At 31.2% G+C, this 121,896-nt stretch overlaps 6 protein-coding genes and 3 pseudogenes across 10 annotated transcripts; all 9 read left to right on the top strand.

Annotated features, from left to right (window-relative positions):
• Positions 1-2,677: 2,677 nt before the first annotated feature.
• On the top strand, positions 2,678-20,959 carry LOC128160652 (uncharacterized). Of its 5 annotated transcripts, none has more exons than XM_052824010.1 (12): positions 2,679-2,840; positions 3,297-3,369; positions 3,497-3,667; positions 3,912-4,033; positions 5,292-5,436; positions 9,687-9,812; positions 10,017-10,199; positions 12,705-12,829; positions 16,328-16,415; positions 16,530-16,826; positions 17,450-17,534; positions 18,576-20,959. In XM_052824010.1, the coding sequence occupies exons 1-12, from the start codon at positions 2,784-2,786 to the stop codon at positions 19,003-19,005; spliced, it is 1,902 nt and encodes a 633-aa protein (XP_052679970.1). In that variant the 5' UTR covers positions 2,679-2,783; the 3' UTR covers positions 19,006-20,959. The 5 variants fall into 5 exon arrangements, with proteins under 5 accessions (XP_052679968.1, XP_052679970.1, XP_052679967.1 ...); XM_052824009.1 differs by having other exon boundaries at positions 2,680-2,840; positions 16,328-16,472; positions 16,587-16,826; XM_052824008.1 differs by having other exon boundaries at positions 2,678-2,840; positions 16,328-16,805.
• Positions 20,960-26,322: 5,363 nt separating this feature from the next.
• Positions 26,323-28,079, top strand: LOC128159197 (uncharacterized). Its single transcript, XM_052822258.1, has 4 exons — positions 26,323-26,347; positions 27,128-27,301; positions 27,619-27,734; positions 27,870-28,079. The coding sequence occupies exons 1-4, from the start codon at positions 26,323-26,325 to the stop codon at positions 28,077-28,079; spliced, it is 525 nt and encodes a 174-aa protein (XP_052678218.1).
• Positions 28,080-33,263: 5,184 nt separating this feature from the next.
• Positions 33,264-35,378, top strand: LOC128160780 (uncharacterized protein DDB_G0280205-like; annotated as a pseudogene).
• A 7,694-nt stretch (positions 35,379-43,072) lies between these two features.
• Positions 43,073-44,890, top strand: LOC128158839 (uncharacterized). Its single transcript, XM_052821808.1, has 4 exons — positions 43,073-43,097; positions 43,958-44,131; positions 44,436-44,551; positions 44,681-44,890. Exons 1-4 carry the CDS (start codon positions 43,073-43,075, stop codon positions 44,888-44,890), a joined length of 525 nt encoding a protein of 174 aa, XP_052677768.1.
• A 4,369-nt stretch (positions 44,891-49,259) lies between these two features.
• Positions 49,260-52,205, top strand: LOC128157973 (uncharacterized; annotated as a pseudogene).
• Positions 52,206-58,760: 6,555 nt separating this feature from the next.
• LOC128160493 (uncharacterized) lies at positions 58,761-72,216 on the top strand. Its single transcript, XM_052823826.1, has 8 exons — positions 58,761-59,160; positions 60,009-60,136; positions 60,633-60,777; positions 65,580-65,753; positions 66,061-66,176; positions 66,304-66,502; positions 70,524-70,611; positions 70,826-72,216. The coding sequence occupies exons 1-8, from the start codon at positions 59,013-59,015 to the stop codon at positions 71,298-71,300; spliced, it is 1,473 nt and encodes a 490-aa protein (XP_052679786.1). The 5' UTR covers positions 58,761-59,012; the 3' UTR covers positions 71,301-72,216.
• Positions 72,217-76,569: 4,353 nt separating this feature from the next.
• Positions 76,570-83,949, top strand: LOC128161797 (uncharacterized; annotated as a pseudogene).
• A 14,959-nt stretch (positions 83,950-98,908) lies between these two features.
• On the top strand, positions 98,909-114,047 carry LOC128159744 (uncharacterized). The gene is made up of 10 exons (XM_052822929.1): positions 98,909-99,122; positions 99,289-99,438; positions 99,527-99,660; positions 99,767-99,899; positions 100,588-100,713; positions 100,834-100,986; positions 101,862-101,983; positions 103,095-103,329; positions 104,943-105,027; positions 111,851-114,047. Exons 1-10 carry the CDS (start codon positions 99,038-99,040, stop codon positions 112,350-112,352), a joined length of 1,725 nt encoding a protein of 574 aa, XP_052678889.1. The 5' UTR covers positions 98,909-99,037; the 3' UTR covers positions 112,353-114,047.
• Positions 105,548-111,555, top strand: LOC128159743 (integrase/recombinase xerD homolog). Its single transcript, XM_052822928.1, has 2 exons — positions 105,548-106,416; positions 108,577-111,555. Exons 1-2 carry the CDS (start codon positions 106,038-106,040, stop codon positions 109,545-109,547), a joined length of 1,350 nt encoding a protein of 449 aa, XP_052678888.1. The 5' UTR covers positions 105,548-106,037; the 3' UTR covers positions 109,548-111,555.
• Positions 114,048-121,896: the final 7,849 nt, after the last annotated feature.

Below are 121,896 nucleotides of genomic sequence, written 5' to 3'. Positions count from 1 at the left end.
TATTATGAATGGACACAGGCTAGGGTTATGAGAATACATTTTTCAGATCAAAACTGTTTAATTCTTAAATAGATACAGTATCTTTTGAAAATGTTTCATATTATTCAAAATATTACAGGTATCTTATTGATATCAGAAATGATGTCGAAGCAGTTTGCTATACAATATTCTACGATATCAATTCAAGTTGTAAATTTATTTATTTATTCATTCATTCATTTATTTGCTGGCATTTTAGATTTTAATCTAATATCAGAGCATTATTTAGTCGATGAGGAAAATTGATTGTGTTTGTTTATTCATATTATGTCATAGTCATTAAGTTATCGTTTGAATTTGATATGATATGATGTAATGTCTTAGTTGTGTGATATCTCCTAAAAGGTAGCTGTTTATTCATTCATTTAAAATGTAAATAGTTAATAAACGCATCAAAACTTCTTATATATCTAATATAGTCGTTATGACTGAAAGTATGTTAATGTTTCCATATTTATTAATATTCTTAAAAGGAAATTCACGCACATCTCTATTAACTAAATATAAAACGATATCAAATAATTAATTATTGGAATATTTCCCATTAATGGAAAATGAATTATGCATTTTCGTCAACAAAACATACTATGCTTTATGTTGAATAAGGAAAACTATTTCTATTCCCACTTATATTTTTCTCAAAAAATAATAAAACTGTTTATAGGGATATGTGTCAAAAATGTCAAATTTCCTAACTTACGATTAAGATCTTGTTAATGTGAATGAAAGTAACCTGCAAATGTAACGAAGAAGAGATGGTAAAACTAGAATAAAAAATTCATCTAGTATGTTCTCTAGTAAAATTTTGTACTTTGTAAAATTTAAAAAAATTAAAAAACATTTTGAAAGCAGAGAAATGAATTATAAATATGATTCTAAAACAGTTTTATGTGAAAATGAGAAACCCCAAATTCCCACTTTCTTTTAAACCTCATATTTAATAACCTATAAAAGAACCTCGTCAAATATTAACTTGATTTACTTTTCCATAAAAATGTTTTGATTCCAATAAACTCTGGCCTATAACTTAACAAGGATGGATACAAAAAGGAAAAAAAAAATTCTGATGATCCAAGTTATATTCTAATTGGAAATAATATACAAGGATTGCTAACAAAACAGCTAACAAAATCTTTAATTATGATGGTTTTTATATATTTTGCAGACAGATACGACTCTACTGCGACTTTGCTATTTGCTACAAGTAATGGGTATTGGCTTTTAATTTTTTTTTGTTATAACACCTATCTCTTTTGATGGGCGTTGTTATAACAATCGATGCATAAATGCAGTCTTAATAAACCTACGAAATAGGGGACAAAACCAAAGAATTTCCTTTAATAAACTGCCCATCATTCATTAGTTTTTTAGTTTTATCGGGGGTCCCGCCTTACAAATATTCTTATTTACTTCAAATATTTTCTTATTTTAAAAAGACTGATTTCGCGTCTATAAATAGGCGAAAGTATATATTTTTCAATTATTTAGTTTGTATTAAAAATGTTTTGATACTGGATGCATGTACATGCACAATAATTAAACAATCGGAAGCGACTTTAACCAAACGTAAAAATAACTAACTTAATTCAATGTCATCATTCAATAAAAAAAAAAATGAGAGATGTGATCTAAACCTAAATTAAGTATTGTCATATTTACATAAAACCACTACAGTCAGTTCAAGCATATCTTTTACAACATACACCATACCATAGCATAGCATTGAAATCTCATAGCATAGCATTGGAATCTCATAGCATAGCATTGGAATCTCATACCATAGCATACAATCTCATAGAATCGCATTCGTCATATCATACCATAGCATAGCATACGACATTATTTTAACTCGGTTTTAAATGTTTTTATTTGAAAAAATAAATGTTTACATGATAGATTTGTGGTAAACTTTGGCTTCTTATTATTTCACTTCGAAATCTATGGAACTCTTCTGTGTATGGAGGCGTTTTTGTTCAAATCTCATAGCATACCATAGCATATCATAGCATACCATATCATTAAGCACTTCATTTCAATTTTTCATAGCATAGGATACAAATCTCATAGCATAGCATACAAATCTCATAGCATATCATTAAAATCGCATACCATAGCATAGCATTAAATTGTAAAAGATATGCATGAAATGACTGTATTTACATATAACCCCTAGGCTAAGAGATCTAATTTCTTTTGAAAAATCGTAAGAAGGAATACAAGTTATGTTTAAAAACGCATTTACTTTTAAAAAATATTAGAATAGATATCAATGGGTCATTTTCTACAAGGCATCGATATGAATACATACACAAAAACTGCGAACAGAAAACCAAAAAGCTTAAACAAATTCCTCTTCTAAACACAATCATAACCAAACCAGACACTGATAATGTAACATTATTTTTTAACTAAGAACGTGCAGTTTATATTTTCCCCCGAAGACCCTTGATTGCGATTAAACTAATATAGCTTTCAAAGGATATGTCAATTTACTTTCATTAATATACCTTTGTAAAACTTATCTTACATACAAACACCATTAATTTCAGTCTAGCTAAGGGCGTTTTTATCTGTGAAAGGAGTAAAGCTTATCTGAACTTTCAAACGGGAAAACCTGGATTCCCCGGATTGTAATTGCGAGGTTAAAACTAACAAGGAAGTTTAAAGCGCAGGACAAAAGCACTTAAAGGTACTTGTGAATTCGATATCTGTGGTTAACAGGAGGTAATTTCTTTACTGTTTTGATGCTTTGTTTAAGATTAGCTGGGTTTTTTACATCTCATGTTCTTGGCCATTTTAAGGTAAGTTTTTATTAGATATTTATACAGGTACATTGAGGTATATACAGGTGATTTATGTTCACAAAAAATTTATCTAGATGTAGAATGCTCACTATTTTACATACTCTTTGTATATATTATGTTAGAGATATACATGTAATATAATATGCATATCAGTTTAAAACAGTACAACTATATAAATGAAAATTAACACACCTCAGCAATAATTTTCAAATATTTTAAACTTGCTCACATTAAAGTGGATTGCTGTTTTTAACTCTATTTAATTGGATTTTACTTTAAAGAAAAGGGTAATGCACATTGTATCTTTTATTAAATAGAACAATAATTCCAAAAACTTTGTTGTGTTCCTGTTTCTATTACAATGTAACAATTTTTTTAGTCTGAAAACATTTATAATCAGTTTTTGATTGAATTTTAAGTTTCACAATTGTTTTTCTTCTTTTCTGTTTCTAGGCAATGTATAGCTATATGGCCCGATCAAGAAAAACTTTTCTGATCTTTGTATTTATTACAACACTTTTCACAGGTGAGTAAAACGTAGTAAATCAAAACACACTCAGCCATGGATTACTCTCTCTCTCTCTCTCTCTCTCTCTCTCTCTCTCTCTCTCTCTCTCTCTCTCAGTAAAACTTTAATTATATTTCAATCTCAGGATGTTGTGGAACTATATCAAGTATTGCACAGACAAATTGGACAAATGCCCATATACAATGCAGGAAGGAAGGGAATATGTTACCAAATCTGGTTGTAAATACGTTATTTAATGAAACGTATTTTTGGACAGGACATTATACTCGCTTATCAGGATGGATAAAAATAATTGGTAAGAACTAAGCCTTAACACAATTTTACACAGTCAAACAAACTTTAAAAGTGTGAAAGAAAAATTGTAGACTGTAACACATTTTTGACAGTTTACAAAATCTTACGTGTAACAATATTTGGCAATAAGTTTTTTTAATCTTAACAATATTAAAGGGTACTGTTTTTTTTTAATTACAATGGTTTTCTAAATGTAAGTACCTGAAAATAATATTATATTAAAATAAAATTATATTTTGTGATAGGTTGTTTCGAAGAAACTGCAGTAAACACGTTGGAACAGATATCCTATGAGATGCATTTTCCATCGGCCGGGCTTTGTCAGGAAGTCTGCCTTGAATCCAACTACTTTGTGTTTGGTTTACAGGTAACGTTATCGGTGTGTCAGTATGTAACAATTGAAACGTTATCTTTTATTCAAACTTAAAGAAAGAGGAAGAAATCGTACGTATATATTGACTAATAATTAACGTATAAAATTGCTAGATTTGTAAGATGCACCTAACCTTAGCATGATTGTATTTTGACCGACCATTCTGCATACGCAGGCTTTTTTTTAGTCAGGACTACTCGTTGTGTTTGTCAAACTGCTTTACCAATATCGATATGCTAATATAATGCATGACATAAAAGGAAATTATAAAGTTTAGGAATAGGATATATTTGAATATTTTGGTATTAAGCTTGTATCACTGTGTGCAAAAAATAACAAATAGAAGCAAGTACTGTAAGTATATGAAAGCGATAAGCAAGATTGTTTAGAATACTTGTATTATCTTATGATTGCATATTGGGTACCGAGTGGTGGATGTGAAAGAACAACATTTGCAAATTTCTTCCATTTGTTGTTTTTATAAAATTATTTTAAAACCAAGCTTGTCGAGTAAGAAGTAACTTACTGCCCAGCTGCAGTATAGAAATAATGATGAGGACAAAATCAATGATTTCCTTTTTTGCAAACCTACATATTATGCATACAGATTCGTGGAGGATGTATTTGTATCGCGCAATGTACCACAAAAATAATTTTTCTAGAGAAAATTTTTTTCCAACATTATCATCGAGTTAAATTGTTTCTATTTTATATGGTATTTTGATTCATGGTATTAATTCTGAGTCAAAACTGAATGTTTGCTACATTTAGAATAACAGTTGAACAGTTTACCTAGTACTTATTGAAAGTGTGAATTTTCACATTTAAATTGTGATTTTAGCGTGACCGGTCAGCAAAGGATGCTCACTCCTCCATGGCACCTGATCCTACCGAAATCTTTTTTAGAGGTCCATGTTTCTCTGCTTTGAATTTGTATTTCGTTTTATGGACCTTTGAGATGGTTGACAGTTTGTTATTGTCATTTTTTTCATATAAACATCAAAGTGGTCTTCCTTTCAGAAGTATTTATTTTAATGCTTCATAAGTAGCGCTCTGACAGAGCATCCGGTTACGCAACAGTTTTGGTTGAATGTCATTAGACTTACTGCTTGAAAACAAACAAATTGCACTTGCAATCATAAGCGGCAATTCAGGGAAAAGACAAGTGGAAAAAAAATACCGACATTATATTTTTGAAGATTTTTAAAGCATGTTCTTAAAAGTTGCCTTTATTTTTCTGATTTCTTGACAGCTCAAAAAATGTGTTTGCCTGGAACAAATACCTAAACAAAGAAGCAGAGGAGCTAATGATTGTTCATTGTCATGTTCCATCAAAGCCAATCTTAAGTTTAAAAATGATTGTGGAGGAAACAACACTTATAGTCTTTTTAAGTCAGGTACATTTTTTGATATACTTCTGCATGAAGGTGATGAAACATGATTTCAAGTTTTAAGTTTACTGAATGCCATACATAGTAGCTCTGTACTCTTGCGTCATGTGCTTCCTCACCGGGTTTCTATTTCTATTTTCAAATCGTGTACAATTTTTGTTTTTTAGAATTAAATAAAAGAAAATTTTCCATTTGCATATACTGCTACTTTTCAGAGTATATTTGTTGTAAAAGATTTCATAACCTCGTGTAGTAAGGCATATACACACAGGCAAGAGCGCTAGTGTTTCCTACGGGGTTAACCTGTAAAATAGCGGAGTAATCTTATTGAAATAATTGCTTTTAAATTCTAATCTCAAACAGCTTGATTTTCACAATGTTGACTGTTTTTGTTAAAATCATTTGTTCCACTGTAAGCTACAGATTCCAGTTCTACTATTTTACAAGGACAGTTATGTGCCGAGTTGTCGAAATTTTTCATAATGTGAAAATAATTAGATTACATGATGGTATGGACGTATTTTAAAATTCAACTTTGCCTTAAGACTTAATAGACTAAGAGTTAAAAACTTTAAGACAGGCCCAAGGCTAGAAAGAGAGAAAAATGCAATAATTCCAGTGATTTAGTTCTGTGTAATTTTTTTAAAAACTAGCAATGAGTTTCAATGATTTTGTCAAAAATATCTTTCTGAACTGCATTTCAGAAACATACCTATTAAGGTAAACAACATGTAAGTGACACTTAAACAACTATAATAAATAGACATTTTAATTTTTATTTGTGAAAGAAGGGGGTTATATATTTATATTACTTTTTGCAAAGAGCAATTAAGAATATAAAAAGTGAAAATATAAAATACCTATCTCCCTTTATTTAAATTTTGTTAGCGATTTAATAATTTTATAACAAAATAAAATTAGTTACATGTAACATGCGCAAATATACAAACCATGGCAATTATTGTATGCATAAAAAAAGATTTGAACGATCAAAAAGATTTAAAAAGTGACTCACTGATTGTGTTGTGTATATACACATGCCCAATGTTAATTCTTTCAATGTTTGTTGGTATCACCTATCAGAATGCGTTAACTAGCGCCTATTTTTGTGATCGGCTTCGGCCGATCACTGTTGTGTTCATATGAGGCATCCGGCAAATGCTTCCACGTGCGCACACATTGCGCTTGCATAAGTAGTTCTTATAAAAACTTGAAGTTTGGTTTAGTATTTATATAACATTTTACTCAGTTTTATTTCAATTCATTTACCTTAAGAGATGCAAACATACATAAAATACAGTTCGACCTGTTAATTCAAAAATGCACCTCTATCATCAAGCTCCATGGACTAACCTCGATCTATTGATGTTGCATAATAGTAGCTAGGAAGACGGCTTGATTTATAAACAAGATTACGTTATAATGCGACCTCAATAGCAAGTTCTGATGGCATTCAATGTTTTTCAGTCGCATTAAATTATTTTAATACAACTATTTCTTTGTATACGTGTTAATGCTCTTTAAAGAGCCCTACTCAGTATTCTGAAGATACATTAACATTTAATACATGTAATTACGTTAAAAATATAAAACTAGACAAGGAGTTTACGAACTGCTTTCCCAAATTTATTTCAAAATTAAATTTGTTGACGGTTTATAGTGATGAAATTATGGTATACAGACTCAAAATATTCTATATTTTGTAAAAATACACATCTTCGCTAGCCAAGGGTTTTCGGTCCATTTTAATTGCTCCCGATTTATGGGGAACAAAATGGACCGAAAACCCTTGGCTAGCGAAGATGAAAAATACAGTACTTTTATAAGTATTTTACATCAAACTGATCATTTTTATTGCTTCTAGCTATCAATATATCATTGTTGCCGATCATTCCTTTAAAAGGAATACTTGTTCTCTCTTACTATTTTATTTCCATGGAATTAACAGCAAATCAAAAAGTTTTATTTTAACTGTCCAAAATATTATGTAACTGTCAAACACACTTACTTTTGATGTACACAAACTTAAAAAGTAAATGTAATTGACTTAATTAATAACGGTCGGGTGTTTATATTCACAAATCAGTCAAAAATTATACGCAGTATGCAATACCTTTTAATTACAATAACTCGTTTTATCTTTTGAAATTTATTTATTTGCGTCGTTATTTATTATGTATTTTTTGAAAAATGTATTTTTTTTAAACAGGGCATTATCATACTTGTTTTGCTTATCTATGTATACATGAAACTTAACGTGTCTCTAAGACACATAAAAAATATAATTCTGTTTTCACCTCCTGCTGCTTCAATAACAGTAAAATAATGGGTGCTCCTGCTGTGCTCCTGCTGTGCTCCTGCTGTGCTCTTTTGTGTGTGGGGGAGGGGGGGGGGGCTTGCAACAACCCTGTTTTAATGCAGCATATGCAGATCTAGGGATATGGTATGGAAGATCAAATTATGAATTATTTAGATATTAAAGTTACAGAAATTGGTCTTGGTCTCGGACCCTTTCCGCCTTCGGACAAATTATCTTTGATCTATTCAAGGATTCCATACTAGGCAGTATACGTCTAAACAAATGTACTTTGTTCTTAAGCATACAAAACAGGTTAAATCATATACGTGTACACAATGCTTTTCAACATTTTGTTTTCTGAAAATGTTTCAATAAATTACCTACGGAATGCATAAAGCTCATTTTCATATGTACATGTATTATTGGTATTAAGTCATATAGAATTCATAACTTTTTGTTAAGGTAGTCCTATACTTGGCACTAAATGTGTTAAGCTTACAAAAAAGGTGATGCATGTATCGTGTTTGGTCATTGGTTATAATTATTGACTCAAACTTATAGGGTTTATTCTATAGCAAGACACCTAAGAATAAAGATTTGGTAAAATAAATTATATGTTGACGGATTACTTTTCACGCTTTAATCCCTAAACCAAGTAGACCCTTGAGAAAAATTCCGTAAAAATTACATTGTTAGATATCAATAGACCATTAATTAATTTACTATTATTTAAAAACGAAATATCTTCAGTCTCTAAATTTTAACCGAATTTAGTAGAAGAAAAAAGAAAATTGGAGTGGGTGAGGGACCCATGAAAACAATGAAGGTATAAGCATATTTGAGATCCTGTTCATTCAGAATTTTCATTTTTCCTTCTACTTTAACAAAATCTTGTTAATCAGCATTATTCATTTCTATCTCTCATACATTACACACATTACCGTTTGTATTGCTTAATATTTACATTATCCAGTGTCTTTGCCTGTGATAACACTACGTCTCGATTTTGTACTATATAACCCATAGCACAAATGACGCCAAGTTGAGGCGCGAGCGGGGTTTGCTTATTTATATTTAAATATTTAATCGTACGATGGCCTAAAACTATATAAAAATAAGTAATAAGGAATCATTCTTTGAATATTATGAGGTAATAATTTCGGTCGGGGCGTGATCAAATCTATCATAAAGCCCTTCGGGCTTTATTGGATTTGATCACGCCCCGACCGAAATTATTACCTCATAATACTCAAAGAATGATTCCTTATTCCTTATTTATTGCAGTTGCTTACAAGAGCGATGTAGAGCAAAATCAATACCGGATATACAAAATGCTATGTAAAAGTCGTACCAATATGTAAAATCCGTATTATAACACAGTGCGATACTCAGAATACTTTAAGTGAAGAAATCATGGAATGTTCAAATTTGATAACACATTCTAAAGCATATCTAGTAATACACTACATTTACTTAATCAACTGTTAATAACGCGATTGATTTTCTATTTTCCCAAGTCAAGGGTTTTTGATCTGCTCCGCCCGAAATAACTCTTTAACCGAACTGGCAATGCATATGTGCGTTAACAATTGCTCCATCTAGCGAGATGACACATTTTCAACTTTGTTGACCTCTTCTTTTGATCAATCAGAAAGAAAGAAATACTTGTAATGTCTCTAACAAATAATATAACGTCTGCCTCGGGATTACAAGTTCCCCGGGTCTAATAAAAATGGTTAGTTTTTTCAATTTTAATCCTTTGAGTTTTGGGGTTTTTTTTATTTTCTTAGTTTAAGCAGGTTCCTTGTTGACCAGAATAAAAACTTTCTAAGAAATAACTTTAATTTAAAAGTAAGTTTAATAAATTTTACAAAATGAATAATATTATGCATATTATAAAAATTGATTTAGCAAAGAAAGTCCTATTTTTATAAGTACTTTTTTTACATTCTTTCAGGGTCGGAAAAAGAGACGTCTGCCTTTACACAGAAAAAGTGTTTATCTATTCAGTGTCCCGATAATGCCAAAGGGTTCATAGAGGGAGAATGTAATGCATCATACGCTCAAATATGCAATAAAACGTGTAAGAAGAGCTTGTACACAGTCAGGATACATTTATATTTATATGGAGGAGATAAGATATTCCATTATTTTTTGCTTAATTTTAAAGATTCAATTTCAGAGCATCGTTTAATCAATGATGTTTACAATAGTTTTTAAAAAGATAGGTTCTTTAATTAATGTATCGATTGATCATGTTTATTCAAATAGGTTTTTTTCAAAACAGTATCGAAGGTATACAGTGGTTGGCAATCATCGTCATCAGAATGCAAATCAAGGCATAATTCTTATCTTCTTGGAGACGTAGATCTTACTGACCCTGCGCAAGCATGCAAGTTCATTGAGGGACAGCCTCTTGGTCATTCATGGCTAGGCATTGCCAGAGAAGTATACATTAGCAATGAAAGAGGTAATTTTCATATATGAAATGCTTATCATATTTCACATCATTGCAATAGTCTAACAAAATTTTTTTGTATAAAAATGTTTTTTTTTTACATGTTGTACTAAACTATAAGGGCATTTTCGTTCATATCTGTCCTATTCATTATAGTAAGAGTTTGGATTATAAAAATAATATAGCAATCATAAAATTGCATCTGTAGCCACTCTTCCGCTACATATCGTTCAAAGTAGTCGAAAAGATGATATTATTGTTAGGCATTTGTAGAATTAATATTTTCAACGCCAATTATAATACCATAACAATTATGCTATAATCAATGTGTTATTAAAAAAAAACTATGCTTACTGTAGTTCGAACCAAGTGCTGCGTGAAATAAAACACATACAAAAACATGCACACTAATATCCAAATTTTCCTTTTCGTATAGAATTATTTTTTAGGCCTGCTGAGTCACACAAGTGACAAATTGATATTGGCCTTTGTCTGTGACGTCGTCGTGCCTCGTGCGTCGTCCTTTAAGAATTTTATATTTTTAACTTTTTCTTAAAAATAACAAGACCTATTGTTATCATTTTTCGTTTGGAGCATCTTTAGGATAAGTGGAATCTAAATTGTGAAATATATGACTTTTTTACCCCGGGGTCTCATGGGCGGGGAACAAAGAGCAAAAATAGGCAAAATGTTCCAAACACCTTTTGTCTACTCCACTAGAAAAACTAAATGCACTGCTGATGTTTAATGATATCAATAAAAGGCTTAAAGCCCTCTACTTTAATTGTAAAACTCATGGGTCAGGGTTTCAGGCTTTAATATTTATTTTAAATTAATGCATTATTATAATGTCCATAAGGCCTTCTATCTAAATTATGAAATTAGTGGTTCATTAGTCATAGGTTCAGATTATAAGGAGAGACCAAATTAGCCAAATAGTGAAAATTAATTTAATCTTTAAAAATTGTCTATTTTACTTTCACAGTAATAGTGGATAAAGTGAATACATTTCTATGTTAATGAAGCACTCTACCAAATTTGTGAAATTAATGGCCCCTGGATAAGAGGTTTAGGCCTTAAAGCGGGGCCAGCATGGCCATAAACTTAGAATGTAATAAATCGTAAGAACTCTTATTTTCTTTTTCAAAAGCAGGGGAAAATAAATTGAATGCACTATTATAATTTCTATGAAGCCCTCTACCTAAATTGTGAATTTATGACCCTAGAGTTTACATTTTATGGCCCCTTGTGCTAGAGTATAGATAATTCGAAATTCTTGCATCCTTTCATAATTGAATGTTTGTAAACCTTTGATAATAACAAGGGTAAAAGTCAGAGGAGACTCGAATTAGAGCTCAGACTTAAATATGCTAACATGAGACCCCCTACAGATCCATTTACTACCCATGGTACTCATGTGACCACCAATGCACTTGAGACTTTTTTAATCAAGTAAATAATTATAAATTTGAGTTTTCGTTAAAATATTTCAGCAAACAAAATACACTAAGCATGTAGGGAATATTTAATAGGTTTACTGTCATTCTTATTTTTCCCTTACACAAAAACACGCACTTCATAACTGTTGGTACGGTCAACATGCCGTTAATCTTGCGTTAGGTTTAACATGGACTTGCATTGAAATTATATCAGGGGCTCGTAACATATAGCATGCTTTGATATTGATTTAAGTAGGGTCCTAAGAAAAGAATTACTTAAGCAGAATTTTAGGACATGCCAAAGTCATACGTAAGTGTGTCTTACATCGCTATACACCTTAATATAAAGTAATCTTATGAAAGTCTTTGCTTCATGTTAGTCATTCTTATGTTAAATGCCGTTACGAATTGTCTAAATGATATAGATCAATACAGTCACAGTGACTGTTAACATTTATATTTGTGTCTGTATTTAAATGTGTACTGTATTTAAATACTAGATTGCTAAGACGTGACAATAAAATTTCTAAATGTGTGCGTGCAATACCTAAGACATACCTTAATCATTTCCACCAGCCTTTTAAGATTTAGGTAAATTGTCATATTAGTCACTCTTTTAGTCACTTAAATTTAAGAATGTCCTACTTAGGCACAGTCTAAGACTTAAGTACCATTTATACTACGACCCACAGGTGCACTTAATTATGCTTAGTATAACAGATACATTCGTACATACATATACATACATATATATGGTAATATATATTTTTTGGAAATAAAGAATGATAATCGTTCAGGTCGGCAGTTATATTTATAGACTGTATATTTATCATATAGTACATACTTTGGCTAAGACTTAAACACAGTAAGTTTTCATACTTTTTAGTAATGATAAATCTGAAAAGCATGCAGAAACAAAACAGCTTGAATTATTCAAACTTTCTTAAAGCATTTTATTTTCAAAGTATAAATATAATTCTGAAGTCAGAGAACACACAATTTGTAATTAACAAACGCAAAAATTAATTTTATCATAATGTAAAATATTCATACAAAAAATGTGTATCTTCCTTTATAGTGAAGAATGACAGTGAACAGATTACAAGAAACCCATCCAAGTATGCAAGAGAGTGTTTAAAATGCAACAGTTCTAACTGTACTTTTGTTGGCTGCAATGAAATCAACTACTTTGTGTGTTTGGAGGTATGGCGATTTATTAAGAAACTTTCACTTAGGATTTACCGTATATGAACGGGTATTTTCTGCGGCCATAATTTTTTGCGCTTTAGATTCAAAAAGGTATCAAAATATATTCTGTGTTTCCAATTTCTGCGATTACATTAACCGCAAAAAAATTATCTAAACATAGAACGTATAACTAGTACATGTATATTGTATCAAATTTTGGCTACATTTCATGAGTATTACCGCCGATACTGTGTGTAATTTGGTTGTTAATTCTTCATTCTCTAACCGGTCACCTGTTGATTACAGCTGTGGTAGTTGCAGCAAAATAAAAAATGTTTTTCTAAGAATTTCCGGTTAAGCATGCATTTGTCTCATATTCTATGGCTAAAATATGTGCACGCATATTTTGAAAATGATGCTGTAAAAAATTGTTTATTAACTTCTTGTGACCCGTGGTTAATTTGCGTTTATGGTTGAATGACTTAAACCTTCGATATTATTTGACTGATCGGTTTTTTTTAAAGAGATTTGGTCGACACCTTTTCATGTGATTGTTTATCTGAAAATAATCCTCTAGTAAGGCTATTATTATTTATACATGTAGTCTGTCCCAAGTTATTGCTTCAATTACATTTTGATGATTTTTAATAGAAATACGCATACCTTTTTAAGAAGTACACTTAAAATCGATGAAATGGAAAATATCTAAGATATCTTTATGTAAAAATTATGCCTTTTCACTCATAAAAGTTTACAGGGAGGAAATAAAATTTCTTACGGAGATTTAGAATGGGAAAAGTTTAAATATTTTCTCCATTCGGAAGTACTCGGGACACCTCACGCAGTTTTTCAACGTTATCATCCGGGCTTATTAATGACTAGTGCAATGCAAAATCTCCGTAGACTTTCTATTTTGGGATGTGTTTCAAAACAGATAATCTGGACATGTTTCATATTAGTTTATGAACGTAGTTTGAGCACAAAGGTATTTATTATCATCGAAATATCAAGCAAAAAGTGGTGGAAGCAAAAACTCGGGACAGGGTATAAGAATTTGAATATCATACAAGTGCTTGAAATGGTAATGCATGTATTTAAATTTGTATTTTTAGAGATATGTAAGTCGAATATAGTACGTGTGAATATAAGAGACATTCTCACTCATCAATTGTCATTGTACTGAAATACTCACGGGTATTTACAGTATACAGACTCCTGAGTAACGTTCTGACCACATATGTGAATATAAACGGTAGATACGGTAATCATTGCACAAAGTTTATAATTTATAAAACTTTGTGATTTTAATTTTTGCGCATTTTTCATACCCGCAAAATATCGCAGGAAAGGAAACACCGTAGAAAATGCCCGTTATACGGTATTTTGATATTAAAGATCCACTAAGTTTTAATTTTTTGCTGCGCAAGGAAGGTGGCGAAATTATAGTTAGTAAAAAAAATGTGACAGCTATAGCTAGATACAGCTATATTCTTAGTTGATACATGTATATATACAGTAGAAAAATTTGCAATAATGCTGTAAATAGTTGCTACGATATAACAAATGTAAATCTTCAAATATTCTCTCTCTCTCTCTCTCTCTCTCTCTCTCTCTCTCTCTCTCTCTCTCTCTCTCTCTCTGTGACAGTATGCATATCATGATATATCATTGCCTATTTCAAACTGTAATGATTTATTATAAAAAAAAATTGGTTTAAGAAACAACGTTTACATGACATTGTATATGAGTATCTGCATATTTGATTATTTTTGATTACCTTATCTGATTTGTTCAGATCTCTAACAAAACCCAGGTAACCTAAGCTTTATTTAAACAGCTAGGACTTGACAATCCATCATACTTCCAAGAGACAAAGTTCATACGTATATATTGAATGTTAAAAAAAGATTATATAAGTATATGTATGATCAATAAGAGTTCGCGTATAAATTACAAGATCATAAAAACTTTGGAGAATCTTAGCGTATAAGTCAAAGTATATTTAATATGAATCACATGAATTGAATATAAATCACGTAAACTTTGTAGATTACCTGAACCGAAAGCTCAAATGAGCCTTTTTTATCAAAGTTTTTCCTTTGTTGTCATTGTCGTTTATTTTTATCTTCTTTCACAAAACCAGTCGGCCAAAATTCATTAACTAGACTTTTAGCCCAAAGTATTATCGGATGTAAGAAATCTTTATTTGTTTAGATAAAGGAGAGATCGCTTATTTACAATTGTCAAAATTGTTGGCAATTTTTAAAAATCATTGTTTCAAAAACTCGTAGACCAGAAAAGGTAAAACTTGTGAAAAAGCATAAAATTATAATTAAGATTTAAGTATGTTTAATTTATGATCCCAAGGGAAACAGGTAGGATGGAGCCACAATACATAGGTATATACATAAAAATATCTTTAAAAATCTTTCCAAAACCATTTGGTCAACCATGCGAAAGTATTCTCAGGTAGAAGAGATTTAAGTATGTTCAAATCATGATCCTTAGGTGTAAATTGGAGCCACAATAAGGGCTTAGTTGTCAGGCAATAAATAAAGAAAATGTTTTCTCAAAAATCAAAACAACAATTTTTTTAACAAATATGAAGTGCTGACCTTCTCATAGGATATATATAAATTGTATTAGTAAGGAAAAGCAAGATAAAAATATATTCGAAATAATACCTATATCCTTAGTTACATAAAGCTTCTTCCGAGCGTAGATGATTCGTTAATCAAATTTCCTCTTTATACTAATAAGATTTTTTTAACATTCATTGAATACTTGATCATTTTTTTTAATGCACATGGAAAACCAAATATCGAACATGGTTAGTAAAGAGTACATAAATACTGAGAACGCGTGAATACTCAGTTAACGTCATCCTTAGCGATATACATTACTAGACACATTATTTTTTCATGCCACGAAATCTTAGTTAGTCATTCGGTCATTTTATCGTCTGATATTATAAACAGGCACCATTCTAAACGGCTTACTGTAGATCTAATCAAATACTGACCCGTATTCTTAATCAAATACAAGTTAAAGAATTATTCCTTTATACATACAATTAAGTTATATTTCAATGATTATACAAATACTTTTGAAGCAACAGTTCTAGTCATTAAACTCTACACTCTAGTGAAGAATATGGAGATTAACACACAGCAAAAAGGAATACTTGATACTGAGCATTTCAGGCCGCCTGTCGTTTTTATTATTAAAAACAACAAAATAGTTTTGCTATATCAGTGAAAACGAAAATTGACATTGTAGATAAAGAACCATTAAGCAACATTTGACTTATGCTTTAATAATAACAAACACAGGATGAAGATATGCTATTAAGTCAACTAAAATGTTACTGAATGTTAACAAAAAGCTGACTCAATGGCATATAAAGCTCTGACATTCCGTCACTTTTTCATACATTTGCGTTATTATTCAGTTGACTGAATGGCAGAACTTCATTCTGTAAAAACCTTTGGAAATATAAAAATACATTTTTAGATGCAAACGACCACTCCTACTACTGCTACAGGCACTTCCACAGGTACTACTTCGCAAGGAACAGTTTCCACTTTTACTACTCCTACAGGTACAGCCACAAGTACTCATCTGCATGGAACTGTTTTCACCTCTACTGCTCCTACAGGTAGTACCACAAGTATTAATCGCCATGGAACCGTTTCTACTTCTACTTCTCCTACAGGTACTAAAGCAAGTACTACTCCGCATGAAACTGTTTCCACTTTTACTACTCCTACAGGAATAACCAAAAGTACTACACCGCATGGAACCGATTTTATTTCTACTACTCCTACACATACTAAAACAAGAAATAGTACTCAGCATGAAACTGTTTTTGCTTCTACTACGCCTCTAAGTTCTGCCACGCGTACTGTTTCGCATGGAATTGTTTCCACTGAGCACGCTATGTATGAAGTTTCAGAAGATGCGACTGGAACAACAAACAACAAGAAGGAGAGTATGATGAAGAACCAAGATGGTATTTTTTTGTATTTTTTATTTTTTATGTTAGTTTAGTTTATAACTTAGTTAATATCAAATGATTGCTATACTTATCACATGTTTATTCCAATTTGCGATGAATATTACTCAAGGGATAAACTTTTGATGTTACACTGTGTTCTTACGCCATCTGAAGTTATATTTAAACATTACACAGCTTTAGGGCTGTTTGACGTGAAGTGAAAAAAGTGACAGAATAATTTAGTTTAAAAGTGAAGGGTTATAAATGGAAGCATTTAATGCCGTTTCATGTCTTTCGTAAATTAATAACAATATGTTAGAAAATAAAATACTTGTTTAATAATCTTCAAGTAGCTTTTTTTTCGTGTGTAAGGTTGTTGACGTCTAATGATAAATGTGTTGTGCGACTCACAATTATAATATTTACAGAGAAGATTGAATTTAAAAAAAAAAATACGTTGAAAACATGTGATAAATAGAATCTCATGATTTGCGATGTTATATGGTTTTTTCCAACTCATTTTGTGTTTTCTATCCCCCTCGCTAAAGCTCGGGCCTAGAAAACACACATCGAGTTGGATAAAAATCATACAACAACGCAAATCATGAGAGATCCTATTTATAAATTTTCTTACATAGGCAACACAACAGTAATTATGGTGGTCGTACCACTAACCGTTATTGTCGTTCTTGGATTAATTGCACTACTTCTTGTCATCCTTTGGTAAGTACTATCATTTCTGTCTAAAATATTCTATTAAAAAAAAAAAAAAAAAAGGCATAGCTGCATCCGGCTTTTTAGTGTAAATCATTGATGGAGTTTAAAACATTGCGCATACAGTCAAAGATTACTATAATGACGTAATATCTTTTTAAAAATCCATTTTGTCAAAGAACTATATATGATAAGAGTTAAATTTGGCCCCCTTAATTCGCCATTTTATAAGTGTTTCGGGAACAATAAAATGTTATGTTATTTTTTAGAAGAGCTAATATAAAATATATTTTTCATCTATTTATTTGATTTATTTGCACTCACTGGCAGTATATGACGTCAGAAGTGACCCCATTTCTATAATTCAATCAAAATCAGCCAAAAAATGACATTTTTCTTATCTATTTACGAATGGGAAATATAGAGCGCATGCTTGAACAAGGAAAATTTTTTTGTCACTTATTAGTCTTGGCTAGATACATCTCTGATTAAAATATTTTATTTGTTCAAGAATGCGCTCTATGTTTTCGGAAGAAAAAACTGCTTGAAAACACGCTGTTCTACGCTAAAAATGCAAAAATGGCGGGAAAAGGTTGTCTTTACAATGTCATATTTCTAAATTGTAGGCACTTGAACAAAAATGAATATTATGTAAACACATCACATACATATCTGTACTAAGAAAACAAAGAATGATAGTAAAATGATGATGTTCATTTTAGGGGGCCATTTTAGGCCCTTATCATATATAGTCCTTTACTTAATTTCATTTTAGTCTGTGAATTTCGTTGAAATGTGTAAAATCGATTTTTAAATGGATTTCAAAACAAATGTTTACAGGCTTTTCAACATAATTTCAATAAAACTCATTGTAATGTCATTTTCAGTGTAATTTCAAACAAAAATTCATTAAGTTACTGATAAACGTTGGTCTGATTAATGATGAATCTCACTAGTGGAAAAATATATAGTTACTTTATTGAATGTTAAACAATGCATGTATTCGTAAGAGCAAATAAAATGTAGGTCTTCTCAATTTATTTTAAATAGGAGAAGACGACCAACTAAAAAAGTTACAGAAAAAAAACATGCCCAACATGAGACTATTTCACCCAACCATTCCGAGAGAAGTGATCCAAATCAATCTTTAGAAAATAATTATTTTGTATTGAATAAAACGGAAATATATTCAGTGGTTAATTCTACGAATTCTGCCAATGATAAATCCTGCAGAAACCCTCATAAGGAATGTAGTGATGATGACTATGATCATCTTGGTGAAAATGTAAGAGAAGAAGTGGAGGAAGAAGACAGTTATCACCATGCATTCTTTCCTAGCAATGAAGGCGAATCAGATTATGGTATCCGAAATATGAGTGACCAGTGCCTAATGGAAAATCCATACAGTCACACGAATACAGGGGACCATCACGTTACCTTGGAAGACAATGAATACAATACAATTTCTATCAATGCATAGTGAATTCTAGAAAATATGAAAGCTTACATATTTTCTAGAAATGGTAGTGATGAAATATAAAGTTTCATATACACCAATTTTTTTTAGATTGTTGTTAATTTAACTAAAAAAAAGACTAGAACGTAAAATTTTATTATGGTGCACTTGTACATTTTCCAGCTTAATGAAGATTTTTTTTTAAAATTAGGATGTAATTGCAAATCATTGAAACACTTTGTTTTCGAGAGGAACTGATATGATTGCTTTATTCAAATACTGTATTAAATGTTCAAGATTGAAAGTTCTAACTTATATTACTACTACAATGTATTTGTTAAAGATATATTCTCTGAATAACCGATCTCAAAAGTCTTTCGATCGTTTAAAATATATACACTGTTCTTTTTCCCAAGATTTTTATGAATTTTTATTTATTACTCGAAATTCATAAATACATTAATACTAAGGCAAAAAGAATATTTATTCAAAGTTGCCTTTTGAAATGTCCTCTCTGTCAGGTTTAAGTTTAAGCGCCCGACTAAAGATAAATATAAATGTTTTCGGGGTTTTTGTATAGCAAACGACTTTAAAATACCACAACCGATAATGTTGGAAAATAGTGAAATTCTAAATACGTTCCAGTATTCTCCATTTCCGTAAGAAATATGTTTTCGTTTTAGTAAATTCCTTTCGGCACAAAAGGGAGAGCATTTAAATGTATTGGTATTTTCTTTTAAATCATTAAAATGGGAAGAAAACGATAGCCTGAGGCTGACCAATATAGATATTGTTAATTGTATGCAGAACTTTTCAACATACTTCAACCTATGTAAACAATAATTGTGGATTCTAATTAAAGTCTTAATTGGACTATGTGAAATCTTTTTATCGTATTAAAATGTCGTTTATGCTTCAAATTCATTTTATAAACAAAATGACGCCTTTAATGAGTCAAATGTTAGCATTTCTATGACTTTTTTGTCTTATCATATCCTATTACAATGAGCTACGTTCAATAATTCCATTAACGCAATTAATAAAAATTAAAAGTAAGTTTAAAAGAAAGTTAAAAACATACATGGCAACATGTAGTGGACAATATTTTCCAGTCAATATTACACAGTAATATCCAATTGTTTGCTGTAATATATACAACGATGTGCTACTATAAGAATTTTTAACATAAACCTATGCTTTTATGCTTTTCCATTGAATACGTTTGTATTTATTCGCATAAAACCATCATTAATTAAATAGACATTTCTTAACGTTTTTATATATTTTCAAACAATAACCATCGTTTATAGATTGCGTTATGAACTGCGATTGCAAATTGTAATATGATACTGGAATGTGTTTGGCCTTCCGAATTCTTTTTTCTTTTTCATTGTACATGTATTATCAAAAATGATATTTATTTGACGTTTCATACTCATCAAAATCAAAATTAAAGTTTTTGGGAGTTGATTTTAATGAACTCTCCTATGCAGTTACCCGGACAAACCGAAAGTGAAACAGTGTTTGGACTTCAGCACAAATCCTCGCTGCTGACAAGACTGAGTTCTTAAAAATAATTGATAAATTCGATGTTATGTATGCTAAAGCATTTTTTTTTCAAGGAAACTTATTTATAAATACCTTGAAAATAGTCAGATTTTTAAATGGTACGAACAATTTAGATATTTTTTGTAGTCGCATGTATTCCTACGCCAGAGTTCAATATAGTCTCGTTCAACTTGACGCTCGGCTGTCTCCGTAAATCTCAAACAAGCAGAGAGTCTCTCTTGCTTGTCGGAGATTAACGGTGTTAGCTGAGCGGTTTGGTTAACATGATTCATATGGGGGTTTCTCGACATTCTTGTCCAAAAACTCCAAAAATTCATATTATAAAAATGTGCGTAATTCAAATACAAATTAGAAACTACATATATTTGTCATGCAAAATAACATATCATTGATTTTAAAATAAATAAACATCGACAAAATCAAATCTTGTCAGTTCTTCAGTACTTTGATTAGTGATATGTATTTGTTTTGAAATATATGAGACAATAATTGCTGCGAGCTTAGCACATTCAGTTCTCACGATAGTGACAATGCTTAGGACAAAATGTTGTATTTATGTAATACAGTGAATTATTATTTAATGATACTGACTTAAATAGGCGTTTAAGTTATTTAACTCTTAATCGTTATCTTAATCCGAAAAAAAAAACTTGGAAAGATTGTTTTAAAGTTTTGGTAAAAATGCTCTTGATATTTTGTTTTGCATCATCCTCAAGAAAATATAATATGTTTATTCTGTTACACTAGATAGCATTTGTTGCTTTCAAAGCTTTCTTTGATAAATATTGAACTATATTTCCCGATGTTAGGCGTTTACCTTAAAGGTTTCGGGTATGTTTGATTTGAATATTATCGGTGGAGAACAAAGCAGAGGAATAAAGTATCCTTATATCTGTTGTTAAATGCGCTTTAAATTCTATGACTATCAAATTTAGGATACATGCAGTAAATATGAGTTGAACAAAAGAAGTATTACCATAATCTGAGGGTTTTTTATAAGGTCAGTCAAACTGACCTTATACAAAACAATATTTGTGCTTTTTTTTAAAATTTAGAACCACCAGAGTCACCCTATCGGACTCTGGTAACTGCATGCGAACCATCGGACTTTGAAGTGCTAAACCCCCAGGCTTCAGAGCAAACCATCAGGCTTCGGCGTGACTATCGATGACGGACTTTAGAGGCCAATCACACATTGGAGTCCAACATATATACTTTGTACGACAAGCAAATCACTCAAGACCAGTCTTTATCCGTTTTAAATTTTGAAATAGCAGATTTGATATCATAGCGTTTGGATAATGATAAAAAAAAAATTACAGGAAGACAATTTGCTGATAAAAATTTCCTTTTTATATAGAGTGTTTCCTCTTTATAATGAGATACATGTATTTAGCAGACACTGTGACAGACCTGAAATGGTACGTTGACATTTTTTAAGGCTTTTAAATGCATGCGCTGAATACTTTCGTAAAATATTATGAGAGTTTAACTCGATTTATATAAAATAAGGTAGCTTGTTTTCGTCATCAAATTCTGTACGCAACTTAGAAAACTCGAGTAGCCGTTTTGTGCAAATTCGTTTATGACGTCATAACAAGGACATCTCAAGGTTGCTCGCTTCACTTTTTCTAACGCCAAATGCTCTGAGTGATAAAAAATTATGCGATTTAGATCTATGTCATCTCTGGTGTAAATATAACAGTAGTTATTCATATCTAGTTCTCATGTACGAATTATAAGTTAAAAATGAATGCATTAAAACTACGTAGATTATCAGCAAGAATTTGAGCGTTACTTTCAAATCTATGTGAAACTGTTCATAAAAGCTAGGTCATGTAACTTCAAACGTCAGAGAGAGAGAGAGAGAGAGAGAGAGAGAGAGAGAGAGAGAGAGAGAGAGAGAGAGAGAGAGAGAGAGAGAAATGGATCGACTACAAAATGTTTGGTCCTCTGCTTCGGTAATAATTCTTTAAATGAAAAGCATGACAAGTATTTATATATATTATGTCCTTTCTATTTTGACCGAAAAAAAGGACGAGCAAAGCCAGGGAATTATATTTTCTAAATAAGTTGTGAAGATCTTTGTACGCAAAATATAAGTTTGAAGCTTACGAATCTCATCAGCTTTCTAGATTTGAAACTATTTGAGTTTTTTTTTCATGTACATTTCCTATAATATTTCCACACAGAAAATGTGGAAATGAGAAATGAGGAACAGTAAAATCTTGCACATACTTACCACTTTGCTACCACGTGCACCCTTCCTCTGAATTTTAAATATTAAAAGTATTATGCTCTGCATTCTCCGATTTATGGCAAAATTGGGCATCTCATATGAATATTTTAATAGCACCAAAACAGATTTATTTCTTTTTTTTAATGTCTTAATACTACATCAACAATACAAACCGATGGTACACGAGAAGCTATACCCACCACCCATGGAAAATTCGAATTCATAATACAAATATGCTTTTTTAATCTCCTTTATAAACTTTCATATTTTCCAATAAAGCTTCTTTAGAAATATAAGTTTCTAGATTTAAGATCAGCAGTCTAAATTTTATATTTGAATAATTTTTATAACTTAATAAGTGGAACAGGTTATAAAAAATGGCGTCGTACTCTTGACACTTTTTTTACGCACAGAAACAATTGATAAATTTGTGTAAATTGTTTATCAGTTAATTGCGATTTCTCAAAATAACTCCATTTCAAAAAATGCTCATTTCCAATATATTTATTAGAAAAGCGCTAAAACAGCATCATCAACAATACCAACTTCCAGGCAGTATTGCATGAAAATAGCGTAGGCGATAAATTAATTAAAATAATGAGCGTAAATCTAAAAGAACGGTTTGACAAATTTTCAGGGTATGTTTTCCCGTGAGATTTTTTTTGTGGGTAAACCTGCGACCCATCTTACAAAAACGGGTACTAACCTGTAAATAGTCTAGGAAAAACAACCGTTGTGTGATTTTGGGCATACATTGTATCAATCTAAGCGACAATAATAGGTGCAAAAAAGAATTAACATTATATTTTGTATACGATTTTTTGTAGAATAAAGTTTTGTATGAAAACCAAAGTTGCAGCTGTTTAGAAAAAATAACGAATTAAGACTGTTTTTCTGATTTCATACATAATACTTTCTTCTTTATTGTGAATGTTTTCATGTGTTTAGCACATGAAGCTATAGCAACTATTTACATTTTTTTATTAATATGATTAAAAGCATTTTTCTAAACTAATTGTTCAAAGATATCATGGTTTGATAAAGCTACTTTACAATGCATATCTTGCTTTTAATGAGCCTTGCTTTTTTGTATTTAGTATAGAATGAGCGTTGTAACACATATAGAGACTAAACAATTAGATTTTTTTCTGCGGAAGTAAATACAACATTCAGTAAATCTATTTCGTTTTTAACAAGCTTGCTTAGGAAATAACAATTTGCAGCACAAGGTATCATTTTAGATCAATTAAAACACCTACGTTTGAATCAAATAACTTGCAATCTTATGTTTCCTTATAGTCATAACATTATCGTGTAACCTTTGTTTTCTTTCAGATAAAAAATGGGGTTTCTACTCTTGATGTCACAAATTTGTACAGGTCAATTATTTTATTCATATAAAAATATTTACAACCAGTGTGTATTTCCCCTTAGGTTTGAATTGGAAAACTAAGACGATCAATATCCTTTGAATACACTCAGCATTTTCATGTGCAATGAGCATAAATATAAACGTCGTCAAGTGTTTTGAGTAATTTTTATTCTACGATTAAGGAAAACGTTTAAACTAACATAACCAATTGATATGTACAGTACCGATCAGACCCAACCTTATACCAGAGTAAACACCAAGTAAACCCCGGGTTTACTTTCTGGGTCTACTTTGGGTTGACTTTTTGAAAATTTTGGTCCACTCGGGGTTACATTGGGTATACACGTAGTAAAACAAAAGAAAACTCAGAAACTAACCCGTGGGTTTTGTTGGGGTTTACTTTCTGTTAGGTTCGATCTGTTCGGTACTGTTCTAATGGAAAATAATCGTTAAATCCTATCTATTCGTCAATGAAAAAGACTGTCTTCTTTCAAAAAGGTTTCTTGCACCATATTTTTAGTCGCGGAAGAAAACTAAATAATATGTTGATATAGCTGATATGATTAGGCAATATTACTAAAATTCAGTCACGCTTGAAATATTCTTATGTTCACTTGTTTGTGTTTATCAAAAATTGCTATGATATTATTACTTCAAAACTAATTAGATTGTGTAATAATTTTCGATCGTTTTTCTGAGCACAGTTTGATTACTCATATACATGTTTTATATAGAAAACGTAACTAGTAAAATATATATGAGTTTATAGTTTTAGCAATGGTGTTAAATGCATATGCCATGAGTTGGTTTGACATTCAAAACAAATGTCGTCAACTTGGACTACAAATGCCCTCAGCGACTCATCACCAAAAACCATACTGGACCAAGTACTACAAACGTCAGTCTGACTGGATCGGCAAATATGGTAAATACAGTAACGTACACACAATGGTTGGTTTCGTTTAAAAACACTGTATCCAAACAGTATCTAATGTATTTAAAATCTTGTACAAACCTTAAGTAAAGTTTACTAAAAAGATTAGTAAAATTTAACGTTATTTAAATGTTCAACTTAATATAACATTCCCTTGTCTATTTTAATACATAAAATGAAATCTGAATTTGAATTTTACAAATTTAATGACAGCATTTAATTTGTCATGTTATATTCATACTATAAGTATACAGAACTGTATTTTTTATAAGTTTACACAGTTCTTTTCAAATGACTTTCCTTAGGAAGCATCAGATTAAAATATTTACTAATACTCTTTGTTATAACGTATATAATTCTGATGTTTCCGTCACATTTTACTTGAAGAAATAGTATAAAGAATACATTTATTCTTTAACATCTTACAGTAAAGTTACAAGATAAATTGTTATCTACGCAAATACATTTTTTATTCCTTTTTAATTTTAAGGATGTTACCACAGAACTGATATTACAGAAGCTAAAACCTTTAATTTGCATCTCCCATCAGCTGGAATTTGTCAAGAATTCTGTATGGAAGACAATAAATCTAACAAACTTTTATTTTTTGGTATAAAGGTATTTATAAATGTTCTTCAAATCTTTTTTAATTTTTTCTAATCATTTGAAAATTTATTGTGAAAAAATAGTGTAACAATAATTGCCACCATGAACCACGTGTGCCGACGGATGGGGACCTGACACCTAAATTGGTGTTTCATTTAGGGCATTTTTACATTAATTAATTCATTGCATGGAAAAAATAAGCTGTAAAAATTCAAACTGTTAATATTTTCAAACAGATAACTTGTACCTAGAGCTATGACGAGAGTATTGCAAATTAAAAGATCAATTATCTTATAAAATCTTATTACTTGTATCCATACCGCCTTTTTAAAAGAATAGGAAATCAAATAACTCATATTTTAGTAGAAAAACTTTTTGTAGAAATATTTGTGTAGCCCCTGAACATTTTTTGACTCTGATCTGCTTTATTTAATGATGTTTTTAAAAAACAATTGACATAATTCACTGAATATTGGAAAAATGTTTTTATTTGCATTGATAAAAAATTATTTTCTTTGCATTGATAAATATAGAAAGGAAAATGTATTTGTCTGTCAGAACGACCATCAACGCTGTTTAATAAACAATTTTCCGAATAATTCTTTGGAGTGTGGAGGAGGTATGGCATACAGTGTGTTTGTATCGGGTAAGTTGATTTTAACTCAGCATTTTATTAATATTTACAGGCATAATAAGCTCACTTGAGCTTAAAATAGCTATTCTGTTCACTTATTGTCCGACTTTCGTCTGCCTGTCTGTAAACGTTTTACATTTTGCCTTCTTTTCCACAACCAATGGACCAATTACAAGTAAACCAAACGAAACATCATTAGTGTAGGGAAATTCAAATTTGTTAAAATGAAGTGACAAGCTTTCTTTCAACTGGAAATTCATGTAATTAAAAATTATGATAATGGCCCGGTGGTAGGAATGAGCCACAACGGAGAGGGCGTTGAATTTTACCATGGTTAGAAAATCTTAAAACATTTTCATTTAAAAATCTGAAAGAACAAAAGGTTTTCAATGTTTATCATCAGAACATAAAAAGAAAACTTGAAAAACTAAATTGTTCAGATTTATTTTTGATACGAAATAGGTATAATCAGTTACATGTATGACTATTGTTGCTCAGGATATGTGGCCCCTTGGCCTCTTGTTTAATCTATTGTTCTTAAATTCTCCTTGAGCTGAAAAAATAACGAACCTTTTTTAAAAACCTTTTCTTCATTTTCATTACAAAACATATCGTGACTGGTGTAACTTTAAAAAATGTGAGCCCCATTGATATGAAAAAAGTGTTACCAGATTTGGTTTATGCCATTTTTCTCCTCCAAAAGCTAACATAATAAATGTTTACTTCAACCCAAGTTTCTCATCTGCTAATTTAGAAAAAATGCCTAATTTTATATTTGTCCTTTTTTTTTAGAAAAAGGTATGCCTGATGTGATTTGCAATGATAGTAATGCAAACTGCTATCATAAAGAAGAACAAGTTAAATTCTTATTGACGGATGAGACAGAATGCAACTCAGCATATGACCACTATAGAGACACGTGTTTCATTGAATTAACCACTCAAATATACACGAGTTTTGATAGAGGTAAAAACTTTTCATACATTCATCTGAAACAAGATCTTGTGCAAAAGCAAACTTCTAAACGCAGGCTCTTCAAACAATCCTTATTTAATTGTGGGGTGTTATTTGTTTTGTTTTGTTTTGTTTGTGTTGTTGGGTTTTTTTTGGGGGGGGGGGGGGTGAAGGGCTGAGGTTTAGTGTTTTTGATAAATATACAAATTTTCAGGATTTTAATCTTACCGTCACCAAACATTTGAGTTAAAATGTCTTGGTTAGTTTTCAAATCGGACTCAGTTATGAAAGTTGAGATACAATGTTTATATCATAATGTTTTTTTCTAGGGAAGAAATTGTCAAAAAACGATCAAAGAAATATTTTGTTCTGTGAACAGTGTACAGAACAGGGATGTCTATTTGCAAACTGTAAAAGTCAATTAAACACCATGTATTGTACTAAGGTCAGTCTATGCAAACAGAGATTTTTGTGCATTGATATTCAGTTATAATTATCATTAATACATGTAAGAAAGACAATAAAGAAGTTTTTAGTTTTTCCCGGGGTTTTGTTTTCACGTTTGATTTTCTTTGTTTAGAATGTGTTATCTACTGCCCACCCTTCAGTTTTGAAAACCATTACACAAACTGTGATACCAAATGTTACTGAAAAAAGAGTCAGATTAAGGAGGATAACATATAACAAATTAGTTAGCATATATAAGAAGCAAACACTATCACACGGAGCAATCTTTTCCAGAACAACTCAATCAATTTCAAAAGAAGATACTATAACAAGTAAGTGTTGAACTTTAAGAGAATGTAGAATTGCTTTACAGTCATTCACAACTCAGACAAGTTGTTCTTAGTGTTAGACGTATCACTTTTTGTCTTCATGATAGTATAACAAAAAAGAAAATATATCTGAATATTTGCAGTCACTTTCTCCTTGATACCACTAGTTGGATAAATCGAGCGTTGTCAAAAAGTATGCGGACAACTGTAATTTCATTCTAAATAACAACGCTATATTTAGGAAAGTATTAGAACATTCTAATATAGACTTAATTAAAAAATATGTTTAAAAATCAGAGCAATGTACATTCTTATTATTTAGTTATTACTACAAAAACATTGCCTGTACAGTCCGCAAGTTACACAACGTTTTTAACGTCGTACGTAGCGCGTTGTTTTCTGTTAGTTTTCAACGTAGTCACCTCTGCACTGCAAACACTTCCCACACCTTCTTAGCCATGAATCGAACACATCTAAATACCACTTACAAACGATTTTAGATACAATGATTCCAGTTACATATTTAATTTCATCAGAATCCTCAAATCTAGCTCCTCTTAGCTGTGATTTGATGAATGGAAAAATTGCAAAACCCATCTGAGCAAAATCCGGACTATATGACGGGTGTTCAAGAAGACCGAATCCTAGGAGTTCGATTTCCAGACACGTGGAAGCTGCCGTGTGTGCAGTTGCAATATCTTGGTGTAGAATGACATTTCCCAAGGTCTACAGCCATGGCATTGCGTTTTTTCATCATTGCCCTTACTAAATCGCGGTGTAACACCTGTAATGAATACTACCAATGTTTCGTTTGGAACACTGTATGAAGCTTTAGAATATGTGAATTTATTTATATATAATAATTAAATAAATAAAAATTAAGATTAGAATGTCCGGGTATTAGTTTCATGAATTACGGTATGCTAAATGCAACAAATTGAATGTTTTATAATCTGTTATTACTATTTAAATACGATGAAATGGGTAGTTTTTTACCTGAAAGTAGTATGCAGCATTTACCGTCTGGCCAGAGGATACAGTGTGGACCAAAATCATTCCGTGTCGATCAGTAAAGAATATGTACATTCGTTTACCCACGGAATTTGCAACCTTTGCCTTTTTCGGTGCTGGAGAACCCCGGTGTTTCCAAATGCTGGATTATGTTTTTGTATGTGGATCAAAATGATGCAACCAAGTTCGTCCGTAGCCACTTCTCTCCTTCTCTTTTGAAATTCCGTATGAATGCCTTGCTTGTCTGCATTCGTCTTGTTTGTGCTCATCGGATAAAAGTCTGGGCACCCATCTTGCGCAAACACGACTTATACAGAATTCTTCAGTGAGGATATTGAAAAACCGAAGATTTGCTAACATCACTTATTGACAAGACTTCTCTTAACGTCAGACGTCTGTGCATGCAATACTTAAGACATACCATAGTCACTTCTACCAGCCTTTAAGTTTTAGGTAAATTGTCATTAATAGCCACTCTTCTCGTTCTTGACTTAGGTATAAGAATACCCAACTTAGGCACTGCCAATGACAAATGCAAGTAAAGAATGATAAACGATCAGGTCGGCATTTATATTCCTAGAACTGTATATTCATCATATAGTACATAATATGGCCATAGAACTAAGCACAGTAAGTTTTCATATTTTTTAGTAATAATAAATCTGAAAAGCATGCAGAAACGAAACAGCTTGAATTATTCAAACTCCTTTGAAGCATTTTATTATCCAAAAAGTATAAATATAATTAAATTATTTTGAAGTCAGAGAACACATAATTTGTACTTAACAAACGCAAAAATTACTTTTATCATAATGTAACATATTCTGTATTTTCCTTTATAGTGAAGGATGACATAGTACAGATTACAAGAAACGCATCGTAGTATCCAAGAAAGTGTTTTAAACAATGCAAAAATTATAACTGTACTTTTGTTGACTGTGATGAAATTAACTACTTTGTGTTTTTGGAGGTACGGCGATTCACAAAGCACCTTTCACTTATTTACCGTATATAAACGGGTATTTTCTGCGGCCCTATATTTTTGCGTTTTAGATTCAAAAAGGTATCAAAATATATTCTGTTTCCAATTTCTGCGATTACATTAACCGCAAAAATTGATTTAAAAATAGAATGTATACATTGTAACAAGCATAATGTATTAAACTTTGGCTTCATTTCAGGAGTGTTACCACCGATACCGTTTGTAATGAGCTTGTTAATTTCCCATTCTCTAACCAGTCACCCGTTGACTCCTGCTGTAGTAGTTGCAGCGTTATATTAATATTTATCTAAGAATTTCCTGTAAAGCATGCATTTGTATCATAATCTATAGCTAAAATATGTGCACGCATATTTTGGAAATGATGCTTTAAAAAAATGTTTATTTACTTCTTGTGAACTGTGGTTAAATTGCGTTTATGGTTGACTGACCCAAACCTTCGATATAATTTCATTGACCGATCATTATTAAAGATATTTGTTCGACACCCTCTCATGTGATTATTAAAAATAATCCTCTAGTTAGGGTATTATTATTTAGGACTGTTGGTGTCTTGAATGAGATATGCAAATTGCTTGGAATAGTTATGCATGTATTTTAATTTGTATTTTCGAGAAATGTAAGTCATATATAGTAAGTGTGAATTTAAGAAACAGTTCCACTCATCAGTTGCCATTGTACTGAAAAAATCACGGATAATTACCGTATACAGACTACTGAGCAGTACACGTAGGTTACATACAATAATAATTGCACAAAGTATATAATTTATAATTTACTAAGTTTTAATTTTTTGCTGCGCAATGAAGGTGGCAAAATTATAATAAGTAAAAATAATATGACAGCTATATCTAGATACAGCTGAAATGTATATTCTAAGTTGAATACAAAAATAGTTTTGCAATAATGCTGTAAATAGTTGCTACTGCTACGATGGTACATGTAAATCCTCTCTCTCTCTCTCTCTCTCTCTCTCTCTTTCTCTCTCTCTCTCTCTCTCTTCGATTTGTTCAGTGCTCTAACAAAACCCAGGTAACAGTAGCTTTATTTAAACAGCTAGGACTTGACATTCCATCATACTTCCAAGAGACAAAATTCATGTTTATTGAATGTTAAAAAAAATGTATTGAATAATTTACAAGATAATAACAATTTTGGAGAATATTAGCGTATAAGTCAAAGTGTATCGAATATGAATCACATGAATTTAATTTAAATCACGTCAACTTTGTAGATTACCTGAACGAAAACTCAAATGAGCCTTGTTTATGGAAGTTTTTCCCTTGTCTGTTGTTGTTGTTATTGTCGTATTTCTATCTTTTTTCCCAAAACCAGTCGGCCAAAATTCATTAACTAGACTTTTAGCTCAAAGTATCATAGAATGTAGGGAACATTTATATGTTCAAATAAAGGGCTCCCTACTCTTTAAAGAGACTTGCACATGATTTGAGCTCAATTCTTTCTAAATTTATTTTTTTTCATTTTTAAGGTCTAGAATGGTCAATATAGATGTTTTAAATGTTTCGTTAAAATCTAAAAGTCAAATATCAAGTAACTACCGAGTTACAGAGATTAGAATTCTTTGTTTTGTAAACAAAGCTCGAGTCCTATTATTGTTTACAATTGTGGTGTATCAATATGAGTTTCAGTCTAATTTGTTTTTTATTGTTGATAAAATAATTTATGAATACATTGATTCAGCATATATTGTTTGCTAATAGTTATATTGTCAAAAAAGGACTATTTCTTTAATCACACAATACATAGATATATACATAAAACTATCTTTATAAATCATCTTAAAACCATTTGGTCAACCATGTGGAAGCATTCCCAGGATGTAGAGATTTTAGTATGTTTAAATCATGATCCTTTGGTGTAAGATGAAGCCATAATAAAGGCTTGGCTGTCAAGCAATAAAAAAAGAAAATCTTTTTCTCAGAAATCAAAACAACAAAATGTTTAACAAAGGACTATGTGCGGTTTGGTCAAATATCTGCCCCCGATTTCAACCAATTTTAAATAGTATCGTATAAGAATGAATTCTTCACAAACCATGGTAAAGAGGATGCCTATAACTTTAATCTTGATTTTAGTCATTATTGCTCACTCGCTTTTTATCGATGACGTCATCTAAATGACCTTATTCCCGCAAAGTTGCAAACAAATGAAGATATTCTCATTTTTGCTCTATATTTTGCATTCGGAAGTATAGAGCGCAGGTCTGCTCAAGTGCAATTTTAACATATGTTTTACTTCAGATAGTTATACATATTATACTAAAAAATGGTACTTGAGCAAGCCTGCGCTCGATGTTTCCCAGTCGAAAAACCATTGGAAAACACCCATATTTTGCTACAAAACATCAATTTATCAAAATAATGCAATATTCATGACGCCATTTTGACGTTATGACGTCACTGTGGTGATAACCTTTTACACCTTTATTTCCAAAATGGTTTTAACTATCTTTCATCTTATTTTAAAGCTCTTTCTAAGACTTTGATTTGGGGGGGGGGGGGGGCAAAAATTGCATAAAACCGCACTTAGTCCTTTAAAGTGCTTACCTTTACGTAGGATTTGTATAGGTGGTATTTTGAAAGTAATTAAGTAAGGAAAAGCAAGATAATAATATATTTAAAATAATAACTAACTATATCCACAGTTACATTCTAAACGGCTTACTGTAGATCTGACCCGTATTCTTAATCCAATACAAGTTAAAAAATAGTTCCTTTATACAAAAAATTAAGTTTTAATTATTTTACAAATACTTTTGAAGCGACAATTCTAGTCATTAAACACTTCGCTCAAGTGCAGAATATGGAGATTAACACACAGCAAAAAGGAATACTTGAAACTGAACATTTCAGGCCGCCTGTCGTTTTTATTATTATTAAAAACAACAAAATATTTTTGCTTTATCAGTGGAAAAAAAAAATTGACATTGTAGATAAGGAACCAATAAACAAAATTTGACTAATGGTTTAATAATAACAAACACAAGATGAGAATATGCTATTCAGTCAACTAAAATGTTTCTAAATGTAAACTAAAAGCTGACTCAATGGCATATATAGCTCTGATATTCCGTCACTTTTCCAATCATTTGCGTTATTATTCAGTTGACTGAATGGCAGAACTTCATTCTGTAAAAACCTCTGGAAATATAAAAATACATTTTTAGATGCAAAGGCCCACTCCTACTACTGCTACTGGAACAACCACAAGTACTCATCCGCATGGAACTGTTTCCACCTCTACTTCTCCTACAGGTAGTACCACAAGTATTAATTGCCATGTAAATGTTTTGAATTCTACTTCTCCTACAGGTACTAAAGCAAGTACTACTCCGCATGGAAATGTTTCCACTTTTACTACTCCTACAGGTACAACCACAAGTACTACACCGCATGGAACCGATTTTATTTTTACTGCTCCTACACTTACTTAAACAAGTAGTACTCCGAATGAAACTGTTTCTGCTTCTCCTACGCCTCATAGTTCTGCCACGCGTACTGTTTCGCATGGAATTGTTTCCACTGAGCACACTATGTATGAAGTTTCAAAAGATGCGATTGGAACAAACAACAAGAAGGAGAGTATAATGAAGAACCAATATGGTATTTCTCTTTTTCTTTGCCTTGTTTTTTTTTATTTATGTTAGTTCAGATTATAACTAGGTTAATCTAATATCAAATGATAGCTATATTTATCACATGTTTATTTCAATATGCGATGGATATCACTGGGATAAACGTTTGATGTTACACTGTGTTCTTACGCCATGTGAAGTTATAATTTAACATTAACTAGCTTTAGGGCTGATTGACGTAAAATGAAAAAGTAACAGAATAATTTAATTTAAAAGTGTAGAGTTATAAATGTGAAGCATTTAATGCCGTTTCATTTGTTCCTTAAATTAATAGCTAATATGTTAGAAAATGAAATACTTGTTTATAAATCTTTAAGGAACTTTTTTCTGTGTGTAAGGTTGTTGACGTCTAATGATAAATGTGTTGTGCAGCTCACAATTATTATATTTACAGAGAAGATTGAATTTTTAAAAAAAAATACGTTGAAAACATGTGATAAATAGAATCTCATGATTTGCGATGTTATATGTTTTTTTCCCAACTCATTGAGTGTTTACTATTCCCTCACCAAAGCTCGTGGATAAAAAACACACATCGAGTTGGATAAAAATCATACACCATCGCAAATCATGAGAGATCCACAATTATTTTCTTCCATAGGCAACACAACCGTAATAATGGTGGCCGTACCACTAACCGTTATTGTCGTTCTTGGCTTAATTGCACTACTTCTTGTCATCCTTCTATCATTTCTGTCTAAAATATTCTAATAGAAAAGGTATATACAGCTGCATCCGGCTTTTAAGCGTAAATCAATGATGGAGTTTAAAACATTTCGCATACGGTGAAAGATTACTATAATGACGTAATTTTTTTTTTTTAATTTACCTTATCATTTAAGAAATATATTCGAAATCATTTTCATTAAAATACTATTTCAATTTAGTCGGTGAATATTGTTAAAATGTGTAGAATCAGTTTTTAAATGGATTTCAAAGCAAATTTTCTACAGGCTTCTCAACGTAAGTTCATTAAAATTCATTGTAATGTCATTTTCAGTGTAATTTCAAATAAAAAATCATTAAGTTACTGATAAACGTTGGTCTGGTTAATGATAAATCTCACTTGTGGAAAAGTATATACTAGTAAATGTTAAACAATGCAAGTATTCTTAAGAGTAAATTTCATGCGTTTCTTCTCAATTTATTTTAAATAGGAGAAGACGACCAACTAAGAAGACTACAGAAACAAACCATGCACAACATGAGCCTAGTTTACCCCAGCATTCCAAGAAGAGTGATAAAAATCAATCATTTTAAAATAATTATTTTGTTTTGGATAAAACGGAAAAATATTCAGTGGTCAATTCTACGAATTCTGCCAATGATAAATCCTGCAGAAACCCTCATAAGGAATGTAGTGATGATGACTATGATCATCTTGGTGAAAATGTAAGAGAAGAAGTGGAGGAATAGGACAACTATCACCTTGCATTCTTTCCTAGCAATGAAGACGAATCAAATTATGGTACATGTATAAGAAATATGTCTGCCGAGTGTCTAATGGAAAATCCATACAACCACACGAATACAGGGGACCATCACGTTACCTTGGAAGACAATGAATACAACACAATTTCTATCAACGCGTAGTGAATTCTAGAAAAAATGAAAGCTTACACTACAATGGTAGTGATGAAATATAATGTTTCAATACATGCTGTCTGCAAAATAACATATACACCATCATTTTTTTTAGGTTGTTGTTAATTAAATTACAGTAAGAGACTAAAAAGTAAAACGTTATTATGGTGCACTTGTACATTTTCCAGCTTAATGAAGATTTTTTTTTAAAGTTAGGATGTAATTGCAAATCATTGAGACGCTTTGTTTTCGAGAGGAACTAATATGATTGCTTTATTCAAATGCTGTATTATAATTTCAAGATTGATAGCGTTTGGTTATATGTTTTCCCTGATGATTTTCCTTACATTACTACTACAATGTATTTGTTTAGGATGTATTCTGTGAATATCCGTACTCAAAAGTCTTTCGATCGTTTAAAATATATATACTGTTCTTTTCTAAATTTCCCAAGATAATTATGCATTTTTATTCATTCATACTCGAAATTCATAAATACATTAATACTAAGGCAAAAAGGGTATTTATTTAAAGTTGCCTTTTGAAATGTCCTCTCTGTTAGGTTTAAGCGCCCGACTATAGATAAATATAAAGGTTTTTTGGGGTTTTTGTAATGCAAACGACTTTAAAATACCACAACCGATAATGTTGAAAAATAGTGAAATTCTAAATACGTTGCAGTATTCTCCATTTCCGTAAGATATATGTTTTCGATTTAGTAAATTACTGTTGGCACAAAAGGGATGACATTTAAATGTATTGGTATTTTCTTTTAAATCATTAAAATGGGAAGAAAACGATGATTCCAATTAAAGTCTTAATTGGACTATGTAAATTATTTTATCGTAAAAAAAAAGCTCGGTAATGCTTCAAATTCATTATATAAACAAAATGAAGCCTTAAGTTAGTCAAATGTTAGCATTTCTATAACTTTTTTGTATTATAATTTCCTTGAATAATGGGCTACGTTCAAATTTTTCCATTTCATAAAAATTAAAAGTACGTAAGTAAAAGAAAGTAAAAAAACAAACATGGCTACATGTAGTGAACAATATTTTCAATGGATATTGCATAATGATATCCATTTGTTTGCTGTAATTTTTAAAAAGATGTGCTACTATAAGAATTTTTAACATAAACCTATGCTTTTATGCTTTTCCATTGAATACGTTTGTATTTATTTGCAAAAAACCATCCTTAATAAAATTGACATTTGACGTTTTTATATATTTGTTCAAACAATAATCATCGTCTATAGATTTTGTTATGAACCACCCATGCGATTGTTATTGTCATTTAGATTTTAGACCACGTGGTTATATTTGACCTTTTCAGTTTCGCAGTAAAAATCGTTCCTCGTGTTTGTTGACTATTTTAGAGAATTTAGGTACTCGTATTCAAATATAAAATCTAAACGTTTATTGATTTTAAACTTTATTTTCATTAATGGGTGGATAAACGTGTTCTAGAAATAAATGTATCAATGCAAAACATAGTTGTTTTTTTCTCCTGTTGCAACAATAAACATGCTTAGTAGAGATCCCCGCAAATGGTTTATTTTTATCCGCGCATGACCTAGTAATAGCATAAAAGTTGAAACACACTATACTACTTTATACAGAATGTTCCTTGAAATGGCTCGATCTACTAAGCTTTTATGCAAAAAAGACACCATCAGGCTTCGGCGTGATCATCGATGTCGGACTTTAGAGGCCAATCACACATTGGAGTCCAACATATATTCTTTGTACGACAAGCAAATGACTCAAGACCAGTCTTTATCCGTTTTAAATTTTAAAATAGCAGATTTGACATCATAGCGTTTGGATAATGATAAAAATAAATACAGGAAGATAATTTGCTGATAAAAAATTTCTTTTTCTATATAGAGCGTTTCCTCTTTATTATGATACATGTATTTTGCAGACACTGTGACAGACCTGAAACGGTACGTTGACATTGGTTTTTTCAAGGCTTTTAAATGCATGCGCTGAATACTTTCGTAAAATATTATGAGAGTTTAACTTGATTTATATAAAATAAGATAGCTTGCTTTCGTCATCAAATTCTGTACGCAACTTAGACAACTTGAGTGGCCGTTTTGTGCAAATTCGTTTATGACGTCATAACAAGGACATTTCAAGGTTTCTTGCTTCACTTTCTCTAACGCCAAATGCTCTGAGTCAGAAAAAAATATGCAATTTAAATCTATGCTATATATGGTGTAAATATTACAGTAGTAATTCATATTTAGTTCTCATGTACGAATTTTAAGTTAAAAATGAATACATTATAACTACGTAGATCATCGGCAAGAATTGGTACGTTACTTTTCAATCAATGTGAAACTGTCCCTTAAAGCTAGGTCATGTACATGTTGCTTCAACCGTCAGAGAGAGAAAAAGAGAGAGAGAGAGAGAGAAAGAGAGAGAGGAGAGAGAGAGACAGAGAAAGATCTACTACAAAGTGTTTGGTTCTCTGCTTCGGTAATAATTCTTTAAATGAAAAGCATGACAAGTATTTAAAGTAATTATATCCTTTCTATTGTGACCAAAAAAGGGACCAGCAAAGCCAGGGAGTTATATTTTCTAAATAAGTTGTAAAGATCTTTGTACGCAAAATATAAGTCCGAAGTTTACGAATCTCATCAGCATTCTATATTTGAAACTATTTGAGTTTATTTTCATGTACATTTCCTATAATATTTCGACACAGAGAATGTGGAAATGAGGAACTGGATAATTTTGCACATACCTCTTTAGTACCACGTGCACCCTTCCTCTGAATTTTAAATATAAAAAATACTATGCTCTCCATTTCCCGATTTAGGACAAATTTGGACTTCTTATATGAATATTTTAATAGCACCAAAACAGATTTATTTTTATTTCTTTTAAAATGCCTTAATACTACATTCACAATACACACCGATGGTACATGGGAAGATATACCCACCACCCATGTATAATTTCGAATTCATAATACAAATATGCTTTTCTAACCTCGTTTAAACTTTCATATTCTCCAAAAAAGCTTCTTTAATAAGATAAGTTTCTAGATTAAGGATCAGCAGTCTAAATATGATATATAAATAATTATTAACACTAAATAAGCGGAACAGGTTATAAAAAATGGCGTCGTTCTCCTGACATTAAATACGGAAATCCCGAATTTTTTGATAAAACAATCAGAAATAGAAACTAGAGCCGAGCTCGTTGCAAGCAACGAGGAGGTGTTCCGTTACAGCTTCAAGTCATGAAAGGATTGTCAATCAGTCTTAATAAAACCGCCCCATCCCCGTCAGGGTCTGAATAAATTGATAGGAGGTCATTTTCATACTACCTTAACTTCTGATCAATCAGGGCTTTAGAAAATAAATTTGAACTCTTGAAAACTATTTTCTATGTATTTAATAAATGTAACCCAAAGAATACAGAGTATTAAAAAGTTAGACCTCTCGTAAAACAGATGAAGGGATGTCTGTGATAAGTTGGGGATATACATGTATTTAGACAAGAAAAATATTGACTGCGACTTCAGAACACTATTACGCACAGGGAGCTATTCCCGATACGCAAAATAAGAGTCTTCATGTGAAGCTTTTAACTCTCATATTACGCAATATCCAAAAATACAATATTTCAATTATGCGAAAAGAAATTTAAAAAAACATGACATTTTTGTCATTTCAGTAGAAGAAATAATTTCGTTAAAAAAATAATCATCATAATAATTGCAGTTCATATTGATTTAAGCCTATTTTCGTTTCGCAAAATAACTCTGAAATTTATACTCGAATCTGATTGGCTACAGGAGGCAGGATAGGATAAAAAAGGATAGAACTTAACTTTTATATTTCTATCATGCATCGTGCATCGTGCATCCTATCCTATCCTTGTCAACTTTCAGGATAGCAGCAAAGTACCATTTCAGAGCCTTTGTCCGGAAACGAATGCCCCTATTATTTTTTAAAAAGAGGAATAACTCGAACCCGGAAGTTACTATTTTTTCATCTTTTTGGTTTTTTTTAAATTAAATCTAATTTACAATACACCCTGAAATTTGAATAAAATCGGATGACAACAAAAAAGTTATTAATGTTTAAAAAAATCTCTAGAATAACAATAATAAAAAATTACCATTAGAATCAGTACAAGGTTTTCCGTTGGAAACGGTAGACCTTAATAAAAAATCAAATATCTAACGAGAACACATTTTATTTTTAATTTTTTAAATCATTTTTCACATAAACAATTGATAAATTTGTGTAAATTGTTTATCAGTTAATTGCGATTTCTCAAAATAACTCCATTTCGAAAAAATGCTCATTTCCAATATATGTATTAAAAAAGCGTTAAACAGCATCATCAACAATACCAACTTCCAGGCAGTATTGCATGAAAATAGCGTAGGCGATAAATTAATTTAATGAGCTGTAAATCCAAAAAACGGTTTAACAAATTTTCAGGGTATGTTTTCTCATGAAATTTATTTGTGGGTAAACCAGCGACCCACCTTAAAGAAACGGTACAACCTGTAAATAGTCTAGCAAAAACAACCGTTATGTGATTAAGGGCATACATTGTATCAATCTAAACGACATTAATAGGTGCACAAAAGAATTTACCTTATATTTTGTATTCGATTTTTTGTAGAATAAAGATTTGTATGAAAAACAAAGTTGCAGATGTTTAGCAAAAATAACGAATTAAGACTGTTTTTCTTATTTCATACATAATACTTTCTTGTTTATAGTAAATGTATTTAGCACATGAAGCTATAGCAACTATTTACATTTTTGTGTTATTAATATGATGAGCATTTTTCTTAAGTAATTGTTCAAAGATATCACGGTTTAGTAAAGCTACTTTACAATGCATATCTTGTTTTTAATCAGCCTTGCTTTTTTGTATTTAGTATAGAATGAGCATGCATATGGTAACACATATAGAGACTAAACAACTAGATTTTTTTCTGCGGAAGTAAATACAACAATTAGTAAATCTATTTTGTTTTTATCAAGCGTGCTTAGGAAATAACAATTTGCAGCACAAAGTATCATTTTAGATCAATTAAAACTCTCACGTTTGAATTAAATAACTAGCACTCGTATGTTTCTTATAGTCATAACATTATCGTGTAACCTTTGTTTTCTTTCAGATAAAGAATGGGTTTTGTACTCTCGATGTCACAAATTTGTACAGGTCAATTATTTTATTCATATACAAATATTTACAACCAGTGTGTATTTCCCCTTACGTTTGAATTGGAAATCTGCGACGATCAATATCCTTTGAATACACTCAACATGTTCATGTACAATGAGCATATATAAAAATAAACGTCATCACGCGTTTTGAGTAATATTTTTATTCAACGATAAAGGGAAACTTTAAACTAACATAACCAATTGATATGAAACCCCGGGTTTACTTTCTGGGTTTACTTTGGTTTTATTCCGGGTTTTCTTTTTGAAAATTTGGGTCCACTCGGAAATTACTTCGGGTATACTTGAGGTTTACTTTCGGTTTTATCGAGAATTGCTTTTGGGATCTACTGAACGCAATGACGTGTGAAGCAGACCTTTAATTTATCTTACCATCTTACTGACCCTTGTATGTTCCGAATACATATGAGCGTCTGCTTTTAGGGGTATACTCCTGATCGGGGTTTACTTTCTGTATCCACTCTCGTTAAATCCTATCTATTCGTCAATGAAGAAGACTGTTTTGTTTCAGAAAAGTTTCGTGCACCATATTTTTAGTCGCTGAAGCAAACTAAATAATATGTTGACATACCCCATATGATTGGGCAATATTACTATAATTCGCTCACGCTTAAAATATTCTTATGTTCACTTTTTTGTGTTTATCAAAAATTGCTATGGTATTGCTACTTCAAAATTAATTAGATAGTGTAATAATTCTCGATCGTTTCTGTGAGCACAGTTTGATTACTCATATACATGTTTTATATAGAAAACGTAGGCTAACTAGTAAAATATTTATGAGTTTATAGTTTTAGCAATGGTGTTAAATGCATATGCCATGAGTTGGTTTGACTTTCAAAACAAATGTCGTCAACTTGGACTACAAATGCCCTCAGCGACTCATCACAAAAAACCATACTGGACCAAATACTACAAACGTCAGTCTGACTGGATCGGCAAATATGGTAAATACAGTAACGTACACACAATGGTTGGTTTCGGTTAAAAACATCATATGCAACATTATTGAAAACAGTATCTAATTGTATTTAAAATCTTTTACAAACCTTAAGTGAAGTTTACTAAAAAAATCAGTAAAATTTAATGTTATTCAAATGTTCAACATAATACAACATTCCCCGGTCAATATATCTATTATATTTACATTTTCCAGTGTCTTTGCCTGTGATAACACTACGTCCCGATTTTGTACTATATAACCCATAACATCAAATATGGGCGCCAGCGGGGTTTGCCTATCTATATTTAAATATTTTATCGTACAATGGCTTAAAATTATATAAATATAAGTAATAAGGAATCATTCTTTGAATATTGTGAGATGATAATTTCGGTTGGGGCGTGATCAAATATATCATATAACCCTTCGGGCTTTATTGGATTTGATCACGCCCCGACCGAAATTATCACCTCATAGTACTCAAAGAATGATTCCTTATTTATTACATTAAATGATAGCTCATTTTGAATTTTACAAATTTAATGACAGTATTTAATTTATCATGTAATATTCATACTATAAGAATACAAATACAGAACAAAAACCTTAAATACTGCATTTTTAAAAAGTGACAGTTCTTTTCAAATTACTTTCACTAGGAAGCATCAGAATAAAATATTTACAAATACTCTTTGTTATAACGTATATAATTCTGATGTTTCCGTCACATTTTACTTGAAGAAATAGTATAAACAATACATCATTTATTCTTCAACATATTACAGTAAAGTTACAAGATAAATTGTTATCTACGCAAATACATTTTTATTCCTTTTTAATTTTAAGGATGTTACCACAGAACTGATTTGACAGAAGCTAAAACCTTTAATTTGCATCTCCCATCAGCTGGAATTTGTCAAGAATTATGTATGGAAGAAAATGAATCTAAAAAACTTTCATTCTTTGGTGTTAAGGTATTTATAAATGTTCTTCAATTTTTTTTAAATCTTTGTAATCATTTGAAAATTTATTGTGTAAAAATAGTGTAAAAATAATTACCACCATGCACCACGTGTGTTTCTGGCACATTTAATGGGCATTTTTACATATATGAATTCATTGCATGGAAAAAATAAGCTGTAAAAATTCAAACTGTTCATATTTTCAAACAGATAACTAGTACATAGAGCTATGACGAGAGTATTGCAAATTAATAGATCAATTATCTTATATAATGTTATTACTTGTATCCATACCGCCTTTTTACACAGATACGAAATCAAATAACTCATGCTTTTAGTAGAAAAACTTTTTGTAGAATATTTTTTAGCCCTGAACATGATTTGACTCTGATTTGCTTTATTTAATGATGTGTTTAAAAAAATTGACATAATTCACTAAATATTTTGACAAATGTTTTTCTTTGCATTGATAAAAAAAATGTTTTCTTTGCATTAATGAATATAGAAAGGAAAATGTATTTGTCTGTCAGAACAACCAGCAACGCCATCATTAGTGTTGAATCAATGCAATTTTGATTGTTTAATAAACAATTTTCCAAATAATTCTTTGGAGTGTGGAGAAGGTATGGCATACAGTGTGTTTGTATCTGGTAAGTTGATTTTAACTCAGCATTTTATTGATAATTACAGGCATAATAAGCTCACTTGAGCCGGAAACTTAAAAAAGCTATTCCATTCACTTTTTGTCCGACTTTTGTCTGTCTGTCTGTTAACGTTTTACATTTTGACTTCTTTTCCACAACCAGTGGACCAATTACAATTAAACCAAATAAATTATTCTTAGTCTAGGGAAATTCAAATTTGTTTAAATGAAGTGATAAGCTTTCTTTCAAGTTGGAATACATGTAAATAAAAATTATGATAATCGCCTGGGGGTAAAAATGAGCAACAACGGTGAGGGCGTTGAATTTTACCATGGTTAGAAAATCTTGAAACATTTTCATCTAAAAATCTAAAAGAACAAAAGGTTTTTAATGTTTACCATGAGAGTATGACAAGAAAACTTAAAAAACTGAATTGTTCAGATTTATTTTTGACACGAAAAAGGTATAATCAGTTACATTTATGACTATTGTTGCTCAGGCTATGTGGCCCCTTAGCCTCTTGTTTAATCTATTGTTCAATGTAAAATTCTTTGATTCGGAAAGTAAAATAAAACTACTTAAAAGTATAGTAAATATTATGTATACTTATCAGTAAGTTAAATTGGAGTCGCAAATTCTCCTTGAGCTGAAAAAATAACGAAACTTTTTTCAAAAACCTTTTCATCATTTTTATTACAAAACATCTCACGACAAATGTTACTTTAGACATGTGAGCCCCATCGAGATAAAAAATAGTGTCACCAGCTTTGGTTTATGTCATTTTTTCCTCCAAAAGCTAACATAAAAAATGTTTACTTTATCCCAAGTTTCTCATCTGCTAATTTAGAAAAAATGCCTAATTTTAGAAAAAAATATGCCTGACGTGATTTGCAATGACAGTAATGCAAATTGCTATCATAAAGAAGAACAAGTTAAATTCTTATTGACGGATGAGAAAGAATGCAACTCAGTATATGAACACTATAACGACACGTGTTCCATTGAATTAACCACTCAAATATACACGAGTTTTGATAGAGGTAAAAACTTTTCATACATTCATCTGAAACAAGATCTCGTGCAAAAGCACAGCTCTAATAGCAGGCTCCTCAAACAATCCTTATTTCATTTTGGACGGGTTTTTTTTGGTTTTGTTTGTTTTTTTTTTGTTTGTTTTTTTAGGGGGGGGGGATTTTATGTTTTTTAAGTAAATATACAAATTTTTTGGTTTTTAATTTTACCGTCACTAAACATTTAAGTTAAAATTTCTTGGTTAGTTTTCAAATTGGACTCAATTATAATAACTGAGATAAAATATTAAATCATAATGTTTTTCTTTTCTAGGAAAGAAATTGTCAAAAAATGATCAGAGAAATATTTTGTTCTGTGAACAGTGTACAGAACATGGATGTCTATTTTCAAACTGTAAAAGTCAACTAAACACCATGTATTGTACTAAGGTCAGTCTATGCAAACAGAGATTTTTGTGCATTGATATTCAGTTATAATTATCATTAATAAGAAAGACAATATAGAAGTTTTTAGTTTTTCCTGGGGTTTTGTTTTCTCGTTTGGTTTTCTTTGTTTAGAGTGTGTTATCTACTGCCCACCCTTCAGTTTTGAAAACCATTACACAAACTGTGATACCAAATGTTACTGAAAAAAGAGTCAGATTAAGGAGGATAACATATAACAAATTAGTTAGCATATATAAGAAGCAAACACTATTACACGGAGCAATCTTTTCCAGAACAACTCAATCAATTTCAAAAGACGATACTATAACAAGTAAGTGTTGAACTTTAAGAGAATGTAGAATTGCTTTACAGTCATTCACAAATCAGACAAGTTGTTCTTAGTGTTAGACGTATCACTTTTTGTCTTCATGAGTATGACAAAAAAGAAAATATATCTGAATATTTGCAGTCACCTTCTTCTTGATACCACTAGTTGGATAAATCGAGCGTTGTCAAAAAGTACGCGGACAACTGTAATTTCATTCTAAGTAACGACGCTATATTTAGGAAAGTATTAGAACATTCTAATATAGACTTTATTAAAGAATATGTTCTAAAATCAGAGCAATGTACATTCTTATTATTTAGTTATTACTACAAAAACATTGCCTATACAGTCCGCAAGTTACACAACGTTTTTAACGTCGTACGTAGCGCGTTGTTTTCTGTTAGTTTCTAAAGTAGTCACCTCTGCACTGCAAACGCTTCCCACATCTTCTTAGCCATGAATCGAACACATCTAAATACCACTTACAAACGATTTTAGATACAATGATTCCAGTTACATATTTAATTTCATCAGAATCCTCGAATCTAACTCCTATTAGCTGTGATTTGATGAAAGGAAAAATTGCAAAACCCATCTGAGCAAAATCCGGACTATATGACGGGTGTTCAAGAAGATCGAATCCCAGGAGTTCGATTTCCAGACACGTGGAAGCTGCCGTGTGTGCAGTTGCAATATCTTGGTGTAGGATGACATTTCCCAAGGTCTACAGCCATGGCATCGCGTTTTTTCATCATTGCCCTAACTAAGTCGCGGTGTAATACCTGTAATGAATACTACCAATGTTTCGTTTGGAACACTGTATGAAGCTTTAGAATATGTGAATTTATTTATATATAATAATTAAATAGATAAAAATTAAGATTAGAATGTCCGGGTATTAGTTTCATGAATTACGATATGCTAAATGCAACAAATTGAATGTTTTATTATCTGTTATTACTATCTAAATATGATGAAATGGGTAGTTTTTTACCTGAAAGTAGTATGCAGCATTCACCGTCTGGCCAGAGGATACAGTGTGGACCAAAATCATTCCGTGTCGATCAGTAAAGAATATGTACATTCGTTTACCCACGGATCTTGCAACATTTGCCTTTTTTCGGTGCTGGAGAACCCCGGTGTTTCCAAATGCTGGATTATGTTTTTGTATGTGGATCAAAATGATGCAACCAAGTTCGTCCGTAGCCACTTCTCTCCTTCTCTTTTGAAATTCCGTATGAATGCCTTGCTTGTCTGCATTCGTCTTTTTTGTGCTCATCGGATAAAAGTCTGGGCACCCATCTTGCGCAAACACGACTTATACAGAATTCTTCAGTGAGGATATTGAAAACCGAAGATTTGCTAACATCACTTATTGACAAGACTTTTCTTAACATCAGATGTCTGTGCATGCAATACTTAAGACATACCATAGTCACTTCTACCAGCCTTTAGGGTTTAGGTAAATTGTCATTAATAGCCACTCTTCTCGTTCTTGACTTAAGTATAAGAATACCCTACTTAGGCACTGTCAAAGACAAATGCAAGTAAAGAATGATAAACGATCAGCTCTGCATTTATATTCCTAGAACTGTATATTCATCATATAGTACATAATATGGCCATAGAATTAAGCACAGTAAGTTTTCATATTTTTGAGTAATAATAAATCTGAAAAGCATGCAGAAACAAAACAGCTTGAATTATTCAAACTCCTTTGAAGCATTTTCTTATCCAAAAAGTATAAATATATTTATTTTATTTTGAAGTCAGAGAACACATAATTTATACTTTACAAACGCAAAAATTACTTTCATCATAATGTAACATATTCTGTATTTTCCTTTATAGTGAAGGATGACATAGTACAGATTACAAGAAACGCATCGTAGTATCCAAGAAAGTGTTTTAAACAATGCAAACATTATAACTGTACTATTGTTGACTGAGATGAAATCAACTACTTTGTGTGTTTGGAGGTACGGCGATTCACAAAGCACCTTTCACTTATTTACCGTATAAAAACGGGTATTTTCTGCGGCCCTATATTTTTGCGTTTTATATTCAAAAAGGTATCAAAATATATTCTGTGTTTCCAATTTCTGCGATTACATTAACCGCAAAAATTGATTTAAAAAATAGAATGTATAACTAGCATAATGTATTAAACTTTGGCTTCATTTCAGGAGTGTTACTACCCATACTGTGTGTAATGAGCTTGTTAATTTCCCATTCTCTAACCAGTCACCTGTTGACTCCTGCTGTAGTAGTTGCAGCGTTATATTAATATTTATCTAAGAATTTCCTGTAAGGCATGCATTTGTATCATAATCTATAGCTAAAATATGTGCACGCATATTTTGGAAATGATGCTTTAAAAAAATGTTTATTTACTTCTTGTGAACTGTGGTTAAATTGCGTTTATGGTTGACTGACCCAAACCTTCGATATAATTTCATTGACCGATCATTATTAAAGATATTTGTTCGACACCCTTTCATGTGATTATTAAAAATAATCCTCTAGTTAGGGTATTATTATTTAGGACAGTTGCTGTCGCGAATGAGATATGCAAATTGCTTGAAATGGTTATCCATGTATTTTAGTTTGTATTTTCGAGAAATGTAAGTCGTATATAGTAAGTGTGAATTTAAGAAACAGTTCCACTCATCAATTGCCATTGTACTGAAATAATCACGGGTAATAACCGTATACAGACTAATGAGCAGTACACGTAGGTTACATACAATAATAATTGCACAAAGTATATAATTTATAATTTACTAAGTTTAGATTTTTTGCTGCGCAATGAAGGTGGCAAAATTATAGTAAGTAAAAATAATATGACAGCTATATCCAGATACAGCTAAAATGTATATTCTAACTTGATATATTTACAGTAAAAATAGTTTTGCAATGATGCTGTAAATAGTTGCTACTGCTGCGATGTTACATGTAATTCCTCTCTCTCTCTCTCTCTCTCTCTCTCTCTCTCTCCGATTTGTTCAGTGCTCTAACAAAACACAGGTAACAGTAGCTTTATCTAAACAGCTAGGACTTGACATTCCATCATACTCCCAAGAGACAAAGTCCATGTTTATTGAATGTTAAAAAAAGATGTATTGAATAAGTATGATCAATAAAAGTTCACGTATAATTTACAAGATAATAACAATTTTGGAGAATATTAGCGTATAAGTCAAAGTGTATCGAATATGAATCACATGAATTAAATCTAAATCACGTTAACTTTGTAGATTACCTGAACGAAAACTCAAATGAGCCTTTTTTATGAAAGTTTTTCCTTTGTCTGTTGTTGTTGTTATTGTCGTATTTCTATTTTCTTTCCCAAAACCAGTCGGCCAAAATTCATTAACTAGACTTTTAGCTCAAGTATCATAGAATGTAGGGAATATTCATATGTTCAAATAAAGGGCTCCCTACTCTTTAAAAAGACTTAGACACAATTTGAGCTCAATTCTTTCAAAATTTATTTTTTCATTTTAAATGTCTAGAATGGTCAATATAGATGTTTTTAATGTTTTGTTAAAATTTAAAAGTCAAATATCGAGTAACTAAGGAGTTACAGAGGTTAGAATTCTTTGTTTTGTAAACAAAAGTCCTATTATTGTTTACAAATGTGGTGTATTAATATAAGTTTCAGTCTAATTTGTTTTTTGTTGTTGATAAAATAATTTATGAACACATTGATCCAGCATGTATTGTTTGCTAATAGTTAAATTGTCAAAAAAGGATTATTTCTTTCATCACACAATACATAGATATATACATAAAACTATCTTTATAAATTTTCTTAAAACCATTTGATCAACCATGTGGAAGCATTCCCAGGTAGTAGAGATTCTAGTATGCTTAAATCATGATCCTTTGGTGTAAGATGAAGCCATAATAAAGGCTTGGCTGTCAAGCAATAAATAAAGAAAATCTTTTTCTCAGAAATCAAAAAAACAAAATGTTTAACAAATTTAAAGTGCTTACCTTTACTTAGGATTTATATAGGTGGTATTTTGAAAGTAATTAAGTAAGGAAATGCAAGATAATAATATATTTAAAATATATATCCACAGTTACATTCTAAACGGTTTAGTGTAGATCTGACCCGTATTCTTAATCCAATACAAGTTAAAGAATAATTCCTTTATACAAACAATACAGTTTTAATTATTTTACAAATACTTTTGAAACGACAGTTCTAGTCATTAAACACTTTGCTTAAGTGCAGAATATGGAGATTAACACACAGCAAAAAGGAAAACTTGATACTGAACATTTCAGGCCGCCTGTCGTATTTATTATTATTAAAAACAACAATTATTTTTGCTTAATCAGTGAAAACAAAACTTGACATTGTAGATAAGAAACCAATAAGCAAAATTTGACTAATGGTTTAATAATAACAAACACAAGATGAGAAGATGCTATTCAGTCAACTAAATGTTTCTAAATGTAAACTAAAAGCTGACTCAATGCCATATATAGCTCTGATATTCCGTCACTTTTCCAATCATTTGCGTTATTATTCAGTTGACTGAATGGCAGAACTTCATTCTGTAAAAACCTCTGGAAATATAAAAATACATTTTTAGATGCAAAGAACCACTTTTACTACTCCTACTGGAACAACCACAAGTACTCATCCGCATGGAACTGTTTCCACCTCTACTTCTCCTACAGGTAGTACCACAAGTATTACACATGTAAATGTTTCGAATTCTACTTCTCCTACAGGTACTAAAGCAAGTACTACTCCGCATGGAAATGTTTCCACTTTTACTACTCCTACAGGTACAACCACACGTACTACACCGCAGGAACCGATTTTATTTTTACTACTCCTACACTTACTAAAACAAGTAGTTCTCCGAATGAAACTGTTTCTACTTTTCCTACGCCTCCAAGTTCTGCCACGCGTACTGTTTCGCATGGAATTGTTTCCACTGAGCACACTATGTATGAAGTTTCAAAAGATGCGATTGGAACAAACAACAAGAAGGAGAGTATAATGAAGAACCAAGATGGTATTTCTCTTTTTCTTTGCCTTGTTTTTTTTATTTATGTTAGTTCAGATTATAACTAAGTTAATCTAATATCAAATGATAGCTATATTTATCACATGTTTATTTCAATATGCGATGGATATCACTCATGGGATAAACGTTTGATGTTACACTGTGTTCTTACGCCATGTGAAGTTATAGTTAAACATTAACTAGCTTAAGGGCTGATTGACGTAAAATGAAAACGTAACAGAATAATTTAATTAAAAAGTGTAGAGTTATAAATGTGAGGCATTTAATGCCGTTTCATTTTTTCCTCAAATTAATAGTTAATATGTTAGAAAATAAAATACTTGTTTATAAATCTTTAAGGAACTTTTTTCAGTGCGTAAGGTTGTTGACGTCTAATGATAAATGTGTTGTGCAGCTCACAATTATTATATTTACAGAGAAGATTGAATTTAAAAAAAAAATACGTTGAAAACATGTGATGAAAAGAATCTCATGATTTGCGATGTTATATGTCTTTTTTCCCAACTCATTGAGTGTTAACTATTCCCCCACCAAAGCTCGGGGATAAAAAACACACATCGAGTTGGATAAAATCATACACCATCGCAAATCATGAGAGATCCTATTGATAAATTTTCTTACATAGGCAACACAACCGTGATTATGGTGGTCGTACCGCTAACCGTTATTGTCGTTCTTGGCTTAATTGCACTACTTCTTGTCATTCTTTGGTAAGTACTATCATTTCTGTCTAAAATATTCTAATAGAAAAGGTATATATAGCTGCATCCGGCTTTTAAGCGTAAATCATTGCTGGAGTTTAAAACATTTCGCATACGGTGAAAGATTACGTTAATGACGTAATTTTTTTTTTAATTTACTTAATTATTTAAGAAATATATTCGAAAACATTTTCATTAAAATACTATTTCAATTTAGTCGGTGAATATTGTTGAAATGTGTAGAATCGAATTTTAAATGTATTTCAAAGCAAATTTTCTACAGGCGTCTCAACATAAGTTCATTAAAATTCACTATTATGTCATTTTCAGTGTAATTTCAAATAAAAAATCATTAAGTAACTGATAAACGTTGGTCTGGTTAAGGAATAATCTCAGTAGTGAAAAAGTATATAGTTACTTTATTTAATGTTTAACAATGCATGTATTCGTAAGAGCAAATTTCATGCATTTCTTCTCAATTTATTTTAAATAGGAGAAGACGACCAACTAAGAAGACTACAGAAACAAACCATGCACAACATGAGCCTAGTTTACCCCAGCATTCCGAGAAGAGTGATGAAAATCAATCATTTTAAAATAATTATTTTGTTTTGGATAAAACGGACAAATATTCAGTGGTCAATTCTACGAATTCTGCCAATGATAAATCCTTCAGAACCCCTCATAAGGAATGTAGTGATGATGACTATGATCATCTTGGTGAAAATGTAAGAGAAGAAGTTGAGGAATAGGACAACTATCACCATGCATTCTTTCCTAGCAATGAAGACGAATGAAATTATGGTACATGAATAAGAAATATGTCTGCCGAGTGTCTAATGGAAAATCCATACAGCCACACGAATACAGGGGACCATCACGTTACCTTGGAAGACAATGAATACAACACAATTTCTATCAACGTGAAGTGAATTCTAGAAAAAATAAAAGCTTACACTACAATGATAGTGATGAAATATAATGTTTCAATACATCCTGTCTGCAAAATAACATATACACCATTTTTTTAGGTTGTTGTTTATTAAACTACAGTAAGAGACTAAAAAGTAAAACGTTATTATGATGCTCTTGTACATTTTCCAGCTTAATGAAGATTTTTTTCAAAGTTAGGATGTAATTGCAAATAATTGAGACGCTTTGTTTTCGAGAGGAACTAATATGATTTCTTTATTCAAATGCTGTATTATAATTTCAAGATTGATAGCGTTTGGTTGATGATTTTCCTTACATAACTACTACAATGTATTTGTTTAGGATGTATTCTGTGAATATCCGCAGTCTTTCGATCGCTTAAAATATATACATTGTTCTTTTCTAAATTTCCCAAGATATTTATGCATTTTTATTCATTCACACTCGAAATTCATAAATACATTAATACTGAGGCAAAAAGGGTATTTATTCAAAGTTGCCTTTTGAAATGTCCTCTCTGGTAGGTTTAAGCGCCCGACTATAGATAAATATAAAGGTTGTTGGGGTTTTTGTAATGCAAACGACTTTAAAATACCACAACCGATAATGTTGAAAAATAGTGAAATTCTAAATACGTTTCAGTATTCTCCATTTCCGTAAGATATATGTTTTCGATTAAGTAAATTACTTTTGGCACAAAAAGGATGACATTTAAATGTATGGGTATTTTTCTTTAAAATCATTAAAATGTGAAAAAAAGATAGCATGGGACTAACCAAAATAGATTTTGTTAACTGTATGCAGAACTTTCAACATACTTCAACCTAAGTAAACAAAATTGATGATTCCAATTAAAGTCTTAATTGGACTATGCACATTTTTTTATCGTATAAAAAAGCTCGGTAATGCTTCAAATTCATTATATAAACAAAATGAAGCCTTTAGTTAGTCAAATGTTAACATTTTTATTACTTTTTAGTGTTATGATTTCCTTTTACAATAGGCTACGTTCAAATTTTTCCATTAACGCAATTCATAAAAATTAAAAGTACGTAAGTAAAAGAAAGTAAAAAAAACAAACATGGCTACATGTAGTGAACAATATTTTTAATGGATATTGCACAATGATATCCATTTGTTTGCTGTAATATTTACAAAGATGTGCTACTATAAGAATGTTTAACATAAACCTATGCTTTTATGCTTTTCCATTGAATACGTTTGTATTTATTTGCATAAAACCATCCTTAATAAAATGGATATTTCTAAACTTTATATATATATATATATATATATATATATATATATATATATATATATATATATATATATATATATATATATATATATATATATATATATATATATATATTTTCAAACAATAACTATCGTCTATAGATTTTGTTATGAACCACCGATGTGAATGTTATTGTCATTTGAATTTTGGACCACGTTGTTATATTTGACCTTTTCAGTTTCGCAGTAAAAATCGTTCCTCGTGTTTGTTGACTATTTTAGAGAATTTAGGTACTCGTATTCAAATATAAAATTTAAACGTTTATTGATTTTAAACTTTATCTTCATTTATTGGTGGATAAAACGTGTTCTAGAAATAAATGTATCAATGCAAAACATAGTTGTTTTTTTCTCTTGTTGCAACAATAAACATGCTTAGTAGAGATCCCCGCAAATGGTTTATTTTTGATCCGCGCATGACCTAGTAATAGTATAAAAATTGAAACACACTATTCCACTTTATGCAGAATGTTCCTTGAAATGGCTCGATATACTAAGCTTTTATGCAAAAAGACACCATCAGGCTTCGGCGTGACGATCGATGTCGGACTTTAGAGGCCAATCACACATTGGAGTTCTACATATATACTTTGTACGACAAGCAAATCACACAAGACCGGTCTTTATTCGTTTTAAATTTTAGAATAGCAGATTTGACATCATAGCGTTTGGATAATAATAACTCCAGGAAGATAATTTGCCGATAAAAAATTTCCTTTTTTATATAGTGTGTTTCCTCTTTATTATGAGATACATGTATTTAGCAGACACTGTGACAGACCTGAAACGGTACGTTGACATTGGTTATTTCAAGGCTTTTAAATGCATGCGCTGAATACTTTCGTAAAATATTATGAGAGTTTAACTTGATTTATATAAAATAAGATAGCTTGCTTTCGTCATCAAATTCTGTACGCAACTTAGACAACTTGAGTGGCCGTTTTGTGCAAATTCGTTTATGACGTCATAACAAGGACATCTCAAGGTTTCTTGCTTCACTTTCTCTAACGCCAAATGCTCTGAGTCATAACAAAATATGCAATTTAGATCTATGTTATATATGGTGTAAATATTACAGTAGTAATTCATATCTAGTTCTCATGTACGAATTTTAAGTTTAAACTGAATACATTTTATAACTACGTAGATCATCGGCAAGAATTGGGCCGTTACTTTTCAATCAATGTGAAACTCTCCCTGAAAGCTAGGTCATGTACATGTTGCTTCAACCGTCAGAGAGAGAGAGAGAGAGAGAGAGAGACAGAGAGAGACAGAGAGAGAGAGAGACAGAGAGAGAGATCTACCACAAAATGTTTGGTTCTCAGCTTCGGTAATAATTCTTTAAATGAAAAGCATGACAAGTATTTAAAGTAATTATATCCTTTCTATTGTGACCAAAAAAGGGACCAGCAAAGCCAGGGAGTTATATTTTCTAAATAAGTTGTAAAGATCTTTGTACGCAAAATATAAGTCCGAAGTTTACGAATCTCATCAGCATTCTATATTTGAAACTATTTGAGTTTATTTTCATGTACATTTCCTATAATATTTCGACACAGAGAATGTGGAAATGAGGAACTGGATAATTTTGCACATACCTCTTTAGTACCACGTGCACCCTTCCTCTGAATTTTAAATATAAAAAATACTATGCTCTCCATTTCCCGATTTAGGACAAATTTGGACTTCTTATATGAATATTTTAATAGCACCAAAACAGATTTATTTTTATTTCTTTTAAAATGCCTTAATACTACATTAACAATACACACCGATGGTACATGGGAAGATATACCCACCACCCATGTATAATTTCGAATTCATAATACAAGTATGCTTTTCTTACCTCGTTTAAACTTTCATATTCTCCAAAAAAGCTTCTTTAAAAAGATAAGTTTCTAGATTAAGGATCAGCAGTCTAAATCTGATATATAAATAATTATTAACACTAAATAAGCGGAACAGGTTATAAAAAATGGCGTCGTTCTCCTGACATTAAATACGGAAATCCAGAGTTTTTCGATAAAACAATCAGAAATAGAAACCAGAGCCGAGCTCGTTGCAAGCAACGAGGAGGTCTTCCGTTAGAGCTTCAAGTCAAGAAGGATTGTCAACCAGTCTTAATAAAACCGCCCCATCCCCGTCAGGGTCTGACATAAATTGATAGGAGGTCATTTTCACACTACCTTAACTTCTGATCAATCAGGGCTTTAGAAAATAAATTTGAACTCTTGAAAATTAGGTCATGCCTATTTTCTATGCATTTAATAAATGGAACCCAAAAACTACAGAGTATTAAAAAGTTAGACCTCTCGTAAAACAGATGAAGGGATGTCTGTGATCAGTTGGGGATATACATGTATTTAGACAAGAAAAATATTGACTGTGACTTCAAAACACTATTACGCACAGGGAGCTATTTCCGATACGCAAAAAAAGTATGCATGTCTTCATGTTAAGCTTTTAACTCTCATATTACGCAATATCCAAAAATACAATATTACAATTAAATTGATAAGATAATGAAGAACAACTTTTCCAGGGACATCAATATCGTAACATTTATCTTTTTTAGTTATACAGCAAACTTTCCGGGCGCCTAGATCCCTTATCTAAGAGGCAAGCCCCTTTTTCTGGTCTCACATGAAAGCCTTTAATGTATGCACAACTTTTGCTCTATATGCATTTAAAAATATTTCAAACTAAAAAAATACGAAGCAAAACATTAATAAAAATTAGCTCATTTTAAAACATAGATTTCTATTATATAATTCAAGTGGTACAATTGGAGAAATTTATAATACAAAAATCAGAGGACAGCATTCAAAGTGTCAATTTTAAAGATTTCTTACTTTGGATTATTTAGTACATTCAGTGGTGCTTTCATGAAAGTTGACAAAACTATCATATCCTATCCTATATCCTGTATCCTGCATCCTATCCTGCAAATGAGCTCTGTCCTATCCTATTATATCCCATACTTTCAAAATATAGGAATGCAAGTTAAATGAAACGAAATTTAAGAATTAAATTATTTCATCAATTAATATAGTATTCAAAATGAATAATTAAATCTTAAAACCGAAAATTCTTCGAGCGGGATAACTTATACTTACCTGTGCTACGGTGAAATTAAATCGTATGCTGGATTGACACAATAACGTAAACAAACAGGTAAGCGATTCGATTTTTGATTTTTTTATATTTATGCATAAAGACCAGATAAATAACTTCGATGCACTTATTGAGGAACTGTTTAGTCACATATTTTTATCAATTATTTTCTTATCACATATTTAATAACTGAGCGTAATAATCATTATTCGAGCGATTCGTTCGGCAATAAATGTAAACACGATCTGGAAATAAATAGTTCCTTTAGGAAGTTTATATCGTTTATAGTTAAACCCCTTGGAGTTATTTTTAAAGTATAAATTCTTAAGCATTTAAAGCTAGCTAACATTTATTAATTCGATATGTTCAGGTTAATATCGTACAGAATTATGCATCCCTGTTATGGGGCATCGAAGAAATTATATGAAACGTGAAGCAATGTCTGTTTCTTGTATACATGTACATGTTTATCTTTTAAAATGCCAAATTGGTCGTTTATAAATTCAAGCTTTTATTACTTTGCAGACTTTAAATGAAGTAAATACAGAAATCTATTTCTGACGTTGTCAGATGTTGCATCGAATTCTCGCAGTAACTCCGTACTTGCATACGAGTTGATAAAGATGTAGCGCCGACATTTTAGCGCGCATCAATGTAATGCACTGCGTTCTTGATAAAATGATTATTCATATATTGTTTAACTTGTAAAACGTATTAAATTGACATTGAAAATACATTGTTAAGCCTATTTTCGTTTCGCAAAATAACTCTGAAATTTATACTCGAATCTGATTGGCTACAGGATGCAGGATAGGATAAGATAGGATAGAACTTAACTTTTATATTTCTATCATGTATCGTGCATCCTGCATCCTATCATATCCTATCTTGGCAACTTTCAGGATAGCAGCAAAGTACCATTTCAGAGCCTTTGTCCGGAAACGAATACCCCTATTATTTTTTAAGAAGGGGAATAACTCGAACCCGGAAGTTACTATTTTTTCATCTTTTTGTTTTTTAAAAATTAAATCTAATTTACAATACACACTGAAAATTTTGATAAAATCGGATGACAAACAACAAAGTTATTAATGTTTAAAAAATGTCTAGAATAACAATAATAAAAAATTACCATTAGAATCAGTACAAGGTCTTCCGTTGGAAACGGTAGACCTTAATAAAAAATCAAATATCTAACGAGAAAACATATATATTTTTTAATTTTTGTAATCATTTTTCAGATAAACAATTGATAAATTTGTGTAAATGGTTTATAATTTAATTGAGATTTCTCAAAATAACTCCATTTCGAAAAAATGCTCATTTCCAATATATTTATTAGAAAAGCGTTAAAACAGCATCATCAACAATACCAACTTCCAGGCAGTATTGCATGAAAATATCGTAGGCGATAAATTAATTCAATGAGCTGTAAATCCAAAAAAACGGTTTAACAAATTTTCAGGGTATGTTTTCTCATAAAATTTATTTGTGGGTAAACCAGCGACCCACCTTAAAAAAACGGGTGCAACCTGTAAATAGTCTAGCAAAAACAACCGTTATGTGATTAAGGGCATACATTGTATCAATCTAAACGACATTAATAGGTGTACAAAAGAATTTACCTTATATTTTGTACTGTATACGATTTTTTGTAGAATAAAGATTTGTATGAAAAACCAAGTTGCAGATGTTTAGCAAAAATAACGAATTAAGACTGTTTTTCTTATTTCATACATAATACTTTCTTGTTTATAGTAAATGTATTTAGCACATGAAGCTATAGCAACTATTTACATTTTTGTGTTAATGATATGATGAGCATTTTCTAAAGTAATTGTTCAAAGGTACCATGGTTTAGTAAAGCTACTTTACAATACATATCTTGTTTTTAATGAGCCTTGCTTTTTTGTATATAGTAACGAATGAGCGTTGTAACACATATAGAGACTAAACAACTAGATTTTTTCTGCGGAAGTAAATACAACAATTAGAAAATCTATTTTGTTTTTATCAAGCGTGCTTAGGAAATAACAATTTGCAGCACAAAGTATCATTTTAGATCAATTAAAACTCCCACGTTTGAATCAAATAACTAGCACTCTTATGTTTCCTTATAGTCATAACATTATCGTGTAACTTTTGTTTTCTTTCAGATAAAGAATGGGTTTTGTACTCTCGATGTCACAAATTTGTACAGGTCAATTATTTTATTCATATACAAATATTTACAACCAGTGTGTATTTCCCCTTACGTTTGAATTGGAAATCTGCGACGATCAATATCCTTTGAATACACTCAACATGTTCATGTACAATGAGCATATATAAAAATAAACGTCATCACGCGTTTTGAGTAATATTTTTATTCAACGATAAAGGGAAACTTTAAACTAACATAACCAATTGATATGAAATGTACTGATCAGACCCAACATAAACCCCGGGTTTACTTTCTGGGTTTACTTTGGGTTTATTCCGGGTTTTCTTTTTGAAAATTTGGGTCCACTCGGAGATTACTTCGGGTATACTTGAGGTTTACTTTCGGTTTTATCGAGAATTGCTTTTGGGATCTACTGAACGCAATGACGTGTGAAGCAGACCTTTGATTTATCTTACCATCTTACTGACCCTTGTATGTTCCGAATACAGATGAGCGTCTGCTTTTAGGGGTATACTCCTGATCGGGGTTTACTTTCTGTATCCACTCTCGTTAAATCCTATCTATTCGTCAATGAAGAAGACTGTTTTGTTTCAGAAAAGTTTCGTGCACCATATTTTTAGTCGCTGAAGCAAACTAAATAATATGTTGACATATCCCATATGATTGAGCAATATTACTATAATTCGCTCACGCTTAAAATATTCTTATGTTCACTTTTTTGTGTTTATCAAAAATTGCTATGGTATTGCTACTTCAAAATTAATATGATAGTGTAATAATTCTCGATCGTTTCTGTGAGCACAGTTTGATTACTCATATACATGTTTTATATAGAAAACGTAACTAGTAAAATATTTATGAGTTTATAGTTTTAGCAATGGTGTTAAATGCATATGCCATGAGTTGGTTTGACTTTCAAAACAAATGTCGTCAACTTGGACTACAAATGCCCTCAGCGACTCATCACAAAAAACCATACTGGACTAAATACTACAAACGTCAGTCTGACTGGATCGGCAAATATGGTAAATACAGTAACGTACACACAATGGTTGGTTTCGTTTAAAAACATCATATGCAACATTATTGAAAACAGTATCTAATTGTATTTAAAATCTTTTACAAATCTTAAGTGAAGTTTACTAAAAAAAATCAGTAAAATTTAATGTTATTCAAATGTTCAACATAATACAACATTCCCCGGTCAATATATCTATTATATTTACATTTTCCAGTGTCTTTGCCTGTGATAACACTACGTCCCGATTTTGTACTATATAACCCATAACATCAAATATGGGCGCCAGCGGGGTTTGCCTATCTATATTTAAATATTTAATCGTACAATGGCTTAAAATTATATAAATATAAGTAATAAGGAATCATTCTTTGAATATTGTGAGAAGATAATTTCGGTTGGGGCGTGATCAAATATATCATATAACCCTTCGGGCTTTATTGGATTTGATCACGCCCCGACCGAAATTATCACCTCATAGTACTCAAAGAATGATTCCTTATTTATTACATTAAATGATAGCTCATTTTGAATTTTACAAATTTAATGACAGTATTTAATTTATCATGTAATATTCAAACTATAAGAATACAAATACAGAACAAAAACCTTAAATACTGCATTTTTTATAATTTAACACTGTGACAGTTCATTTCAAATTACTTTCATTAGGAAGCATCAGAATAAAATATTTACAAATACTCTTTGTTATAACGTATATATAATTCTGATGTTTCCGTCACATTTTACTTAAATAGAAAAAAGAATACATTTATTCTTCAACATATTACAGTAAAGTTACAAGATAAATTGTTATCTACGCAAATACATTTTTTATTCCTTTTTAATTTTAAGGATGTTACCACAGAACTGATTTGACAGAGGCTAAAACCTTTAATTTGCATCTCCCATCAGCTGGAATTTGTCAAGAATTCTGTTACGAAGAAAATGAATCTAAAAATCTTTTATTCTTCGGTGTAAAGGTATTTAAAAATGTTCTCCAATTTTTTTTTTAAATCTTTGTAATCATTTCAAAATTTATTGTGTAAAAATAGTGTAAAAATAATTACCACCATGCACCACGTGTATTTCTGGGACATTTAATGAGCATTTTTACATAAATGAATTCATTGCATGGAAAAAATAAGCTGTAAAAATTCAAACTGTTCATATTTTCAAACAGATAACTAGTACATAGAGCTATGACGAGAGTATTGCAAATTAATAGATCAATTATCTTATATAATGTTATTACTTGTATCCATACCGCCTTTTTACACAGATACGAAATCAAATAACTCATGTTTTTAGTAGAAAAACTTTTTGTAGAATATGTTTTAGCCCTGAACATGATTTGACTCTGATTTGCTTTATTTAATGATGTGTTATAAAAAAAATTGACATAATTCACTAAATATTTTGACAAATGTTTTTCTTTGCATTGATAAAAAAATGTTTTCTTTGCATTAATGAATATAGAAAGGAAAATGTATTTGTCTGTCAGAACAACCAGCAACTCTATCATTAGTGTTGAATCAATGCAATTTTGATTGTTTAATAAACAATTTTCCAAATAATTCTTTGGAGTGTGGAGGAAGTATGGCATACAGTGTGTTTGTATCGGGTAAGTTGATTTTAACTCAGCATTTTATTAATAATTACAGGCATAATAAGCTCACTTGAGCTGGAAGCTTAAAAAAGCTATTCCATTCACTTTTTGTCCGACTTTTGTCTGTCTGTCTGTAAACGTTTTACATTTTGACTTCTTTTCCACAACCAGTGGACCAATTACAATTAAACCAAATAAATCATTATTAGTCTAGGGAAATTCAAATTTGTTTAAATGAAGTGATAAGCTTTCTTTCAAGTAGAAATACATGTTAATAAAAATTATGATAATCGCCTGGGGGTAAAAATGAGCAACAACGGTGAGGGCGTTGAATTTTACCATGGTTAGAAAATCTTGAAACATTTTCAACTAAAAATCTAAAAGAACAAAAGGTTTTTAATGTTTACCATGAGAGTATGTACGAAAGCCGAGAAGGATCATTCGAGATTCGAGATTCGAAATACGAGATTCGAAATACGAGATTCGAGATTCGAAATTCGAGATTCGAAATTCGAGATTCAATATCTAAATAAACCAATCAAATCAAGGATCTGAAAATATGTATCCTAGCGACATCAAACTGTTCTAAATAAAAATCATACGTACATGCTCTTATATACAAATAAATGCTATGTTCACTTCTCCCTACCTAACTAAATAATTATTTGTATTTACTTTTACACAGAATATCTAAGTAGACTAGTAATAATGCAGTGTGCTTCGCGGATCTAAGTGATTTTGTTTGCCCTGGTGCATTTCCACCTGATGCGTTTGAACCCTAAGGTATTTCACCACCAGTAATAGTTTAAAACCCGGGTTTATTCACCCCTTTTGTGTAAAAATGCGGTTATGGTAGAGAACTTCATAAGCGTAACTAATTTTTTCTGCAGGGGGTCCTAGGCCAATTTTAAAAAATTTTACTATGTAAATTTAATAAGCTCCAATTTTCCCGAGGAGGGGGTCCAGATCCCCTGACCCCTTCCTTTCTAGATCCCCGCATGAAGATTAGTACATGTATCTAAATAATCTAAATATAAATAATCTGTCCTGTTTCACTAATAAATATAAGCATTACTTATCGTTTTAATGTATGCATACAGTGATACACTAGTACATGTACTATGATTATAAAAAAAATCATTGAGATATTATCACATCATACGAAATTATTAATAAATACATTTTTTACCTTTTCCTCAGTAAACAACTTATTACATGAGTCTTACTTTTGGAATTGTTTTCAATATAGAAGGATACCTACTCTCTACAATTAAAGGTAGGGATGATAGGGTGCCAATTTGTTCACATTGCCGATTTCTTGTGCAGAGAACAGTACAACCCTTTATTGGATTGTGCATGAATATTTCAAAATTAATTGTTGTACATATATTTTGTTATAATTCATTCATTGATATATCAACAAGAAAGAATAAAAGCATATGTTTCACAGCCAACAAGAAAGAATAAAAGCATATGTTTCACAGCCAAGTTAAGTTTCTCTGTAGTCTCCTACCCCCCTACCCCCCACCGCACCAAAATTGACAATAATTACATATAAGTCATACAAATGTTTACTATTTTGTAAGTAAATCTCTAAAGATGTAAATAAGCACTGCAAACAAAGATGTGTGTATTTAATATACTACTACATTACACTTAGCCAGATAAAATGTAATCAGGATGAAGCTACAGGGGTTAAGTGGTGCAAATTTACCAATTTGTCGCCATACACACAGAACACCAAATAAAGAAACTGTGAGTGGTGTGTGGAATGCATAAAAGATGGCGGCAAATTATCTCAAAAAATCAGTGCAAAAACCCACAAATAGGCTGTTATTTGTTACATATCCTGCAAAAACATTGATAAAAAATGTTATCGTCCCATAACATAGCCGATGAAGTTTATGTGTACATATGGTCAACGTACATGTATTTCTAATATACAAGAAGACGGACGTATCAGGCGGGGATCCAGAAAATTAAATTTCAAAAATGATCGGTTGAATTACATTAAATGCTTTGAAAATTGTTTTAAACTATTGCACGGGTCAAAATGCGTGATAGAAGCTATGTACAGTGTAATTGGAAACTTTCATATTATATCAATATGTAGTATTACCTACCATAACAAATGAGAGTATAGCACAACTGCCACAAGCAATACCAAGTCCTTTACCGGCACCACCTCCCTCCCCATAAAAAAATGAAACAATTGTCGTTTTATTTGCTAAAATGTGTGTTGTTCAAGATTTTTCTAAAGGACATACCCGATTAGAATTGAAAAAAGAGTCGTACGTTTAAAACTAATTTTGTCAAAACTTTTAGATTCATTTGGTTATATTTTGGTCCATTTGGGTAAATATATGCACCAGCGCAGCTCTAATTAATATATAATCAGGCCATAAATTCAAAATATTTTCAAAAATTAATAGCTTTAAATCCAGTGGATGAAAGAAAAGGTAAGGAAGTTTAACTCGATGAGTGCTAATACCTGTGTTGAATGAATGGTACAGTAGTATATGCGCAAAAAAGTCCCGTCTACTCTTTCCTACCCTATAATTATTGGAATATTAAATCCGATTATAAGAGTCAAATTAAAAATCAAGTACGGATATGTACCTGTTTATCAAAAGTAAAACTACTCATAATTTATCTACAGTGCATCGTTATGGAGCTACACAGAAAGTTTTATATTAATTTGCCGAGCCAAATAAAAAAAACCTGGAAAACGAAGAGAAAACAAAGTGGGGACAGAATAACTGACAAATTAATTAGGACTATATAGCCCCCCCCCCCCTCTTGAAATGTATATACTGAAAACAGATTATTGGCATACATCATCCGCACACAATTTAAAGAAAATTTCATGTTTTTTTTAATCATTTTCGCTAGCTAATGCAAGACATCACAAATACCCCAAGCCCCCTCACGGAAAAGGAAATGCTAGGTGATGAGAGAGAGAGAGAGAGAGAGAGAGAGAGAGAGAGAGAGAGAGAGTCGATGTAAATCACAGGTGCGCTAACACCGTTAAAATTAAAGCTTGCTAGTTGGTCTGCCCTACCCTAGCTACCTCCTCTCTGTTTTCGTTTTAGAGGCATAATTATTGTCTATATATGCCTGTAACAAATCAAATCAATTTCAAATTCTAAATCAAACTGAATTTGACACTACAAAACTCTCTCTGTGTCTGTTTGTCTGTTTGTCTGTCTGTCTGTCTCTCTCTCTTTCTCTCTCTTTCTCTCTCTCTCTCTCTCTCTCTCTCTCTCTCTCTCATATCAACAATGGCATTGCCATATCATACAATACACTATTCTTATCTGGATTTTTGTCTTTGAGGTTGTAAATCATTATATCTTCTATGGTTTAAAACTTTATCATAGCCTATATTTTGACATGTCGATTATTTTTTTTAGTTTCGTTTCATAGCTAAAACATTTAGATTAAACATATCTTTCTTCGCGAGCCGATTTTTACACAGTTGGGGCGAATACACTTCGGGTTAAAATTGTTCGGGGGGAAATACATACAGGGCAAACAAAACCACTTAGATTCGCAAAGCCAACAGTGTTATTTCTAATTTAATTGTTTATACTGTGTGGGGTTAATTCATCAATGTTGTTTTAACCATTTTATAACCACTATATAAGAGCTATTAAGACATTTATTTGTAGGAAAGAGCATGTACGAATGATCTTTATTTAGAACAGTTTGATGTTGCTAGGATACAGGTTTCAGATCCATGATTTGATTGGTTAATTTACAGTCGGTTCAAGCATATCTTTTAAAAACATACACCATAGCATAGCATAGTACTGAAATCTCATAGCATAGCATTGAAATCTCATACCATAGCATTGGAATATCATACCATAGCATACAATCTCATAGAATCGCATTCGTCATAGCATACCATAGCATAGCATACAACATTCTTTTAACTCGGTTTTAAATGTTTTTATTTGAAAAAATAAACGTTTACATACTATATTAGTGGTAAACTTTGGCTTCTTATTAGTTTACTTCGAAATGTGTGGAACTCTTCTGTGTATGGAGGCCTTTTTGTTCAAATCTCATAGCATACCATAGCATAGCATAGCATACCTTATCATTAAGCCCTTCATTTCAATTTCTCTTAGCATAGCATACAAATCTCATAGCTTAGCATACAAATCTCATAGCATATCATTAAAATCGCATACCATAGCATAGCATAAATTTGTAAAAGATATGCATGAAATGACTGTAGATATTGAATCTCGAATTTCGAATCTCGAATCTCGTATTTCGAATCTCGTATTTCGAATCTCGAATCTCGAATGATTCTTCTCGGCTTTCGTAGAGTATGACAAGAAAACTTAAAAAACTGAATTGTTCAGATTTATTTTTGACACGAAAAAGGTATAATCAGTTACATTTATGACTATTGTTGCTCAGTCTATGTGGCCCCTTGGCCTCTTGTTTAATCTATTGTTCAATGTAAAATTCTTTGATTCGGAAAGTAAAATAAAACTACTTAAAAGTATAGTAAATATTATGTATACTAATCAGTAAGTTAAATTGGAGTCGTAAATTCTCCTTGAGCTGAAAAAATTACGAAACTTTTTTTAAAAACCTTTTCATCATTTTTATTACAAAACATCTCACGACAAATGTTACTCAAAACATGTGAGCCCCATCGAGATAAAAAATAGTGTCACCAGCTTTGGTTTATGTCATTTTTTCCTCCAAAAGCTAACATAAAAAATGTTTACTTTATCCCAAGTTTCTCATTTGCTAATTTAGAAAAAATGCCTAATTTTAAATTTGACCTTTTTTAGAAAAAGGTTTGCCTGACGTGATTTGCAATGATAGTAATGCAAATTGCTATCATAAAGAAGAACAAGTTAAATTCTTATTGACGGATGAGAAAGAATGCAACTCAGTATATGAAGACTATAGAGACACGTGTTCCATTGAATTAACCACTCAAATATACACGAGTTTTGATAGAGGTAAAAACTTTTCATACATTCATCTGAAACAAGATCTCGTGCAAAAGCACAGCTCTAAAAGCAGGCTCCTCAAACAATCCTTATTTCATTTTGGAGGGGTTTTTTTGGTTTTGTTTGGTTTTTTTTTTTTTTTGTTTTTTTTTTATGGGGGGGATTTTATGTTTTTTAAGTAAATATCCAAATATTTTGGATTTTAATTTTACCGTCACTAAACATTTAAGTTAAAATTTCTTGGTTAGTTTTCAAATCGGACTCAATTATAATAACTGAGATAAAATATTTATATCATAATGTTTTTCTTTTCTAGGAAAGAAATTGTCAAAAAATGATCAAAGAAATATTTTGTTCTGTGAACAGTGTACAGAACAGGGATGTATATTTTCAAACTGTAAAAGTCAATTAAACACCAAGTATTGTACTAAGGTCAGTCTATGCAAACAGTGATTTTTGTTCATTGATATTCAGTTATAATTATTAGTAATAAGAAAAACATTATAGAGATATTTAGGTTTTTCACGGTTTTTTTTCACGTTTGATTTTCTTTGTTCAGAATGTGTTATCTACTGCCTCCCCTTCAGTTTTGAAAACCATTACACAGACTGTGGTACCAAATGTTACTGAAAAAAGAGTTAGTTTAAAGAGGATAACATATAACAAATTAGTTAGCATATATAGAAAGGCAACACTATTACACGGTGCAAACGTATCCAGAACAACTCAATCAATTTCAAGAGAAGATACTATAACAAGTAAGTGTTGAACTTTAAGAGAATGTAGAATTGCTTCTCAGTCACTCACAAATCAGACAAGTTGTTCTTAGTGTTAGACGTATCACTTTTTCTTTTAATGAGTATAACAAAAAAGAAAATATACCTGAATATTCACGGTCACTTTCTCTTTGATAACACTAGTTGGATAAATCGAGCGTTGTCCAAAAAGTACGTGGACAACTGTAATTTCATTCTACATAACGACGCTATATAAAGGGAAGTATTAAAATATTTTAATATCGACTACATTTATGCATATATTTAAAAATCAGAGCAATGTACATTCTTATTATTTAGTTATTACTACAAAAACAATGCCTGTACAGGCCACAAGTTACACAACGTTTTTTTAACGTCGTACGTAGCGCATTTGTTTTTGTTACTTTTCAACGTAATCACCCATCTTTGCACTGCAAACACTTCCCACACTTTCTTAGCCATGAATCGAACACATCTGAATACCACTTACAAACGATTTTAGATCGATAGTTCGAGTTGCATATTTAATTTCATCAGAATCCTCAAATCTAACTCATCTTAGCTGTGATTTGATGAAAGGAAAAATTACAAAACCCATCGAAGCAAAAACAATCCGGACTGTATGACAGGTGTTCAAGAAGATCGAATCCTAGGAGTTCGATTTCCAGACACGTGGAAGCTGCCGTATGTGCATTATCTTGGTGTAGGATGACATTTCCAAGGTCCACAGCCATGGCATGGCGTTTTTTAGCTCACCTGAGCCAAAGGCTTAAGTGAGCTTTTCTGATCACAATTTGTCCGTTGTCTGTCGTTGTTGTCGTTGTCGTCGTCGTTGTCGTTGTTGTCGTTGTTGTAAACTATTCACATTTTCATCTTCTCAAGAACCACTGGGCAGATTTCAACCAAATTTGGCACAAAGCACCACTAGGTGAAGGGGATTCAAGTTTGTTCAAAAAAAGGGCCACGCCCTCTTTAAAGGGGAGATAATTGAGAATTATTGAAAATGTGCTGGTAATTTTCAAAAATCTTCTTCTCAAAAACTAGTCGGCCTTAAACTTGTGTGGATACATCCTCAGGTAGTGAAGATTCGAGTTTGTTCAAATCATGGTCCCCTGGGTAGGGAGGGGCCATCAAGTTTTACATAGGAATATATTGAGAAAATTTTTATAAATCTTCTTCTCAAAAACTATTAGGCCAGAAAAGCGCCTATGTTAAGGCTGTCCGATTAATTTCACAGCGATATGTAGAAAGTCACTTGTCTGTACTTCATAAGATATGACGTCATAGTTAACTTTTACGTCACGATCTGCATTCCTTTCAATCGTTCTTAGGGAATGTACGCGGGGGTGTTAAGGAAGCATATGGGCAATTTAGCGTCTTATTTTGACTGTTATATTCAAAATCTTGAAATTAAATAATTATTTTGAATAAGATCAAAAACTTAGTATTATCCTTTAAAATAGATGTCAGTGCAATAAAATCGGAAAGTACATTACTGCCACATTCGTGCAATATCACGTAACAACTATAAATAGCTTACGTTAATTCCTTAACATAAAATGAGATAGAACAACACTACCCCACTGTTTCCAAAATAGAATTAACATACCAAATGATGACAAAACATCTCAGTTTAATCAAAACCACTGCTAGAATCCAATGTTTTTCCTTATTAAAAAGTTATTCATCCGGTTCTCGTAAAACCTTCCCAACTTTTATAAAGTTTGCACGGAAAACGGCACATTGCATCAAAACAACACACAGCATGGGATTCTAGCAGCACTTTTCAATTTAAGCATTGATCAAACTAACGATACATATAAAATTTCAAGTTCAATATATACGGGGTAGTGTTGTTCTAGTCGGATTTTTATATCGTAAACAACGACAGAGGAAAGCCTGGCCGAGAAATAAAAGCAAATTTACATACCTTTTAGCGAATGATTGATAAAACTAACATCTCCCCCAGTTTTCTTATGTTCAATTCTCAATAAATCACACCACAATACTGTATTAGAGTTTGAATATGTTTACAATGCTTTCCGATCAAATTCACACGACATTCGACTTTTAGTCATGACATCATCAATGTGTAAATCTACGTAATACAAACTAATTTCTGGAAAAAAATTGTCTTCAGTATTTTTATATGTTTTGGACTACGTTTCGTTGCTTAGATATTTAAATATGTACATACTAACTAAGATTTGTGATTTCACGGAATTACATGTAACTAAGATTCCATATGCTTCCTTAACACCCCCGCGTATCGTAACGTAATAAGTGATATTCATTGTGCATAATAAAACCGCTTCATTCCCTTACATAGACAATGTTGTAAACACTAGTGATACTAAATTCATTATCACCGATATGGAGTATAAAAAATCAACAGTTTTAAAGCCTCTTAATAGGTAAATAACTATTCATAAACTAATGGTTTTGAGACTTCCTCTGCTAAGTGTAATCTAATGAATGGTGATATGTATATATGCATATAAAAACGGCTTTGCGCAAGTGAAAGATAAAAACAATCTTAAGATATTTTACATGAAATCGGAAAGGAAAATAAGTACCTATGTGAATCTTGCTGGGGGAAACCTACCAATTGACCCGAGTTTGTGTAAATCGAGCCTAAATGGTACAAATGTGCCTAATTTCGTTGGCAGTGCGAAATGTTTTGACAATATTTCAAATAAACGAAATATTTATATGAACCCCCAGAAAGAACTGCAAAATACATTACTTATCTAAAACATTTTCATAAAAATATTTTTGAGTTATTGTCATTATTCACTTTCGCCGATGCTATTTTTATAGATTATTTACCGTGTTAGAATACAACCGTCACGTGCTGAAGAAAAATATATAACGTTACAAAAATACATCAAATATAGTGTTGGATGTCACTATTAATTTATGTAATAAATTTTTAAAGAAATTCGCTCGGTTAAAGTATTTTTCGATAATTAAAATAGTATCATTTTTCTATACATATTTAGCTTCCAGCAGCCTTAACATAGCCGCGCAAGCTCAAATTAAAATGGAAGCATCCTCAGGTAGTGTAGATTCAAGTTTGTTCAACCATGGTCCCCGGGGGTAGGGTGTGGCCACATTTGGGGGATCAAGTTTTACATAGGAATATATAGAGAAAATCTTTAAGAATCTTCTTCTCAAAAACTATTAGGCCAGAAAAGCTCAAACTAAAGTGGGAGGTTCCTCAGGTGGTGTAGATTCAAGTTTGTTCAAATCATAGTCCCTGGGGTTAGGGTGGGGCCACAATTGGGGGATCAAGTTTTACATAGGAATATATTGAGAAAATCTTTAAAAATCTTCTTCTCAAAAACTATTAGGCCAGGAAAGCTCAAATATGAGTGAAAGCACCCTCAGATAGTGTAGATTCAAGTTTGTTCAAATCATGGTCCCCGGAGGTAGGGTGGGGCCACAACTGGGGGATCAAGTTTTACATAGGAATATATAGAGAAAATCTTTAAAAATCTTCTCAAAACCTATAAGGCCAGGAAAGCTCAAATTTGAGCGGAAGCATCCTCAGATAGTGTAAATTCAAGTTTGTTCAAATCATGGTCAGAAAAGCTTTAACCTTTAAAACAAAATATTTTTTTCTGGTTTTATAAATTGTAGAACATACATGTGTCTACATGTATAACCTAAATAAACATTACACCATAATGCTTCCATTTAAAAACATAGATTACTGTGGAATCATTAGATTGCGTGGTGGCTCAATTTTCGTGGGATTCGTGAATACCTCTCATCCACGAACTAACATCCTCCATAAATTAATAAATTAGGGCTATTAAGTCATATTTCCTTTTAATGGTATAAAATAATACACGAAATTACGTCCTTACGAACCTGTAAATTTTAAGACATCCACACAAATAAGCCCCCACAAATTTAAATGATTCCACAATATTCGATGGAAACTAAAATAAATCATGTTTGTACCCTTATATTACTACGATTGATATCTTAAAATATCCCGATTGTCTTATTGTAGACGACTCAGTGGCGTTCATTGTTGGAGGTCTCGCTTCATCAACCCTGATTTGTTTCCTTTTTTTGATGGTTGCCATCTATTTCATCAGGTAAAGAATGCATTGATAACGTCTCGATCTATTAAGCTATTTGTGTGATTTTTAAAAAATTATTACAAAATTGTCAACAATTTGCATTTTATGTTATCGATTTTAGGAAATACATGTATGATATATTGTGCAACATTCTTTTTTTTATTTATATTAATGTATGAGCTTTTGATAGTTTCTATCGTTAATGATGTACTTCCATATACTTGTTTAGAAGAAAACATAAACTCATCGAAGAGAAATGTTCCACCCTTCAAAAACAAATCGAATGTTCAACATTCAGGTATGAACAGACATCTATAGCAAAACTGAATCCACATAACAAACAAAGACACCAAAATGTGACAGGGCCAAGTTACTACGAACTGGCAGACAATGGCAAACTGATAGAAACATACTCTAAAAACAAAGACAACAACAAACCGTATAAAGATATCAAAGAACCAATTTCAGGAAACGATACTTATATGGTAGCTTCATACAAAATGTTTGATGGGGAATCCGTTTACTTTGAGAAAAACAAGGCTTCTTACAATCATCTCAGGGAAACAAGTCATTTTAGACATGAAGAAAATACGTACGACCATGCGGGAAATGTAAATGAATCTAGTTACTCCTGTGCGGAAGCTGCTAGAAACTGGAACGATCGACAAATGGATAATGACTTGTATGATCATATAAAAATTTAAAGCTGGTGACCAGTTTGCAATGCAGGATATGATCTATATGTGACATTGTTCAATAGACAGAGATTCTTATGTAAATATTTATGTTAAATCATTTTGATTAGTCTAAGGTAACACTGAGGCTTGTTTGTTTCCACAATGATATAAACAATGTTATGCATATTAAATGAAGTTGTCGTTAATCAAAAATGTTAAAAACATAATTTAAAACTCTTTTAAACATGGTTGTTAATATAGATGTTTTAAAAGTTAAGTTACATGTACCAACAAAAATTATTTGTGGAATATCATAAACTTTGTAATATTCTGTCCCGAATTTTTTGCTTCCACCACTTTTTGCTTGATATTTCAATAATAGTAAATACCTTTGTGCTCAAACTACGTTCATCTACTAATATGAAAAATGTCCAGATTATCTGTTTTGAAACGCCCCCTTTACCGCTCCAGGTTTCAATACACATCCCAAAATTGAAAGTCTACGGAGATTTTGCATTGCATCAGCCATTAATAAGCCCGGATGATAACGTTAAAAAATTGCACGATGTATTCCGAGTGTAATCCGAATGGAGAAAAGATGTAAACATTTCCCATTATAAATCTCCGTAAGAAAATTGTTTTCGTTCCTGTGAAATTTTATAAGTGAAAAAGGATAATTGTTCAATGAAGGTATATTGGATATATTCCCTTTCATTTGAATTGTATTTCTTTCACAGGTATATGTATGTGTATTTATATTTTAAAATCATCAAGAATTGATGGGACAGACTGTAGAGAAAAAATGAAAGCTAAGAAAAATGAATTATGACGCAATGAAAACTAACAATACTATGATATTTCATGCATAAAAATCTATTTTATATATTTTTTTACTTTTAAAATGTTACTAACAGATAATATGAATAAAGTATAATGAATTCGATAACGATATATTCATTGTGTTTCTATTTCATAAATTCTCCAAGAAACTGTGTAACTGTAAACGAAGGACAGGGTTACAATACCACTACCAGAATATTTAATGTTCCAAGTGAGATGTAATATATACATTCAGCTGGACAACATTATCAGTGGGAAGTAAATATTTCATCACTAAAATTGTGCAAAATGGTCAAGAAGTCCCATACAATTGTACCGATTGAAGGGTTGTAAGGGATTTGTTACGCCATCTCATGCTCACATCAAAATAAAGAAAGATCAGACAATGTGGAACTTATGACTTTTATGGACAGTTTGTGCATGATAAAGATTATAGTTATTTTTCAAGCTTTAAAATATAACTTGAATAACTAAATTTAAAATAAAATATTCAAAACGTAGGTTTCTATCTAGTCACATTTTTTTTTAGTTTTTTCAGCTCAAAACTTCTAAAGGTAATAATTTACCTCAACTGAAGAATATTGTTAGATTGAATATTACTGACCAATGCTTGTAAATCTTCCATAAAGAATGATTTTAAAAAGATATATTTCAAACAATGTTTAACAATTAAGAATTTACATAAAAATGTTGCACTAATATGCATTAGATATCACTTACATGTATTAAGTAAAAATGTTGACATTTAACTACTATAACATTGCAAACCAAACATATATTAAGAAAAAACAAGTTTTTTTCGATTAGTTCGATTATTTTATTGGAAGTTATCCTCTGGTTAATCAAAAATCGTAAATATCGCGAAGTTACAGTAACTATGAAATTGTGTTCTTAAACAATTCATTTTACTTAATCTACAATCAAAATATTGAGTAGACAACTTTTGCATGCATAGGGAGTGTTCAAGATTGGTTTTGAGATAATAAAAAAAAAATGAAATACCGGTCTATTAATTGTGACAATTTCTTTGAAAAACGTATTCTTAGATAAACAGCCAACGTCAATAACTCACCAAAAACGTAGTCAGCGTTCTAAAAATCATACCTAAAATCTTTTGTAAAGTAATTTATATTTAAATACAAACATGATTATTATCATAACAACAAGTTGTTCCAAAGGGTCGGAGAAGGTCGTATTGCTGGACGCGGATCGTCAGAACATACGAGATACGAATCGTCGATTATCAGTAGTGTCATTAAAGTATGGAAAGCGTTAAATATAATTTATCTAATTGCTAATTTACAAGTGTGGAGATTTCTCAACAAACGTAACAGTACGCACTTTTATACATAAGTGTATTTATTTAGGCTTATTATAGTGATTTCTCCCACTGTTCAGACATTAAAATATCTTTAAAGTTTTGCTTTTAAACTGTTACTACATGAAGGTTTGTGTTTCGTTAATTTATATCTTCTTTTAATTTTGTGAACATTTTCTATGACAACTCAAACACCCTTGTGTGAATATTCTATTATACACCTAATAAAAAGCCTATCACATGTTATTCAATTAAACAGCCTCGCATAACAATGCACTTCTAAAAAATCAATCTCTCCTTTCCTGAATTTCCTACTTATAAAATATTAGAAAAGGCACATGTTTAAATCCTGATAATTTCGGAAAGGAATTCAAATGATCGATCAAGTGCATACTGCAAAATTACATAATCACATTGTTTGTCGTGAATGCTTAAATAACTCTATACCAGGAAAAAAAAAGTAATATTTCCCTGATATTTAAACTTTTATAGACTGAAAGAGGTTTTTATTATTTTGCTATAGAAACAAGAAAGACCATTTCTAACAACACTTTTCGTAAAAAAAATTTCCTGTTGATCTAAATTGCAATGTAGTGTCTATAAATAATCCATTCGGTTAGTTGATTTTATTGTATTTCAGGAGGAACAATTAGATTTATAAATTTTTTTTACGTATCATACATTGATTACTTGTCAATAAACTATGTGAAATGAAATTAAACATTATTTTCAATGTTATTGAAACTAAGAATATCCAAGAAAAAAAGATAAAAACCGATGTGTTTAATTTCGTTAACTCCCTTTTGACACAAATATTTATCAAGTGTTAAAAATGATAACGCTTATCATGTTGATACATATTTAGTTGTTTGGTTTCATAAATTGTATTAAAACAGAGACCCGTTAACATTGAAAAATGTACAAGTGCTAAGATAACGTAGCTTCGAATCACTATATCCTCAAGTGATTTTATCACAATGTGCCTGTGACTCCGTGATATATTTTGTCGCGCTTTTTCACTCTTGAATTTACATTTGTTATCGTGTTTCCAGTTTTAGTAAAAAAAAAAACAAACTAAAATGAACTTTTTGAGGATATAAATGATAGAATATGACATTAGTTGTCATTTATTTTACATGCGATACTCATTTCACCAATCACTGATAAGAATATTAACACAAATGCATTGATTGAATAAAATGAACAAACATCCTTTCATGTTAATGTTTGGTTCTCTGGACACGTTTTTCTTATACATCCAGCTTTACTAGATATATTCAGTATAACTTCAATGAATTACCATTTTGTAGATCTCGTTGAGTTGTTTTAGAATCAAATTGAGATAATAGTTATTTACGAATAAATCAGAAATTACATTTAATAAAAAGTGAAGTCCGTATTTGATTTATGATATATTTTTATTTTGTAAAAATTGTTGTTAAAAGTGTAATATCGCATACTTCCTGGTTCCTAATTTCATACTTCAGAACAGCATATGCTGTAGGAGAGAGCTTAACAAGGTTTGTGTATTAGAGATTTTTCTTACAAGTGTATAATAATCTAATTTGTTAAACTATATGAGCGGTTTACTTTGAAGAAAAAATAATTGTATGTGTTTCTGTTTATTTTTTACGAAAGCCTGTAAATATACTTTATGTAACTAAAAATATCGCCTTTGCAAACGACGTTATAATGCGGAACAGGGCTTTATAACGCAGAAAAATTTCTCAAGATAAATGCAAGTTGACGAGCGATGCCATCAACTGTCGCGTGCACTCTGAATCAAAACTGCAAAAGAAAAGTTACGGACTACAGAGAGAGAGAGAGAGAGAGAGAGAGAGAGAGAGAATTAATTTTTAAGATGGTAAAATTCTTTAAATTCATAGCAGTTTTTGTATTTTTTCAGTTTAGATTGAACTTTATTGTTCGTCTCCATGTTTGACTAAGTGGGTTTCTTAAAATAAAAATACATATCTTTTACAGAAACTGCATACGTCCTTGATTTTGAGGTACAGATGTGTAACAAATGAGAATATTAATTTTTAGTTTAATATTGTTTTTATTTTCTCTGATTTATGCATTACTTCAGTCATTATGAATTTTTTACCGAAACCCACCGAATTTGCTTTGTCATGTTATTGCTTGACAAAGGTGAATTTCAGTTATAGTAATATTTTCTCTTAGTCTATATTGTTATTTATTACATTCTACTGAATTTCCCTATTACTGAATACGTGATGTTTATAAGGTGACAAACGGTATCCTTCAAGCCAAGCTCTGTCATTCGGTAACCTGTCCAAACCTTTCAGTTCTCATTCAATTGACTTATAGACGTATGTACATCGTAGGAAATTATGAGAAACAGGTTATTTTGAAACGTTACGTCTTTTTATGTATAATGAAACCAGCAATATAATGCACGTAATAATAAACATAATTTGTATTTTTTATGTTATTGTATGAATATGATTGTCCATTTTTTTCGGAGATCAAAACAAGCACATTTTTATAATGTCTTTCGTAAATAAAAATTTTAGTCTTCTGATTTCTTTTGTCGAAAAGACGTTGTTATTTAAAACAGTTTCAATGCAATTTAAAGGCGTGATCATATCTTTTTTTTATCGATGAATACACGTAAGAGGAAGTGATTTCCTTTAGATAAATTTCTTTTTTTAAATCCTATGTACAAAATCTTACTTATTTTTCCCCTAAGCTTGGCTTCCTTAAAGATTGTGTGGCTAAGAGCATGTATATTTTTTGTGTCTTTCCATAGATCGGTTAACCACATGTTCTTGGATTGCCCTCTTTTCACATGAGAAATTTGTGTTTAACGTGGTATCTTTTTGGTTCGGTACTAGTAATTGAGTCACGTTTCTGTCATGCCCTTCATTAAATCAATTTCTTTTGTCAAATTCTACGGACAAGATCTTGATTCTCTCTTTTTTCCGTACGCCTGGCATCCTCATAGCTTCCTAATTTACTTAGTAAACTACTAGTCGAGTATCACACATAGAGTTTTGAAGAAAAAAAATGTTGTGATGCGTCAAATGATTTTATTTCTACAATTTTGAATCTTGGTGAATTAAAGATTGTGTGAGTACATTTATGTTGTAAAGATAATATTATATCTATTATAGAATGTGTGGAGATTGTTTTCACTGGAAAATGCAACAATATTTTGGCATTCATCGCAAATTATCTTTTATATCTTTGATTTTGTCAGGTAATTTTTTTTATATTAAATATAAGTAGATTTGAGATAAATGGCAATTAAAATTATCTCTCTTTACTTGATATATCTAAAAAAGAAATGGGTACTGCAGATTGTATAACAAATTTTTCATTATGTTAACTCAGGATTCTTGATAATGAATCTTATTTAGAAAAATCAAAATCTTTCGTATTTTACAATGTAGTATTTTTTATTTCATAAAGAATAATATAATTTCAGTTTTGTGGAATAATGCATACAGTTGGTCATGGTTTGAAGCGACAGATCTGTGTCAGTCAAATGGAACAATCATTGGAACATTTAAATCAACTAACCATTTCTGGACCAAATACTATCGACGTCGCTCTCACTGGATTTCCACATTAGGTAATCACCATTGATGTTGAATTTAATAAGGTCTGTTTTCAATACATAAATTTTTAAAAGAAAAAATATCTTTGGACTTTGTTGTAGGATGCTCCTCTAACGATAGGTTGAGCAGTTATAAAACCTATGAAGTGCCTTCTTATCTAATAACTGCAGGACTTTGCCAAAAGCTTTGTATGCAACACTTTGGATCAAATAGAATATTTCTTTTTGCATATGGGGTATTTATCCTCTTATTTAAAATCATTACTTGTTGTAAAACAATCGATACACTCTTTTATCTGTTGGTATGGTTCAGACATGTTATGAACGTGTAATTTGTTTTAGAAACATAAATGTATCTGTCTAAAAGACAACCTTATGGATCTACACCTCCATTTTGACAATTTCAAATCTGACTGTATTGGAGACGTTGAATTAACAACGGACTGTGGGGATAAAGTCCTTGTTCTTTTATCGAGTACGATATAAATGAGTAAACTTTACAAAAAATTTTAAACACTTTATTATTCCTACTTCCGTTCTGTCCACAACGACTAAACAGACACAAATTCATCACTTTCTTCTCAAAAAAGTTTTTAACTACTTTATTCGTAGTCTGTCCAAAGATATCTATTTAGCACATTTGGACAATTTTAATTAAAATAATACACACACCAGTGAAAGAAGTGCAATTGAAATTGATTAAAAGGTAAGGTAAAATATTAAGGATATTTTTATCGACCAATTATCATTTTTGCACTTGGCACTTTTCCAAGAAACAGATTCCTTATGTAGAATAATAATGGGAAATATTTACATCTGTTCTCCATTAGAAATCACTCAGAATACCTCACAGAATTTTTCAACGTTACCATCAGGGTACTTTTATGTCTGTTGCATTGCTGCAAAATCCATGTGAACATTTCATTTTTAACCATGTATTGAAACATGAAAAACTAGAGGGAGCGTTTCAGAAAAAAAATCTTGGGATTTTTTGATACTACTGAATGAACATCATTTAAATTCTGAAGTATCTAATTTAGGAAAATGTGCTACATAAATGTGTCGGGACAGAGTATAGTGTATCATTTTTTATAAAAGCACCGATGATTGTGATTTCTATTATTTTCTATCTCACGTGTGTATTTGGTTTTTGACAGAACCAATTACTAAGCAGTTAAATGCTTTATCAAACTCAACTTGCATCGCTATAAGTTGTGATACTGAGGAAAAAAGATGATCTAATTGGGCGCAAAGATTGTAAGAAAGTGTGCATTGAATCAGGTAATAATATTGATCTCTAGACAATTAAATAAACAAGTGCCACATTTCTATTTTGTTTCTTTTAAAAATATTTATAGTATCCTTCAATTAATTTTCTTACAGATTGATTGTTCTTTTCAGAAAACAGACAACAAAATCCAAGGAATTGCACTGAAACAAGGATGACTTATCTTAAATCAGTATTGAACAAAAGTTGTTATGCTGCAAACTTTGAGAGTTCGAGAAAAACCTGGTTTATTTTAAAAAGACAAGTGTATCGGCGTTATGATCGAAGTAAATATTACTGAAAAGCAAGGAATGATATAATGTTTGATACATATCAAGTACTTTATTCAATACCGCAATTGTCACAACACAGCTGCGAATAATTATATGAATTGATATCTATGCAGGATATTGTGTTGCGTTCATATATAGTAATACAATAAAAAGTACTTCATTGAAATATCTCAACAACTCTTCCCAAAATTAATTTAACATAATGATATCAAATTCAAACGTAATTAAATAGATCATCTTACAAAACTGAAAATGTATTGAACATCATCCACTTTCATTTAACCTAGATCACAAAATACGCTGAACACTTAACAACGTAATGGTCTTATGGGGGAAAGCTTTAAACGAAATACAGAACAGACAACCCTATGATTATTTTTGGGTGGTGGTTGGGGCAGTCTCTTTTTATTTATACATGTATCAGAAGCAGCTGCATGTACTGCACATACATGCACTGTGATGTTTGTATTGGGAGAGTAGATTTTGGACAAAGTTTTGCAATTTCCAGTTAGAATTATTAATTTGTTTGTAAACATAAACTGTGTTGCTGTGATATCTGCAATATGCATTCAGGTTTTCTATAACCAGCCCTAATTTTTGCATTTTTGCTAAAAAGAACATATTTCTATAATTATATAATTCATACACAAAATTTAAAACTCTTTAATCTGTTTGCATGAGATAATTATGTTTCCTTTGTTGTTTCCTATTTTCGAGGTGAAAAATTTTTCGTTCCGCTAACACTTTTAATTAAATTGAATTGTGGGAGGATGAAATTTCAACATAATACATGTAAATACATAAGCTAACTGTTATAGTCATTCTTCTACTGATATCTTTGTATATCCTAAATGATAAACGTTATTCCAGAGGACATAAATCTTAGAGTTTGAAAAAAAGAACTTTTTTATTGACTGTCAACGATGTCTCATCAAATCATGTCGAAATATTGACTGCAACAACAAAATATGTGATATTGTGTGTAGAAATGTAAGTCTGTTCAGACGTAAGAAAGTTTATTCCTATTGATTCAGGTTCATTTTTTTAAAACATAAGACTGTATTGATTAAAAAAAGCATGGTCACGATTTTTTCTCAGAATTTTTTTCTTCCGTTTCTAATGTATACAATGTGTCAGTGAGGCATTTCTATTAGTAAACCAAAAAATAAGTGTCAGTCGCCGAGTCATAAGTGAGATAAAGGTCACAATTTTTGATTTGTGAAAAAAAACTCATGTCATATTCTTGTTTACATCTTGAATGTAAAAAACACTTTTCAGGTTAAGTCCTAAAATAAAATTGACAAACACTAGAATCTATTTATTTTAAAAACGAATTAGCAGATAGAAAAATCAGATTGAAAAAAGAACTTTCTTTGGTTTAATAAACCAATGTGAACAAAAACAACGAAAAACTCTTTGAAAACAATAAAATTAGAAAATCAAAATTTGACCTTATCACGCCCCTTTAATGCATCCACATGTACATGTAGCACATGTAGCACAGAAATACATTAAATCATTTTTGATAATCATTCATAAAGAAATGACACATAAACTCTACAAACACCAAACAAATGGGAGGAACTTTTTGTGAATGTTTTCATTAGAAAAATAATAAAAATCGTGTTTTTTCAATTACAAACTTTCGACCGGCTAAGAGGTTTTAGAATAAAGAATATTGAGATTCAAAATTTATTTCTACCTAAACGCTCTTAAAACAATTGCCAAGTCCACGTGCAGTTGCATTGTAGATTTTTATTTCTTTCTTACTATCCAAAAATAAAATTAGATCTGATGCGTTAACCACCAAGCCCCTTTAAAAATGCTGGCGATAAGAACAGACAGGCGAAAATGCTTTTTATAGTGTAAAGAAATGTACATGTATAAATAATTTCTACATTGTTTGTTCGACTTAACTGCTTGTGCGAAGAAAAGTGTCATTAAAATGAACCTTTTATCAACATTATAAAATTTGTGCAGGAATCCGATATTTAGTGGCCTGGTTCTTTTTTTAAAGGGGCAGATCAAAGCTGATTCGCCCTCTATGCCAACATCATGGACGCACACCACGGTTTGGAGTCCACAAGCTCGGAAAGAGAGAGACACTGTGAATCACACGTGGGCTACGAACGATGTGTCAATGACTGTGATGAAGAAACAAACGTTTTTGTTGAGGTCAAATGAAATTGCAAAAAAATTCTTGACATTTAATTTTGTTAAACAATACCGCGGAACAAAGGAAACCCGGTAATACTATATAACACGTCCATGTTAGGCAATGTGCCAGCTATTTTATTCCAGGCAAATACATTGTAAAAAGTAGACATTCAGCTAATCAATTAAATTGTAAAAATGTCTACTGCATTGGTCATTGCTGCTGTTGTTTTCGTCACTTGTGCTCGATAAAATTATACAGCGCTGTCAAGCTGATCCTACTTAGCCTAAGGAACCGGAATATGATTCTTTCATGACAAAACCAGCAGCAACAAAAAATTATTGACTAGAAATTTTATGATTTTTAAAATTTTCAAAGAACATGTCAGGAAATTAAATTGGTCAGTTATAAAAATCGCAATTCCTGTGCATCGTAAATTGCAAGTACATGTATCCTGAATTTTTGTCACTGTAATTCTACGGTGTGTCCACACGAATTTCCTGCTTAGAGTAACTGATCTGCTGCTAGCGACAAAGGCAGCCTTCATATACTTTCAGTGTCAATTTTATTATATTTTTTTTTTATTTACAAAGTTATTTTTACGGATTTTATTTTTATTTTTGTGTTTATGCTAATAGTCTTATTTCTTGATTTATCGCGGATTTGTGTCTACATTGCCCATATTGATTATCTTTCCTAAATTGCCCCTCCCCACCCCCTCCCCATCTATTCACACACAAGATAATACATTGTTTACCCTTTTAAGTGTTCAACTGCATTTTTAGCATGCAATCATTATTATACTACTTTCTATTTGTCCGTCGGCATGTTCATCTCTCTGTGTCCGTGTCTCTGCCTCTCTCTCTCTCTCTCTCTCTCTCTCTCTCTCTCTCTCTCTGTGACCAAAAAGCCAAAAGCTGCTATTTAATGAATCATTTAAAATACATGGTTTATAAGCGATCTTTTAATTGGTTTATTTATATTGAATTTCCATTTTAGCTTTAACCTAAATTATTATTTTTAGATGGATTTCTTTAGATTTAAACAGATATTCTCTCTTCAGTAACCGATTGTTTTCACGGCGTGTTTATCCCGGATTAAAATGTTTATGTAAAATGTATACAAAACAGGCACGTAGCATCGGGGGGGGGGGGGGGGGCATGGAGGGCCTGCCCCCCCCCCTTCCACACACACTTTTTCTGGCATCAACAATTGTTTTTTTAATTCACATATAAAAATTGAATTATCTTGTAGTTGCCCCCCCCCCCCCACTTTTTTGGGAGTATGTAAAAAATGGATATGAAAATAAGGAAATCAGGAGTGAAATTAAAGTGATTAGGATTTTGAAGATTTTGGAAAAGTCCAAATTTCCCTTTTTAATTTTTTTTTATTGCTTGTCAAGATTTTTTGGATGCGTCTGGCCCCCCCACTTTCTAAAACGATGCTTCGTGCCTGCAAACCATTGATTTGAAGCATAGGGCATGAAGGGATGATCTTTATTTAGAACAATACGGTGTCCCATATCTAGTATAATTGATAGTATAGAGATTGAATCTCGAATTTCAAATGAAATTTCTTGTGTTCTCGTACGTTCGTGTATCTCTACCAGTTCATCGCATTAAAAAGGGGGTTTTTGGTTGGAAGATGTAAAATCGTGTTTGAGTTATACATGTTCTGTATATTTACTTTTACCTATAAGAATAGCTCACATCAATTTCTCGGGAACTAGAACAATTCACTTGCAAAGTATGTAATTGCATGCTAGTTATGATCAACCAATAAAAGGTTTAAAAGATGTGTCTTTTCACTCTACGTATTATAAAATATTGATCACGTTTTTGTTTTAATAAGATGAAACAGTGAAAAACGTCGGAATAGTACTGTGTCCTTCCTTGTTTGTGCATTGATATAAGCAGGAGCATTCTGTTTTATCAGGTACGCAGATATCAAATTTTTATAAGGTACTTTTTATGATCAAAGGATTAGGTATTTATCAAACAATCTTGTTTGGCCTTGAAATTGTATTAATGATAAAAAAAATTTTACATTTAATGCCATCGGTTTTACTTTGATCAGAAACAAGAAAAAATATGACTCCAGCAATGTTGCAATTAATGATTTTTATGGCCTTTGATAATAGAATTGTCATAAAAAAAATTTAAGGGGTTTTCAATTAGAAAGCGATGACCGCATTCGCCAATCACAACACTTTTCAAGTATTCTAATCTTCGGTGAAAAAAACGTATTATTTATTGATGTTGGTCGACGCATGCGGTATTAATTTTTTAACGCTAATATACTAAGAAATGTTTTTTTTTTTTAGCGAATTAATTAGAAAAGGCGTAATACGTGTGAATGAATCTGTAAATGTATTTGTAAATTAGATTTGATTTTTACAAATTTTCTATTTATACAAATTTATGATTACGGAAAAGACATATAAAAAGATAGATGAAAAAAAAAAATTCTCATTTATACAATGTTATAAAAAAAAGATTTGATACATGTAATTTCGCATTCAAATTTTGATTTTTTTCTTCTGTTATAAATACTAATAGAAGAATCAATTCAAAAATTGAAACAAAGTCAACATTGTTTTATATGTGCTCGTTTTATTATATAAAATATTTATAGATAAACGTGATACATTATTCTTAATTCTTAGAATAAGGAAGAAATTCCTACTGAAAAGAGAACGTCCGAGCACATCCATATTGACTGAATTTTCATCGAAAAGAAATAAACAATCATCTCATGAAAATGATAATAAATCAGACAATTGATGAAATATTGGAAGTTCGCCAAAAGGGTGTCTGTCGATTTCGCAGACAACAGTAAATTAGAAGAGGAAACTAAGTATAACCAAGAAAACAAGGTACTGTACCATCATCTCAGAGAAAGCGTTCCGACAAATAATGTGAATGACAATACATATATGGTAGCTGGATACAAGACATCAAACGAAGACAACGTGTACTTTGGAAGGGTGGAGGATCCATACGATCATCTTAGAGGGACAGATCGTACAAGACAGGAAGACAATACCTACGACCATGCACCGATTGTAGGCGAGTCTGATTATTCCAGCTTTAACATTGATGTGGGTAGGAATACAGGTCAATCACATGTTGAAGAAAGCATATATGACCATTTAGAGGGCTGATAATGATAATTGACAGTTTTAAAATTCGGCTATAAACAATTGTCCATTTTTAACTCTTTTAAGACGCATTTCTTGTTATATAGAAGTCGATGTCATCAACCAGCAGATTCACATTCCTTAGACCAACTAGCACGATACTTGTACAGCTTAATTTAGCTTAATACTAGATGATTCAACAATATTGTTGACAACTTATATATACGATTCTGAATGAGGAATGATTAAATACGCAGGATTTACTAACAATAACGAAGGATACACGGACAAACAATACAAAGAAACAGAAAATATTCTGTTCACTAATATTGTTTTCACTCATTTGTACTTTCATGATTGTTTTACGTTTAAAATGGTTCATGTGTAAATTGAATATCTAAAATTGTTGACTATAATATATATTTTGTTTTTGTTGTAGGAATAAATGATAGGGTTTTTATGTTCAATAGCAATAATTCAACTAAGACTTTGAAAAAATTACCAATGAATAAAGAAAGAAGAAAAATAATTGTTAGCTCTTTTGAGTCATTTCAATTGTATAATTTATTGTTGGCCATGGTATGGATGTTAAGAAATAAATAATTAATTGGCATTTTTTTAACAAGACAAAAATGTACAAAATATTCATTACACCAATTTGATAAATATTCTGTGTTGCAATTGTTCCTAGAAATCATTAAGGTTATGTTGAAGCTTTAACAAGTTTGCTGCCAACTCAATTCATATATGTAAGCGAATATTTTCTTTACGACTATTATGATTTTCTCTAAGTTTATTGTGAAAAACATTTTCTTCATACGTTTTTAATTGAATGTACTGGATATATCTTAATAATTGGGATTTTTTCAAATCAGATCAAATAAATGACAATTGTAAGCTAACTACATACCATTTGAATATTAACACCTACCTTTAGAATTTGAATATCAACCTAACAATTAATAAAATGATTTTGATGTTTCATATTCTAAATACATTGTATTCTCTATTTATTCTTTGTTGTCTGCGCAAATTTTATGATAAATATTTTTCATATTGATGATTAAAACACTATTCATTGAATATATACTTTTTTTAATTTGCTTTCCTAAATACAAAGACAGACTACAGTAATACAATAATAGATGTCAGCGTTTATCACTCGAGTTTGGGCACATTAAAAAGCAGCTTTCGCTGATAGACATTTGACCTGAATATTTTTTAAAGAAGCGAACTCTTGTTTAATACAATGCCTATGATCAGATTTAATGTGGTGTTTTAGACAAAGCTTCTTTATACACATATACATTTTTTTTTTATCTTTTTGAACTTAAAATTTGGGTTTTTTAGTTGAAATATTTCATATGACTTTTGGAACATCAAGATATATTGATCAATTTTAAACAGTTTTATTATATAACGTCTTCAGCATTAAATTGGCCTAATGACTATAGGGTTCAGTGATGTAGGTTTCTATAAAGAGGTCTTCAAAGACAAAATATTTCTTATCAAATTCAGCTGATAACTTTTCAGACTCTCTATTAATACATTTGAATGGCTTTACGCATATTTTCAATCATACTCTTTAATTCGCGGTGTTTGAATTTTCTCTGCAATGCCAGAGGGAATCATTCTCAAAGATGTAAGATTTCAGTGGTATTTACAATCATGATTTACAATATTATGTATTTAACATCAAATGTTTTATCGTCCAACAAATACTTGTAATGATATAATTTTCAAGTTTACATTGCATAATTATGTAATAAAGTATTCCACATTAAGAACTGTTCTTCCTTGTTTCTAATCCTATAAATCTAACAATCTGAGTTACACAACTACGATAAGAGGAAAGAACAGGTGGCATGACAAGGCACATGTACAATACGGGGTTTTTTCTACAAACAATATGCGAATTGACTTTGATTTAACACTAATTAACCTTGATCTACTTCCGTAAGGTCCATTTCCGATAGTTTTTAAAAATGTTTGTTTTGTCTTATTTTCAATTGTAAAAAATGCGCGATTTCTTCCTGCTTGAATGTAGTCTCTCAAAATTGTTTCAATTTGCCGAACGTTTGAATTCCATTTTAATTTTATTATCAAATAACAATGCCGGGTACTTATTAAGTAAATATTTATAATCTTAAAAAAGTAAACTTCAAAGTAAAAATGTATATATAAAATATTCCTTCTGATTTTTAGTTCGAAATAATCGTACATGTGTAATTTCAAAAGTGGGTTTTTTGTTTTATAAAGAACTATTAAATCATATTGAATAATGTACATTTAAGTATGTATGTTGGCTTGCTCTTAATAAATCAGAATCAAAATTAAGTCAATTTGTAGTTATATATATATATTTACATTATCCAGTGTCTCAGTCTGTGATAACACTACGTATCGATTTTGTACTATATAACCCAAAATACAAATGACGCCAAAGTGAGGCGCCGGCGGGGTTAGCTTACCTATATTTAAAGTTTAATCGTACGATGGACTAAAATTATATTCTATGAGTAATAAGGAATCATTCTTTCAATATTATGAGGTGATAATTTCGGTCGGAGCGTGATCAAATCTATCATATCACGCCCCGACCTTATTCCTTATTCCTTATATACATTCATTTGAAACTCGCTATCGGCTAATAATGACATATTATGAAATATATTTTCTAAAACCGTTTTCATTATTGCCATTTATTATCAACGATAAAGCTTAAACGTGCAACGGGGAAAAAAATCGTTTTAGAGGTTTTTTTAATTTTAAATAAATATTAATAGTGATTGGAAAATACATACTGCAACGATTAAAAGTCCTGTGAACTGTAATTCCCACATACTTGCACCTTTTCCATGATATAATTATTGTACCGGATACGGAAACAATCTTAATAACTCGAATTCAACAAATTAACCTTGACGGAAGTGGAAATGTTTAAAGTTTGTCTGTATACGATTTATAAACTAAGGAGATGTCTAGCAAAACTCATGTTTTAAGGGTTTTAATCTTACACATTTTGTAAGCATTTTAAATGAAACCTTAAGTAGATAGAATTTTTCAGCAAGGAAGATGTTTCAGAATATAGTATCACATGTTAAGGATTTGTTTAAATTCAATGATAGCGATAACTACAGTAAAAACATCGTCAGTTTTGATACGATGAAGACATAAAAGATTTTATCTTCCAATAAACACCTCTTTCCGCTTTCCTGTTTGGCCTTCCTGCAGGCACTCGTGATATGTATGAGTATATATTTAAACTTATGACAATCAATCCAAAATATGGGGAAATGTTAAGAATGCAAACTTACACACGAAATTTCATAAAACCCTTTTATAATGGACATAATAATGATATAATTTACTTTTATTAAAACTAGTTAGATAGATATTTATTTTTAATTCGACGAAAATAAACGTTTTTAGAATGTTGATGTGTAAAGTGTAAGCCTATATGCAAGACATTTAGCTAGGTTCTAGATTTACAGAAATCTGCTCTCTTTCAAAGGCGCTTAATTAAATACAGAGCCAAAATATGTATTTTAGGTATTTCATTTGTAGGATTTATCATTAATATTAACTACTGTCCATCAGCAAATTGCTAATTTTCTGCGCCAAATTTGGCAATTGATAATGAGTTTAAATCAGGGGAAACAATGGAGAAGAACAGTGTATCGTTAGTTTTCATGCACACCGCAAGCTAAACTACGTTATCTGGAAAACAGAAATAATTCATTTCTATATATAGAAACAAACGGTAGATGTGTTCCATGCTTGAACACAAAATATCTCTGGATGACCGGAACTAGTCATCTTTTCTTCCATGGAGAATGTCAATGTCAGTTTAAAGTTTGGAACGATACACGAGCTATCATTTCACTTTGAAACAAATTGAAAAATATTCTTTGTATGAAATTTTTACCAGCCTCAATTTGACTAAACAAAATTTAATATCTTAAAGACATTATATTATATGCTATAATCATCACCAAAATAGATCAAAGGAATACAAATCAAACAGCCATGCGTGACGATGTACTTCTAAGTATTTAATATCTCCTTTGTTCATATCATATCTATGAGATAGCACATATTTAAATCCTGCTTAATTCGTACGGGAAATCAAATGGTCGATCAAGTACATACTGCAAAATTGCATAATCACCTTGTTTGTCATGGATGCTTAAATAACTCTATACAAGGAAGGAAAACAAATTGTTTCTTCATATTAAACCTTTTTAGACTGAAAGTGGTTTTTTCATTTTTATACAAAAACCAGAGAGGCCATCTCTAGCAAGACTCTTCGTAAAAATATGAATATCAACGCTTCAAAAGATTCATTAAGAAAAAGAATAACATGTTGAAGTCCTACAAAAATTACCTGTTCGTACTTAATCATGATATATACAAAAACGACATCGTTGATAATCCTGAATGTTCATGAGGAAAGCAAAAAAAGTCAACAGTTTCTTTCCTGAATATAAAAATTATTAATCCTTGTAACAATTGTTTTACTGCCTGTTACGACTAGATTAAGATAAAAAAGATTTATACTTTTTTCGTTGGGGCACCGAAAATTCATCGAAGAAAATAAACACCAACAGACGTTTCTTGAAGATTCTAATTGCAATGTACTGTCTATGAATAATAATTTAATGATTCCTCCGAATGCAAGACAACATTTTGATAATTTCAGGAGGAACAAGTAAATTTATAAATTTTGTTTCCGCATCCTATATTGATTAAATGTCAATTAAATAAAGGAAAATGAATTTGAACATTTTTTCAATGTTATTGCAACCGAAGAATATCCAAGAAAAAAGATTGAATCGATGAACATTCTGAGGGTATAAATGGTAGAATATGACATAAGGTGGCATTTATTTCACATGCAATACTCATTTAACTAATCGCCGATAAGGATATTGACACAAATACATAGATTGTTTGAATGGAATAAACATCCTTTCATTGTAATGTCTGGTTCTCTGGTCACGTGTTTTTATACATCCAGTTTTACTAGTTATATTCTTTTTTCTTAATGAATGATCATTTTGTTGTAAATTGGGATATCAAATCCCTGCATATCCCCTTCAAGATCTTGTTGTACATATAAGCTTATTCCTGATATCATTTGTAAACCTCCTTGTGTTGGTTTCGAATCAGTTTGAGATAAATTTTAATTACGAATAAATCTGAAATTACATTTTTATAAAAAATGAAGTCGTATAAGATTAATGATAGATTTTGAATAAGAAAAATTTGTTGTTAAAAGTATTATATAACATACTTCCTGGTTCCTGGTTTCATCCTTTAGAACAACATCTGCTGTAGGAGAGAGCTTTACAAGGTTTGTGTATTAGAGATTTTTCTTACAAGTAAATAATAATCAAATTTGTAAAACTATATAATGTGAGCGTTTTACTTTGAAGGAAAGAAATTTGTATGTGTTTTCTGTTTACTATTTACAAAAGCCTGTAAGCATGTTTTATGAAGCTAAAAATAACGCCTTTGCAAACGACGTTATAATGCGGAAGAGGGCTTTATAACGCCAAAAACTGCAAAAGAAAAAATACGACTACAAAGAGAGAGAGAGGAGAGAGAGAGAGAATTAATTAATTTTTAAGATGGTAAAATTCTTTAAATTCATAGCAGTTATTCTGTTTTCAGTTTAAATTGAAATTTAGATTGTTCGTCTCCATGTTTGATAAAGCAGGTTTATCAAAATGAAAATACATGTCTTTTACACAAGCTGCATAAGTCCTTGATTTTAAAGTACATATGTATAACGTTTATGACTATATTAGTGTTTAGTTTAATTTTGTTTTCATTTTCTTGGAATCATTTATACCTTCAGTCATTATGCATCTTTTCCTCAACCCCAAATCTTCCAAATTTGCTTTGTCATGTTATTGCTTGACGACAGTGAATTTCAGTTTTAATAATAATTTTCTCTTCGTCTTCAGTATATGGTTATTTATCACATTTTCCTGAATTTTAACTATACTTTATCCTTAATAATTTAAAGGTGACTAACAGGTAACCTTCAAGCTAAGCTCTGTTATTCAGTAACCTGTCCAAATCTTTCAGTTCGCATTCAGTTGACTTATTGACATGTGTGTCTCATATGAAATTATGAGAAACAGGTTAATATGAAACGTTACGTCTTTTTTTATGTATGATGAAACCAAGCAATATAATAATGATAAACATAATTTGTATATTTTATGTTTTTGTATGAATGTGGTACTGTACCAAAAAGAAATCATTTTAAACAAAAATTAAACATGTGAAAAGAGGGCAGTCCAATAACATGTTGTTTTCCGATCCATTGAAAGACACAAAAAATATTTATGCTCTTAACAACACAATCTTTAGGAAAGCCAAGCTTACGTAAAAAATTTAATTTTGACAAAAAAAAATAATCTAAAGGAACTCAATGTCACTCACGTGTTTTTATCGAGGCAAAAAAATATCACGCTTTTAAATTGCTAAAAAAAAATGTTGTTTTAAAAAACAACAACTTTTCGACAAACGAAATTAGAAGACTAAAATATATACAATATTAATAAGAGGAAAGAACAAGTGGCATGACAACGCACAATACATTTTTTCTGTAATGAATTTGAGTTTCCGGTCTACTTGATCTTGATCTACTTTCGTAAGGTCAATTTCCAATAGTTTTTTTAAACGAATGATTTGTATTATTTTTAACTATTGGAATAAATGCACGATTTCTTCCTGCTTGAATGTTGTCTCTCAAAATTGATTCAATTTGCCGAACGTTTCATTTCCTTTCTAATTAATTTTATTATCGAATAACCAGGCCGGTTACTTTAAAGTAAATATTTATAATCATGGAAAAGTATACTGCTAAGAAAAAAATGTATTTAAAATATGCCTTTTTGATTTTTAGTTCGAAATAATGGTAAATTAAAGAGAAGGGATTTCTTTTAAAGAACTATTAAACTATATGGGATAATGTACATGTAAGTATGTATGTTGGCTTGCTCAAAATAAATCAGAAACAAAATTAAGTCAATTTGTAGGTATATTTCTATACATTCATTTGAAATTCGCTATCGGTTTAAGACATATTATGAAATATTTTTTTTTCTAAAACCGTTTTCATGATTGATATCATAAACGATAAAGCTAAAACGTGCCACGTGAAAAACAGTCGTTTTAGAGGATATTTTAATTTTTAAAAGATATAAATAGTGATTGGAAAATACATATTGCAATGATTATAAGTCCTGGTGAACGGTAAGTCCCACATACTTGCATTTTTTCCATGATATAATTATTGTACCGGATACTGAAACAAGCTTTACAACTTAAATTCATCAAACTAACCTTGACGAAAGTAGAAATATTCAAAGTTTGTCTGTATACGAGCAATATACTAATAAATATGAAACCGGAAACTCAAATGTTTAATTTGCAGTTTCAATTCGGAGATGTCTTGCAAAACTTTTTATAAGGGTTTTAATCTTTCACATTTTGTAAGCATTTAAACGCAGATTGAATTTTTCAGCAAGAAAGATGTTGAAGAAGATAGTATCACATGTTAAGGATTGGCTTAAATTCAATGAAGAGCGTTAACTACAGTAAAAGAAAAACGTCAGTTATGATACGATGAAGACATATAAGATTTTATCCTTTAATAAACACATCTTTCCGCTTTTCTATTTAGCCTTCCTGTAGTTACTCGTGATATGTATGAGTATATATTTAAACTTATGAAAATCAATCCAAAATATGGGGAAATGTTAAGAATGCAAAATTACACTCGAAAGTTCATAATAAAACACTTTTTAATGGACACAATTATGATATAATGTACTTTTATTAATTTAAACTAGTTAGATTGATATAAGTATTCGACATAAAAAAAAAACGTTTTTAGAATGTTGATATGTAAAGTATAAGCCTATATGCAAAACATTTAGCTAGGTTCTAGATTTACAGAAATCAGCTCTCTTCTAAAGGCGCTTAATTGAATACAGAGCTAAAATATAAACTACTGGAAGCGTAATTCAAAATGTATTTACACATATCGTTTTAAGCACGGCTATCTTAATTGAACACGTCCGTGTGTAATCGTGTCCGGTCGATATCGTTCTTATGGAGGAACATTGGAAGTTCTTAATTCACACGAAGATTGCTTATCACCTGAGGGTGTGTCATGATTTTGGCTCAAGGTCAATTGGGCAAGTTCAAGCTCACTGAAAGGAGAAATGCATTATTCATGTTCAGTCTATGTCATTCTTATGTTATTTTTTTTGGAAGTTCTTAATTCACACAAAGATTGCTTGTCACCTGATCGTGTGTCATGATTCTACCACAAGGTCAAATATCTTTGGACAAATTGAAGGTCGCTGGAAGGAAATGTGCAAAATCAGTGTTCAGTCTTTATCCTTGTTTTGGAGAAACATTATTAAATGTGTCCACCCTATACATTTCTTATGGAGAAGTATTGGAAGTTCTTCTCATAAAGACTGCTTATAACTTTAGAGTTTGTCATGAACTTTATCCAAGGTCAGTTATGCAAGTTCAAGGTCTTTTTTTAAAAAATACCTAATTCCTGTGTCTTGTATTGAAAAATGATTAAAAGCTCAAATTAAACACAACGATTGTTTGTGACCTGTAAGTATGTCTTAAACTTGAGCTTTGCTCCTTTATGCAAGTTGAAGGTCACTATAAGAAAAAGGGTGCATCTATTACTTAAAAGTTTTATTTTTTTAGAGGGGGTATCATTTGTGAGCTTGCTCACAGTTCCTCTATTCATTAAAGAGATATCGTTTTATTATGCATCGAAACATGGTGCTACAGACAATGATGTATTAAAATAACCTTCGTATTTAATCTTGAATTTAACTTATGATAACAACCCATTACTTGCGTAAGAATTGCATAATCATAAATCATATCAAAGACCCCTCCCCCTTCCCGACTGATTTAATGAATTTCGTGTTTTAGGGTATGTATTCCCTACTCACCTTGCCAATCGGCATACCTGTCTGTATTTTATATAAATTAGTCTCTCTCTCTCTTTCTCTCTCTCTCTCTCTCTCTCTCTCTCTCTCCTCTCTCTCTCTCTCTCTTCAAATGACTTTAACAATTCTTGCATTTCTCTGGTTTTTCTTAGTCAAAATATGCCCACATTATTAAAGCTGCTTGGTCCGATTTTATATCAAATTTTATGCACGCTTTTAAACGATGGCTATGCTTAGTATATGTATAATAATAGACATTGCAGTAGTTTTACCCGTCAATTATGCCAAATTTCAATGAAGAGAAATACGTTACAAAATTTGCTAACAAAACAAACGACATTAAAAGGTACCGCGTTATTTCGCCTCATGTTAAATTTCACCCCTGACGACGAGACGGGTATGGTTGTATTACGAATTTGACCTCGATTTAAATAAAGGTCGAAATGATCAGACAAATTACAAATAAGCATGTGTACGTTTTGTTCGCTAATATTTCCAAAGTCTGCTTTCATTACAATCGATGCATAGCATGCCGGTTGAATAACCCCAATCATTCGGGGGCCGAAACCAGGCGGTTTCCTTTTCTAAACATTCCCGTGATGCATTTTGGTTTGTTTTTTCGTTTGCCCAAAGAGAAATTAATTTTATTTACTTTAAATATTTTCTAACTTTGAAAGGAGACTGATTCTGCTGGTGTAAATAGGAGAAAGTCCATAACTTTTTAAGATAAATGATTTGTATGAAAAAAAAATTGATACTGTAATAACAAAAAAATCGGACCAAGCAGCTTTAAATATAGATCTTTAAAATTTATATTTGTTTCGTATAATTTTTTGACAACTCTTAAGACTTCCAACCTATTTTACTTTAAATATACACATTACATGTATATTCATCCTGTTTGAGGACTTATTATTGATAGGAAACACGTGTAAGTTTGTGTGTACAGGTTTTAAAGCATCACATGATTTGGTTGGCCTTTTTGTTTTTGATATCTCTATAGTAATACTTTATTTTTTGTAAAACATGAAAACACACAAAATTGAAACCTTCTTTTCAGTTTATTTGATCAAGTACATTCGTGTATTAACAAAACGATTTGATTTAATTATTGCGTTTACCATATGTGCATTAACATCTCTATACCAGGAATTAGAGCAACTCGTCATCTTCACAGCATATCACCATGTCGTCCAAATTTCCATAAAATGAGTTTTTTTTAAATTCAATTATCAAATCATTAGAATAATTAGGAAAAAATGACGGAGCTTGGACGTGATTAAACGTGTTCACTTCCTTTCCATACAAAATTTTAAAGATTACGTGTAAAATGATAACACATACCTCTGTGTGTTTATTTACAAAGTATGTGGTTTGATTTTTATAAAGAAAACATATAATTAGTAGGAAGTGAGTGCTTTGATAACTTAGCTTCCTTTACTTCCGCAACAGTTAAGTGCTTTGGTCATGATGTGCCGGGAACTAGGTGATATATTTTCATAGCGCCTTTACACTCAAACTCATGAATTTACATGACTTTTCAGTTCGGAAATATTAAAGAGTTAAAGTTAAGAATGACGCTCGATTTAACGCCTTTTAGTTTTGGTATTTTTGGCCGTAGTCATCTTAAAACAATGCTTAAATGAAAATTGTATTAACAGATGGAAGGGCATGCTCTTTGTATGAACAGTTTCTAAGACGAAGCAAGCTACGGACAAAAAAGTTGATAAAACATGGCTATCAACAGTCTCGCTTGAAGTCATCTTTTCGTAAGTTCTATGGTCGATAGAGCGACTTTGTCAGCAAATACAATCTTCCACTGGATCGCATGCTGACTTACGTTTTTCATACTAATTGTTAGACTATAATTAACCACCTAATTGTCTACGGATTTTTCCGATTTTTATTCTTCCCGATTACAACAAAGAGCACACGGCCGGTGTGACCGGTCAGCATAGGATGCTCACTCCTCCTAGGCACCTGATCCTACCTCTATCTATTTGGACTGTTATTGTCATATTTTCTTTTATAACTTTTGATAATTGCATAAAAGTTTTTATGAAAAAACTCGATGCATCCAAGTTGTTTTAAGCATGGCATTTTTCATTAATCAATACAATGAAAGTTAATGTGGTTTATATTCAGCAGATGTTATGTATTACAGTTTAGTTAAGAGCCTTATAGCAATCATGGTTTAATTACATGCAAATGTAGCTGGTTTTGTTAAAGTTTCTCAACCTTTGAACTTTTTATGGTTTAATCCATGTAAATTTTATTTGAATTTAAGATCCATATGTAAACAATCAAATTAATTTAAAATATTTGTAAGTTGCGATAAAAAAAAATATGTTGTAGGAACTAGCACAGGTACACTGTCATAGCAATTATAGCAACAACTGCTCCACAATCAAATCTAACATGAGTTCTTTATTTATTTCCATATAAAAAAGCACTTATTTTTTTTTTTACAAATAATCACATTCCTTTGCTAAATGTTTGTTAACATTTTAAGGTCATTTGAACTTGCCAGTGTAAAAGCTAACAAATTATAAGGAATATTGATACAAATGTTAACAATTTTTTCGACAATTGCAATTATGAATTGAATTATTTCATCAGAGATTTAGGCCCTAAATACATCAAAGATGCAGAGGAATTTCTGTTTTAACGGTAGGTCTACAGTGTGTACTAAATATAATGGGGAAATATTTCTAAATCTTCTTTTAAAAACCAACAATACTACAATTTTGTGAGATTACTATGCAAACATCCTCAAACAGTGCAGATTCTAAGTTATTCAAACGTGACCCCCGACAATTACAGGGGCCTCAAGAGGGGTTAAAAAAAAACCATTTAAATATACAGGGACTACGGGTATGTTTAAACATCTTCTATTATGATCTACAATGCTACAATTTTTGGAAATTACTATGCAAACATCCTCAAACGGAAGTTTTAAATTAGTTATGCCTTGACCCCCGGACCAATACAGGCACCCAAAGAGGGGTTCACAATTAGACATTTAAATATGTATGGAAAATGTTTAAAATCTTCTTTTCAAGAACTATATTGCAATATTTTGTGAGATTATCATGCAAGCATTCTCAGATAGTGTATAATATTCAAACCGTGACCCTCAGACCAAAACAGGGGCACCAAAAGGTGGTTAACATTTCTTTTTTGCTTCAATGCCACAAGTTGTGATATTACTGGAGCCCAAAGAGAGATTCAAAGTTCAGTATAGAAGTTTATAGAAAAAATTCAAATCTACTTTTTTTAAAAACTACAATGCTACGTTCAGTTATTTTACCATGTAAGCATTTTCAAATTTTCATATACTCATAATAAGGTTAAACACCTTCTTTAAGTTGTTAAATTATTTATAGTTCATTTAAAAATTTAGTTAACTTTGATACTTTAGGGTCTATAATAAAAGGATTTGATGCATTTCAGATCATGGGATATGATGTCCAAAAAAGCTTCTTTTTTATATATTGTGATCATGTAATGTCAAATCTTGTAATATATGAGAATTTTTTTTAAACGTTATACTTCGTTATTTATAAGTTTTAAAATAAGTTACGTTTACCAGCTATAAACTAGTTTTTTTTATCATCAAATGTTTTTAAAGCTTGAGGTTCTACAAATAATATTACAAATAATTTCCTCCTCTGGAAACATAAATTAATAGTTTTTATTCCTGATCTGGAAAAATATGTTTGTAATAAAAAGTATTCAATTAACTTCCGACAAAAATTGTCCATTTGATGTTATAATATTATTTTCAAGTGTACAAGGTACAATTCTTTAATGATTTATTTCCAACCTAAATTTTCTTCCTTGTTTTAAATTCTATAATTTAAACAACCATTTAAACAACCTCAGTGCAAAACTGGAAAAATACAAAAGAACAGATTGCACGAAAAGGTACGAGTGCAATACAATTTGATTTTAAGGGAAAAAAACATTCAATTTAAGATAGTTTTCAAAACTTTTTCATGTTTGTTTGTAATTGTTGAAGACATTTTGAGATTTTTTCCTGCTTGAATGTTGTCTCAAAAAAGCCAAAAGTTCGCTTTTTACTTTTGATTCATATTATTAATAACCCATTCAGGTTGAAAGAAATATTTTAATGGTTAAGTACATGTATATCGCAATGTAAAAATGCATGAAAAGGATTCGGTCTAATTTTTAATTTGTAATAACTGCAGGCCCATAATAAGGATCATTTCTCTTAATAACAAACTATTATATTTGCTATATATGAGGTGGTATAAACATGCATACTGGGTTGCTCCAAAGAATCACATCCAAATCAGGTCAACTTGTAATTTCGTTTGAACAGACTTTTCTCAATGTTAAGAATATATGTAACAAAACCGGAAACGCAAATGTTTTTATTTGTAAGTGCACTGGAAACGCAATGACTAATTTTGATAACACTTGTCATTACAAAGGGCAAAATTTCGTAGATTTTAAGAATTACGTTCACTTGGAGTTTAATATTTTTCTTTTAATTTACCTGAAGTCAAAATTTTTTTTAAAAACCCAAAATAACAATGTTATAAATCAAATATCGATAATGATATTCATATATTTTGTTTATTTGAGGAAGATATGCTACGACAAAGGTAGTTTCAAGAGATTCATTAAGAAAAAGTTTCAAATAGATCAAAGGAATACAAATTATACAGCCTTGTGTGATGATGTATTTTATTACTCCTTTTGATCATCTCATATTCATAAAATATTAGAAAAAGCACATATTTAAATCCTGCTTATTTCGTATGGGAATTCAAATTATCGATCAAGTACGTACTGCGAAATTGCATAATCACCTTGTTATTTATGGATGCTTAAATACCGATAAATAAAGAAAAACAATAATTTTCTAGATCGGAAAATTCTTTAAAACAAAGCAGTTATTATGGGGGATTTTTTCAGTTTAGATTAATCATTATTATACGTCTTCATGTTTGATTGAGGAGGTTTATTTAAATAAAAATACACGCAACTTACACAATCTACATACGACCTTGATTTTTAGGTACGGACGTGTACCAAATGACGATGTTGATTTTTTTTTCATTTCTAGTTTAATTTTGTTTTCATATTTTCTGATTAATGCATAATTTTAGTTTCCATTAGTCAACTCCAAACCCACCAAAATTGCTTTGTCATGTTATTGCTTGACCAAAGTGAATTTCATTTACAATTATAATTTTCTTAGTCTATATGGTTATTTATTACATTCTACTGAATTTTACGATATTGTATACGTGATACTTGCACAGTGACTAAGAGGTAACCTTCAAGCCAAGATCTGCTATTCAGTAACCTATCCAAATCTTTCAATTCACATCAGTTGACTTATTGACACATGTTTATCATATGCAATTATGACAAACATTTAATTTTGAAACGTTACGTCTTTTTATGTACGATAAAACCATCAATATAATAATGATTAACATAATTTGTGTATTGTATGTTATTGTATGAATATGATTGTTAATTTTCTCAGAGTTTCAAAAAAGTGCATTAGTTTATTTCGTAAATAAATTGTTTTGTCTTCTAATTTCTTTTGTAGTAAAAGTGTTGCTTTTAAAACAACATTTTTCCAGCAATTTTAAGGCGTGATATCTTTATTCAAATCGATGAATACACGTGAATGACAGTAATTTCCTTTAGATTATTTTCCTTTGTCAAAATCATATGGACAAAATCCTGGTTATCTTTTCCCGTAAGTTTGGCTTTCTTAAAGAATGTACTGCTAAGATCATGATTAATATTTTTGTCTTTCCATGGATCGGATACCGACATCTTTTTGGACTGCCCTCTATTCAGATGTTTAATTTTTGTTTAAAGTGATTTCTTTTTTGGTGCAGTACCAGTAATTGAGGCATGTTTATGCTATACTTTTCTTTAAATCAGTTCTTTTGTAAAATCATGCTGTAAAAATCTTAGTTATTTCTTATTTATGTACGTCTGGCATCATCATAGTTTCCTCATTTTTATGACCTAGTATTCAAATATCACGCAGTTTTGAAGAAAACAATGTGTATAGCGTCAAATGAATTTATTTCTACAATTTTGAATATTGGTGAATTAAAGATTATGTGAATACATTTATGTTGTAAAGATAATATTCAATCTACTATAGAATGTGTGGAGATTGTTTTTACTGGAAAATGCAACAATATTTTGGCATTCATCGCAAGTTATCTTTGAACTCTCTGATTTTGTCGGGTAAGTTTATATATCTAAGAAGAAATGGGTACTGCAAATTGCATATTAAATTTTTCATTAAGTTAACTCAGGATTCTTGAAAATGGATTATGGTTAAGAAAAAGCAAAATCTTTCGTATTTTACAATGTAATTTTTTTTATTTCATAAGGAATAATATAATTTCAGTTTTGTGGATTAATGTATATAGTTGGTCATGGTTTGAAGCGAAAGATCTGTGTCAGTCGAATGGAAAAATCATTGGAACAAGATCTAATTCAACTTACTATTTCTGGACCAAATACTATCATCGTCGCTCTCACTGGATTTCCACATTTGGTAATCACCATTAATATTGATTTTAATAAGGTCTGTTTTCGATGTACAATTTTTTAAAAGGTAAAACTATCTCTGGACTTTGTTGTAGGATGCTCCTCTAACGATAGGTTGGGCAGTTACAAAACCTATGATGTGCGTTCTGATCTAATATCTGCAGGACTTTGCCAAGAACTTTGCATGGAACACTTTGGGTCAAATAGAATATTTTTATTTGCATATGGGGTATTTATCCTCTTATTTAAAATCAATACTTGTTGGAAAACAAATGGTAAAATCTATCATCTGTTTATACGGCTTACACATGTAATGAACGTGTAATTTGTTTTAGAAACAGAAATGTATCTGTCTAAAAGACAACCTTATGGATCTACACCTCCATTTTGACAATTGCAAATCTGACTGTATTGGAGACTTTGAATTAACAAAAGACTGCGGTGATAGGTTCCTCGTTCTTTTATCGAGTAAGATATAAATTAGTAAAGTTTACCACATTTTTAACACTTTATTATTCCTACTACCGTTCTGTCCACAACGACTAAACAGACACAAATTTCATTTCTTTCTTATCAAAAAAATATTTTACTACTTTATTAGTAGTCGGTACAAAGATATTTATTAATCACGTTTCGACAATTTTGATTTTAAAGAAATACACTCACCTATGACAGAAGTGCAAGAGAAATTTATTAAAGGTAAAATGATAAAGATATAAAGATATAAAGATATTTTCATCGACCTATAATCATTTTTACACTTGGCACTTTTCCAAGAAACAGATTCCTTATGTAGAATAATAATGGGAAATATTTACATCTTTTCTCCATTCAAAATCACTCAGAATACCTCGCAAAATGTTTCAACGTTTCCGTCAGGGACTTTCATGGGTCTTGCATTGCTGCAAAATCCAAGCATTCTTCTTTTTTCAACCATATATTGAAACATGATAAACTAGAAGGGCGTTTCAGAAAAAACCTTTGGATTTTTTTTACTACTGAATGAACATCGTTTAAATTCTAAGGCATCTTATTTAAGAAAATGTGCTGCATAAATATGTTGGAACAGAGTATAGATAGTGTATTATTTTTCATAAATACCGATGAATGTGATTTCTTATGATTTTCTATTTCCCGAGGGTATATTTTTTAACAGAACCAATCACTAAGCAGTTTGATGTTTTATCAAATTCCACTTGCATGGCTATGAGTTTTGACACTGAGCAAACTGAAGATGATCTAATTGAGCGCAAAGATTGTAAGAAAGTGTGCATTAAATCAGGTAATACTACTAATCTATGGAAAATTAAATCAACAAGTGCCACATTTTTATTTTGTTTCTTTTAAAAATATTTATAGTATCCTTCAATTAGTTTTCTTACAGATTGATTGTTCTTTTCAGAAAACAGACCACAAAATCCAAGGAATTGCACCGAAACAAGGATGGCTTATCTTAAATCAGTATTGAACAAAAGTTGTTATGCTGCAAACTTTGAGAGTTCGAGAAAAACCTGGTTTATTTTAAAAAGACAAAAGTACTTGAGTTATGATCGAGGTAAATATTACTGAAAAGCAAGGAATGATATAATGTTTGATACATATCAAGTACTTTAAATCAATACCGCATTTGTCACAACACAGCTGCGAATAATTATATGAATTGATATCTATGCAAGATATTGTGTGGCGTTCAAATAAAGTTATACATTAAAAAGTACATTGAAATATCTCAACAACTCTTCCAAAAATTAATCTAACATAATGATATCAAATTCAAAAGTAATTGATTAGACCAACTTACAAAACTGAAAATGTATTGAACATTATCCACTTTCATTAAACCTAGATCACAAAATACGCTGAACACTTAATAACTTAATGCTCTTCCGGGGGAAAGCTTTAAACTTCGTAATACAGAACAGACAACCCTATGCTTATTTTTGGGTGGTGGTACGGGCAGTCTCTCTGTATATAAACGTATCAGAAGCAGCTGGATGTACTACATAGACATATACTGTGATGTGTATATTGGGAGAGTAGTTTTAAGACACAGTTTTGCAATTTCCAGTTAGAATTATTAATTTGTTTCTCAACATAAAACTGTATTGCTTGTGATATCTGCAATATGCAATTGGGTAATCTATTACCAGCCCAAATTCTTGCATTTTTTGCTAAAAAGAACATATTTCTGTAACTATATAGTTCACACACAAAATTTAAAACTTTTTAATCTGTTTGGATGAGATAATTATGTTTCCTTTGTTGTTTCCTATTTTCGAGGTGAATAATTTTTTTCGTTTTGCTAACACTTTTAATTAAATTGTGGGAGGATGAAATTACAACGTAATACATATTAATACATAAGATGACTGTAATAGTTATTCCTGTACTGATATCTCTGTATATCCCTATTGATAAACTTTATTCCAGAAGACGTAAATCTTACAGAGTTCGAAAAAAAGAACCTTTTTATTGACTGTCAACGATGTCTCACCAATTCATGTCCAAATATTGACTGCAACAACAAAATAGGTGATATTGTGTGTAGAAATGTAAGTCTGTTCAGATGTAAGAAAGTTTATTCCTATTGATTCAGGTTCATTTTTTTTTTCTAAACATAAGATTGTATTGATTTAAAGGAGCATGGTCACGATTTTTTTTCGGAATTTTTTTTCCCGTTTTTAATGTATACAATGTGTCAGTGAGGCATTTCTATTAGTAAACCAAAAGATGAGTGTCAGTCGCCGACTTATAAGTGAGATAAAGGTCATAATTTTTCATTTATAAAAAAAAATCATGTCATGTTTTTGTTAACATTTTCAACGTTGAAAAAAAAACTTTTTAGGTTAAGACGTAAAATAAAATTGACAAACACTAGAATCTGTTTATTTATTTTAATAATGAATTAGCAGATTAAAAAATCAGACTGAAAAATGAACTTTCTTTGGTTGCTTAAACCAATGTAAACAAAGACATGGCACGAGTCTTGTTTAAATGACAAGGAATTTTGAGCTATGTATCTTGCTCATAACCCTACAACTAAGTCAACTTTTGGTTGATCATTAAAAATGCATTACTCTTTGAAAACAATAAAATTAGAAAATCAAAATTTGACCTAATCGGACCACGCCCCTTTAATGCATGTACATGTACCACAGAAATCCATTAAATCATTTTTGCTAATCATTCATGAAGAAATTTTACATAAACTCTACCAACACCAAAGAAATGGGACGAACTTTTTTGTGAATGTTTTCATTAGAAAAATAGTAAAAATCGTGTTTTTCAATTACAAACTTTTGACCGGCTAAGAGGTTTTAGAATAAAAGAATATTGATATTCAAAATTCATTTCTACTTAAACGCTCTTAAATCAAGTGCACGTACAATTGTATTATAGATTTTTATTTCTTTCTAACTATCCAAAAATTAAAGTAAGATCTGATGCGTTGATCACCAAGCCTCTTTAGAAATGCTGGCGATAAAAACAAACAGGCGAAAATGCTTTTTAGTGTAAAGAAATGTACATGTATAAATAATTTCTACATTGTTTGTTCAACTAAACTACTTGTGCGAAGAAAAGTGTCATTAAAATGAACCTTTTATCAACATTATAAAATTTGTGAAGGAATCCGATATTTAGTGGCCAGGTTCTTTTTTAAAGGGGCTGATCAAAGCTGATTCGTCCTCTATCCCATCGACACAAACCACGGTTTGGAGTCAACAAGCTCGGGAAGAGAGAAACGACATCAATCACACGTGGACTACAAACGATGTGTCAACGACTATGATGAAGAAACAAACGTTTTTGTTGACGTCAAATGAAATTGACTCTAGAGAAAATATAAGCACACTGAAAACTACATCTATAAATCCAATCAATCGACAAAGAAACGAGGGTAAGAAACCATAAGCGTATATACAAGTAATTTCCTCATGATAGTAATCCCATAAAGACAAGAAATAATTCCACATTTCTTTTATTCACAATAATTTTTATTATAATACGTGCAAAAATATTTGACATTTAATTTTATTTTACATCAACTCGGCACGACAGAAACCCGGTAATGCTATAAAACACGTCCATGTTTGGCAATGTGCAAGCTATTTTATTCCAGGCAAATACATTGTAAAAAGTAGACATTCAGCTATCAATTAATTTTTAAAAAATGTCTACTGCATTTATCATTGCTGCTGTTGTGTGCGTCACTTATGTTCAATAAAATAGCTTAAGTGGTGCTTGGTTCACCTTATACAGCGCTGTCAAGCTGATCCTACTTAGCCTAAGGAACCAGAATATGATTCACTTTGTTTCTTTTGTGAAAAAACCAGCAGAAAAAAAAATATTGACTAGAAATTTTATGTTAAGTATTTAAACAGAACATGTCAGGGAACAAGGTTAGTCAGTTATAGAAATCGTAATTTTTGTGCACTGTAAATTGCAAGACTTAGTATATGTATCATGAATGTTTGTCACTGTAATTCTACGGTGTGTCAACACGAATTTCCTGCTTAGAGTTACTGATCTGCTGCTAGCGACAAATGCAGCCTTCATATACTTTCAGTGTCAATTTTATTTTTTTTTTATCCATTAACAAAGTTATTTTTACGGGTTTTCTTTTCATTTTTGTGTTATGCTCATAATCTGATCTCTTGATTTATCGAAGATTTGTATTTACATTTCCCATATCGATTATCTTTACTAAATTGCCCCTCCCCATCCATTCACCCACAAGATAATACAATGTTTACTTTTTAAGTGTCCAACTGCATTTTTAGCATGTAAGCTTTACTATACTACTTTCTATATGTCCGTCGACCTTTATATGTTCTCTATCTCTGTCTCTCTGTCTCTCTGTGTCTCTCCCTCTCTCTCTCTCTCTCTGACCAAAAAGCCAAAAGCTGCTATTTAATGAATCAATACAGATACATGCTTTTTAAGCGATCTTATGATTGGTTTATTAATATTGAATTTCAATTTTAGCTTTAACCTAAAATACTATTTATAGATGGATATTTAATCATTCAGATTTGAAAAGATATTCTCTTTTAGTAACCGATTGTTTTGACGGCGTGTTTACCCCCGATTAAAATGTTTATGTAAAATGTATACAAAATATTGATTTGTAGCATAGGACATTTACGGATGATATTTATTTAAAACATTTTGGTGTCCCATATCTAGTATAATTGATAGTATAGAGATTAAATCTCGAATTTCAAGTAAAACTTTTTGTGTTCTCCTACGTTCGTGTATCTCTACCAGTTCATTGCATTAAAAAGGGGGTTTTTGGTTGGAAGATGTAATATCGCGTTTGAGTTATACATGTTCTGTATATTTACTTTTACCTATAAGAATAGCTCACATCAATTTCTCGGGAACTAGATCAATTCACTTGCAAAATATTTAATTGCATGCTAGTTTTGATAAACCAATAAAAGGTCCTAAGGATGTGTCTTTTTCTATCTACGTATTATGGAATATTGATCACGTTTTTGTTTTGATAAGATGAAACTGTGAAAAACGTCGGAATAATAGCTGTGTCCTTCCTTGTTTGTGCATTGATATTAGCAGGAGCATTCTGTTTTGTCAGGTAAGCAGACATCAAATTTTTATAAGGTGCTTTTTATGATCAAAGGATCAGGTATTTATTATATACTCTTTTTTGGCCTTGAAATTGTATTAATGATATAATTTTTTACAATCAATGACATCGGTTTTACTTTTATCAGAAATAAGAAAAAATATCACTCCAGCAATGTTGCAATGATTTTAATGGCCTTTGATAAAAGAATTCTCATTAATTTTTTAAGGGGTTTTCAACTAGAAAAAGATGACCGCATCCGCCGATCACAACCCTTTTCAAGTATTTTAATCATCGTTGTAAAAAGAGTAATAAATGATTTCATGTTGGTCGACGCATGCGGTATTAATTTTCTAAGGCTAATAAACTCGAAAATGTTAATATTTTTTAGCGATTTAATTAGAAAAGACATAATCCGAGTAAATGAATCAATGTATCCGTAAATTAGATTTGATTTCTACGAATTTTCTATTTATACAAATTCATGATTTCGGAAAAGACATTTAAAAAAATATATGAAAACAATAGTTATTATTATTTCCAAATGATAATACCCTTTATGTGACGTGTGAATTTATTTATGTATGTCTTTTTATCTACATGTAAATCTTATTATAGGTTTATTGTTTTTGTTTGTTCATTGGATATGTTTGGACGACAAGTGTTACGTAATAGCAGGTGCTAAGTCTTGGTCTTATTTGCTAAATTTAACTGTCCTGTGTTATGCAAAAATTTTAACCAATCAGAGCAGCCCCATAGGTCGCTATTTGTTTGTCTCTGGGTCAATGTTCTATTTTTAAATCGATTCTGAGAATTTGTTAGGATTCGACCAATCAGCGTGGCTTCTCATATCACGTGACTTTGTTGTTTGTTTGTAAATTAGAGGAGAAGCCACGCTCAAATAGGCTTAGAATTATTTTCGACAAAAAGTTGACATACCGATAATGTAACCGCCTACAAGTAGGACTCATTTCTAAAGACAGTTTTAGGAAGGATTTCTTCCCCTTTATCAATTAATCATGCCACCAAAGAGAGGACAGAAGTCCCTTGGCCCCCCAGCAAACAAAAGACGGAGGTTGGCCAATCCTACCAGAGAAAGCACGGACATACAGACTGTAACAGCCGTACAACCCCAACCTTCAGCTATTGACTATGATAAGTTGGCCCTGGCTATTATTAAACACTCCACCCCAGTGAATGAGGTAGAAAACTCAGTGCAGCAGGAAGTCCCATCGACTGGTCGACCAATGAACACTGCGAATCGAGAGTCAACCGCTACGGCCAATACCACTAATCAAACTTCAGCCATCTTAGGCCCTTCATCTGTCCAACCAGAGGATCAGACGGCCAATGTGTCTGCTGCAGGATTAAACGCCCTTCTTGACAGTGTATTCACAGGTGAGCCAGCAAGGCCAATTGAATTGTCAAATCCGGCTGCCATCATTTCTGATGGTATTCCTTTATCTTCATCTGTGTCAATCAAAATCAAATCAAAAGTATGGAATAATGAATTTATTGATTTCCGCACTCTTTTGAGTACTAGAGAAGAACCATTAAGTGTTTCAATTTCTTCGGGTATCATTAACTTACATCAGGGTCCTAAGTTTAAAACCCCAATTTCCATTACTCAATGGACTGATGCTTTTTTCATATTCGCAGCCGTTTACATTGAGAAATACCCAACAGAGGCCCCCCATTTACTTAAATATGGGCACACAATTAGAGAAATTCACCAGCTTCATGGTGATAATGCTTTTAGGTCATATGACGAACAGTTTCGAAAACTTAAAGAGTCCCTGAATGTTCCATGGCAGAACACAATCCAAGAATTGCGTTTAAAAGCTGCAACAAATACTAGAACATTCTCCCCTAAATTTACACAAAATTCAAGTCAGCCCTTTCGGAGTAGATTCTGTTTTCAATACAACAGGGGAGAACGCTGCACTAGAAATCCCTGTTCCTTTCGACATGCTTGCATGCAATGTAGGGGAAACCACCCAAAATCAAAATGCTTTGAATCATCTAAGCAGCTCAATTTCAGTACTCAAACAAAACCTCCCAACACCAATCAAGGTAAAAAATTTGCTTGAAGTTCTTCAAGGTTATGACGAAGAGAAACTTAGGGTGTTACAAGAAGGTTTTTCATATGGTTTTCATTTAGGATGTACAGATCTCCCAAGTTCAAAAGTTTCCCGTAATCATAAAAGCGCAGTTGAACATCCTTCAGTCATACAAGATTTTATAGCTCAAGGTAGAGAATTAGGCAGAATAGCTGGCCCCTTTCCCTCCCCTCCATTTACTCAATTTGTTTCCTCGCCATTAGGTGTTGTTCCAAAATCAGAACCGGGAAAATTCCGTGTCATTCATGATTTGTCTTTTCCAAAGAGTAATTCAGTAAACTCAATGATACCAGAAGAGAATTCTAAAGTCACATATGATTCAATAGATGATATAACTGCTCTTCTTAGAAAGTTTGGTCAAGGTGCATTAATGGCAAAAACAGACATTCAAGATGCCTTTCGTATCATTCCAATACATCCTGATGACTACAAACTCTTGGGTTTTTCTTGGGAAAATAGTTTTTACTATGATAAATGTCTTCCTATGGGGGCTAGTAGTTCATGTCAGATTTTTGAATTTCTGAGTTGTGGTTTACAGTGGGCTATGTGTGAAAAGTTTGCAACAGCAGGAATGTCTCACATGCTGGATGATTTCTTTTTTATTGGGCCAAAAGATTCTTTGAAATGTCAGTCTGATTTAGATACATTTTTATTGATCTGTGAGAAATCAGGCATACCTATAAAAGCGGAAAAAACAGTTTCACCTACTACGGTTTTGACCATTTATGGAATTGAAATTGATTCTGTGGCTTTAATCTGCCGTTTGCCTGATCTTAAGCTAATTAAAATGCGCGAGTGTTTGCGATTGGCTAAACGAAAACGAACGATGACCTTAAAAGAACTGCAATCTTTGATAGGCCTTTTAAACTTTGCATGTTTAGTAGTTGTTCCTGGTCGAACCTTTTTACGTCGCCTCATAGACTTGACCTGTGGCATTTCACAGCCTCATCATCACATTCACCTGAATTGTGAGGCAAGGGCAGATTTAGATATGTGGTCTCATTTTCTGGAGAACTACAATGGAAAATCTGTTCTTTTACCAGAAATTTGGTCGTCCTCGGACAAGGAACTGTTGTTCACTGATGCATCAGGTTCTCTAGGCTTTGCAGCAGTTTTAGGTTCACAATGGTTCGCGTTAAGTTGGGAAAAAGTACCAAATTTAGCAAAAAGTCACATAGCAATCAAAGAGTTGTTTCCTATTGTTGTAGCTTTGGAACTTTGGGGCACAGTTTTGGAAAATAAGAAAATTCTATTTATGACAGACAATATGGCCATTGTACATGCCATAAATAAACAAACTTGTAAAGATAAAGCTCTCATGAAACTTATTCGTCGGTTAGTACTTCAAGCACTCTCACACAACATTCTGTTTAGGGCAAAACATATCGCAGGAAAATCTAATACATTGGCAGATCACTTGTCACGTTTTAAATTTCAGGAAGCTTTCCAGGTAGCTCCACACCTCAACCTCACACAGACCAAAGTACCGCACAGACTTTTAGTCATTTGACACCAATTAGCAAAAAGCTCTTAGCATCTGCTTTGTCCACCTCTTCTGCAATGGCATATCGCAGAAGTTGGAATCTTTTATTGGGTTGGAAACCTCAACTTTCACTTCCAATTTCAGTAGTTGATGTATGTAACTTTATTGGCCAATTATTTATTGATAACTATTCTCCCAGCACCATTTTCTCACATATATCAGCCATCAGTTATGTACACAAAATTTTCAATTTACCTGACCCAACACAAGCCTTTGTGACAAAAAAAATTTTAAAAGGTTGTCAGGCCATTGGCCAGAGAAAAGATACCAGATTGCCCATAACTGCCCCGATCCTTCAAAAATTACTTTCCGCTTTAGAACACACTGTTTCACAGTACCCCACCAGGCTTCTGCTCCGTGCAGTTTTTCTCTTAGCTTTCCATGCATTCCTCAGATTAGGAGAAATTACAGTTAAATCTCTAAAATCCAAGCATCAAGTATTGCAGAGGTCAGATGTCACATTCAATCAAAGTTCATTAAGTGAAGTACAAATCATTATGAGGGACTACAAAACAAATAAACATAAATCCCCACTTATTATTTCAATCCAAGCAGGTCCAGATTCTGCTTATTGCCCAGTAAAAGCACTACACAATTACCTGCAATTGTTTCAACACACATCAGGCCCGTTATTTCAAACTTTGGATGGCCTACCAATCACATACTCTATGATTACCTCCCATCTTAGATCCGCCATTCAATTTATTGGTCTTAGCACGGAACATTTTAAGGGCCATAGTTTCAGAATTGGGGCAGCAACACATGCAGCTTCTCTAGGTTTCTCAGACCAAGTCATTCAAAAATTAGGTCGGTGGAATTCTGATGCTTTTAAACACTACATTCGGATACAGTCATTTAAACTCTGATCATTTTATTAAACCTCAATTGCAGTGTATTCTTATAATCTACAGTACAGAAGTTTTCTGCTGTCCCTTGTAGGTTCATTATTATTATTATCAAGTCAGTACAGAAGTTTTCTGCTGTCCCTTGTAGGTTCTTTATTATTATCAATTCAGTACAGAAGTTTTCTGCTGTCCCTGTTAGGTTCATTATCATCATCAAGTCAGTACAGAAGTTTTCTGCTGTCCCTGTTAGGTTCATTATCATCATCAAGTCAGTACAGAAGTTTTCTGCTGTCCCTGTTAGGTTCATTATCATCATCAAGTCAGTACAGAAGTTTTCTGCTGACACATTTTCCCCCATCATTTTGTTACTGATGTTGCTTTGCTGGCCGCCACGTTTATGTACTGTACAATATGATATTGCTTTTAGTCTTGACAATGTACTTCACATGCTTTTTATAATTTTTCTGTCACCATGATACAGTGTCAATTCATCAGAACACTGTGTCGTGATGATAAATGTTTATACTATGTACGGTATATAATTGGACATTGTTAGCGATGTGGCTTTGCTAGCCATCACGTTTAGCAAAAACTGCAAAATGTGAGATTGATGTGACATGACAATGTATTTTACATCCTTTGTATCGTTTTTCTGTCAACATGATACTGTGCCATTTATTAGAACTGTGTGTCCTGATGAAATATACTTTTGATGTTGCTAATCCTTTGAATATGTTTATGTCTTATGTTACATGAACTTCCCTGTAGTAGTATAAATTATTGTAAACCAAAGAACAAAGACTACTTGTTGGTACAGAAATATTCTGCTTTCAAGTTATATGTACTTTCTTGCTACTTTTAATTACAAGTTATACCCTATATGTCTAATATTTTGTTTGGTATAACCCTACTCCTGGGTCTGTAAATTTTGTATATATGTTCCTACTTTATTTCGTTTTAACAAACAACTTTTATTTCTTAACGTTATTATTAGCCAAAACTCCTTTGGGTGGGGGGATCCAATTTGCAATTGGATTGTGGCGTTTTTTATATTTTGTATATCCCACCCTTTTTTGATGATTGGCCTATCAGGGCCATACTTTTCTATGTTTTTTATGTAGGGGGTCAGATGCTATATTATATGTTGCCAAATATTTTGAAAATGTATCAGCGGTGTTTTTCTAGTCCCGTCTGACCCCCTCAATATTTACTGTTTTTTAGATATTCGTCATTTATTTGAATAAATGGCCTATTTTCATCTTCAACTATGTTATGTGTTTCTATTTTCATCAAAAAATCTAGTGCAGTCGTCTTGTCTCTTAATAACAAAGGAACATAAAATAGTTATTATTATTTCCAAATGATAATACCCTTTATGTGACGTGTGAATTTATTTATGTATGTCTTTTTATCTACATGTAAATCTTATTATAGGTTTATTGTTTTTGTTTGTTCATTGGATATGTTTGGACGACAAGTGTTACGTAATAGCAGGTGCTAAGTCTTGGTCTTATTTGCTAAATTTAACTGTCCTGTGTTATGCAAAAATTTTAACCAATCAGAGCAGCCCCATAGGTCGCTATTTGTTTGTCTCTGGGTCAATGTTCTATTTTTAAATCGATTCTGAGAATTTGTTAGGATTCGACCAATCAGCGTGGCTTCTCATATCACGTGACTTTGTTGTTTGTTTGTAAATTAGAGGAGAAGCCACGCTCAAATAGGCTTAGAATTATTTTCGACAAAAACCCTCCATCCACCCCTTTCTTCCACCTTATGTTTTAATTTAACTTTAATTATGTTTGCGTTTTTTATATTTTGTATATCCCACCCTTTTTTGATGATTGGCCTATCAGGGCCATACTTTTCTATGTTTTTTATGTAGGGGGTCAGATGCTATATTATATGTTGCCAAATATTTTGAAAATGTATCAGCGGTGTTTTTCTAGTCCCGTCTGACCCCCTCAATATTTACTGTTTTTTAGATATTCGTCATTTATTTGAATAAATGGCCTATTTTCATCTTCAACTATGTTATGTGTTTCTATTTTCATCAAAAAATCTAGTGCAGTCGTCTTGTCTCTTAATAACAAAGGAACATAAATTTTATTTATTTTTTCTCACTATACAATGTAATAAAAAAAAATGACTTAATACATTGATATATTTTTGCATTATTATTTTGATTTTTTTCTTCTGTTATAAATACTAATTGAAGAATCTATTGAAAATTAAAACAAATTCAACATTGTTTTACATGTACTCGTTTTATTATATAAGATATTTATAGATAAATGTGATACTAGTACATTATTCTTAATTCTTAGAATAAGGAAGAAATTCCTACTGAAAAGAGAACGTCCAAGCACATCCATATTGACTGAATTTTCATCGGAAAGAAATAAACAAACATCTTATGAAAATGATAAAAATCAGGGAATTAATAAAATGTTTGTTGGAAATTCGCCAAAGGAGTGTCTGTACGATTTCGCAGACAACAGTAAATTAGAAGAGGAAACTCAATATAACCAAGAAAACGAGGAACTGTATCATCATCTCAGAGAAAGCGTTCCGACAAATAATGTGAATGACAATACATACATGGTAGCTGGATACAAAACATCGGACGAAGACAACGTGTATTTTGGAAGGATGGAGGATCCATACGATCATCTTAGAGGGACGGATCGTACAAGACAGGAAGACAATACCTACGACCATGCACCGATTGTAGGCGTGTCTGACTATTCTAGCTTTAACATTGATGTGGGTAGGAATACAGGTCAATCACATGTTGAAGAAAGCATATATGACCATTTTGAGGGCTGATAATGATAATTGACAGTTTAAAAATTCGGCTTTAAACAATTGTCCATTTTAAACTCTTTTAAGACGCAATACTTGTTATATAGACGTCGATTTCATCAACCAGCAGATTCACGTTCCTTAGACCAACTAGCACGATACTTATACAGCTTAATATAGTTCTCCAATACTAGACGATACAACGATATTTTTGAAAACTTATATATACGATTCTGAATGAGGAATGGTTTAATACGCAGGATATACTAACAATAACGAAGGGTACACGGATAAACAATACACAGAAACAGAAAATATTCTGTTCAGTAATATTGTTTTCACTCATTTGTATTTTCATGATTGTTTTGCGTTTAAAATGGTTCATGTGTAAATTGAATATCTAAAATTGTTGGATATAATATTATTATTTTTTTTGTTGTAGGAATAAATGATAGGGTTTTTATGTTCAATAGCAATAATTCGACGAAGACTTTGAAAAAATTACCAATGAATAAAGAAAGAAGAAAAAAAATTGTTAGCTCTTTTGAGTCATTTTAATTGTATAATTTATTGTTGGCCATAGTATGGATGTTAAGAACTAATTAATTAATTGACATTTTTTCAACAAGACAAAAATGTACAAAATATTCATTACACCCATTTAATAAATATTATGTGTTGCAATTGTTCCTAGAAATCGTTTAGGTTATGTTGAAGCTTTAAAAAGTTTGCTGCCAACTCAATTCATATATGTAAGCGAATATTTTCTTTACGACTATTATGATTTTCTCTAAGTTTATTGTGAAAAACATTTTCTTCATACGTTTTTAATTGAATGTACTGGATATATCTTAATAATTGGGATTTTTTCAAATCAGATCAAATAAATGACAATTGTAAGCTAACTACATACCATTTGAATATTAACACCTACCTTTAGAATTTGAATATTAACCTAACAATTAATAAAATGATTTTGATGTTTCATATTCTAAATACATTGTATTCTCTATTTATTCTTTGTTGTCTGCGCAAATTTTATGATAAATATTTTTCATATTGATGATTAAAACACTATTCATTGAATATATGCTTTTTTTAATTTGCTTTCCTAAATACAAAGACAGTCTAGAGTGATACAATGGTTTAGATGTCAGCGTTTATCACTCGAGTTTGGGCGCATTAAAAAGCAGCTTTCGCTGATAGACATTTGACCTCAATATTTTTTAAAGAAGCGAACTCTTGTTTAATACAATGCCTATGATCAGATTGAATGTGACAAAGGTTCTATATACACATATACATTTTTTTTTATCTTTTTGCACTTAAAATTGGGGTTTTTTTACTTGAAATATTTAATATGACATAGAAACTTTTTGAACATCAAGATATATTGATCAATTTTAAACAGTTTTATTATATAACGTCTTCAGCATTAAATTGGCATAATGACCATAGGGGTCTTTAAGGCTAACTTTTTAGACTCTCTATTAATACATTTGCATGGCTTTACGCAAATTTTCAATCATACTCTTTAATTCGCGGTGTTTGTATTTTTTCTGCAATGCTAGATGGAATCATTTTCAAAGATGTAAGATTTCAGTGGTATTTTCAATCATGATTTAGAATATTATGTATTTAACATTAAATGTTTTATCTTCCTACAAAAACCTGTTATGATATAATTTTCAAGTTTCAATGCATAATTTCGTAATAAAGTATTCCACATTTAAAACTGTTCTTCCTTGTTTCTAATCCTGTAAATCTAACAATTTGAGTTGCGCAACTACTATAAGAGCAAAGAACAGGTGGCATGACAAAGCACATGTACAATACGTTGTTTTTTTTCTACAAAGAATATGCGAATTGACTTTGTTTTAACAATAATTAACCTTGATCTACTTCCGTAAGGTCCATTTCTGATAGTTTTTAAAAACGTTTGTTTTTTTAATTGTAAAAAATGCGCGATTTTTTCCTGCTTGAATGTAGTCTCTCAAAATTGTTTCAATTTGCCAAACGTTTGATTTCCTTTTTAATTAATTTTATTATCAAATAACCATCCCGGGTACTTTAAAGTAAATATTTATAATCATGGGGAAAGTATACCTCTAAGGAAAAATGTATATAAAATATTCCTTCTGATTTTTAATTTAAAATAATCGTACATGTGTAAATCTAAAAGTAGGGATTTTTTTATAAAGAACTATTAAACCATATGGAGTAATTTACATGTAAGTATGTATGTTGGCTTGCTCTTAATAAATTAGAATCAAAATTAAGTCAATTTGTAGTTATATATCTATACATTGATTTGAAAGACATATTATGAAATATATTTTCTAAAACCGTTTTCATGATTGATATTTATTAACGATAAAGCTTAAACGTGCAACATGAAAAACAATCGTTTTAGAGGTTGTTTTTTTTTAATATTAATAGTGATTGGAAAATATATATTGCAACGATTATACGTCCTGTGAACTGTAATTCCCACATACTTGCACCTTTTCCATGATATAATTATTGTACCGGATACGGAAACAATTTTTACAACTCGAATTCATCAAACTAACCTTGACAGAAGAGGAAATGTTCAAAGTTTGTCTGTATACGAGTAATAAACTAAAATACTACAGTATATAAAACCGGAAACTCAAATGTTTACAATTTCAATTCGGAGATGTCTTGCAAAACGTATGTTTTAAGGGTTTAATCTTTCACACTTTGTAAGCATTTTAAATGAACCCTTATGCAGATAGAATTTTTCAGCAAGGAAGATGTTTCAGAACATATATTTTATACGTTCATGTTAAATACTGAAATCTGATTGATTTAGACGATGTTCATAATCTGTTCTATTACCCTCAGCGTTAGGAACGCACTTAGCAACGGGTACCATTACGAATTGATACATGCGCGAAAATATGCACGTACGGTTTGCCTTAGAATTCACGTTATTCCTATCTAAAAGCAGTGATGTTTTCTTTAAAATTAAGACATTTAGTATAAGAAAATAAAAAGTGCCTGTTTGGGAGGATAACAGTTGAAATTGACACCCCTCTAAACCATTGTTCATTGTTCGAAAAACAATGGTTTTCTCGGGGTGTCAACTTCAACTGTTACCCTCCCAAACAGGCACTATTTATATATTATCACATGTCAAGGATTTGTTTAAATTCAATGAAAAGCGATAACTACAGTAAAATCACCGTCAGTTTTGATACGATGAAGACATATAAGATTTTATCTTTCAATAAACACCTCTTTCCGCTTTCCTGTTTGGCCTTCCTGCAGGCACTCGTGATATGTATGAGTATATATCTAAACTTTAGACGATCAATCAAAAATCTGGGGAAATGTTAAGATTGCAAACATACATACGAAAGTTTATAAAACCCTTTTATAATGGACACAATTATGATATTTATTTTTAATTCGACAAAAAAAAATGTTTTTAGAATTATGTGTAAAGTGTAAGCCTATATGCAAGACATTTAGCTATGTTCTAGATTTACAGAAATCTGCTCTCTTTCAAAGGCGCTCAATTGAATACAGAGCTAAAACATGTATGTAAGGAATTCCATTTGTAGAATTTATCACAAATATTAAATACTGTCCATCAGCAAATTGCTAATTTTCTGCGCCAAGTTTGGCAATTGTTAATGAGTTTAATTTCGGGGAAACAATGGAGAAGAACAGTGTATCGTTTGTTTTCATGCACACCGCAAGCTTAACAACGTTATCTGGAAAACAGAAATAATTCATTTCTATATATAGAAACAAACAGAAGATGTGTTTGATACATGAACACAAAATATCTCCGAAAGACCGAAACAAGTCATCATTACTGCCATAAAGAATGTCAATGTCAGTTTAAAATTTACAACGATACACGAGCTATCATTTCACTTTCAAACAAATTGAAAAATATTCTTTATACGAAATTTTTAACAGCCTCTCTACCAGTACTGGTGTTGAAAATATGACATCCGGGAGGTTATTGTTCAGGCAACACACATCACGTTTAGATTATTATCGTATTGGTGTTTAATTTTTTTTTACATCAATTGTCAGTACATGTTATTAAAAAATGGCATAAAATAAAGAGGAACTATGTATGTAACCTCGCTGAAATGCAATTTCCCTATTTTCATCCTGAATTCGCACATTAAAAAATAAAGGCTAACATTGAGGGCTAAAGATTATTTTTTTCTGGCATTTTACTCTTGTAAGTATTAATTTTATTTGTTCAAATTTTATTACTCAAACTAACATTGACGTTTTGACAAATTTTGAACTCGAAGCGTAATTCAAAATATATTTCGACATATCTTATTCGAAAATGTATTTGCAGTGAATATCGTTTTAAATAAGGTTATCTCAATTGTACATTTATAAGCGTTATAAAAATAATGAATTTTTCAAATAATGTTACTTTGTGTATTTTACTGTTTTTAAATTAGTTACGTCTACTAATTATATATAAGTATCTTTTTGTCATTAAATGGTTCTAAAGCTAAATGTTCTATAATATTATGATAAATGATTTCCTCCTTTAGAAACTTTTATTTCTAATCTGAGTTATCTTGTATATGATATAAATATATGATATATTCCGACAAAATTTGTCCGTATGATGTGATAATATAGTTTTAAAGAGTACAAGGTACAACTCTGTAATGAAATATTCCCAACTTAAATGTTCTTCCTTGTTTTTGATATTTTAATTCAAACAACCTCAATACAAAACTGCAAAATTAGGAAATAACATGTCGCATGCAAATGTACGTGTACAATAAAATTTGTTTTTAAAAAGATACATTCAATTTTTTTGGCTACAAGCCCTATCAGGTGCTTTATTTAGATGTTATGTCCTTTTCAGGTAGCTCTAGAACTATATTTTCGTTTGTTTGTAATTATTAAAGAATTGTGAGTGCTATATTTCTTCCTACATGAATGTTGTCTTTAAAAAGCCAAAAGTACGCCTTTCCTTTTCTATTGATATCATTAATAACTCCGTTGGGTAGTTGAAAGTAATGTTTCATTGTAAGTATATCTCAATGTAAAATGTATAGATAATATTACGTCTTATTTCTTATTATAATAACTTAAGGTCATATTAAGGATAACTTTTTCAATATAACGAAATACTATGTTATATAGAATTGGATAAATAAGCACACTAGCTTGGTCTTAAACCAAATCAAATCAAACTGAAATTACGTTTTAAGGGATTCTCTTAGGATATGTTCATGACTATACATGTATAACAATGACTTTGTAAGACCAAAAGGTTGAAGTTTTCAAGGTGTTGTGTTTTAATACATTAAATTTCGTTTCCATGTTAAATCTATAGTATTTATTTTTTCTAAGAGAACCGGTTCCCTTTTTCAAGAGTACGATTTCTCTAGGGTACGACTTCTGGTTACGTCTTCTCCTAATGCCATGCTATGACTATACACGATATAATATTTATATGACGGGCACGTAGATAGGGGAATAGAAATTTTAAGTAGAGGTACTGTTGGCAACGTCACAAATGATTTCCCCGCAAGGAAAATATAATTTTTGTTGTACTGCACTATTTTTCAGTGATTTTGAACATGCACGAATGACAAGAGCTTTAGGTCTAGACATATTTTCAGGACACAGACAATCTTTGTCTCAATCAATATTAGCTTCAAATAATTTTCCTTTCCAAGAAATGGTTAAGACAGGATCTATGCATTTTTTAGACAATGACCCTGAACTTGTACAAATGACCTCTGGTCAAGATCATGACACACCCCAGAGCACAAGCAATTTTTATGTTAAGTAGGAACTTTCAATTTTCTCCATTAGAAAGGCATAGAGCATACACAAATTACGCACTTTTCCTTTCAGTGACCTTAAACTAAATGACCTGGCTCAAAATCATGACACCCCCTCAGGTGCGAACATAACGTCAGTTTTTGTTGAACGTTTCTTCGCTTTTACACAAGCTCATCAGGGCAGTGATTTTGTATAAATCATATGCAGAGAAATTTGTTTGCATTGATTTATACCTGTGATTTGTTTGTATTATTATCAATTAAACAATTCAACGAATTGATCTGAATCACTGACATTATACATGTATTTGATATTCAAATTGATAATTACTTGTTTTGGGGTGTCATTTGAATTAAATTATTCTGTAAATTGTAAGAGGAAACAATAATCTTACCATTGCAAGCAAAGTTTGGGGGTATATAGGAATCATCTTGTATGTCTGTCCGTCTATCTCTCTGTCCGTCCATTCGTCCGTGTGTAATCGTGCCCGGTCCATGTCGTTCTTATGGAGGAACATTGGAAGTTCTTAATTCACACGAAGATTGCTTATCACCTGAGGGTGTGCCATGATTTTGACCCAAGGTCATTTGGGCAGGTTAAAGGTCACTAAAAGGAGAAGTGCATAACTCTTGTTCAGTCTATATCATTCTTATGGTATATTTATTGAAAAATGTCATGAATCTGAAACAAGGTCAAAGGTCATTTGGGCAAATTGAAGGTTGCTGAAAGGAAACGTGCAAAATCAGTGTACAGTCTTTATACTTGTTTTGGAGAAACAAGTTTTTGCTTCACACAAAGATTGCTTATGATCTGAGGCTTTTGACCAAGGTCATTATGGCAAGTTCAAGGTCATTGGAAGAAAATACGCAATTCCTGTCTAGGCAATGTCTTGTATTGAAAAATGATTAAAGGTCAAATAAAACACAACGATTGTTTGTGACATGTAAGTATGTCTTGAACTTGAGCTTTGGTCCTTTATGCAAGTTGAAGGTCACTATAAGAAAAATAGTGCATACATTACTTAAGAGTTATTATATTTTTTTAACTGGGGTATCATTTGTGAGCTTCCTCTGTTTATAAGAGAGATTGTTTTACTATGCATCGAACCATGGTGCTACAGACGATGATGTTTTAAAATAACCTCTCTCTCTCTCTCTCTCTCTCTCTCTCTCTCTCTCTCTCTCTCTCTCTCTCTCTTCAAATGACTTTAAAACTTCTTGCATTTCTCTGGTTTTTCTTAGCCATAATATGCTCATATTATTAAATATAGATCTTTAAAATTTAAATTTGCTTCGTTTAATTGTTTGACAACTCTTGAGACTTCCAGCCTATTTTACTTTAAATATACACATTATATTCATCCTGTTAGAGGACTTGTTATTGCTAGAAAACACGTGTAATTTTACGTGTACAGGTTTTAAAGCATCACATGATTTGGTGGGCCTTTTTGTTTTTGATATCTCTATAGTAAAACATTATTTTTTTATAAAACATGAAAACACACAAAATTGAAACCTTCTTTTCCGTTCATTTGATCAAGTACATACGTGTATTAACAAAACGATTTGATTAAAATATAGTGTTTACCATATGTGCATTAACATCTCTATACCAGGAATTGGAGCAACTCATCATCATCACAGCATATCACCATGTCGTTCAAACTTCCATAAACTGAGAATTTAAAAATCAATTATCAAATCATTAGAATAATTAGGAAAAAACGGAGCTTGGACGTGATTAAACGTGTTTACTTCCTTTCCATACAAAATTTCAAAGTTTACGTGTAAAATGATAATACATACCATTGTGTGTTTATTTACAAAATATATTTAGTGGTTTGATTTTATAAAGAAAATATATAGCTTCCTTTACTTCCGCAACTGTTAAGTGTTTTGGTCATAATGCGCCTTGAACTAGGTCATATATTTTCATAGCGCCTTTACACTCAATCTCATGAATTTACATGACTTTTTAGTTCGGAAATATTAAAGAGTTAAAGTTAAGAATGACGCTCGATTTAACGCCTTTTAGTTTTGGTATTTTTGGCCGTAGTCATCTTAAAACAATGCATAAATAAAAATTGTATTAACAGATGGAAGGGCATGCTCTTCGTATGAACAGTTTCTAAGACGAAGCAAGCTACGGACAAAAAAGTTGATAAAACAGGACGTTCAACAGTCTCGCTTGAAGTCATCTTTTCGTAAGTTCTATGGTCGATACAGCGACTTTGTCACCAAATACAATCTTCCACTGGATCGCATGCTGACTGACGTTTTTCATACTAATTGTTAGACCATAATTAACCACCTAATTGTCTACGGACTTTTCCGATTTTTATTCTTCCCGATTACAACAAAGAGCACACGGCCGGTGTGACCGGTCAGCATTGGATGCTCACTCCTCCTAGGCACCTGATCCTACCTCTATCTATTTGGAGTGTTATTGTCATATTTTCATTTTATAACTTTTGATAAGTGCATAAAAGTTTTTATGAAAAAACTTGATGCATCCAAGTTGTTTTAAGCATGGCATTTTTCATTAATCAATACAATGAAAGTTAATGTTGTTTATTTTCAGCAGATTTTATGTATTACAGTTTAGTTAAGAGCCTTATAGCAATCATGGTTTAATTACATGCAAATGTAGCTGGTTTTGTTAAAGTTTCTCAACCTTTGAACTTTTTTATGGTTTAATCCATGAAAATTTTATTTGAATTTAAGATCCATCTGTAAACAATCAAATTAATTTAAAAAATTTGTAAGTTGCGATAAAAAACAATACGTTGTAGGAACTAGCACAGGTACACTATTATAGCAATTATAGCAACAACTGCTCCACAATCAAATCTAACAGTTCTTTATTTATTTGCATATAAAAAGCACTTTTTTTTTTTTACAAATAAACACATTCCTTTGCTAAATGTTTGTTAACATTTTAAGGTCATTTGAACTTGCCAGTGTAAAAGCTAACACAATTAAAGTGAATATTGATACAAATGTTAACAACTTTTTCGACAATTGCAATTATGAATTGAATTATTTCATCAGAGAATTAGGCCCTAAATACATCAAAGATGTCGAGGAATTTCTGTTTTAACGGTAGGTCTATAATGTGTACTAAATATAATGGGGAAATATTTCTAAATCTTCTTTTAAAAACCTACAATACTACAATTTTGTGAGATTACTATGCAAACATCCTCAAACAGTGTAGATTCTAAGTTATTCAAACGTGACCCCCGACAATTACAGGGGCCTCAAGAGGGGTTCAAAGAAAAACATTTAAATATATAGGGACTACGGGTATGTTTAAACATTTTTGGAAATTACTATGCAAAAATCCTCAAACGTAAGTTTTAAATTGGTTATGCCTTGACCCCCGGACCAATACAGGCGCCCAAAGAGGGGTTCACAATTAGACATTTAAATATGTATGGAAAATGTTTTCAATATTTTCAAGAACTACATTGCTATATTTTGTGAGATTATCATGCAAGCATTCTCAGATGGTGTATAATATTCAAACCGTGACCCTCAGACCAAAACAGGGGCCCCAAAATGTGTTTAACATTTCCTTTTTGAGAACTTCAATGCCACAGTTTGTGATATTACTGGAGCCCAAAGAGAGATTCAAAGTTCAGTATAGAAGTTTATAGAAAAAATTCAAATCTACTATTTTTAAAACTACAATGCTACGGTTAGTTATTTTACCATGTAAGCATTTTCTAATTTTCTTATACTCATATAAAGGTTAA

Source organism: Crassostrea angulata, chromosome 8 (assembly GCF_025612915.1).
Source record: "Crassostrea angulata isolate pt1a10 chromosome 8, ASM2561291v2, whole genome shotgun sequence".
Taxonomy (NCBI): domain Eukaryota; kingdom Metazoa; phylum Mollusca; class Bivalvia; order Ostreida; family Ostreidae; genus Magallana; species Magallana angulata.
The sequence above is the reverse complement of the archived record's forward strand: the minus strand, read 5'-3'. Positions and strand labels throughout refer to the sequence as shown.

Bases quoted from the DNA above. Each gene is read 5' to 3' on its own strand.
- LOC128160652 (XM_052824007.1), top strand. From the start codon at position 2,784: ATGCTTTGTTTAAGATTAGCTGGGTTTTTTACATCTCATGTTCTTGGC. The intron at 3,370-3,496 runs GTGAGTAAAACG...TTTCAATCTCAG, and splicing joins TATTACAACACTTTTCACAG to GATGTTGTGGAACTATATCA. The intron at 3,668-3,911 runs GTAAGAACTAAG...ATTTTGTGATAG, and splicing joins AGGATGGATAAAAATAATTG to GTTGTTTCGAAGAAACTGCA.
- LOC128159197 (XM_052822258.1), top strand. From the start codon at position 26,323: ATGGCATACAGTGTGTTTGTATCGG. The intron at 26,348-27,127 runs GTAAGTTGATTT...CTTTTTTTTTAG, and splicing joins ATACAGTGTGTTTGTATCGG to AAAAAGGTATGCCTGATGTG. The intron at 27,302-27,618 runs GTAAAAACTTTT...GTTTTTTTCTAG, and splicing joins ATACACGAGTTTTGATAGAG to GGAAGAAATTGTCAAAAAAC.
- LOC128158839 (XM_052821808.1), top strand. From the start codon at position 43,073: ATGGCATACAGTGTGTTTGTATCTG. The intron at 43,098-43,957 runs GTAAGTTGATTT...GCCTAATTTTAG, and splicing joins ATACAGTGTGTTTGTATCTG to AAAAAAATATGCCTGACGTG. The intron at 44,132-44,435 runs GTAAAAACTTTT...TTTCTTTTCTAG, and splicing joins ATACACGAGTTTTGATAGAG to GAAAGAAATTGTCAAAAAAT.
- LOC128160493 (XM_052823826.1), top strand. From the start codon at position 59,013: ATGGTGTTAAATGCATATGCCATGAGTTGGTTTGACTTTCAAAACAAA. The intron at 60,778-65,579 runs GTAAGTTGATTT...GACCTTTTTTAG, and splicing joins ATACAGTGTGTTTGTATCGG to AAAAAGGTTTGCCTGACGTG. The intron at 65,754-66,060 runs GTAAAAACTTTT...TTTCTTTTCTAG, and splicing joins ATACACGAGTTTTGATAGAG to GAAAGAAATTGTCAAAAAAT.
- LOC128159744 (XM_052822929.1), top strand. From the start codon at position 99,038: ATGTGTGGAGATTGTTTTTACTGGAAAATGCAACAATATTTTGGCATT. The intron at 99,900-100,587 runs GTAAGATATAAA...ATTTTTTAACAG, and splicing joins GTTCCTCGTTCTTTTATCGA to AACCAATCACTAAGCAGTTT. The intron at 100,987-101,861 runs GTAAATATTACT...ACTTTATTCCAG, and splicing joins GTACTTGAGTTATGATCGAG to AAGACGTAAATCTTACAGAG.
- LOC128159743 (XM_052822928.1), top strand. From the start codon at position 106,038: ATGCCACCAAAGAGAGGACAGAAGTCCCTTGGCCCCCCAGCAAACAAA. The intron at 106,417-108,576 runs GTGAGCCAGCAA...TTTAAATTTCAG, and splicing joins TCTTGACAGTGTATTCACAG to GAAGCTTTCCAGGTAGCTCC.